This window comes from Canis lupus, chromosome 21, assembly GCF_011100685.1.
Source record: "Canis lupus familiaris isolate Mischka breed German Shepherd chromosome 21, alternate assembly UU_Cfam_GSD_1.0, whole genome shotgun sequence".
NCBI classification, from domain to species: Eukaryota; Metazoa; Chordata; class Mammalia; order Carnivora; family Canidae; genus Canis; species Canis lupus.
In genome coordinates, this window is record NC_049242.1 from 41,240,627 (window position 1) to 41,361,749 (window position 121,123).

A 121,123-nucleotide genomic window follows, 5' to 3' on the forward strand; every position below is an offset into this window, starting at 1 on the left:
TCAGGTGAACATGGTATCTAGAAGCCAAGAGGAGAAAGTGTTTTAAGTGTTTCAAGTTGAGGGCAGAAATATAACATGGATTCAGCAACAGGGAAGTCATTGGGACCCTGATAAGAGCAATTTAATCATCAGTGATGTGGGACAGAGGGAATCCAGTTTACATGAGCAGAGGTAAGATCCCACCAGAATAGGAAATACTAAAGAAAGAATGATCCAGTAAGGGAGAGGAAATGGATTGATTTAGAAAGTGGGAGAACAACTGTAGGAGCAAAGTCCATCCTACTGATCTCATTAGTTCTAACAGGTCAGTCAGGTGAGTCTCTTGACTTCACAGGTACACAATCATATCATTTGAAAAGGCAACTGAAAAAAAATAATAGTGCCTTTCAAATAAGTGATCATCATAAAAGCATGGTGGTTTGTTTTGGGGGAAAGCAGGAGTTACAACTGAGAGGGGGCATATGGATGGGCTTCTAGTTGATTAGCAAAGTTCTATTTCTTGAGTTAGGTGAAGGATATAGGAGTATTGCTTTTTAATAATTCAATAAGATGCACATTAATTTCATGCAGTTTCTGTTTCTGAGTTTTATTTGACAAGAAAATGATTAATGAAAAACAAGTTGCATAAAATAATAGCATTTTTTTATCCTTTCTTTTCTTTTTAATATTTATACTTTATATCTGTTTTTCATCCTACTGTGTCAGGTAGGGCTATGAAAACAATGTTTAGTGATAGTATCCTGTTTTGTTCCAGACTTTATTGGCAATGTTTCTAATGTCTTAATTAAGAATCATATTTGCTATAGGTATGTTAAGTTTTATTTCAGACTGTACAGAGGTTTTTCTCAGAAATACACATTAAATTTTATCAAATGAATTATTGGCATTTACTGAAATGATCACATAGCTCTTTTTTTAAATCTATTAATCTATTAAAAGATTTCCTAACATTAAATATTTGTAAGATGAGTGTTTATATTTGTAAGATAAACTCGCTTTGGTCATGCTGGTTTTTTTTTAATGTGTATAATTATTATATATCTTTTAATACAGTGCTAAATTTTATTTGCTGGCATTTTGTCTAGAGTTTTTACATCCACACTAATAGAAAAATTGGCCTGTAGCTTTCTTTTCTTTGACTGTTCTAATCCAGTTTGCTTAACAGGGTTTTGTTAACTCTGTAGAATAATTCAGAAATTTCCCACCATTTTCTGTTGTCTTGAGATAGAAACAAGAGTAGTTCTTTTGCTACTTTTCCAATGTGAATATTATTAGCCTTTAAGGCTTTCTGCTTCTTTCTGAGGTAATTTTAGTATTGAACATTTTCCTAGAAAATTATCCATTATTTAAAGGTTTCCACATGGTTCCATTCTTCTAGTTTCTACCTTAATTTTTTCCCCCTTTATTACACTAGAGCACCAGAGTCAGAGAATGTGCCTATCTGGTTTCTACTTAGGGAAATTAATGAGAATGTTCTTTGTAGCTCGTTGCAGTGCATATTCCATTAAATTTGAAGAGAATATGAATTCTTCATTTGGGGATATGTAATAATCAGGGTAGAGCATCATGCTGACACAATAAAGGGTTCTTTCTCTCTTACTCTAAGTCCAATACCCACTGGGAGCCGCTGCAGGGCAGCTCCCCTCCATGTGCTTCTCTAGGTGGACAGTTACTCAGGGATTCAGGTGACTTTCATCTTGTGCCTCCATCATCTCAACCTATGGCAGTCACCAGAGAGGAAATAGAGTGGTGAGGTGGCACGTTAGCTCTTAAATGCTTCTTTCATTGGCTAAGGCGAATCACAATGCCCCTCCTTACTGCAAGACAGCTGCCAAGTCTAGTCTTCCTATAAGCCTAGGAAGAAGATGAGAACCAAATATTAAGAGACCAAGTATTTTTTACTGTAAGGTGCAAAGAATCTATAAAGGTGAGCATTTAGAGCATAGGAGTTAAGCCATGGGCTGTGAGGCCAAATGCTTCTGCCATTTACTTAGCTGGGTGACCTGGGGCAAGTTACTTAACTCGTTCATGCCTTGGTTTCTCTTTCTGTAAAGTGAAAATATAATGGCACATCTGCTTCAAAGGACTGGAATCCTCATAACAAGCCTTTGAGAGAGACATGCTATTATATTCGTTGTGTCACTTAGAAGATAACCTAAGTGTCTCTTTAAATTCTTTTGCTTTGAATTCTACTCTTAGTTTTCTATTCCTGCCTTCTATTTTATCACTTACCTAGTTTTCCTTTGTCATTTTCTTTGTGTGTTGTCCCCTTTGCCTCCTTTAAACAACATAAAATTGATTTTGTCTCAACAGAAAAATCTTTACCTTTTAACAATGAGATTTAACAGATTTGAATAATGGGTACATTTAGTCTTAACATGAATTATTTCTTTTCCTTTTGCAACTGGATTTTTGCTATATTGACCAAATTTTCTTTGCACCTTTCCCTTTTGTAATCTAGTGGTTTAGAAATTCCACACTTTTTCCTTTTTCAGTAGTAATTTCCTTGAATGCTTAATAAACAATGCATATGATCCTGTCAATACCAAGATTAATCATTATCTATAACCTCTCTCCTTAACAAGACAAGGAATTTAGAATGTTCTTGTTTCTTTTCTCCCCTGCCCACTCTATCTCAAACTTCCTTACATAACACCTCGCTCATTCATTCAACAAATCTCTATTGAGCCTCAAATATATTGAAATCACCTGGAATTTTATTTGCAAATTGTTTTTAGCACATTAACGTTTAATGATTGCATCAAATGCCACATTACCATCGATTATTTGATCTCAACTAACAATTTTCCTGGTTTATTAGTTCATTGCTTGTAGAGAATAGTATTCTTTCTGATGTTGTGGATCCATTTCCTCTTCCTCTGTTAACAGAACCTATTTCCTCTTAGGACTCCCTCTGGACTCTCACTCTCAGTCCACTTGCTTTGCTTGTACTTGATTCTATCTCTGCTCGCCCATTCTTAGAATAGTCACATGACTCTACACTGGTCTGTCAGAGAATTGCTAGCGTTTAGCCAGATTAAGGGAGGCAGGCAGTCAATGGTGGTCACATGATTTAATTTTTTAAGATTTTATTTATTTATTCATGAGAAACAGAGAGAGAGAGAGAGAGAGGCAGAGACACAGGCAGAGACACAGGCAGAGGGAGAAGCAGGCTCCATGCAGGGAACCCGATGTGGAACTGGATCCTGGGACTCCGGATTTCACCCTGGGCGGAAGGCAGGCACCAAACCACTGAGCCACCCAGGGATCCCCCGCATGATTTAATTTGGACCAATGAGAACCAGGCCCAAGAACTTGTTCACAATTTAGAAGAGAGATTCTTTTATCTTTAACCTTGAAGGATGACAACTAGTGAAAGTCATCCAGTGGCAAAGACTTATTGAGAGTGATACCAACATGGAGAAGAGCGCTACTGAAAAATAAAGAAAAAGCAGGACCTAATGATATTGTTTGAATATCTGGAACCAGCCACACCTGAAGCAATGATTCCCTTTTTATGAAATGAAAGGGTTCTGACCCATAAGTTAGTTTCTTCTATCCTGTGAATTAATTTTTTATTTTCTTGAAGTAAATCCTTGAAAAATTTTTTTCCAAAAGATTGCATGGATATTTATTTATACCTTCAGAATACTCGTATGACCAAAAGTGTTCCAGTTCTGGAAACTTGCTCTTTGTCCCTTCGTGTGTCTCCTTGGGAAAATAACAAAGCTTATATAGCATTTTGTATGATGGCAGTTCAATGTTCATGTAATATAGGAAAAGCATTTTTAGGTAAGAAAATAGGTTGTATAGTCATATTTCAATTCAGATTTCAACTCATCCATTTACTGCATGATCAAATTTTGTAACCTCTCTGAACCTTTCTTCATCCAGAAAACAGAGACATTATTTCCCTCATGAGACTGTTGTAGTCAGATTATGTAAGTAGCAAGAATGGCAAGAGTGTACTGTGCTAGCCTTAAAAATCTTGGTCAACTGGATAAATTTCTCTCTGTAAACAGTAGGTTTTAAGGCAAAAAAAGGCTGTGATCAATCTAAGGTTTGGGCAAATTAGTTGGCAAATGAAGAATGAACTCTGGTAGAGAGGCAAAATGCTGTCAAGCTGGGCCATCTTAATAATCCTGGAGAAAAGTAATGACACCTAAAGGAAAGGTTCCCAGGAAAGCAGATGTCCAGGATGATGGTGGGTTACACAGAATAATGCATAAGACAGGGAGTAGAGAATATATAAAATGTGCCAACCAGATATTATTGGAGATTTGGGTAGGGAAATTTTAAAGGATGGTCCTAAATTTTAAATTAAGCATCTTAATGGACAGAAATCTATTAATTAAGGGGTGAAAATAAGAACAAAAGATTTTTAAGAGGAAGATTAACTCAGCATGAACATGCTGATTGTGATTCTGAGTTGTATGAGGATCATTCTGGGGAGGTGTTTGGCAAGCAGTTGAGATTAGCCTGTGGCATTGTTTTATTTTCATCCCATAAATATCTTCACCCCTACAACTATGCTATATGCATGGAAGTTCAGGAGAGGTTAAAGTTAAAATGTGTAATTTTAATATTGTGCTAATGTACAGTTTTGTTTTAAAGTGATGTTTCTGGACATAACAGTTAACCTACTTGTGGGCAACTCCTGTTTTCCTCCATCCTACTTTAAGTTAGTGCACACCACAATTGATGTAAAATGCTTAACCCTACATATATTTATAACCTACATATATTTATAACCCTACATATATTAATAACCCTACATATATTTAATTTTTATTCTTATGAAAAATAAAAAATTGTAACTTAGCCAGGTGCTTTTGTTTCATATATGATTATGTATGTAAATTCCCTAGATTTGGTCCTAGCATAGAAGCACTCACTAATTGCCAAGTTTCCTTACTTTTCCCTTTCCTGTGGCTCTCCAATACAGAAGAATATCACCACAGACAAGAAAATTTATTTTAATATGTTTTAACCCCAAATCGTTATATGAATGCCTCATCAAAGTTTGCAAAGTCACACTAGCATTCACGATCTGCACAATTATCTTTTAAAAGTTGCAATTCCAAGATGTTACACTTCTAAGATGGCAAAGGACATGTTGACTTTTTAGTGTTGAGTTGTTGAGGAATATATTAAATGTGGGTGTATACTGTATAAAATGTATGGAGAACTTTTCTTTTTTATGCAGTAAGACTAAAGTACAAACAGTATGCACCCCTCAGAGAAAATCATTCTCTGCAAAGTTGTTCTGAGGCTCATCTATAAGGATTTTAATACCATGCTTTAAAAAAATTGAAGATCTAAAATGCATAATTTCTTTTTCTTTTTTAAGATTTTATTTATTTAAGAGAGAGAGAGAGAGAAAGAGAAGCAGACTCACCACTGAGCAGGGAGCCTGAAGCAGTACTCGATCCCAGGACACTGGGATCATGTCCTGAGCTGAAGGCAGATGCTTAATTGACTAAGCCACCCTAGTGCCATAAAATGCATACTTTCTAATTGTCTTGTGACTGGAGACAGGTAAAAGGAAGAACTATTTTGGATATCACAATGTGGCTTATGTGTATGATTAAAAAATCCTTTCAGAGTAAAAACGAATGTTTTTTCGGGTAAAAAAAAAAAAAAAGTAGGCCTAAAGTAAAAGTTGTGCTTTTTATTCTTCAGTGTATGTGTGTGTGTGCATGTGACAAACTTTTTTTTCCCTAAAAAATTCTTAAATTTATATAATGCTTCCCATTTCACAAAGTACTTTTATTGATATTGTTTACTTTGGTCCTTAAAGTAATTGAGACTCAGAACAGTTCAGTGACAAATAAAATAAGATGAAATCAGAGAGGGAGACAACCATAAAAGACTCTTAACCATAGGAAACTGAGGGTTGCTGGAGGGGATGTGGGTGGGGAATGGGGTAACTGGGTGATAGGCATTAAGGAAGACACGTGATGTAATGAGCACTGGGAGTTATGTAAGAGTGAATCACTGGCCTCTATCTCTGGAACCAATAATACATTATATGTTAATTGCATTTAAATAAATTTTTTATAAGTGGGGAAAATTTTTTAAAAATAAAATAAAATCCACGCTCTTTAATCTGTCAATAAAATTTCCATAAATTTGTTCTAAAAAAAAAAAAGTTCAGTGACTTGTCCAAAGTTATACAGCTTGTAAATAGCATAAAAAGAACCTGAAACTAGCTGGTCTGTCTCCTCTGGGCTGTTTTACTCACCACGCTACCACTTCTAAGATGAGAAACTTGGTTGAACTCCCATATGTGTTTAGTTTAGATTTTGTCATTTAATTAAAGGGGATCTCTGAAACAAACTTCAACCATCCTCCAGAAACCAAAATCACAGGGCAGGGGAGGAGGGGATGCTTCCTGAGATTACTCTTGTCCATGGATTATAATTATTTGTTTCCTTGTTTCTCTCCTTTACCATAAACTCCTCAAGAGCAAGGACTGTGCTCGTCCCTAGAGCCGGGTATCCAACACAGGAGCCTGTTACAGAGAAGGTACTCAATAAGTAATTATTCAATATATGTTTGTGGAGAAATAATGAATGAATACAAATGTGAGAGAAATGAAAAATGTGATGATAAAACAAAATGCTCACTGTAATCCTTAATCAGAAAGGTCAAAGCCCCATGTATGTATCTGAGTCTGAATCGGAGACTGTTTCTACAAGACCTCAGATGTTACAGACCATATGGGACTCCACCCATGTTCAAATGCAAAGTAATCTAATGAGGCAAAGGGATGAAGGAGACAGATCAGGCCAGGCAATAATCTCTTTTGAGTCCTCAAGATCCAAATCTACTAAATCTTCCTCCAAAAAGCACAGTAATCTTCACAACATGACACCTTCAGAGAGCACTCATCTCTGATAACACCCGAATGGCTTTACGGGAAGAGCTGTGTCCAACTCAAAGCTGTTTACCACAACTTTATGCAAGTTTCATTCCAAATCTACTTCAATTTTCAATTACGCTTTTAAAAATTACAATTGGAAACACTACTTTTTGTTTGAATAAGTTTGTCTCATCATATTACTCCAAGAAATGTTGGCCTGTGGTCATTTCAAACACACTGAGCAAAACAGCCCAATCAGTACTGGTCATGACAAAGCCTTCTATTTGCTATGTATTATAGCTTACCTAAAGTCACATCGAGTGACGGAGGGGGACCAGAGTCCAAGGTCTCACTTAGCCCAGGTAATTTTCACTTCAATGTACCACAAAATTTCAAGCAATGGACTACAGAGCCCAAAGGATTTTTTTAGTTTCTTCACATTTTTAGCCTTCTTTGATTTTGGGTTCTAAGTCACAGGAAGCCTCCCTTGTCTGTTATTAAGAGATAATTATGAAGCACCAAATGCTATCTAGAAGAGTCAGGGCATTCTAAGTCCAGAAGGTAGGACTTTCATAAAAGACATGGTGAATGCAGCATTCCTGCTCACATTAATAAAGCAAACTGCGAGAAAACACCATTAACTATGGAAATACAGAGCATTCCAAATAATTAGGCAGTGCTCATTGTTCAGATGTTCAAGGAGGAAGGAGACTATCTTACAGCATTTGAAAACAACTGTGCATAGAGAAATGGGCCCTGCTGTCCAGGCACACTTGGTTCCCCCAATGTCTGCTATCTTGATGTTTGCTTTGTACTGTTCAAAGAGGAATTATCACCCCTCTCATTCAGTGCAACTAATCATTTCTCCTACAAGTCAAACAGCATTTGTTGGGGCCAAAGGAAGCAAAGCCGGTCACATTGGTCTAATTAATGGTCTCTGAAGCTTTTACAAAAGGGTATCCCTGAGTCTACAGGGAAAATGAGAAAACTTGATTAACCTCTTCCTCCTTTGTATTTCTAACTGAGCTCATGATAGTGTGGCCAAGTTTTTACAATAATCAGGAAGATTCTCAAATAATCTACATATGACCATCTGGAAGAATCAAGAAAAAAAAAAAACACCATATGGAGAAAAAAGGAATGCTACTCCTGGGGTTAGTTGGAGGCACCTTTTCTTAGGTGTCAGATAACAGAAGACTTTATAGGTTCCACATTGTGACAGAAATTAATTTTAAAAAGCCCCAGTCTTTCCTTACAAAGAGAAGCAGCCATGCCTTTAATCTGCCTCTAGTCATCACTGAGGACTCTGGCTTATGTATTATGTAACTTTTTCCTTGGAAGGTAACAAAACCACTGATACTCAGATGTGTAAACAACATGGATATGACCTGCTAAGTAGGCATTGATACACCTAAGGGGCCCAGAAAAGGAAGCCTCAAAGAACCCAGGAGTAGACTGTACGTGTAGATGATATGAGTAAATCAGCTCACACGGCCACTTAGCAAGTTCACAGACACTTCAAAACGCTCCTGAACAGCGAGCTGCTTCATTCTTTCCTCTTCAGGCTGTGTGCATGCTCATCCCATTGAGAGTCAGGGACACACACTCCTGGATGTTCACCTGGCCCAAGGCAAAGAAGCAGAAATTCCACATGTGACCATTTTGTTTGCCAACTGGCCCACATATACAGCAGAAATGGTTATTGTTTGTCTCTGTAATAAAATCACTGAGTACATTTTGTAGAGCTTTAAATCAGCCTCATAAGCGTCACCAGGCAACTCCCCGTAGGAAAGACAGGGAGATGGTGAGGTACAGAACTCCGGACACACAGAAAAGAACCAGTGTGTCTCTTGCAAAGCACTGGTGCTAGAAATGCTATAAACCTCATGCTAACCATGAAATCCAATCATAATACAAAACCCCAAAACCCAGGGAACCCTGACACTGGTAGCAACCAATTCTACTCCAAACTAGAGTTCCTTCAAAAGTACTGCAAATATCCACTGCCAAGGTCATGAACCAAAACACAAGAGGGACAAACCCACAAAAAGTAACATGTGTTGCTTATAATAGTTTAGCTTTTATGTGGTGATAGCCATAGGAGCACTGTTAATCTGCATCCTTCTGCCAAGTCATACCTCTGAAAAGCTCATGATGGCTAAGTAACCTGCTGACTAGACTAAGACTTCCTCAAGGATACAGAAGGTCGGATCCAGGTTTTGTGCCACCTGAAGCTTATTCCATTTGGGAGACCTGTTCAAGAAAAAGAATACCAAATTTCACAGCTGAAATTGTCAGGCACCTCCTAGGGGCTATGGAAGGGACTTGAGCAAGTTAGAGGGCCTTCACGTACTTCTCAAACTTTGTTGTACATTAGAACCACTTGGGGAGGTTTAAAAATCCTGATGCCCAGTTTGCACCCCGTACCAATTAAATTAGAACGTATCAGGAGGGCAGGTATCAACATTTTTTAAAGACCCTTAGGTGATTCCTATGGGCATTAAACTTTGGGAACCACTGTTTAAAGGTTAAGCTTTATTAGTTTCAGGTAATTCTGTCTCTGGATAGAAATAGTTTTCATTCACTTAGGCAACTAACATTTGTGGAACAACTGCCATGTTCCAAGCCCTGGATTCCCAGCCCTTGGCACTGTGTCTGACATATATCTGGGAATCAGTTGATGCTATTTGAATATAGGAATGAAATGAGTTAGGCAGTCTCTCCTGTTTTACATTGGAGACTGGTTGTAAACTAGATTTGGAATTCTCCAATTTCTTTTTTCCTTTAGATGTGCCAGCTTATAAAGGATATTCTGAGTTTACTCCAAGAAAAAGATGCTTCATGACATATATATTAGGTGGTCCCTGAGGATTCTAAATACAAAGTCAGTCAGCAAACCTCCAGCCTCCTAAAATGTAATGAAAAAATAGTTTTCATGGAAATAAATCTACATAGAGGAATATAGAATGTTGTCAGAAACAGATGTAGAAATACCAAAAGAAGTCTGTAAAGATTCTCATTTATCTGTTAAAACTTTGGTAACTACCATCCCCTTTGACTCTTTTCCCCACATAATAGGGTCTCAAGGTTCAACTCATACTGTTATCCAGATGTGAAAAAGTACAGCTTCATTTTGTTCATAACAAGTCTTATATTTCTCTGGAGCCTCCATCTGTTAGTAGTAGGGAAATTAATAAGCCAAAGAACCAATTCAGTTTAAATTTACTCTGGTTCAACAATTGAAATTGATAGGACCTTCAAGAATTGTCCAGTCTTTAAAAAAAAAATTAGTGTCTTAAAGAGCTTCTTCCTAAGATGGTATCCAGAGGAGTTTAACTATGAGACTTCATGGTAGATGTGAAAAGGATTGTGTTCTTTCCAATTCTGACCTCAGCTTCTAGAGTGCTGGCTACTTCACCATGGTTTGAGACTGTGTCCTACAGCTAATATAAACTCAAGATTTTCTCTTCTGGGTTGGGTCAGGCTCCACAATGGTCCCTAGGTGATGGGGCTTCATTTTAGCTCCCAACTGTACCAAACCCTGGAGTCTCTTATATACACATCATTGCTCTAGCCTCCTGGACCAGCCCCCAACCCCTTACCTCTCCTCTCCAGCCTCTGCTTGACATCATCACGCCTTGGTATGGCAGGCCTGTTCGTATGTCTGCTAGCTCTCAATTCAGCACTGACACTGCATTAGGGAATTCAGGCAGCATGGAAAAGCTAAAACTCAGAGCTTCTCTCTGCAGGTGGGATATGGCCAACTCTTAGGCTGGAATGGGAGCAGCCTAAGAGGGGATATACCTGTAAGGTCCCAAAGAGGAATGAGGGCAAACATTTATCTTCTGTCCTTAATTGTCATTGAAGGTGGCCAGTGCTGGAAGGGTGCTTGCTGTCGGGTCTGCATATAAACTGCCGGGAGACATCCACCCAGAAAAGGACCAATCTACCTTTTGTATTTATATAAGAATTAAAAGTCCTAAATCTCCACAGATAACTTGCAGGAATGAAAGTGTAACAGCACCCCAATCCATCTTAAGGGCTAACTTGCTTCAAGCTTATGCACTCCTTGCATGCTAACATGTCTCTTGATCTGTAGCAGAACTGACCTACTTTCCTTGAGATGTGCAGATCACTGGCCTTGAGGAGTAAAGGACCAAACTTTCCCAGAAGATAAAGCCTGACTACATTCAAAAACAGCTGCTGCTGCTGCTGCCAGTAAGTCTGCTCAGGGTCACACTGACATACAAGTAACCACCTGGGCACCTGCTTCTCCTGCACATAGCCCCTTTTCCCACTTCCCATGCCTTCCCCTTTAAAACCCTCTGCCGTCCTCTGGATGGGGAAGATGAGCTTTGAGACCTTCGTCCACCACCTTCCCAAGTTGCTGGCTTCCTGGATAAAGCAATCTTTCCTTTCCCACCATCACTTGTCTCTTGAGTAATGATTTTTGAGTGGCTGAACTTGAATTTGTAACTGGCTCTCTGTCTGGTAACAAGAGTTCATCACTTCAAGGGAAGTGACATGGTCCTTGACTTTCAGAGACTAATGGAATGAACACCTATTAATTAGCTCCTATTTTGAATTGTCACCTTCTTAGTCCCACAAACCAATCAGTGCTTAACACATGTCAAGTTCAACAAATCACAACATACTGTGGCGTGAATGAGTGAGACGTGTTCATGTACAATTCAGTCTCTATTTCACTGGTTCGATAAACTTCAAAAAACACTTAGTGATCACCTGTTGGAAGTTCATCTCTGATTGAAGATATGACAAGAGATCAATGGTTTATTAATATCCCAACTCTCCCATGGGCAACCAAATCCTCTGCCCACTGAAATCCTCTGAGGCTCAAGAGCAACATTACAGAAATCAGCACTAGCATACAAGTGAGAGAACTGGTCAGAGTGATGGTGGGGGCAAGAAAGAATTGAGCTTAGGAATTTCAGAGCCAGGAAAGAATAGATTTTAACCAAAGAAAATATTTCCCAAACTCCAGGATGTGACAAGTAAGTTCGTAGCACCTTCTCTGTAAATAGAAGCAGACCATTTTGTCTGATGACAATCACATGAGCTACAAAATCCCTTTTCTGCTTCTTCAGCACTTACTTCCAGCAGCAGGTGCTCACAGCTTCATAGGATGACTTTCCAAGTATATACTGGGTCCACTACCAAATATTTTTCTTCCGTTTGGAATTGTATACGCACAGCTGTGCCCTAATTTTCATGCCCGCTGTCCAGCTGCTTTCTCCTGGATTTTTACCTCCAGAACTGCAAAAGAGAATAAACATCTTGGCTTCCACAGGCAACAGACTTTTGAATCTCTTTCTCATCCTTTCTCCAGATGAGAGGCTTTGGAGGGGAGGCAAGAGGTACATTTTTTTCCTTTTCAATTAATTTCCATTTCTTTCAAGTCTGAGGAAACTGGGCACAGAGCAACCAGGATGATATGATTATGGAAACTATTAATCTCTCCATCAAAGGAGAGCCAAATCACGGTTACGGAGCAATTGGCACGTTCCTCCAAAGGGCTTCTGCAGCATGATCCTCCTGGTTTCCTTTGGGGCCACAAGAGTTCAGGATACAACTTCCTAAAACATAAAGTAATCCTTGAGGGCTTCACAAATTGTTGTGAAAAATTGTGTTTTCATGCAAGTGCTCTAAAGAGACAGCAGACCCACTTTATAACATGTCCAAACAGGGATCCCTGGGTGGCGCAGCAGTTTGGTGCCTGCCTTTGGCCCAGGGCGCGATCCTGGAGACCCGGGATCAAATCCCACGTCGGGCTCCCGGTGCATGGAGCCTGCTTCTCCCTCTGCCTGTGTCTCTGCCTCTCTCTCTCTCTCTCTCTCTCTCTCTCTGTGTGTGTGTGTGTGACTATCATAAATAATAAATAAAAAAACATGTCCAAACAGAATAAAAGAAAAATAAAATCTTCTATGATTTTCAGATTACTCAAGTTCATCTGAAAATGTGAAATCTGGATCTTTGAAAACCATTCAGATACCACTTGCTGTGGGAAACAAGCAAAGGGTGCATCTGGAGAAACAAGTCTCTAAATCACTTTAAATATGGACTACTAAAATCTTAAAAACTGAAGTCACTTCTAGAACTGATTAGGACAAACAGGGCATTACCTGGTTCGTCCAAACCTAAAACAAACATTAAAAAATTTTAGAGAATTCAAATTAGGGACTTTGTTCCAGGGTCTACAACATCAGATTTTTTTTCCCCCTGTGGTGACACAGTACAGACTTCTCTAGGGGCAGTTAAAGGATTTGTTTCTTCCAGAAGAACTTGCTGATTGGCCAAGAAAATGCTTGCTCCTGGGTACAAGAAGGAAAAGTCCAATACCAGTCACACTTTGAAGAAAGCACATTCATGGATTTACAAATGCCATCACCCTTCCAAATACAGTCTGAAAAGAAGGGTGAATTTACAGAGATGCCAAATTCCTCAAATGGTATGGGGTCAACAGAGACCACTCCAAATAAAACTGTATGATCCTGCTGTGTTGACTCAGTGACTTGTAACAAAACCACGTACATGCACTTTCTTGAATTGAGGGCTATAATAAATATGCATTTGCCCACCCACCTACCCACCATTTCAATGTACACTTCTTCCTTGAAGCAAGCCCATGCTTCAGGAAGTCAAACTCCTCCAGGAGAATAAAGAAAGTCTCTTTGTCTTCCCTTCCCACTGTCCCATTGTTATAATCTGCATGCACAATAGGCCTGACTGAGCAGGAAAGTCAGTCCTATGAAGAGACTGTTCCCTAAACATTTCAATTTCTCATGTAATCACATAAACCCTGAATAGTAAAGGGGAAAGCCCATAAAAGTCAAAAGTCATTATAAACAGATTCCATGATGTCAAAGGAAAACCAGCTGGAGAAAGAGTTTAATAAGCAGCCCCCCTTTTTTTTTTATTACAATAGGCTTGACATCATTATATATTATTTCCAGCACTAAAACACAAAGCCATGTGCTACATTGTAGACCAGGATGAAAAGGATGTGTGGACTTTCCGGAGTATTTTAATATCCTCTTATTGACAAAAGATAGAAGATCTGAACAAGGACCAGGAACAGGAAATGATTTTAGTGATTTCATTACAGTAACAGGGAAAAAAGCATTTCCAATGGGTAGGGTTTGGCAGATGGTCTGGGTAAGCCTTCAACTCCTAAACAGCCTGCACGTCAACAACCCCAATATTGATCCAAGCTCAATATGTAATTAACAAGGTGTCCTAGTGAGCAGAAAAGTTTTTACAAATATATGCTGTAGCCTTTGCAGTAGAACACAGGAAGCTGGTATTTCCAAGGTAAATTCAAAACCATTTCATTACAAAAGGTATTTAGAGGCAGCAAAACCTATACAGTAGGCTGTGTAGCTAAAGAGCTCTTGATGTTCTAGTACAAATCATATCTGCAATGAAGTATCAAGTATGGTATATCTTCACTTAATTTATCCCTAGTGAAAAATGAATGTAGTTGTAGAATTTTCAGATTCTTCTCATTCATGAGACCCTAAAAAGCTTTATATTTCAAAATCATAAAATGTGGTATTTCCAGCTTTACTCCTTTAGCTCAAATTGCTTTGGCTATTTGGAGTCTTTCACGGTTCCACCTGAATTTTAGGATTTCTTTTCTTTCTGTGGGGGAAAAAAATGCCACTAGGATTTTAATAGGGATTGCATTGAATCTATAGGTTACTTTGGGTAGTATGAACATTTTAACAATGTTAATTCTTCCAATACATGAGCATGGGATGTCTTTCCACTTATTTGTGTCTGCCCAATTTTTTGTGTGTTTCAGTTTTCAGTGTACAAGTCTTTCATCCCCTTAAGCTTATTCTTAAATGTTTTATTTTTTTGATGCTATCATAGATGGGATTGTTTTGAAACAGACACATAGACCAATGGAACTGAATAGAGAGCCCAGAAATGAACCCACACATACAGAGTCAACTGATCTTTAACAGTGGTGCCAAGAATAGGATAGTCTCTTCAATAAATGGTCTTGTGGGTTCCCTCCACAAAAAGGAGGGAAATTGGTCCTTTATCTTACACCATACATAAAAATTAGCTCAAAATGAAAAGAAAATTAGCTCAAAATGGATAAAAATGTAAATGTAAGACCTGAAATGGTAAAACCCCATGAAGAAAATGGGGGAAAAGGCTCTTGACATTGGTCTTAGCAATCACTTCTTGAAAAGATACCAAGAGCATAGGCAACAGGAGCAAAACTTTGTAAGTGGAACTACATGAAACTAAAAGCTTCTGAAAAACAAAGGAAACAACTAACAAAATGAAAAGGCAACCTATAGAATGTCAGAAAATACATCCAAAGAATTAATATCCAAATATGCAGGGGAATGTCTTCAACTCATTAGCAAAAAATCCAAATAACTTGAATAAAAATTTAGGCAAGGAATTGAACACTTTTCCAAAGTCATACAGACAGCCAGCAACAGGTATATGAAAAGATGCTCAACCTCACTCATCATCAGGGAAATGCAAACCAAAATGATAATGAGATATCAATTCATAGCAGTTATAGGATGGCTATTATTAATACAAACTAAGATAATCTGCAAGTTCTGGTGAAGATGTGTAGAAAGGGGAACACTTGCATACTGTTACTGTCAAAGTAAACTGCTGCAGCCACTAGGGAAATAATGAAGTTCCTCCAAAAAAAAAAAAAATAGGGGTGCCTAGGTAAATGTCTGAGTCTTGATTTTGGCTGAGGTTGTGATTTCAGGATTGTGAGATTCTGCCCTGCATCAGGGGCTCCATGCTCAGCGCGGAGTCTGAGAGATTCTCTCTCTCCCTCTGCCCCTCCCCCGTGCACTCTCTCTAAAATAAATCTTTAAAAAAATAATAATAAAACTACCATTGATCCAGCAATCTTATTTGAGTATATATCCAAAGGAATTGAAATCAAGATCTCAAAGAGAGACCTGCACTCCCACATCAAGGCAGCATTATTCACAAAGCCAAGACATGGGTCAAACCTAAATGTCCACTGACAAACAGATGAAGAAAATGAGATATACATACAAAGAATGGTACATTGAAGTACTCTGCTTACATCAGTTCCATTACTATACTATTGGCCAAAGCAAAGTGACTTGGCCAAGCTCAAAGTCAAGAACAGGGAGGTAAACTCTATCCACTGAGAAACCATGGATTGAAAATGGGTACACAGAGGGGAATAGAGAACAACGATGGAATCTGCTACAAGGTGCATGACTTCCTCTATCGGACCCTCCAGGACCTTCCCCTGTACCTCTTACAAAGGACCCTAGAATGCAAACTCTGGCAAAATTTTTATCTTTGTTCAGTGTAATATTTCTAATATGCAGATTCTTGTTTTGCTCACTGCTGTCTAATGTCTGGAACAATGCCTGATTCATAGTAGACAACAAATATTAACTGGCTGCCCTCAAAGAGCATGTTCAGCCTTTCAAGTTATATGATCTTTACAGTCCAATGCTCCTGAACCAGTGTGATTGGCCCAGCTTGGATCAGGAATCCATATGCTGTAATCAGAGAAAGAATGCAGGTCGTTCAGGGACAATTCTCAGAGAAGGGGACACAGATAGGCTGCTATCCCAGGTGTTTATTCCACCTATGTATGTAAGACTCTTCATTATCTGGTCCAGGTCTACCGAGAAGATTCAAGTATAATATAGCAGTTAAAAGGACATGCTCTAGGGTTAGGCAGGCCTGGATTCAAACCCTGGGTCAGCTACCTACTGTCTATGTAATTTTGGCAAAATTACCTAACCACTCTAAATCTTCATTTCTCCATCTGTAAAATGGTAACAACTACCTTATAAGATTATTGCAGAATTCAATAGCATATGCGAAGATCTTCACAGAGTGCCTGCACACGGTTAACTCTCAATTATAGTAATCATTTCTCCCAGATATGTGGTGTCTACTACACCATTCTGCATCTTTAGACAAATGTTGTATCACATTCATTTTATTTTTTAAGAGTTTATTTATTTATTCATGAGACACAGAGAGAGAGAGGCAGAGACATAGGCAGAGGGAGAAGCAGGCTCCATGTGGAGCCCAATGTGGGACTCAATCCCAGGACCCCAAGATCACATCCTGAGCCAAAGGCAGACACTCAACCACTGAGCCACCCAGGCATCCTCATGTTCATTTTACTTTATTTTTGTTTTGTGAATTTTATTTTTTTAATAATAAATTTATTTTTTTTATTGGTGTTCAATTTGCCAACATACAGAATAACACCCAGTGCTCATCCTGTCAAGTGCCCCCCTCAGTGCCCGCCACCCAGTCACCCCCACCCCCCGCCCTCCCTCCCTTCCACTACCCCTAGTTCGTTTCCCAGAGTTAGGAGTCTTCCATGTTCTGTCTCCCTTTCTGATATTTCCTACCCATTTCTTCTCCCTTCCCCTCTATTCCCTTTCACTATTATTTATATTCCCCAAATGAATGAGACCATATAATGTTTGTCCTTCTCCTATTGACTTATTTCACTCAGCATAATACCCTCCAGTTCCATCCACGTCGAAGCAAATGGTGGGTATTTATCATTTCTAATGGCTGAGGAATATTCCATTGTATACATAGACCACTTCTTTATCCATTCATCTTTCGATGGACACCGAGGCTCCTTCCACAGTTTGGCTATAGTGGACATTGCTGCTAGAAACATTGGGGTGCAGGTGTCCTGGCGTTTCATTGCATCTGTATCTTTGGGGTAAATCCCCAGCAGTGCAATTGCTGGGTCGTAGGGCAGGTCTATTTTTTTTTTTTTTTTTAATTTATGATAGTCACAGAGAGAGAGAGAGAGAGGCAGAGACATAGGCAGAGGGAGAAGCAGGCTCCATGCACCGGGAGCCCGACGTGGGATTCGATCCTGGGTCTCCAGGATCGCGCCCCGGGCCAAAGGCAGGCACCAAACCGCTGCGCCACCCAGGGATCCCGGGCAGGTCTATTTTTAACTCTTTGAGGAACCTCCACACAGTTTTCCAGAGTGGCTGCACCAGTTCACATTCCCACCAACAGTGAAAGAAAACCATAGCTGGGGGCATCACAACACCAGATTGTACTACAGGTTGTACTACAAAGCTGTGGTCATCAAGACAGTGTGGTACTGGCACAAAAACAGACACATAGATCAATGGAACAGAATAGAGAACCGAGAAGTGGACCCTGAACTTTACGGCCAACTAATATTCGATAAAGGAGAAAAGACTATCCACTGGAAGAAAGACAGTCTCTTCAATAAATGGTGCTGGGAAAATTGGACATTCACATGCAGAAGAATGAAACTAGACCACTCTCTTTCACCATACACAAAGATAAACTCAAAATGGATGAAAGATCTAAATGTGAGACAAGATTCCATCAAAATCCTAGAGGAGAACACAGGCAACAACCTTTTTGAACTCGGCCACAGTAACTTCTTGCAAGATACATCCACAATGGCAAAAGAAACAAAAGCAAAAATGAACTATTGGGACTTCATCAAGATAAGAAGCTTTTGCACAGCAAAGGATACAGTCAACAAAACTAAAAGACAACCTACAGAATGGGAGAAGATATTTGCAAATAATGTATCAGATAAAGGGCTAGTTTCCAAGATCTATAAAGAACTTATTATTAAACTCAACAGCAAAGAAACAAACAATCCAATCATGAAATGGGCAAAAGACATGAACAGAAATCTCACCGAGGAAGACATAGACATGGCCAACACACACATGAGAAAATGCTCTGCATCACTTACCATCACAGAAATACAAATCAAAACCACAATGAGATACCACCTCACACCAGTGAGAACGGGGAAAATTAACAAGGCAGGAAACCACAAATGTTGGAGAGGATGTGGAGAAAAGGGAACCCTCTTGCACTGTTGGTGGGAATGTGAAATGGTGCAGCCACTCATGTTCATTTTAATTTCAACTTTAGCTCATTGTATTAGGGGTACACACTTAGCCCAAAGTAGCCAATCCACAGGCTGGTCAGTGATCCACACTGCCTGAAGTACAGATCCTCTCTCTTCTAAGTCTGGTTTCAGTGTGGCATGGCCCTTTCCAGAAGTTTGTTCCTTGCCAAGGGCCCTGTGACATGGAAAATAAGAATGGTCTACTCCATGCTGCTGCTAAATTATTGTCTTGCAGGCATGGACCTCCAGGGAAAATACAGCTGTTAAAAAAAGGGGAGTCACATGAGCATGATAATCATGGTATAAAGAGTAGCCTAATACCTCAAACTCTGCCTTTGCAAACTAAGTAGAAACCCATGGAGGCTCTTGAGCTTTTATGTTACAGATGTTTCCTGGGTGCACAAAAATGGATTTAAGCAAATTTAACTTTATGCATATTAACCTAAGGTGTATCATAATATTTTAGTAATGGAAACTTTGCATTCTATACAGAGATACAAGGAAGTCAGGCTGATGAGGTGAGTGAAAAGCTGGAAGCATCCACCACAAGGTGTTTTCCTACTTCCAGTCTTACCTAGTTTCCTTTGGTTGCTGCTTTAGATCTGGCCTGGCCTTTAGGACTACATTGTCGTCCCAGGTTATTGTAGGCTTAACAAACTCAATGACTTGGCACTCGACATTGATCTCTAACAATCTGTTCATCTCTAAAATCCTATGATCGTGTTTCTCTTCCCTGGTCTCCTCTACCACAAAATATACTTTTAAAGACCACCAATACTTGTATTAGTAAACATACCCCACTGTGCTGTTAAAACACATGACATCAGTTCCTATCTGGTTAGTAGTCATGAACCTTATGACAAAAGTCTCCTTGTTGAGTCAGCTAAAACCATTAAGTAAACATAATAATTTTTACATAATTGGTTATATAATGATGGTAATCCTATTAAGTAATCGTGTTGGTTTCAACTGTGTTGAATTCAATAGTATTCAATGGTAATACAATAGTTTGAGTATTAGACAAAAAAGGACCAAGCATCATTCATAATTAAATTCATGCTTACAACTGCGTTTACTTGCTTTTGTGAAAATTAATAAAGGGAAACCTCACTAAAGTGGAATGGGAGGCCAGAAGGAGCCTCATCACAGCATCAATTACAGATCCCTACAGAAGAATCATGAGTTGGAAAGAATGATTATTACAGGTCCCAACAGGAAAAAAAGTGCATACTGAATCTTCTACAAGAAATCCATGATAAGTCAGCCAATGAAAAACCATCATTACCCCCAAATTCCTGCTTTTCTCCATGGATTCTCATTCAAAACAACCCCTCTGGGCAGCCGGGTGGCTCAGCGGTTTAGCGCCGCCTTCAGCCCCGGGTGTGATCCTGGACACCCGAGATCGAGTCCCACGTCGGGCTCCCTGCATGGAGCCTGCTTCTTCCTTTGCCTGTGTCTCTGCCTCTCTCTCTCTCTCTCTCTATGTCTCTAATGAATAAATAAATAAAATCTTTAAACAAAATAAAACAAAACAACCCCCCCCAACTTCCTCCTTCTTTTCCATTAAACACCCTTCTTTTCCTCTCCTTTGATTGCAGGACTTACCTATCACCTTGATGTAGCTTGTATGTCCCAAACTCCAAGTCTCTGCTATTCCCAAATAAACTCATTCTTAAAAACCCACACTTAAAAATAGTAAGCTTCAACTATAGAGAAAAATAGAATAGTATAGCAATTCCCCCATGTAATCATCATCCAGCTTCAGCAACTCCAATTCATGATCAATCTTATTTCATTCACTTCCTTAGCCCACTTTCTTCCCTTGCACCAGCCTATTTTGAAGCAGATCCAAGACATCATTTCTCCATAAATGACTTTTAATAACAGTTCTTAGATTAAATCTCATACCAGCAATAAAAAGAAAACTATTAGTCTGATCTAATTCAAGATGGGTAGTTCTCTATTTCTTTCTTAAAACCTCTGCTAGTAGCAGAAAGAATGGAATTGGAAGTGGTAAAAGAATATAAGCTCAAGTCGAATATACAGTTCACTCCTAAATTAATATGGATCTATTTCTTTTATTTTTCTTAAAGATTTACTTATTTTACAGAGAGAAAGTATGTGTGCAACTCCTCCCAGGGGGAGAGAGAGAAAATCTCAAGCAGACTCTCCGCTGAGCATGGAGTCTCATGTGAGGCTCAATCCCATGACTCAGAGATCATGACCTCATCAAGAGGTGAACACTTAACCAACTGAGCTACGCAGGTGCCCTTGGGCCTATTTCTTTAAAAAAAAAAAAAAAAGGGGAGAGGCTATTGATTTTTTTTAAATACTAGTTAAAACAGGCAAATTAATCTATAACCCCAATATTCCTTTTCTTCAATTTACTCAAATTCACAGTTACTTCAGACATAACACCTATAGCTCAGTCCTACAGAACAGAAAATGGTAATCAACACAAAATGTATTTAAGATTTTCTGAATCCCAAACAGAGGTTGTTTTTTAATGTCTTAATATGGTTGGTTTCTGCATGTGTTTCATCACCAAAAGAATATATGCTGAGAGCTGGCTTTTAAACTTACATTTCTACACTTACATTTCAATTATCCAGGATAACTAATCCAAAGCCAAAGCAATGGGAAATGTTAAGGACAGAGTGGAAAAAGTCTTTTATCTAGAAAGTTGGATCAGTCAAGAAAATTAGCTGCATCCCATGAACCGTAAGGGATAAAATATCTTTAAAGGAGGGGGAGGGATAGAAGGAGAACATGTCTTACATGTTCTATCTTAAGTGGTTTAGATACTTCAAAAATCAAACTCAAATTTGATTAGAAATAAAACAACACATTTAATAAATGTTAACCCAAGTTCATTTTGTACATTCTCCCCCTCCTCTGCAATAAAGTATAGGAAAAGTTTCAATTTCATTTATACATATAATTCCAAGTTTCATATTTAGGCTTCTGGAAAAAGCAGCATTTCAAAATATCACCATCATTAATGCAAGCCCTAAATTTGGGGGGTGAATTCATCACACTATATAGCATTAAAAAAGATCAAACATTGCTCATGTTTTGTTTCTTTAAAAAACTTGTAATTTATAAATTTAGGAAGTTTTCAAACATACCAAAATATACAGTACCTCATAATGTTACAATAGCAATCAGTAAAAGTAACAGAGCATGTTCCAGGCAGAAATGGGAAACAGGAAAAACCTGAACATCCCTAGCCTTCCCAAGTATATCCTTGTTCTACCTCAGCAAACTACTCACTTCGTGGCACTCTTTCCATCAGACACCCAGGGGCCTTGTGCTTCCCTTTTAAAATATGCTCTTTCTAAAACAAAATGTGAAGTGCATATGTACACTGAAGTAAACACGGCTAATAACCTGGGAGTATTACTCCAGGGTTATTTGTATCCTTCATCCTAAATTTCAAGAGATAAAATGGAATTCTTAGGACTGGCTAGCAGGTGTTACTGGCAGATCCACTGAGCTCACCCTACAGGAACTATTTATTAAGTTTATCTCTTAGAAACTAACAACAGGAGGAGAACTGAGCTCCAGACAACCTTGACCAGTTTGGGTTCAACCACCAAGCCAATGCTTGTGTGGATGGCCATTAAAGTGTCCAACAGTTACCTCTGCCTTATCATAATGTTAAGATCTTTGCTCAAGAAGGAGCACAAACTTTATAACATAACACACGATACATATATAGGCATATTTTCTAAGAATGCATGTGTGACCTTATACCCGCCTCTACTTGCAATGATAAAGGTCTCCTTCTGAATATTCATCTCAAATGCTAAAAAAACAACTTCCCTCACCCCTGCTTGGGGATCACAGCTTTGGAAACGATTCCCCATGGTTTCCTCATTTGCTGCAAAGAAAATTACTTTGTGTGACAGCTCCACCTGGTGTAGTCTCTCACCAAGGAGCAAACTCACATTAGTTCACTTACACAGGCAGGAGTGATTTCATCAGTGCCTTTGAGACCTCACATGAAATATGGTCTCATTCAGCCTAGAATAAGGTCAGCATGGAAGACATTAAGAACATACAGAGTAAATCTACCAGTTAGAGCTAAAAGTAAGATTTTAATTTTATAGTTCAGTTCTTTTCAGTAGGGACATTTTCAATAATAAAACTATCTCCAAACTAGAAATTGTACACCTCCTCTCAATAATGCTACATCCTGTGTTTTATCAGCAAAATTCACTTAAGGAAAAAATACAAAATGTGAGACAAGACCAATACTTTAAGGCCATAAAGATTCTACAATAAACTGCGAACAGGCTATACCAGAAGAGGGGTTTTAAAACCTGGCTTTGCTTTTTGTAAGCAAAGGAGGAGGCTGGGAAGATAGAGTGAGGATCCTAAGCTCAACTCATCCCACAAAATTATAGTAGTCACATCAGCATAAATAACCCAGAAAATGACCTGAAGACTGGTAAAAAGCTGGGTTTGTTATTCATAACTGATGTTTTCTTACACCTATTAAAAACTCTTTCAGTAACTGAATAATGCAAACTGAATGCTTCCCTAAAGAATACCTGGTTGAATCTCTGAATAGACTTCATTCAGAAGCACCATAAATAATAAAACTATGTGAGGGAAATCGTGTATAGCACAGTTGGTACAGAATCAGAAGCTCTTAAACTCCCTCAATCTTAATTTTAAAAAAATCTGAATTCCCTCAAGCAAATCATTTCCTGAAATTCAACCACTGGAATTATGCTGAAAATAGAGAATTCTGCTAATGTGCCTTCATGAAAATGTTATATTTCTATCTTCGTATTTACAACATTGAAAAAAATTGAACTGTAACAAAGCTAAACTAAAAACTATTTCTGAGTTATTACTAACAATCTGGCATCTGATCGACACAATAATCACAAAAGGCTAAGATAAGATGTGTTTGCATATATCACAGATTGCCTATCAAAAAGCCTTTTATAACTCCCTTCTCTTCGTGCCTTTCTCACCTATTGACCCTAGAAGAAAAAAAAAGGGGGGGGGGTTGATTTCAAATAGCTGCAATTAGGGATGGCCATCAACATGGTTCTGGGTGAGGAGGGCTGTCTTTTACAAATATGAAGGTAAAGACTTGCTAGGACAAGGCCCCTTTGCCTCTTTCTCCTTTTTCCTCCCTGAATGTGGATGGAAGGTCCAGAGATGTTACAGCCCCCTTAACCACAAGACAGTAAATATGAACACAAAAGTCTACATGCAGACCACATGGAGAAGTAAAAGGAATCAGGATCCCTGAGTCAACAAATCAGGGCTAGACTGCCCACCTCTGGATTTCTTATTGCATTAGATACATAAAAGCTATCAGATTAGGCTCTTAGAGTAGGGTTTTCTGTTAGCACAGCTGAATGTACTTGCAGTGGAGACAAATACAAAATTCTCATGTAAAAATCAAATTAAGAGGTATGAAGAAAATCCTTACCAACGCCTCAATCTAAAAAAGAACATCAATGATAACCTTGTATTTCTGTTTTCTTTACCTAAAGAGGACAAATAACACAAAACTATATGAAAAAAATTGTGTGTGGAGGGGGTTGAATTTGACAGCAGGCAAAACTCCAGGTTCCAAAGCCGAATGAAAGTGAGATAAGACAGGGAGAAGGGCATGGGTATAATATCATACAATCAGGGTCCAATAAGCTTTAGGTATTGGTCAATTTCAACTGCCAGTGAAGAAACAAAGTTCATTTATTGGGCAGAAGAAACTTCAATTCAGGTTTTAAGTCTGAACCTTCAAATTTGGGAAGCTTTCTTCCAGGTCATCAGCAAGAGTCTTATCAACTTCATGTAGAATTTTGAGAAAATCTTCTATCTGTGAGTCAAACAAAAGAGCCAAATAAATATAAGTAGAAGAAATGGTGGTTTAAGATACCAATTGTTGATAAAAATGTTCTATCTGTGGTTTCTAAATAGTCCAAAGGAAAAGAAATGTTGATAGATCCCCAGATGGCAGTAATAGTCATTCCCAGGTTCTTCAAAACATCAAAGAAGTAACTAGCCCTTCTCATTTAGTTTTACTCTTGAACTACTATTTATACTTACATTGTTTCTCCTTTAGGGTCCATTACTTTAGGGTCCTTTAGGCTCCTCTCACTACCATATTCCAAACTTCATTTTCCTAAAAAGGTTCCTACTTTCAAATTGCCTCTAATGGTAGCAAATGTGATACAATTTCAAGAGCCCTAAAACATACTATCATTCCTACCCAAGAATCTTATCTTTGCTTAATATACATGCTATTTACTTTATAACGGCAAGAGGTCCAATAAATTCAGTATTGATCCTTCCTCTTAAAATTAGAATCACTAGGCTAGTCCCATGAATTACCCAACAATCATCTATCTGACAATGGCATTAAATCATGTGAATTGTATACACAATCTTTTTTGACAATGGTAGGAGATAATAAGTACTTACATAAAAACATATAGTAATTCTCTACAACTCAGCCACCTATACATTTACTCATACTCACCACTGGACTATAAAAAGGAAGAAGATTTTGAAATGCACAGGAACATTTCTGTTTGCTTAACTGGCCTTCCTTTAGTCCCCGAGCCACAGTCTCCTAAAACAAAGATTTAATGTTCAAAAAGGAAAATTTCTAAAGTTTTATCTGATCAATAAATACAAATCAGTAGATTTATATCAGTAATTCCCTACTGATCCTATGGGCATTTCAAATGTCCCAAACTGAGCTCAGCATCATTCATCTTTATGTAACCCAAACTCTGTTCCACTGTAGTCCTTATTTTAGGGAAGGGACCACCAGCCACCCATCCAGCTGCACAAAGCAGTAACCTGAGATACAGCTAAGATTTTTTTCCTCCTCTTCTGTTGCTGCTGACCCCTCCCCCTAAGAGTTTAATTCTACTCTACTGAATCTCCCTTATCCCATCCCTTCTTTCCATCCACCCTTCCATGGTTTGGGGTCTCATTATTTTTCAGATTACTCCTGAAGATTACCACCCACAAGAGCCCGTTGGTTGGTCTGCAGGCCTCCAGTCTCAACTCTCTCTAATCCTCTCTCTTGCTTTTAGAGTAATCTTTCAAAAGAGATCATCTCACTTGATCCTTAAAACAAAAGCCTTTGGTAGCTCCTCAATCCTCAAGACTAAATCCATATTCCATTAGATATGGCACATAAGAATTTTCATGACATATCCCTGGTTTATTCTCAGTTAACCTTCCTTCAATATTCCTGTCACTTAAAAATAAACATCCCTTCAAAAACAAAAAGGACACACAAAGGTGACAGCAAACAACAGGAAAAACACTTGCAATGAATATGCAAAAGATAGTATTATTGCCCAAAGAGTTCAGGTAAATAATCAAAATAGATAAATGTATAAAGTAAGAAACTTAAATAATATACAAATATATGGAGGAGTGCCCATATATGAAAAATCTGCCTTCAACTCAGGTCATGATCCCAGGGTCCTGGGACTAAGCCCTGTGTAGGGAATCCCTGCTCAGCGGGGAGCCTGCTTCTCCCTCTCCCTTTGCCCTCCCTTCCCCTCCCCCCCCTCATGTTCGCCTGATCACGTGCATTCTAATAAATAAAATATTTAAAATATATATGTATATATTTTATCATGTATTTTATGTGTATATATTCTATACACACACACACACACACACACATATATATGGGAAGATATTCAACTTAATAAAAAATGCAAATCAAAATAAGGCACAATTTCTCACCTACTGAACTTTACTTGACATAAAAATTATAATACCTGATAATAAGGATCCTGTAAAGCCAACATTTTCACGTAAACAATTGGGGCAATATGTAGCCATTAGGCCTCAGCCATCTTTACTTGTATAGTGCCAAGTTCAGTCATCTAACTTCCGAAAATCTGTACTCAAGTAACTGACCCAAATCTAGAAAAGCAGAATACTTGACCAAAAACACCAAATTACCAGAATAACAGAAACATCTTTTAAGAAATATCCTTCATTAAAAAAAAATGCAATGAATATGAATATATTCTTCATAGTTATATTAATATTTTTCTAAAATATATGGGTAGAAAGTATGCTCAAAGGAAGAATATGCGAACAATCTTGAGCATATTCAGGAAGAATATTTCCCAAAACATGTTTGTAGTAAATTATGAAAACTGGTGGTTGTGTTTTTTTGTGTGTGTGTGTGTGTGACAAATTGGGTATTAAACAAACTGGTCACAGTGAAAGGTCTTTCAGTAAATTTAGAGTCTGAAAAAGGGCTCATAACATAATGTTTAGTGAAAAGAACAGTCTATAAAGTTCTATATACTGGATTATAAGTGTGTGAAAAACATATATATAAACATACCAAACCCTATCAAGTTGCTGAGTTACGATTATAAAGTTACAGTTATAACGTTTTTCTTTCTCTACTTTCCCAAATGTATGTAATATTTTTTAATTTATTATTTATTTTAAAGATTTTATTTAAGAGAGAGAGAGAGAGAAAGAGAGAGCACAAGCCAGAATGGCAAAGGGAGGAGCAGACTTCTCGATGAGCAGGGAGCCCAATGCAGGACTCGATCCCAGGACCCCAGGATCATGACCTAAACCGAAGGCAGATACTTAACTGACTGAGCCATCCAGGTGCCTCATTATACTACTTTTATATTAAAAAAATACAGTGATAATAACACTTGGAGCATTAAGTAATCCATACTTTCTTTTGCTGAAGAAACCATCAATATGTCTTTCCTACCTTTGTTAAAACCTGAAAAATATTAGAAAGAAATTCACACGAAATATCCTTTAAGATTTTCAAGTGGAAATCATCTTGGGTCAAGTCAGACTTTTTCGTTTCTTCCGTGTTAGAGTCGGCCGAGTTCTCTGGTTTCTTCTGACAATGTTCCATGTTTTGTAAGACACGAATCAGGCTGTCAATTAGAGGAAGATCTAATGTACAAACATATTGAAAAGCACAGGATTAGCCAGTTAAATATGACCATTTCTCCTTTTGTTGACTGATTGATTCATTCAAAAGTGCTAAACAGCTTATTAGTCGCTAGAGTTTACGTTAGGTATCAGAGATATGATGGCAAACAAGATCATTGAGAACTCAGCCTGCAAGATGCTTACATTTTCATATTCTCAAACTAATGACTAAAGCAGATCATCTCAGCCTTCAGTGAATTCTACCTATGAAGGAAATTAAAGGGGAATATCATAAAGCAGCTGGCAGGAAAGCTCTCTGAGGTGAGGACAGTACTAAAGGAGAAGCCTCAATGCAGAGTCCAGGAAAATGTTTTAGGCAGGAGAACAATAAGTGAAAAATCCCAGAAAGGAAATGGGCTGAGAAACAAAAAAGCCATTGTGGCTCAAGCCAAGTGAAGCAAGGGGGAAAGAAGGGGACACAAGACAAGTTTTTAGACAGCTGGGCAAAAGTCCTATGGACATTGGAGACCATACTGAGAAAGATTTTCAATTTTAAACTTTATCATCAACATCTTAAAGCTTTTACATATTCCTTTAAGTTAAATTTCAGAAACAGTATGATTTCTTAAAAAACTGAATTGTCATTTTAATGGGCCTATTTAAAAAACTGAACAGAAAAGGTAAAAATAAAGCTCAGACTCAAATGTATGCTATAGCATGATCATGTTAAAAGGTATCTCACTTTGATTCAACCACTGATTCTAACCCTACCATTTCTGCATCACAATTACAAATTCAGGAAGCAGGATTTTCCGTAGCATTGAATCCAGATTTAATCTAATCTATCATCCAGATAATCTAACTTCACTTCCAGATTAGGTATTTATTGTATGTGAAAAATGACATTTTTTAAAAAAAAATTAAGGAAACCAAAAAACTAGGGAAATCATATCTCTTATTTCTCAACTCAATGTCACCTCTTCAAAGCACTCAGCCTGTAGGGCTGTTTTACTATATTCCCCTTGGATTTATTCCCACTCTCTCCCTTGTGTTGTCACTAACTCTGGACTCTAACACTCAGTTCTTTACTCCATTTTGTTCCTGTAGATCACATCAATCTACACTATACCATCTTTCTCTTTCTCACCCCTAGCCCTAACTCTGCAAAGCCCTTATTCAAGGCTTAGGGCAGGATGAGTAGGTGAGGGTTATTTAGAGGCTTAGAGTTCAAAGAGCATCTTCACACTTTCTCCACCAATCATAAAAATTATACAGAAATTTTCAGGGAGTTGAGGGTTGGGAGTGGTGGTGGGACTAAAAAACACCCAGACTCATAACATCAAGAAAGATGTGTTCCAAGTATTGCAAATAAAAACTAATGATTTTCAACAGAAAGAGCATATATACGAAGAGGTTAAAAAGAGCATTTGGGCTCAAAGTCAGCATTTCCTCCCCTTCTCCTTTCAGAAATCACCACAAAAAAAAGAACATAAGCAACAAAAAACAAATGCCAGCATAGATCAAATTAGGAGATAGCAGAAACCTCAAACACAAGGTAAGTGGAAATAGTGTCAATCAAGCAGAAGGTGCAGGAGCAAGTGATGAAAGGATGCCCGAGGCTGTACGTCTCAGAAAGAGCCAGGAAAGTCTATTTCTTTAAGGTAAAGCACATACTCTGAGGTGCAAATCCAGGATCCCTTGTTTGCAAGAGCAGGAATGGAACGTGCAAGATAGCAGCTGGAGCTCCCCTGGGGATTATAAGAAACAGACTAAGAGGGGGTAAATGACTAATTCCATAGACAAGCCACATTTGCAGGAAGCAAATGGCAAGGGGAAAGGCAAGACTTCACCACAGCCATCTCTCACCTGGTAAAAAGAGCTGGAAGACTCACAGACCCAACTCCTAGGAGCCTAGAAGACAGCTTTAGCCACTCTCCTCTGTGAACTTCCTGCAAACGGCTAGTCCAGGAAAAACTCAAGTCATTCAAAGGTGAGTAAGCAAAAGGAAACCAGCATAGGAGCAACACAAAGACACTTAAAAGAACAAAGAAAAGAAAGAACAAGGGAAAAAAGAAAAGATGAAGAATACTCACCAAAAGAAGCTAACATGAAGTTTACAGATATTAATATTGAGCCATGATTTTTAAAACAACACGTAATCAAGTACAAAGCAGATACAGAAGAGGTCAGACTGAGAAATGAATGACAACAGGAGAGGAAACCTGAGCTGGCAAAACTCAAGGAAGAAACTAAAAGAAAACTTCAAGCCACCACCGAAATGAAGGCAAAACTAGCAGCAGCACAAAGGAGGGTGGACACTGTTCAACACACAGAAAGGGACATGGTGGTCAGAAAGAAAAGAGCAAAATGAAGGGACAATAAAGAGGGTTTGGTTTGTTTTTTTTTTAAATGAAGAAAAAAGAATTATGGAAGAGAGGAAAGGAGGTCCTACACAAAATTACTGCTCTCGAAGAAAAAACTTAAAATGATATTTTAAAATATAATTCAGGAATGCCATCCCTGAGACTTGAATTTGTAATTTGAAAGTATGAGGAAAAATTGATAAGGAATTATTAACATTAAGATATAGCTTTTGGGGATCCCTGGGTGGCGCAGCGGTTTGGCGCCCGCCTTTGGCCCAGGGCGCGATCCTGGAGGCCCGGGATCGAATCCCACATCAGGCTCCCGGTGCATGGAGCCTGCTTCTCCCTCTGCCTGTGTCTCTGCCCCTCTCTCTCTCTCTGTGATGACTATCATAAAATAAAAAATAAAATAAAATAAATAAGAAAAAGATATAGCTTTTAAGTTATTAGATTTTTATAATAAATTTATTTTTTATTGGTGTTCAATTTACCAACATACAGAATAACACCCAGTGCTCATCCCGTCAAGTGCCCCCCTCAGTGCCCATCACCCATTCACCGCCACCCCCTGCCCTCCTCCCCTTCCACCACCCCTAGTTCGTTTCCCAGAGTTAGGAGTCTTTATGTTCTGTCTCCCTTTCTGATATTTCCCACACATTTCTTCTCCCTTATATTCCCTTTCACTATTATTTATATTCCCCAAATGAATGAGAACATATAAAGTTATTAGATTTAAATTATTTTTATTTATTTTTTTAGATTTTAATGATTTTTAAATTATAATTTATGATTCTATTTTTGTAGCAGTCATAATTATAAAGGTAACCATTAGACCAAAAATATGCACCTTCCTAAATGTTAGAACTACATACATAAGCCATATACTGGTTTATTTAAATGTAAATATTTTTTTAAATAATAAATTTATTTTTTATTGGTGTTCAATTTGCCACCATACAGAATAATACCCAGTAACAGTGCTCCTCAACATGCACTTTTTATTAAAAACTCTAATAAAGTAGAAATAAATTAATTTTTCCTTATATGGTAAAATGTAAATAACAATATCATGACTAATGGTGAAATGCTAGAATCATTTCCAATAAAATTAGGAATAAGGTAAGGATGTTTTCTATTATCATTAGCATTTAACACCTGAGGTACAAGGCAACCCATTAAATAAGAGAAAGAAATCAGAGGCAGAAAAAAGATAAAACATATCTAACTTAAATCCAAAGCTGTATCAGATAAATCTCAAGGTTATGACTGAAACAACTATTAAATATAGCAAGAGAATTCATGGATGCAAAATTAATATACAGAAATCAGTTGTGTTCATAGATTCCAACAGCAACAATTAATGGAAAGAAAAGATGTCATAGACAATAGCAACCCCAAAGATAAAATAACTAGGAATAATCCTAATAAGAAATATGCAAGATTTATATGAAGAAAATCATAAAACATTCCTGAAGACACAAAATAAAACTTGAACAAATGGAAAAGTGTAACCTGTTCTTGGATACTATAAATTTAATGTGATCTCAATAAAAATATCAGGAAGATTCTAGTTTTCGTAACTTGTTAATTAAATTCAATATTAAACAATAATAGTCAAAAAGATTCTGAAATATTAGGATGAAAGCAGACTAGCCTTACTTGACACTAAAATATTTTAAAACCATGGCTACCCATACATGAATACAGCAATATAGAAGGGAATAAAATATATAGGGAAACTCAGAACATAGCAAATGATAAAATTTCAAATCAGTGTGGACAAGCTGGTTTATTCACTAAATGAGATGCTAAGACAACCGAGTAGCCATCTGGGAAAAAAGCTGAAACCATGCCTCACATGTAACACCTGAATAAATTCTAAATGGATCCTGGATTTAACTGTAGTCTTAAAAAAAAAAAAAAAACCAAAACTCACTCTGTGAAACGCCATTTGTTTACATAGCAAAATATTCCCATTATATTTCTAAATGAAAAAATTTGCCTAAAAAGCAGTATAAAGTAATTATTTCTGGTCTGGATGGTGGGATTACAAGTGTTACACTTCCTTTTATAAATTTTACAAATTTTTTTTATTGAGCATATAGTATTTTTGTAATCAGGGGAATAAAAGCACTAAGAAAGAAAGAAACCAAGCAACCAACCAACCAACCACATGAACAATAATCACAAGCCTGGGCTTTAAAATCTGACAGACGAGAATAGAATTTACTTCAGTGAACTAAAATGGTACTTGCCTTCTTCTATCTTTAGATACTCCTGTTGAGCCTGTGATGCATAGATGGAAGACAACACTGAATAAACAGAGGCTAGCACTGTTTTCTGTTCTTGAAGTATGATGGGTGGATCATCAGACTGGCAAAATTCATGGCAGACCAGGTCAAAAAGTAAATTCCAAGTGTCTTTTCCAGTATCAGGACACTGTACTTAATAAAAAATGATAAAGAAAATGGTAATATAAAAACAGAAAACAACTCAATGAGTAACTCCGGTGCTTTCCTATAAAACATCTTACCAATTGCTTGAATTCCATCATCCACTGTGGTAAGCAGCTGTAAGATATGCATGTAAACATCGAGCCCTTCTGGATTTTCAGAACTAAATACAAAAAGCAAAAGCACTGAATCAACAATTCTATGAGGCTGCAAATCATTCATTTATTCAACAAATACTTACCACTCTGTACTAGTCACTCCCCTCAGGTACTGAGGGTAAAACAGGGAACAGGATAAAGTCTTGGTGCTCACCAGAGCTTACATTTTAATGGGGAAAACAGTCAAAAAACAACAACAACAACAAAAAATTATGAAATATAATCCACACACAAGAAAGAAGTAAAAAAATTTTTTCACCCTGTCCCACAAAAGCAACAATACAGAAACCTTCTAGGTGATACTTCATCATTCTGGCATAGTTGAATAATCAGAATGAAAAGTGACTAAAACATTTATATAGTGAGTGAAAGCCCCACTGCCGCAAGCATCAACAGTAACAATGTTCTCACGACTTCAGGACTCCCCAACCTCCCTAGCTGAGAATACTAATTTTTGTGATCAACAGCTTGGATTCCTAGAAATTCACAATCTTAGTTCTTCAAATGATTAAGAAAAAGAAAGCAAACAATAAAAAAAGATGGTTCGGCAAATACTAAGTACCTACTATTTTCAGGCACTATGTTAGCGGCTGGGAAACAGGTGTAAAACACTGTTTCTATCTTCATGGAGTTTATTGTCTAAAGAAAAGAAGAGAACTAAAGAACAGTTATGGTAAAGTGATATGAATCTGTAATACTAAGAGAAGTCCAAGGTGCTAGAGGACCACATGGCAAGCAGACTTAATTAAGCTTGGAGAGTCAGGAAAGGTATCTTAAGAAAAATGATGTTTACGAATAGACCTGCAGAAGTATTTAAGGTAAAAGAAACATGATATGCAAAGGCTTGGAGATAAAAGAAAACAAATGATGTCTGACGTTAACTGAAAAATGGAAGATAAAAAACAAGTTCTTTTCTATTTGACTTAAATCACACAAAACTGCAGAAAATTTTAAGACTGTAACCATAATATGCTAGAAAATAGCCTATAGCTAAGTAATATTATAGTAAGTACTTTATAACTATTATGATTTTTTAAAGGAGCAAATACACTGTCACCACAAATATTAATAGTGAATCCAACCTGACAAAGATTGACGGAACATTAGGACCCGAAACTTGTATCTAAGGATATGTCTAGCAATTGGATTTTCCAAGAATAATCTCACAAAAGAGCTCACTTACCGTACTTGTTTGGCAGCTTCAAGTACACAGGGCACAATCCTAAACACCGGCTGCTCTTCTGAGTCTTCCTGGGGTGGGTCCTGAGGCTGAACAGCCCCATTTCTAATCCATTCTAACATTAGCTTCTCATCCAAATCAAAAAGCTTGTCCACAACTTCCCCTACCTTGACCAGTAAGTCAACTGCAGATAATAAAACAAATATTGAAATGAGACACAAAATTTTAAAAGCAGTAAGACTAATGAAAATTCCTAAAGCTATTCCAAAAAAGCCAAATCTTGCCAAAACTTTACTAATTCAGAGGGCAATTTATTCATCTCCTTTGTTTAAATTTGCTTGTCTTCCTTCATTTTTAAATGAGGATTTATCAGTATCCTCGCAGCTTAAGAAGAAATTTTATATCTTGAATAGAAATACTTTACCTTAGACTCAATGCTTTTTTTAAAGCTACCTCCAGAAATAGTTACATGGTTTCCTAAATATTAAATAGAACCAAAAATTTTTCCTAGATTACATTGTGACTTACCATTTGTTGAACTTGACATAATGAAACAAATGCTATCATAAATAGCTGGATATTCCCGGATTCTTTCAACCCAGACACTGGCCACTTCTGTTTGAGAAAGACAAGTAAGCAACAACCTAGAAGATAAACACGAGCTGAGTATCTAGGTTTGAAAAACAGAAGGAAATGCCATAAAGAATTAACTTTATTCTCCCAGATTCCTGTATAAGTGAGTATACAGAATCCATTGAAAGAAGAAAGCATACCGGCTTGTTTCCAGAAGAGTGGGAGGGTCTGAATCATACAAACAGTGCAATAATACCTGTCTTATAGACAAATAAAGAAGTTAATTCAATATACATCACTTCTCTCACTTCAAATGTCTAAGCAGTATTTTCATTTAATTTTTTTCAACATTTTCATTGTAAATATAGTATATATACAAGAAATTAATACTTAATGAATAATTATGAAATAAACATATATTTACAAAAAACAGAAGAGTGCTACATCTCCATAGCTTTTCTTTGTCCCTTCCAAATCACAATTCTCTTTACCACCTAGAAATGACTACTACCTGGACTTTTCCAGCAATTATATCCTTGTTTCACTCTATAATTATTCCATATATTTTGGCTTTGAATTTTATGTGAAAAAATTATACTGTATGTATTCTTCTGAGTCTTAGTTCTTTTGCTCAACACCATGTCTTTTAAGGTCTACCCACATTTTCCCATGGGGATTATTTTTTGATTCACTGCTGCAGAACATTCCACCATATGAATATAAAACAATTTATTTTTCCAGCCTACTACTTACTGATAGATATGTGAGTTGATTCTAACTGGGGCCATTTCAAGCAATGTCCTGTAACACTTTTTGGCTGATACATGTGTGCACTGTATATCTTACCATACAGATGAGTGGGATCACTTGATCACAGCATCTGCATTGCCTATCTTCCAACTTAACAAAATAATGCCCAACTGCTCTAAAATGGCTGAACAAATTTATATTCCATCACCAATGTGAATTGCTCCATGTTAATTTTAATATGACTCATTCTTAGATTTTTGATAGGAACCACTAGAGACAAAATATAATCCTAGGTCATTTATTGCATGAATGACTGCTGAATTACTGAAAACATCTTGAACTAGGATCTCAAAGTCACTTTACACCTAGAAGAGGTAATCATCTCTATTTTAGAGACCCAGGTACTTAAATCCTGTGATAAACCCTCACAACCCTAGCTGACAATAATCACCCAGAACACTTTTCTTAATCTACTGAGGGCATAAATTTCTCTGAAATTCTGACTAACAGTCATGAACTGGAAAATGAACAGGTTGGTGAAACTTAGCATATAACTCCAGGGTGTTCTCAGATCTCTTAAAGTAATCAGTAGGTCTTCCACCAAAAAACCCTCTGCCTAAAACTTTCCCACATGTAAAAAGAACTAGCGTCCAAGCGAAAATATGAAAGCCTTTGAATCACTGAGGCAATCTGTATCTTCTAATTTGTCAACAAGCTCTATCCTGAGATCTTAGTCAAGAGTTCTCAGGGAAACCCTGGTCACTAAGTCTAGTTTTTCCAGATTCTAGCTCTCTGAGTCTTGGGATTCGCTGAGCCTAAATTATTTGGGATTCTGGTCAGGTGCCCCATTGCCAAGCTTTTGACCCCCCTTTGATCTTACCTTACCAGGCTTACCACCTGCTGATGGTTCATCCTTTGCTACCAATAAAGAAACAGGCCTAAATCCTCAATGATGCCCATAAAAACTGTGAAAGCCCCCAGCTACCATCAATATATAATTAAGTTCCTGGAGACTATAAAACAGGAAAAAGGAAGTACTATATTTCATAAAATGTTTCTGTATCTCCTATGTATTCAGATTTCCTTAGAGATATGAAATATTTTTGTAAAAACATAATTCTTATATAGTAAAACTTACCCAAGATTATTATCATTGCTGATGGACACACATATCTCCTGGAAACAGGCCATATTACCTAAAATTCCCACGCAGATTTCCTGCCAAATCAAATGTCATAGGTCATAGGTCACAATGTCTCAAAGATAAAAGACACAAACAAAAATAACAACTTGAAAAAAAATTTCACTGAGTCAAGTATGGAGGCAGAAGAGAAGACGAGGTAGCATATAGAAGTATACTCCCTGCATCCTAATCTTGATAAGTTTATAGCATTTGACAAGGGATGAAAGACACAAGCAAAAGAAATATCAAAGGCAGGCATGGGTTATGGAAGGAGAAATCTTACAGATGAACTGTGTTAAATGGTTAGTAGGATTCAGACAAGTAAACAAGAAGAAAGACATCTGGGCAAGTGGAAAGCATCAGCAAAGATGGGAAGGGAATAATGCACATGGCTAATACACTGAACCTAAAGAAAGCAGCTTGGCTGTTGCACACACCTGAAGAATAGCATGAGATAAATACAGCAGGTAAAAAGGATCAGGATTAAGGGACATGAATGCCATGCTGAAGAGATTAAATTTAATCTAGGTGGTTATGTGGATCTACAAAGATCCTCAAGAAAGGAGGCAGCAGCATACTGCAATATTATTTTAGGAAGATTACATCAGCAGCAAAATGCATAGTGCATAGTGAAACATGTTACAGGAAGTTAATAACCTCAGTAATAAGAGCCAATTTTTACTTAGCATGTACTAGGCCCAGGCACTATTCCACGCACTTTCCATGTATTATTATTCACATAATAACTTATAAGGCAGTACTGTTGTCATCCCCATTTTTCGGATGAGAGGGGACTAAAGCACAGAGCAATTAAGCAACCTGCCAGGATCTCTGACTATGCAACAGAAGAGCCTGAGCATTTAACAGCTATGCCATACCACATCTCAGGAAATGAAGGTGTGCGAAGATGACAGTGGTGATGGCAAGCATGGAAAGGGATGAAGTTGAGAAGGACTCAGGGGAAAGCAAAATCATCTGATGGGAGAAGGCAGTTGAACCTGACTCCTCGGTTTCAAGTTTCTTCATTTCTCCAGTTGGAGCTATGGTCCCCCTGACAGGAAAATTGGAAAAGAAAGTGCAGGAAAGGACACAAGGAGCTCAGTTAGGCAGTTAATTTCCAAACTCGCTGGAACGTAAGAATCACTTGGGCAGAGAAGGGGTTAAAAATACATTTTTCTGGGTCCCATCTCAGAGCTACTGAATCAGAATCTCCAGTATAGGGCCTGGGAGGCTACTGCTTACCAAACACAGCATGTAATTCTTTTTTTCTTTTAAAGGTTTTATTTATTTATTTGACAGAGAAAGAGAGAGAGAGAGCACAAGCAGGGAGAGTGGCAGGCAGAGGGAGAGGGAGAAGCAAATTCCCCGCTGAGCAGGGAGCCTAATGCGGGGCTCCATCCCAGGACCCCAGGATCATGACCTGAGCCAAAGACAGATGCTTAACCAACTGAGCCACCCAGGTGCCCCCACAGCAAATAATTTTTATGACCAGATAGGAGTGTTCATCACTGTGTCCCGACATACAGCACTGTGGACTGGAAAATGCAGCATGCAGGTAGAGAATGCATGTGCCACCAGCTATCAGAAGGAAGGGCACAGCTCTGATCCCACAGACTCCCAACTTAAAAGGTGTAAAGAGCGGATGAGCTCACTAAAGAAATGAATTTAAAGAGGACAAGGGATTTGGGTCTGCACCTTAGAAAGAATCCACACTCAGTGTGTAAGAAGAAAGAAAAAAGCCAATAAAAGTGACAAGAGAAGTAAGTGACGAAGCCAGAGACCAGGAGAGCGAGGTGGCATCAAAGCTACAGGAAGGGAAAGTTTCAATAAAACAAGGGCTGTCAAATGCTGGGAAAAGATTCAAGGAGAACAGAAGCTGCAGAGACACACAGACATTTCCTTACAGATTAAAGGGAGAATGACTGGGGATCCCTGGGTGGCTCAGCAGTTAGCGCCTGCCTTTGGCCCAGGGCACGATCCTGGAGTCCCAGGATCGAGTCCCGTGTCGGGCTCCCAGCATGGAGCCTGCTTCTCCCTCCTCCTGTGTCTCTGCCTCTCTCTCTCTCTCTCTCTCTCTCTCTGTCTATGTCTATCATAAATAAATAAATAAATCTTAAAAAAAGGCGGGGGAGGAGAATGACTGAACTTCCAAACGAAGACCATGTTTCTCATCTTGGCTGCTAGCCGCATTCAGCTGAGGGAACTTTAAAAGTCGTGTGGAGTCTCACATTCGGAGATTGTTTCACCTGATCTGAGTAGGGCCTAACTCAAGATTTTTCAAAGGTCCCAAGGGCAAAACTTCTCAAAATGTGGGCTCTGGTTCAGAACACACGCATCACCAGGGAACTTGTTAGATAGCCTCGATCCTACCACAAACTTAATGGATCAGAAACTCGGGGGTGGACCCAGAAATCAGTGGTTCTGGGACCTGCTGAGGTTTGAGAGCCCGTGTTCCATTCTAACACGTGCCCAAGGCAGAGGATCACTGTTACAGACACGCTATGGCTCACAGACATATATAATGATATGACTAATTCCTGAAAGGTGCCATTACTGACATAAACTTATTTTCTTTAAGAACTAATCAAGAGTCAATGTATTCAAGTTAGAAAAATCCAGGAGAAAATCATATTAACGGTCAAATTTTTATACCAATGTAATAACCGAAGAAAAAAGTAGTCCATCAGTTCATCAAGCCCCATTTTAGATAGAACACTGGTCCTAAAAAAATTTGAATTCAGCATTCAATTTGTAAAAATATGCTAGATAATTCTCCACTTCATAATTTCAGAGAAAGAGAGGTGATACAGTTCAGTGGTTATACTGAAGTCAGGCCGGCTAGGCTCAAATCCCAGCTCCATTTTTTCCCAGTTTATGACCCTTGACAAATTAACTGGAGACTCAGCTCATTTATTTATAAAGTGAAGATAAATTCCTATCTCACGGAGTGGTAAAACCAAATAACCATACTTAGTAAACAGTTATTCAGTATAATTCAGTTATTCAGTATAATAACTTCAGTTATTAAGTATAATTACTTAATATTTACTGATCACCCATGATACTCATAGCACATGGCAACCTAAATGACACAAAAACACAATCCACTGCACACACAACATAAAGACTAAATGAGAAGCGCAGATAATTCTTTTGGAGAGTTTACTATCAGCAATGACCATTGAGAGCTTACTTGTTTGGGAAGGCTTAGAGGAAAAGTAGCACCTAGGCTAACAAATATGAATCCTGAGAGGGATGGAGCGTAGGAAGGGAGGCATGGAGATGGTGATAATCACAGTAAGCTACTGAGACAAGGAGGAGACAGGCCTTGCTAAATTAGAAGGACCATCTGCACGGCAGATTTTATGCTGAAAAGATGAATTAGATTCAGATTATGGAAAGTTCTGAATGTTGGGCTGAGTTTAGAATGAAGGTTTTTAAGCAGTGGAGGATTTTATGAATAAAAAAAAGCAATCAACAGAAATGGGAGGTGTGGGCAATATTTCCTGTTCTGCCACATATTAGGAACATAACTTCGGTTATGCCTGTTTCCCACTGCTGTTAAATGAAAGTATTGATCTCCCTGGTCCAACCCATATCTAAAATCCTACGACTCTAATAATTGTAAACAGCACCTCATCTAGTGCCCAGCAATATTCAATAAAAGTCTGAGGACTGATTTGTGGCCAGCAAGAAAATTAAAGTGAGAAAAATGAAAGACTATCTAGCACTATCTGCTGGTACTGCTCCAAAGAGGCAGCTGTAAAAATGCACATACTTACTCTTAATCGAGGACATTTGGATTTGGCCAATACTCCCATAAATATGTCAGGCGCATTAAATTCTTGGAGAAATAAAGCCACATCCTGAAAATAAAAAATGACAATTAATTTGGATGCTGAATAGTCCTCTTTAAACCCCATAGTTCAGACAACCATAAAAAAAAAAATTCTATATATACCTCCTATCAGGCTCAAGAAAAAAAAGCTATTAGGTCAGGAATTGTATCATTACATGAAAGTAATGTTAGAGTCTTTGTGCTATCTGATCCCAAGGCAATGGAACAAATTCATAAACAAATTTAAACTAACTGTGATATTCCAGGAGATTGTTTTTTTTCTGCCTTGAATGCATTTACCTTATGATCTTTCTAGCCACCAGGAATGTTAACTCATTCAAACACACTTGCTGGCTGCCAGGTATCCTGCCAAACACTGGCGTAAGGAAAAAGCGTAAAACTCATAATTCCTATCTTCTAAGAGTTTAAACACAATGGGGGAAATTAAAACACCTACTGGGTTATGCCCCAAATCAGAACTTGTGCTTTCAAAATTCTCAACAGAAACTAATTTTTTTTTTTTTTTCCAGAAACTAATTCTGATCACAGTGTAACACGACAGCTTCATATGTCCTTCCTAGAGTTTGCTCAGGCCACAGCACTGATAGGGATGCACCACATAGGTGAGTGAACCTGCAGTGGTCATGTGACCCAATCTCACATGCTCCAAGACGAAATCAGTTCACTGTGGAGATCTGTGCTATACAATATTTAAATAAAACTAAGTTTTTGACAGTCTATCGCCTCCAATTTTTAACAAACTTGAAGTGTATATTTGCAATAGCTTAACTTAAAACCAGAGGCTACATGGCTTAAGTGGAAATGCTCTTCAAAGGGCCCTGGAGGCACCTCAAGAGAGGCAGTAATCCTTCCTAGCAGCTGAAACCAAGGTAATCTGCATGACTGTTGACTAGAAGACACATCCTGTAATTACTAAGAGCACAGTCAGAGAATACAGTATTTTCAAAGATATACTCCAAACTGAAAGTCACAGCAACAGATGCTCTCCACTTTAAGTGTTCAGAGTGCCGTTTGTCACGTGGGCAACTCTTAGGGTATGGAGAGACTGATTTACTTAAATGATAGTTAATAATTCGTAGAGTAGTACAGGGTTAGGAAGTCTTAACACTATCAACACCAATAATAATAATAATAATAATAATAATAATGGTAATTAACATTTACTGAGTAAGTAGTAAATAACAAACAGTGAAGTGGTTTGCATACTATCTCATTTAATTCTCAAAACATCCCTATGAAGGTTATTACTACTGGCCCCACTCCACTAATAAACAGAGGTTTTAAAAGGCTAAGCAACCTGCCCAAGATTATACAATCAGTAGAACAAAGCCAGGAGAACAGAACTCAGATGAGCTTGACTCAAGGCCATGCTCTTAACCAACACACCATGCTACCTCTCAGCTACTCATTCATTCATTCATGCATTCATTCATTCACTTTTCATTAAAGTATTAACTGCAAAACCCAAGTAACAGGCACTGTTTGAGGCTCTGGCGGACACATTAGTGAACAAGCTAGATAAGGACCCAGTTTCATGGAATTTTTAATCTAGAAAAATGCACAATCAACACATACACAACTGAACTAAGTGCTACAGAGAAGATAGACAAGATAACATGCTAGAAGCCACGATGTGGCCAGCCTTAGGTTCTTTATGAAGATCAATAAATTAAACTCCTAGCCAGAATGATGAGGGTAAAAAGACAGAAGATACAAATTACTAACACCAGGAATGAGACAGGTGCTATCACTATAGATTCTACAGATAATTAAAGGACATTATTAACAAGTTTATACCAATAAACTTGACAACTTAGAATACAATGGATAAATTCCCTGAAGAACATAAACTACCAAAGGTAAGTCTTGTACCTATTAAAGGAATTGAATTTGTAATATTTTGCACAATATACTAATAACCACTAAATGGTGAATTTTATGGTAGGGAGTTATATCTCAATAAAACTGTTATTTCTTAAAGTAACAAATATACAAAACTAAAAGTAAACGAGCAAAAAGCAAATAATCTTCCCATAAAGAAAGCTCCAAGCTCTGATGGCTTCGCTGCTGAATTCCACCAAATACTTAAGAAAGTAATTCTGCACAAACTCTTCCTGAAAAGTCAAGAGGGAAAAGTTCCCAGTCCCTGAGGACAGCATATCCTGGTACCAAAACCAGACAATGACAAGAAAATGAGAATCTTTCATGAAATTAGATAAAACTTTTAATAAGATTTTAGCACCTTGAAAACCAATCAACTTAGTTCATCATATTAACAAAATAAAAAGAAAACCACATGATCATCTCAACTGACTTAGCAAAAGCATGACAAAATAAAAAATCCATTCCTGATACAGACTCCAGGAATACTAGAGAGAGACATGACTTTCTCAATCTGCAGCTTCATGATATTAATGGCAGAAGACGGAATGTTCTGGCCTTCAGTTAAGAACAAGAGGATGCCCCTCTTACCACTTTTCTAATCAACATCATACTGGAAGTTCTAGCCAGGACAAATGTGCAAGACAAAGAAAAACAATTCAAATTGAGAAAGTAGTAAAACTTTTTCTTCACAAATGGAATACAGCTACAGGATAGAAGTTAAACAAAATCGACTGTATTTCTATATACTAGCAATAAACATACAAAAGTTTTTTTAAAACGCCATTTACAATAGCCAACAAAAATATGAAATACTTCGGAATAAATCTAACAAAAGATGTGAAGTACCTATACACTAAAAACTACAAAACCTTGCTAAAAGAAATTAGAGAGGATCTAAATAAATGGAAAGATATACCTTGTTCAATTTATCAATTCTTCCCCTAAATGATCTATAAACACAACTCCAACCCAGTCAAGAAAGTAACAAATTGATTCTAAAATTAATATGGAAATACAAAAGATCTAGGACAACCAAAACAACTCAGAGAAACAATAAAGCTATTAGATTAATACTACCTGATTTCAAGATTTATTATAAATGTACAGTAATTAAAACAGTCGTAAAGATGGATGAACAGATCAATAGAACAGAGCCCAGAAACGGACTCACACATACAGATAGGTAACTGATTTTTGACAAAGGTACAAAGGCAATTCAATGGAGAAAGCCAGCCTTTTAAAAAATAAGCTTGAACATATGCAGAAAAAGTGAACTTCAACTCATACCTTGCATCACACACAAAAATTAACTCAAAGTGGATCACAGACCTACCAGTAAAACCTAAAATTATAAAACTTAGAAAAAAAAAAACTAAGAAAACAACACAATTAAAAAGTGGGCAAAAGATTCAAACAGGCACCAAAAGAAGATATGCAGTTTGCAAATAAGCACATTAAAAAAATATATGGTCAACATTGTTAGTAATTAGGGAAACCCAAATTACAATGAGAATCACTATGCACTTCTTAGAATGACTAAAATTAAAAGGCTGACCACACCAAGTGTTGGTGAGAATGAGGAGAAACTGGAACTCTACCTCATACACGGCTTATGGTAATGTAAAATGTAAAAACCACTTTGGAAAGTACACAATTTTTTACACAACCTGTAAGAAACACAATTTGGACTGTTTCTTAAAAAGTTAAGCATACACCTATCATATGACCCATACTATTCTAGGTATCACCTGAGAGAAAGGAAAACATGTCTTATATAGTTAGACCCAAAAATTCAGCATTAACTGTAATAAACCATGAACAACTCAAATACCCACCAACAGAAGAATAAATGAATAAATCACAAAATGAATTATCACTCAGCAATAAAAAAAATAAATCGCTGACAGACACAGCATACGTGAATCTTAAAACAATGATGCTGAAAGAGCTGGACCCCTCCAAAAAAAGAATAGGCAAACTATTTAGATAAAACTAGAAAATGCAAACTACTCTGAAGTGACAGGACAATGGTTCCTCAAGAGGCTGGAAGCAGGGAGGGGTAAGAGGAAGGGATCACAAAGAGGCATACGGAAACTTCTAAGGGTGAGAGAGATGTCTTGTCTTCTTTATTACAATGATGGCTTCATGTGTCGGTATGCACACACAAAATTTTTCAACTGTGCACATTAAATACATGCAGTTTCTGTACATCAATAATACCTCAAGAATACACAGGCTTTTGGTGCCAATTATACATCAATAAAGCTGTACCAGAAAATAACTGATGCCAGTGAACAGCTATGGACAATTTTTTTTAAAGATTTTATTTATTTACTCATGAGAGATAGAGATAGAGAAAGAGGGGTGGGGGGGCAGAGACACAGGCAGAGGGAGAAGCAGGCTCCATGCAGGAAGCCCGACGTGGGACTCGACCCCGGGACTCCAGGATCATGTCCTACGCCGGAGGCAGGTGCTCAACCGCTGAGCCACCCAGGCATCCCCAGCCATGGACAATTTTTAAGACAGAACACAATTAAATCTGTGTTTCAGGAAAATGAGAACTTTCATGGCAACGTGGAGGACAGAAGAGAAAGGAAAGACTAAAACAAAGATTTTTAACCAGGAAGTCACTGCAGAAGTTCAAGTAATTAGGTGAGAGATTATGTATGCCAATCTCTTTTTGTATCTGTAAAATAAGGGTATTACCAAAAAAAAAAAATAATAAGGGTATTATCTGTATCACAGAGTTATTATGAAAAGCAAATGGAACATAAACATGAAAATGCTGTTGAGCTACAGAGTACAATACAAACATTAAAATATTATTTTGCAGTTCTATACACATGGTTCCCTCCTGTCCCCTTCTAGTTTGATCATGGTACATCAGCAGTCTCTCAACCTGCTCTCAAACACAAGGTCAGCATTCTCTTTAGGCAGATAAGTATCAGAACCTTCCTGGGCTACAAGTATTCTTATGTTCATAAGAACTATGTATTTAGCCCAACTCTAATGACTGGTCAGATCCTCCAGCCTCAGAAATAAAAGTTTAGCATTTACAGCTCACTCCCTAGACCCATATGAGTGATTACAGACACTGAAGTCTTTCCCCCAGAGACTTAAGGACTGAAACTTAAAAAGAAAAATCCATTTACCACCTTCTTACCCAACAGTCTACTCAGTTTCATTTCCAACCCCATACCTCATCCATGGACATATCCCATACTCTGCAAATTTCATTCTCCATTTCTTCATCGAGCTCCATCTGCTGCTCCTCATCATCTGAGCTGGATTTTGTGTTTTCAGGGCTAACAATCTTCAACAGAAAGGAAGAAAAGTGATGATAAACGCGGCCCATAGCATTCATCACATAATATCATCCGATAATCATTCATAAGTCACAAAGACACTGTCCTCAAAGTATCTCTTGCAGAAACCTTGTTTTAAAAAATTATGAAATTATGAAAATTATGTTTTAAAATTTATCTACCCTGGGTAGATCTATTCATACAACATTCATGAAGTAGGGCATCCTGGGTGGTTCAGCGGTTTAGCGCCGCCTTCAGCCCAGGGCCTGACCCTGGAGACCCCGGATGAGTCCCACGTTGGGCTGTGTGGAGCCTGCTTCTCCCTCTGCCTGTGTCTCTGCCTCTCTGTGTGTGTGTGTGTCTCTCATGAATAAATAACATTAAAAAAAAAAAAACACTCATGGAATAAATACTGTTACTAGGCACTGGGCTTGAAATATAGAGATGAATAAATATAACCCCTTAATTTCAAGCAGTTTAGGATCTAGAGGGGAAAACACACGTAAACTAATTTTCACAACAGGAAAAAAAAAACTAAGTGATTCAAATGAATTGTGGACAGAGCTATGAAAGCAAAAACGATGGACCAGTGACCTATGCCTGGGGAAGGTGGGCAAACTTCTAGGGATGTGATCTTCAAGCTGAATTTCTGAGGGAGAATAGGAGTTTGCCATGGGAAGAAGGGCAGAAGAATGTACCTGAGAAAGTGCAAGAGTTCAGAAAGGGGCCTAGCGATGTTTGGGGGATGGTGGGTAGCTTAGTGTGTCATGGGCAGATGAGGCTGGGAAGGTTGCAAGGAGCCCTGGACCCCACTCTAAGAAATGTGCGCTTTTCTCCTGCAGGCAGAGAGAACCAAAATAAGTTCCCGTGGACGGCCTGGTTTTTTTTTTTTTTTTTTTGCTTGGTTTGCTTAGAGCCGATTATTCCTGCAGCCATGCAGTAGATGCACTGGAGAGAACAGACTGAAAGTAAGTTAAGTTCCCAATGGAATCCCCGGGTGGCTCTGTGGGTTTAGCACCTGCCTTCAGCCCAGGGAGTGATCCTGGAGTCCTGGGATCGAGTCCCACGTTGGGCTGCTTCTCTCATGAATAAATAAAATCTAAGAAATAAAAAAAAAAAAAGTCCCTGAAACGCGGGTGAAGAAGGTTCACATTTATTGAGAACTTCATCAGCCAAGCACCACGGTAAGCAGGCTCTCTACCTACGACGACCTACACAATACCCCCGTACCCTAGAACATAGGTGTTTTTGTCTCACTTTATAGAAACGGAGACAGAAATCGAGGCTCGGAGCGGTGAGGGGATGAAGCCACGCTTTCCGCATCAGAGCTGCAAGGACTCCAGAATCACCCCATTCATTCTTTTTTAAAATTTATTTATTCATGAGAACAGAGAGAGAGAGAGAGAGAGAGAGAGAGAGAGAGGCAGAGGGAGAAGCAGGCCCCATGCAGGAGCCCGACGCGGGACTGGATCCCAGGTCTAGGTCTCCGGGGTCACGCCCTGGGTCACGCCCAGGGTCCACGGCGGCGCCAACCTGCGGCGCCACCCGGGCGCCCCATTCATTCGGCTGCAACAAGAGTCCACGAGATGAGTTAGGCCCGAGCTTCAGCGGCGACACAGAGGGAATGGGGAGCAAAACGCCGAGCCACGCATTCACGCGCCCAGACGCTCCGGGGAACGTGCAGAGGTAAACGGTGTTAACCGTCAGCACTCCTGCGTCCTGGCCGCCGCACTGCCCCGGGCGTGGAGGGCTGCCCGGAGGTGGTGGGGTCCCCGGGCGCTGAGCGCGGGCCCGAGAGGGGGCGGGGCGGGGGGCGGGGATGGAGGAGTGGAGGGGGGAGGGGGGACGGGGCGGGGATGGAGGGGAGGGGGGAGGGGGGACGGGGCGGGGGAGGAGGGGAGGGGGGAGGGGGAGGGGCGGGGCGGCCCCCGCGAGGCGCCACCGCCCGCACCTGGATGAGCCCGCTGAGGACGCCGAAGAGCCAGTGCCTGCTGTAGACGGTGCTCCCTATGCAGTCCCCCCCGGCCACGTCCTCGTCCGCGTCCTCGTCGCGACGCGGCGGCGGCGGCGAAGGGTTGCGGTCCATGCCTCGGCCTCCGCCCGCCCGGAGGAGCCGCGCCGGAAGCGGCGGGAGGAGGCGATCGGCCTCCAGGCGCCAGAGGGCCCCGCGCGCCCGGCGCGGCTCCCGCCACAGCGCCCCCTGCCGCCCGGACCCCGCGGTGCTCGGGGCTCGCAGCTCGGCTGCGCAGAGCCCTTGACCCCCCTGCCCCCCCCCCCGCCCTTCCTGGGTCCGGAGCACGCCCAGCCGGCTCCAGAATTGCCATTTGTCACTCTCTCTCTCCTTTTTTTCTTTTTTTAAACAATTCCTTTTTTATTAAAATCCATTTTCAGAACATTATTTTCTATTACAAGCCATCTTTTGTGCACTTTATATTAACTTTTATCTTTATAAAAAAATAATAAAAAATAAAAAGAACTTTTATCTTTATGTATTGAAAAATCTCACAGCATTCAAAAGCCTTAATTTACTTCAATGAACCCCAATTATCACTTTTCCTCTCATCCTTTCTTCTCAGGTTCAACTGTCTTCAGGTGAACAATAGGAGCTCCTTTAAGTTGACTCCTTTGTCCTTTTTTATATTTTTTTTATTTTTTTTATTCTTTAACTGAGCAAAAGACATTTATAACTTTCTTCTTTTTTTCTTTTTTTTTTTTTACATTTTTTTATTGGAGTTCAATTTGCCAACATAGAGCATAACACCCAGTGCTCATCCCATCAAGTGCCCCCCTCAGTGCCCATCACCCAGTCACCCCCACCCCCCACCCCCACCCCACCCCCCACCCCCATCTCCCCTTCCACCACCCCTAGTTCGTTTCCCAGAGTTAGGAGTCTCATGTTCTGTCTCCCTTTCTGATATTTCCCACTCATTTTTTCTCCTTTCCCCTTTATTCCCTTTCACCACATTTTTTTTGGGGGGTGCTTTCACTACTTTTTATATTCCCCACTGGACCAGATAGTCCATCTCCTCCTGATGAGCAGGGACAGCGAGTCGGGTGCAGAGGTGGCTGTCGAGGCTGTTGGAGCCCGGACCTCCAGGCACCTTTGGCCTCCTTGACCTCAGTGTGCCTCCCTCTGAGACCCCAGGTGTGGATGGAACCCTCGGACAGGCATAGGTCACCAGGAAGAACATCAGTATGACAACTCCCCGTATTTTCAGCTCCGGCTTCTATGAGTTGCGTGGTACTCAGCCCCGTGCGCCCCCCACCCCGCAGCAGATACTTGACCACACCTACTTTTACTTGGATGAAAGAGATTTATAGATGCTACCATCGACCTCAACCTGAATTCCAAAAATATCGATGTGGTTCCCTAACAGAAAGAAGAAATAAAACTAATATAAAATAAAATGATATGTATTTTAATATTTTCAACACTAGAAGACATAATAGAGGTCTCTGTTAGCACATATACATCAAGTCAGTGTGACCCCAACAGTTACACAGAAGAGTAATAGCCGTGTGATTCCATCAGGGGGCTGTGCTTCTCAAAAACATAAATGAAGCATGTGAAAATTTCTACCAAAACAAAGTTCCAATTTACCAAGCAATTGCATTTCGAGGAAATGTTAGCTTTTATTAAAACTGGGCAAAAAAAATATTCTGTTACTATGTAAAATATATATTTTACTATGTGAAATACAGTAGAGTTCCAGGCTCAAATAATTATGAAGATTTTTTTCACTGTATGTGTAGGGTCAGACTCAGGTTTTCTGAGGCCTGAATTACGCAATTTGGGCAGCTCCCTTTAGGAAAGACCACACAAAATTACAAATATTAAATTAGCAACAATAGGAGATATTTACTTAGAATGGGAAAAAATTATCAATTTTGAAATAGCCAACAAATATGTAAGACATCACAAAATATATAAAAAATATTATTAATAAACAGCATGACACACTTCAACAACCCTTTATCTTACTTTTAATAGAATTTATTTTTAGATCAGTTTTAGGTTCACAGCAATATTGAGCAGAAGGTACAGAAATTTCCCATTTAACTTATACCTGCCCCTATACATAGCCATTATTAGCATTCCCCATCAAAGTGGAATATTTGATACAATTGAGTCTACATTGGTGCATCATTATTCACCCAGAGTTTGCATTAGGTTTCACTCCTGGTGTTGTACATTCTATGGCTTTGGGCAAATTTATAACAACATATATCTACCATTATTGCTTCATGCAGAGTACTTTCACTGCCCTAAAAATCCTGTTTTAATATAATTTTAATTTTTAATATATTTTTTCTGAGTTCACGTTAATCTTCTCTTCATATGACAATGACCTTGTAAGGTCACTTTCTATAATGAAAAATTAAAAAATAATTCTGTCTTTGCTCTGAGCATGGTTGCTTGATTTTTTTAAAAAAAATTATTTGAAAGTTTCTTTTAGCTTCACAATTTGTTATTGGTAATATTTTATATAATTTGAGCACTGTGAAATTTGGAAAACCTCTCTCAGGAGGAGAACTTCCATTTTGACTGGGATTCCGTCAAAATAAAAATCTTCCATTTACGATCTTACAATTCTCCATAGACTCATGCTTGACTATACATTTCAAAGTTGTCTCTTCCCAACCACCCACGTATTCTGTGCAGGGCTGTGCAGGACATGTTATTTTGCCATTTGACCTCTGCTCCTGCACCAGGAGTAACCACAATAGATGATGGGAGCATACCTAGAGGTCATTCCTACTCCAGGGTAGTGATAAATAATCTAATTATACTCAGAAATGACTGGAAACTATGCAAGTACGTCCCACTAAGTGCAAACCAATTATGTTGCCAATTCAACTTCTCCTTAGTCAGATGCCCCAAAATGCCTGTGCCCACTACAATACCATTCAACACAAGCAGAAAAATGATGGTGGGATGTTGGCATGAACAGAGGCACTAACTGCTTTAGTTACAATAGTTTACTTCTACAGATTTTACAAAAGGAATTGCCCATGTGAATCCCATCCCAGAGCCACTCCGAGGATCTTGGAATGATCCCATATAAGTGGGGAACCCTTGACGCTCAAGCTTCATCAGATTCACAGTAAATCTGATTCTACCTAAATGCATGTGTGAAGGGACAATGCAAAAGTGAAGCAAGATTTAGGATGGCTCTTTGGTTGCAGCACTGTCTCATAAAAGTAAGCTGTATGTAACTCTGCTCCACCCACCAGATGCCCTGCAATTACCAGGTCATCCAAAAGTACCCCAAGATAGATCCAAAACCTGGAGTTGGAGATGCATATGGCTGCAGTGCTATCCTGTTGAGAACTAGGGTAAAATCCATCTTGGTCTCAGAGACTGACATGTATGGTCCAAATATATAGTCTATATAGTATGGTCCCTTTTATGAACATATACTTTCATCCCAAATTAGTATTATTCTTTATTAGAATTTATCTCCTCTGAAAAAAAAATAAGGTAAATTGACCACATCCATGGTAGCAATGGTACTTAGGAGGATTGTTATTTGGTGTTTCCAGATGACAACGACAGATTGAATTTTGCAAGCATTTATTAAACATTTTTATGTGCTCCTTCTAAACTATTGAGTAGAAAGAATACAGAATTCAGCAACTCTAACTCAACAAGTGTTCTTCCCGTTAGGGGGCTCATAGACCGGCTCTTGAGGACAGAACTGAAATGAAGCTCAGTACTTGTCAGGCAGGCCAGCAGGTCGGAAGTGGTTGGGGTCTTTGCCACTCCGGCCCCATTCATTGGCAGCCTGGTCAGCCTTCGAGTCCTCTACTCCGTGGCCGCTGTCTCCAAACTTAAAAAGATCTGTGATTCTCTGAGATTTCTCTCTGGCGTCACTGGAATAGAGAAAGGCAAATGGGTTTAATCAGGGACTGATGAGCAACACCACCATCTTTCCTATCTCTCCTCTTTCTAACAAATTAATGACTAAAATAAGCCACGTTTAGAGGGACTAAAACACTGCTCATTTCTGGGCACAGGCCAACTCAGCCTGGCAAATCTCCTTGTGCTTGGTAGCCCATGCCCATAGGGGGAAGGTGGGTATCACTCCTTGGTCTTCTGGCTGTCCACAGCACACATGCTCAGCTCACCCATCCCTGCATCCCAAAGGGTCCTGTTACCTGATCACTTTAGCAGCCCAGGCGCCCCCAGGGCCCCTCTGTGCAGCGTCATAGTTCCCCCGGGCATGGAAGTATTTGTCTGAATTTTTGTAGTTGGCTTCTCTCATGTCAGAGTAGGCTCTCCACATGTCTCTAGTCCCTGGAAAGGAAGGAAACTGAAGGTGATTATCTCTTGGAAAATAGAGAAAAGGTTTTCCTCCCGCTGAATCTAAGATTTCAGTCTTTGACAAAATGCTTGGAGATGATCTTGGCTGGGAGAAATATTCCCTAACTATTCACTCCCCTGAGTTAATGTTACAAGAATCGCACTGGATACATGTTTTATTCTCTTTGATTCCATCCTAAGTACTGTAGATACTTGGCTTTTGGCTCTGTGTGATGTGTGTGAACAAGGGTGGGATGGTCTCTAAGGGATGCTTCCTTGTATAATGAACCTCTACCTGGAAAGACAAGGGAAGCCCCTGCGCTGGGCATGAGGACAAAGCCAGAGGGTGGGGGCGGCTGCTGCCCCAGGGGGCTCCCAGCCTAGTCAAGGAGAGAAATTCATCCCCATGGGCAGCATAAAGACAACTCAGTCCTACCTACTTCTGAAGGTCCAGGGTGTATTTTGCTTCCAGGCAACTGTCAGAATTCAATCATTCATAGAATTGAAAAAGTGAGCTCCCCAAAACAGCTTCACAGAAATCGAGTCACCAGATGCATAAAAAGGGCAACTGACCCGCCAGCTCTAAAGCTCAGTGTCCTCCCCATAAATGGAAGAGTATCGCCTTCCCCACAGTGGTTATGCTACAAAATGAGAAAATACACATATAACTTCTAGAAGATTGTAGGTGCTCAATACGCTATCACCTCACTAGGCCTTAGGAAGGCTGGGACAAATCCAGCAGCGGGATTAGGCTAAGAGGAAGGCCAGAGAGTTATGGACTGAAGGAGTCTCAGTAGACCACTCAGTAACCACATGAAGACTTCTAGAAAGTAGCTGACTAGGCAAAAGAGAAAAACCTCAGTCGAGTGGTCATCATAGTTTGCGTAATATCGGCCACGCCCCTATCTTCTTTCGTGTATTTCTCATTCCCAGTGCTCAGAAAGATCGCTTGGTTGAGCAGCACAACCTTCTGACTATACTGATTCCCTCCCAGTTACAGATTCAATAGATGCCTGGGGGCCGCTTGCTTTAGAAGTACTTCCAAATGCCCGAATATCTGTCACTCGCGGAGCAAGACTGCAGGTAGTAGTACCCAATCTTGAGTGGGGAAAAAACCCACTGGGTGCTTGCTAAAGGCCAGATTTCAGGCTCAGCCTCAGAAATTGTGATTCAGCAGAGGGGGAGTGTGTGGACCAGGCATCTGCATTTCACAAAGCACCCCAAACCCCAGGTGATTCTCATGCAAGTGGCCCTAGAACATGACCCTTTGAGAAACCTTGACCTAAAGATGAAAAAAATATTGTAGCTGTGCCTGTGAGAATTTAGAAAGGACTGACAGCAAAGTCTTAAAGCAATAGCCACTGGCCATCACAGAGAACTCAAAATAAACGATTTTGTGAAATAAGCAAATTTGGCCTCTTGCCAAATAAGGGGTATATCTCTTCTCTCTGGCCCAGCCAGGACTCAGGCCAGAAGAGGATCATCATGTAATTCCTTGTGCCTTCGACTGGGGGAGAGAGCTCTCAGAGTTGCCTTCCGCCTGCAATACAGCCTGACTATCTGGCATTTGGACAGATGAGCAAGAGGATTGTTCACAGGCCCCTCACTCTCCCATGTGCTCTCTGGTCTGGGAGACAGGGTAGTCCTGTCACAGGAAGCTCTGGGAGCGCCAGCACCGGGGTAAATCCTGCTCTGTGTGGGGACTTTGTTAGGACTCTTCATCTCTTTCTGCCTCAGGTCCTCTAAAAAGAGATGATGATGCCTACATCCCAGGATTAAAGATTAAAACCTGAGGATGAAAACGAGTTCATCCATACATGTAAAGCTCTCAGAGCAGCACCTAGGACGGCCAAGCTCAGTTACTCTTGGGTGTAATTACTAGGTGCACAAGTTGGATGCACCCACTTCAGGCTGCCTGAGACCCAGCCATGAGCTGTCCCTGCCTTCCCACCAGGCGGCACTAGAGTCCACTCGGAATAGGGAGCAGGCACCAGGGACCCCAGATCTCTTCCAAACCCTATATGACCTCAGGCAAGGGGATCCCCATGGAAGAGGGCGATGCTGGCCAGAAAAGCCAGGGGTGGTGGGATAGGACAGATGAGGTGTCAGGGGAAAAGGCACAAGGAGGAAGTAAGGCCTGGAGATCTGATACACAGTATAATGGGCACCAAACAATGTATTATTATAACTATGAAGCTTGCTATCCTCTAGAACTTAATTATTTCTTTTGTAAAAAAAATAAAAAAGATTTCATTTATTTATTTGACAGAGAGAGAGAGAGAGAGAGAGAGCACAAGCAGAGGGAGCAGTAGGCAGAGGGAGAGAGAGAAGCAGGGCCCCAATGAGCAGAGAGCTCAACATGGGGCTAGATTCCAGGACCCTGAAGTCACGACCTGAGCCCAAGACAGGCGCTTAATCAACTGAGACTTGCAGGTGCCCCAAACTTAATTATTTCAAATACTATTTAAAAAAAAAAAAGGATAATTATATAATATAGTAGAGGTGCTAATTATAGCTACAAATGCAATCAAATATATAGTGCATCAAATTAACGTGACATATACCTTAATTATATATAATGTTACATGTCAGTTATATTGCAATAATAATAAATAAAAAAGGCCAGGGAAACTGCTGACTTGCAAACCACGCTTTGTGCTTCCCACTCTTGGCCCCTGCCCTGTGTGGATGTGGCCCCCGCTCAGGTGAACTCCGAAGGAGGCCAAGTGCGGTCTCCCCATGACCCCCATGCTTTGGTCCTTACCTTGACCTGCTTCCTTGAGGAATGTCAACCATCTCTGGCTGCTGACACCCAGGACCAGGGAGCACAATAGGATGCCCACGAGAAGCTTCATCCTGCTGCAGAGTCCTGGGGACACATGAAAAGGAGACAAGTTTGGTTTTTGTTTGGTTTGGTTTTCTACATGGGGGGAATGTGACCTATCCTTCGTGTGTACACACACACATACATACGTGTACCTATGCACCCATGTACATGCATCGGTGTGGGGGGTATATGGAGAAGGAAGTGGACAGCGTGTATTAGCATAGTTAGCAGGTGATACATAGCTACGTAGACAGAATTCCAGGGGGTCCACGTCTCCATTTCCACTTGCCTCCCGGGAATGCCAGGATGAGAGCCTGCACGGCACTTCCAATACACACCACTTTCAATCCTGCCCTATGAGCCCTCACACCCACTGACAGGAAGCTTCCGAGGAGGCCTCTGGGCATTTGTGACCGTGCACCTGTCTGTCGAATGAGATGAGTGTAACGATGCCCACACACTTGCAGGTGCCTCTTGTACCCACCCCCGAAGGCCCACAGAGGACAATCACAACTAAAGCCCAGTCCCAGAAAGTATTCACATCTGCTGAATCCTCATTGTCAGGATCATGGATCCAGGAAAGGAGCAGATGGCTGGGACCCAGCACAGGAACGCTGTGGGGAAAGAGAACCTGCCAGGAAGAACCGCTTGGAAGGTTCTGGACCTCACCTTTGGCTGTCCCTCCCCGCGGAGGCTCCTGGTGAGGCTGAGCTGCCCTGGCCTCCGGCCTGCGACGTGTGCCAGCACATATATACTGACGCTCTGCTGGAGGGACGAATGGAAGACAGGGCGAGGGAAAACACTGGGCTGGGGAAATTCCCCGAGGCCAGAGGCAGCTGCAGATAATCAGGCTTTTTCCTCGAAGCCTCTCATTTCCCAGGTTGTGCAATCTGGCAGATTCTGGGAGTGTGGCAAACGTGGGGTTTCCAGCCTCTTTCCACTCTCACTGCTGCTCAGGAAAGGTTTTCTTCCCCACACAACTGCTGTGAAGGGGGATCAATAAGAGAAAAGAGACCCGAGTGCCTAAGGCCTGAGAGCGCACAGGGCCACTGGAGGAGCAGAAGGGGGTCCACTGAGGGGCGCGAAGCCTGGGGCTGGGCCCGGGGAGCGGGAGGGAGACAGGAAAGCCTCAGGACCAGGGCAATAAGCTTCCAGCAGCCAGCGGGGGGCCTGGACACTGGGAAGGTCCTCCAGACGCCCCAGCATCACGACCGGCCACTGTGGGGCGCCTCTGCAGGCGCAGTGAGGACTGGGCCGCCCAGGGACACCGACCTGGGGCTAGATACTGGCTCCCATGTCACGCAGAAATGACATCCTAAAAACCATCAGGAAACAGCGCACTGGCTGGGAAGCCGAGCAGAATAGAAGATTCAGGAAGGGAGCCGAGAAAGCGGGATGCAGCGCAAGAACAGAGGGAGCGGCCGCTTCGGCCCGAAGAGCAGGACCGCGCTGTCCTGCGGGAGGTTAGTCAGGGTGTGTGCGGAAGGCCCTGCGCAGGGCTCCGCGGGGCCGGGAGGCCCGGTGGGCGCCCCGACCCCTTCCTGCCCATTCAAGTGAAAGGAACGTGCTGAGCTCATCGGATTTCCTCGGGGAGAGAGGACGGTGCATGTCTGACGTGGCTGCGATCAGGGGGCGTCCAGAGGACAGACCCGTCCTTGTCACACTGAGGCCCTGGGCCACAGGCCGGAGACAGTAGGGCAGGGAAGGCCCGGCCCAGGGGTGCTGGCTCAGGGGTGCTGCCTGGAGCGCCCCTGGCAGACGAGGAACACCAGCGGCTCGGCAGACACAAGACAAGTGCCTGCAGGGCTGATGCCAGCAACCTGGAGACGGGGCAGCCCAGAGGCTGCAAGATGCTCCGTAGTGGCCAGGTCGGGGGTGGCATTCATGCTCCACCAGTAACCCAGAGAAGAAGCAGGAGGCCCACTTCTGACTTGTTACAAGACTAGAAGGGATCCGAGCAGGACGTTGCAAAGGGGAGGCTGACCCAGGACGAAGCAAATCAGGCGAGGATTACACTGAGCGTGAGGGAATCATTGGCTGAGATGGGCGCCTGCCAGTGCGGGAGTGATGCCTCTTCTGGGGCTGGGTCTCATCTTAATTCCTGTAGGTGTGATGAGCTGAAGCTGCAGGCAGACAACTGTCAAAGGATCTCTCTGCCCTGTGGGCCTTAGCCAAGGCGATTCTAAGCTACATTTGGATATTCCCCACACAAATCATTCCTTGGGAAAGCTGGGGTCCCTAGGTCCACTGAGTCCGCGACCCTGAGCTGCTTTGGCTCCCGGGGTCGTAGGAGTTGACATGTGGGGAGACGGGCAGTTGTCAACCCTCCACAGCCATTGGTGACAGGGAGCTTGGGGGCTGCTTCCCGGAGGAGGCCATGGGATGCCCACAGTCTGCCCCCTTGGCTCCCCAGGGCAGAAATTCTGGGTCAGTGATCCCATCCTGTGACAATTCTTTTGCTCCTTTGTGGCCCTTCTGTGCTGGAATGCTCCCTCCCCCACTTTCACACAGCATTCAAGTCATTCCCTTCTTTGATAGAGACATTGCAGAGAGACTGAGTGCAATTTCTAGACACCAAGAGACGCTCCTCACAGGGACGTGAACAAGCACCGCGTGGTCTCATCCTTTGTCACATCGTGTATTCAAACTTCTTGGAAGGGACACTCAGATCTCTGGAGGGCCCTGCTTAGAACAATAGATTTTTTTTAATTTTTTTAAATTTTTATTTATTTATGATAGTCACAGAGAGAGAGAGAGGCAGAGACACAGGCAGAAGAAGAAGCAGGCTCCATGCACCGGGAGCCCGATGTGGGATTCGATCCCGGGTCTCTAGGACTGACTCCTTAACGGGAGGCTTCTGTGCTCTCTCTGGGTAGAGAGTGTCAGAAATGAGTGGAATTCTAGCACACCCAGTTGGTGTCTGAGAACTGCTTGGTGATGCATGTGGGGGATCCCCACAGACCCTGACCCTGGATCTGAGACCTAAAGGACTGCCTCATTGGGTGTGGTCGGGGTGGGTCCATTAAGGCTGAAAGGGGGCTTGGGTCGGTCTGAGCACCTCAGAGCTCTTCATACACTGAACCTTTCTGCGCTGCAAGACAGTTCATAATACTTTATACGTTGCAGAAGACAGAAGATTAATTAATAGATTATTACGCTGCCACATATTATTAACGCTTTAAGAAGGGAGACGACCAAGCAGAGTTAGATTTTTAAAGATCCTGCTTTGACTACTCAGGACATAGCAACATTCTTTCAAGTCTGGGTGTCTCTGAAGATCTCTTTGGTAGAAACATTGTGCCCAGGACAGTGTTTGTGATGCACAAGACAAGGCGGAGTCCCTGCAGCTGTGCAAGGGAAGAGGGAACATTCTCTGGGCCCTGGAACTCCACAGGTAGCACCGGGAGAAACTGAGGCTGGAGGAGCTCAAAACTTGCCACAAGGAAAAGAGAGGGCAAAGCGGGTTCAGGAACACATGCAATATTGACTGCGTCATCTTTTCCGTCTAAAGACCCCCAGGTAGTTAGAGTAAAAGAAAACTTTATCAGCATTTCCATCTGTATGATTTCCTTTTATTCTTCACTTTCTTCTTTCCAATATGAACTACTTGTTTAGCATCCACTTGTGAACAACTGTGGGCATCCGTTGAGGCTACAATTCATGTACTCTCTAAAGCATTGCTGGTTTTAAAACTAAATACTATATCCTGCATCATAAAAATACCTTTTTAAAAACTTAAATCGAGAATAGCTTAACAGAAAGAGTTTATGCTCCCCACAAAAGATGTTCAGGTCTTGCCCTTTCTTTTTTCAAGTTTCATCTTATGCATTGATCGGCACTAATTCTTTTAAAAATGTTATTAACTTATTTTAAGTCATCTCTACACCCAACGAGGGGCTCATGCCTCCATCCCAAGAACAAGAGTCCCATGCCCTACGATCTGAGCCAGCCAGGAGCCTCTAGGGACACGAATTCTTAACTTTGTTGTACTTTCTTTCTCAATAGCAAACAGTCTTTTTGAGTGATCATCATCTCATTCATTCCCCTCATGATCATTTCCGTAATCTATGTAATTTGCTCCGAGGACAGAGGATATGCTTTATGGCTTAGCTATCTTTACAAACATTGAGGGACACATACTTTTACTTTTCTCTCAAACTGGAGCAGTTTCTTTAACAGCCACCACTTTTGTGAAGAGAAGTTTTGTTTTGCTTCCTGTTTTTCCTTTTCTCCTGAGGAATCGTTGAAAGTCTCAGCTTAGACACATGGTGTATCTGGTCGTCTCTATCCTGGGAAGGTGGACTGTCCTGGGGGGGCCAGGCCAGCTCATAGGAGCTCAGGACAACCAACTGTTAAGTCATTGGTCATACGAGTTTAGCCAAGGTGGGATGCTTTACACCATAGAAACTGATGACACTGTGAGGCACGGATTTTTTTTCACTTCTGGCTTCTGGGGAGGCAGTTGTCAAACATCTCCCAGCACGGGGTGGGGCGCCACCTTCTAATTCCAAGCACCACAGATCCTTTTCTTTGGGAGTCTAGGCACAGACAGACCAGCGCTCCAGGAGAGGGAAGCTGCTGCAGACCCACAGCTTCAGCCCCAGAACAGGTGCATTCCTCACACCCACCCTTCAATTCACTCAGGGAGATTCAAAGAAAATAGCGCATTGGAACAACTGAAGAAAGCGTTAAATTCTCGGGCCCGCGGTAGATGATATGGCTGCATATATTCCCAAGGAACAAACAAACGTGGCAGGGCTGGGGCGGGTGCACAAAGCATCCAGCATGAGAGAACACGTGTACTCAGCCCCTTTGTGCTTCCTGAGACCAGGAGCTCCACCTCCATGATATCCTGTAGGGAGCAGCAGCTCCCCAGTTCCAGGGCAAGGCAACCTGCTCAGGCAGGGGGTGCTTTCTGCTCTGGTGGCTCCTCACTCTGCCCCTAGTCCCACACTAGTACTAGCAAACCTACAAAAGAATCCTTTCAAAGATCAGATCTCCCATGTTTCTCCTTTCAGCTCACTGCTGGTGGCTCCCAGGTAAGGGGACACCTGCATTCCCCATATGTACCCCCAATGGCCTCTGGAAGAAGCCAGGAGAGGCAGCAATCAACAACACTAACTACAGCACAACACAGCACAACACAAAGCAAAACTGCATAATTATCGGACCTTTCAATGACTGTAGCATTTCTCAGCATAAAAGCTCTTCAGAAGGATTGTTCTGAGCTGGTTAGAGCCAGTTCACAGAGGCAGACTAACTCTCCGTGTGGACCCAAAAGGTTAACCTAAGTTCCCCTTTTCTGGCTCACGTTTGGGCTTAATACAGAGCTCCTGTTCCTAGATTCGACTTAATCAACTCACGGTGACACACCATGTGTTAATTTAGATTAAACAATGCCACAGAGGTATTTATGTAAGTAGGATTTTTTGTTGTTGTTGCAAGGAGACATAGTCATCTTTAGGAAGCCAAATAAATATTAGATACGGTGAAATGGTTGATAAAATCTCTCCTCCCCAGATTCTCCTCTGAGGCCAGATGTTCTTCAGGAGCCTGATAGAATCTTAGGGACGGTTAAATGTGTGTTATACAAGCTGTGGTAGAACACAGAAAATGAAGTTGTACAGCCATTTGAAGAAGCTAGAATAATCTTGATTCCAAAACCAGACTTGGGTTGTACAAGGACATAAAACAATAGTCCATTTTGTTTTCAAAGGCACATTCAAAATGGAATATAGTGTAAACAATCTAATCGGAGCTTAAGAATGCCTCACCATTGCCTGTGGTTTAATCCTGGAATGCACAAGGAGGTCAACACTATAATATTGATCAGTATGAAAAAGACCATAACATTCTGTCAATTGATAGCCTAAAAAAGATAAATAGTATCTCAGTTGATGAAAAAAAATCATTTGAGAAAGCTCAAGATATATTTATGGTTTAAAAAATCCTTTATGAAACTGAACATCAAAGGTAACTCTCTTAAATGTATCAGACTAGGTGACAGTAAACAAATACTTTAATGGAAAACTTCTAATCCATTTTCTGAGGATCTAGAATGAGCGTAGACAGACTACCAACTATCACCACTGTTTTCTATCGTAGGTCTGGCAGCCATGGAGAATACCTTGGAAAATAAAAGAAAGAAGAAATATTAAAATTGGAAAGGTGGAGATTAAACTGTCATTATTAGCAGATATTAAAACCATTAACTCCTAGAAGCCACAAATCAAAAAACTACTAGACTTGATAAGAGAATTTAATAAGATAACCCAACAGTTGATCCAGAAACCAACCACATTTCTCCATATCAGAAATAACCAAATAGAAAATATGATTAAAAATAGGAAACCATTCCTGGTAACAACGTATCTACAAAATACCTAGGGATGAAATGAATGCGGAATCACACTGGAGAAGATTTCAAACCTCTAATAAACACGTCATACGATGATGTGATTTAATTGGAGAGGAGCTGCAGGCTCTCAGATGGGATGATTTCATTTTGTAAAGATGTTAATTAGGGATCCCTGGGTGGCGCAGCGGTTTGGCGCCTGCCTTTGGCCCAGGGCGCTATCCTGGAGACCCGGGATCGAATCCCACGTCAGGCTCCCAGTGCATGGAGCCTGCTTCTCCCTCTGCCTGTGTCTCTGCCTCTCTCTCTCTCTGTGTGACTATCATAAATAAATAAAAATTGAAGAAAAAAAAAAGATGTTAATTAGGGATCCCTGGGTGGCTCAGCGGTTTAGCACCTGCCTTTGGCCCAGGGCATGATCCTGGAGTCCCGGGATCCAGTCCCACATGGAGCCTGCTTCTCCCTCTGCCTGTGTCTCTGTCTCTGCCTCTTTCTCTCTATGTCTCTCATGAATAAATAAATAAGATCTTAAAAAGAATAAAGATGTTAATTCTATCCCAAATTAATGGACAAATGTAATGCCTTTCAAAGCAAAATTCCAGGTGAACTTTGAGGAATCGAAGAAAATTACTCTGAAATTTATTATTTATTTATTTATTTATTTATTTATTTATTTATTTATTTATTTCTCTGAAATTTATATTGAGAAGTAAAGATCATACATAGAAAAATAAATCTTCATAAATAAGAGTGTGAAGAGTTTGCACCTGGGTTGCTCAGTGGCTGAGGGTCTGCCTTTGGTTCAGGTCGTGATCCCAGAGTCCTGGGATCTAGTCCTGCATTGGGCTCCCCACAGGGAGCCTGCTTCTCCCTCTGCCTATGTCTCTGGCTCTCTCTGTGTCTCTCATGAATAAATAAATGTAATTAATTAGTTAGTTAGCTAGTTAATTAAAAAAAGAAGAATGCAAAGAGTTGACACTTGCCCTACTCAGGCACTAACACACAGAGCCAATGCAGTAGTAGAAACAAAGTAGTAGTATTGGCAAACAAAGGACACATTGACCAACGGGAGAGAAGAGAGTGCAGAGCTAGGGCCACACGTAAAGGACAGTAATATGTGATGCAGGAGACACCTCAAATCATGGAGGAAGAGAGGGCTTACTTAAAGAGAGTTCGAAGGAACTGGTTACCCTACAGAGAAAAATGAAACAGGATCCTTGCTCCATACATATACAAATATCAACACTAGGATATTAAATACAAAGGTAAAATGATAAAGTTAATAGAAAATATTTTCACAAACTAAACTTGTGGGGCGCCTGGGTGGCTCAGTGAGTTAAGCATCTGACTCTTGGTTTCAGCTCAGGTAGTGACCTCAGGGTCATGAGATTGAGTCCTGGGTTGGGCTCAGGGCTCAGGGCTCAGTGTGGATCCACTTGTCCCTCTCCCTCCCCTGCTGCCCGTTCCTCAGCTCATGCTTGCATTCTCTCTCTCTCTCTCTCTAATCAATAAATAAAATCTTTTTTAAAAAGTTTTTTTCACCATATAATTTATTTATTTGAGATAAGCATGAGGGGTAGAGGGCAATATATAAACTCTTCAACAAATAAATAAATGAATGTGTGGGGGCACCTGGGTGGCTCAGTTGGTTAAGTAAGCATTGGACTCTTGATTTCCCCTCCAGTCCTGAGCTCGGGGTCTTGAGATCCAGCCCTGCTTCAGGCTCTGCACTCAGCTGGGAGTCTATCTGAGATTCTCTCCTTCTTCCTCTGTCTCCTCTCCCCCGACTCTCTCTCTCTCTCTCAATGTCTCTGTATAATAAATAAGTAAATCTTTTAAAATATAAACTTGTGATGTGGACGAGGGAAGAAATTCTAATAATTTCAAAGCACAAACCAAAACGCGAAATAGTGAACTTGAATACGTCAAAAATAAGAATTCATCTTTATTTTTATTTTTTTTAAGAATTCATTTTTAGAGAGAAACTGGCAAATGACAGCATCTAAAACATGTCGAGCGATTAATTCTTCCAATGAATCTATGAGAAATGGACAGCACTGCAAATAGAAAAATAGGTGAGGAGCTCAAAAACCTAGTGTGCAGGCAACTGCCAAGGACCAAGAAGCTCACAAAGAGATGCGCTCAGCGTTCCTCATGGGGAAAAGGCAAATAAAACACCGAGCAGTCGGGTCGCGTGTATTAGAACAGAAAAAAAAATGACATTGGCATAAACCTAGTATATCAGGAGAGCGCGTGCTGGGGGTGCTGTGGGTCTGTCACTCTGCAGTGTGGCCCGACCTCCGGGGTCCAGCTCCTTGGCCACCAGCAGGCACTTTCCCAGCTCCGCCTCCCACCTGTGGAACCACGTCCACCTGCAGCATCCGTGTCCCACCTGCAGCATCCACGTCCACCTGCGGCATCCGCGTCCCACATGCACCAACCGTGTCCCACCGGCAGCATCCCCGTCCCACCTGCACCAACCGTGTCCCACCTGCGGCATCCATGTTCCACCTGTGGCATCCTCGTCCCACCTGCAGCATCCCGCTACCCACCACGCAAATCATTGTGGTGTCTCCGACACAGAGTCACATCTAAATATTAAATACAATGGGGCGGCGGCACTCTCAGGGGACGAACCGAAGACCTCTGTAGTCTCCTTTGTTGTTCTGGTTTCAAAGAACTCCTTGGTCAGAGCAGCTGCTGAGAACGCGGTGCCCGGTGCGCTTCGTATTCCTGCAGCTGCGGGGAAGAGGAACACCCTTCCTCTGGTCCTGAGCAAACTTCTTTCACGGGGGGTCAGTGGGGCCTGTCTTTTTCAAGGCCAAGTTCTGGAATAATGTCGGTTCGGCCTGAAGATAAGCAGGTCTAGGAGAAAATTGAGTCCTACGGGAAAGGAAAGGTCAGAATAGGATTGGGACAGACGGACTACGGCGCGTGATCAGCACCATCCTTTATCTCGTAGCTTCCATCCTGTATGTTCACTGGGACCCTGACTCCTTTACCAGTTAGTATCGCATGATCTTTATTAATGTGGGTGCACTATTGATGTGTGTGGATGTGTTTGCACATTTAGTGCAGTTGGGGGGGGTGTGATGAGAGAGAAAGGCACACACGTGTGAACTATATGCTGAACAGACATCTGCTGCTTTTCCTCATCTCAACCCTAGCCTCCCAAGCAGGCGTGAGGTTGGCTTTCTCACCTTTGACAAGCAGCACCCAGGACAAGGCCTAGCAGACAGTGGAGCTTAATGAGCCTAGGTTGAAAGAACAAGTTAGAGAAGAAAAGTTGAAAAACATTTAATAAGTATATGGGCAGCCCGGGTGGCTGAGCGGTTTAGCGCCGCCTTCGGCCCAGGGCGTGATCCTGGAGACCCGGATCCAGTCCCACGTCAGGCTCCCTGCGTGGAGTCTGCTTCTCCCTCTGCCTGTGTCTCTGCCTCTCTGTGTGTGTCTCTCATGAATAAATCATCTTTTTATAAAAACCATTTAGTAAGTACAAAGAGAGAAAGAAAACAGCAGGGCTAACTTCCTCATCCTGGGTTGGGGGAGAGGCAGGAAGCACCTCCTGGAACCTTCATGTTTGCCTTCCGGTCTATTTCCTAAGTGTATGTACTTACCTGAGTACATAATCAAAGACAGGGATATAATACTCAGCATTTTCCAGGCTGCTTTTTCCCTGAACAACTTAGCAGAGCATTTGTCCTCGAGCCTCCTCTCACCTGCCAGAGTCAGGGGCCAAGCTGAAGTTCACATCTGGCCGCCTGGGATTGAGCACTTGGACTCTTCGCCACATGCTGTGCGGCTGCCGCCTGAACCGTGGCCCAGGATAGTCCATCACCCACTAATGTACAGTGTAATTTAGTTCCATTGTGGTAAACATGCATAGCTAATAACGGCTCCCCCGGAGAGTGCGACCTGCCCGGGACCACTGATCTCCTCTGCGCCTTCGGCCGCTCTGTTCCCAGGGCCTCGCTCAGTTCCTGCCACATACTGGGGCTCATTCAGGAGGGGGTGAATCCGGGACGGATGAAGGAGTTTTGTAAGCATCTGTACCCACCAGGGGACAGTTGGGCTTTGAAAAGCTCTGTGTTAGACTTTTGGACATTCCAAAGGGGAGGCCTACGGGGGATTAAGGGAAGATTCCAGTGAAGGGTGGCTCCCTTCCTGCTCAGGTCCCTGGGCTGCAAGGCCCTGTGGGCAGCCTGGAGTTCTTGTCACTTTGCCCAGCTCTTTCAGCAAAGGGACGTGTGAGTCATGATGGGAGCTTTGCAAAACGTTTTACACAGCATGGTTTCACAGCACTCCGTAAATCACGGATTGTGTGTAGAGCACACACGTTCTTCCCAGAAAAGACCCGAGACTGCTTTCCCATAGTTAGAGACTTCAGAAACCGACTTGGGAATCAGGGGATTGTGAAAGGGTGCCCTTTGCCCCCGAGTTTGACAAGCAGGCAGTCAAGTGAGTCTCTTCCCTGTCCCACACCTGAGGACCAGGAGGCTCCACGCACCCCACATCCTGGGGAGAGCATCCAAGAAGCAGGCCAGTCTCGCGAGCCCCCAGGGCTGATGAAGAGGCACCTGTGCAGATGGGTGCAATCACCTCCTCCCGGTCCCATTCCCCTCTGCACCGTACAGAAGAGGCCCGGACAGGACGAGAAGGGGCCCTCGGTCACTCTGGGGTGTCCTGGAGAGACCACTGAGGTTGGATGAAGGCTGTGGCTGGGCCACGAGGGGCGACATCCTATCTAGAGAGGGAGGTTGGCACATGGACCCTGTCAGGACCAGTCATGGATACACCACCTCTCTCTGGGTGGGGGTCCCGCACATGTGGGGGTGCTGGTGTAGAGCTGACCTACACCCCAGGAGCGGGTAAATAAAATGAGAGGGAACCTGTATAAATAGTAACTGTAATAGCATATTCTAGTATTTCTAAGATAGACATTTTTTAGCATGATTTTTCTGAAATTAGGACATCTCTTACATCCACCAATGACCAGGCCGCAGTCATAAAGTCATTATCATTGCTCTAGGAACATTTAAATCAATTTATTTTGCGTATGCTTCATCTTTTTTTTCTTTATACACAAAAGTGATCTAAGATAAAAATGTATGCCCAAGTAGGTCCAAGAGTCTCTTCCAACAAGAGTCAAGTAAAACTGCTGAGGGATAGGAAAATATTACAACTTCCCTGAATTCACAGAACGTTTTTCATGGAGCTTTACCAACAGTAATGCATATCTCAGTCCACGGGGTCTTGGGCTCAGGGAAATGCAGTGTATCTTTCCCCTCCTCTGTTTTCACAGAGCACCCTCTGCTAACTTGACCCTCTGAGAGTCCACAGGGTAGTCTGGAAGTTCAAATATTAGTTGCTCTCTCCCAAGGCTTCCCCTCAGAAACCAAGAGGACTGATAGCTTCTGTCCTCCTGAGGTTTCTATTTGCATTTGAATGGGAGACAGTGCAAGGCCCTCCTAGGAACAGTGAGTGTTTTTGATGCTCAAGTAAAATCTTGTCACTTCCCGCAGTACCTAGTGGAGATTCTGGTGTGGATCACGGCCACCCAAGGTGCCTCCTGACCACGTTGTGCAGATCAAGCCCTGGACCTGACAGCTGTATGTCCTCAGCCCCAGGCTTGCCTCCCGGTCTATGAGCTCCTGAGCAACACTCCTTCTATAGCATTGAGTCATTTCAACAAATATTTATTAAGCAGCTACTATTTGCTCTGTGCTGTGACTGGTACTGGGGATGTGAGGCTGACATGCAGTGGGGGAGCCCTCTGCCCTTGGGTTTCCCACCCTCTCGCCCGACAGCAGGGCGCTAAGGGGCAAACTCGGGGTGTGGGAGGAGTCCCAGTCCTGGGGCACCTCCACAGGACAACTGGGCCCCTGCAGGTCCCGTCCTCCTGTCTGGCGCCCTGTGCCCACTCTCATCAGCTCTCTTACTTTCAGAGCACACGTCTCTGCTCCCCTTGGGGTCCCCCACCCCCAGAGCATGAACCCCTCTTGCTTCCCCTTCGGGCTGGGGCAGCTGTTGTTCCTCTCCTCTACAGTCGCCTGCAAGCCAGAAGAGGTGGGTGGGAATATTTAAAGGTTTTGTAGAAAAAGGCCCATCAGCAGACATTGTGTACCCCGTGCACTTGTCCTGCAAAATGAAGGAGAAGCAAAGGCTTTCTGAGAAGCAAGTGAGGGCCGTGCTTGGCACGCAGCTGCCTGGCACAGCAGGTTCCAAGTTGCTCAGGAGATGGCAGAGGATGGGCTGGAAAGTCAGATCCACGGAGAGGCGGGCGACCTTCGGGGAGGAGGCGTCAAGGTGAAGCAGGATAACCCCGCCCTGAGGGGCGCCAAGGGGAGTGAGGCCCCAGGTCACCAACTGGACCCCACTCCCCGGGCCTGCCCCCTGCCGGGCCGCCACCTGCTTCTGCTGCCCCCGCCTTGGCTCGACAGAGACCCGACCCTGACCCCCAAGCCCCGAGCCCGGACTGTCCACCTGCACCCGGCCCTGCTCTGGGCAGGAGCCACGATCTCCCGTCACTGACTCCCGCATCCTCACTTCTGTTTCCTCCTTGACCACGCGTGCAATTGTCTTTCCTCTGTGAAATGTCGTCATGACTCTCTCCCTCCGGAGGGCTCCTCCATGTCTTTGTCACAGAGGATCCACATGCTGGTAGCGATTGACATCCCTGAGCTCCCAGGAGGGACAAGCAGGGAGGAAAGGCCTCTCCCCCAGCCTGGGGCTTGGCCTCCTCCCTGCCCCTGTGACGCTCCTGTCCTGTGCAGGCCCCCAGGCCCCTCACCAGCTGGAGCTTCCTGGCTGTCCCCCCGAACTTCCTTGGCATCTTCTGTGATGCTTCCCTGCAGCGCTGGGCCTGTGTTAGGTGGGTGCTGACCACAGCCACACACTGGGTGACTTAATCCACTAAATGTATTTCCCATATTTCAGAGAGCAGGGAAGTCCAAGACCAAGATGCACTAATTTGGTGCCTGGTCGAGCTCTCCTCCCGGCTTGCAGATGGGCACCTTCCAGCTGTGTCCCCTCGGGGCAGAGAGGAACGAACAAGATCTCTGGTATTTGATTTTTAAAGACACTGATCCCACCAGACCAGCTTGCACACTTGTGAATTCGTTTAACCGGAATCACTTCCTTATCCGGTGGATGCCCACACTGGGGTGGGGGGGTGGGGTAGGGCTTCACATATGACCTTTCAGTCCATAGCTCGGTCGCCTCCACAGCGAGCCTCAGGCAGGTGGACAGCATCGCCCCCGCCACCCGCCGGGCCCCATGACCCATGTGGGCTGCCTCCAGGTGAATTCCCAGCAGCCCCAGCTCCATTCCCAGTTCACTGCACACCGTTGGAGTTTCCTGCCTGGTATCCTCCTTGACACCTCAGTGGGGGAATCCTTGTTTGTGGGCTTTGTCTTGGGACACCCCCACAATCTTTATGGGCCATCCAATTGGCTACAGGAGTGCCAACAAGATGGACATCTCAGCTTTGTGTGATCTGGACCCCATAGTGTGTAATCTTGCACCAGTCAACCTCTCCTTCTACTATAATGTTCCATCTCAAATTATTACCTGGTTTCCGTGTGCTGACTCCACCCCAGGTGCCACCCCAAATGGCTTCTCTCCACTGCTCCTTCTTCACTACCACTTCCCCAGTGTGACAGGCTAAGGTGCAGAGGCCTGAGGAAATAGTCACGAGTGAGGTGGCATTTCGTCTACACTTAGCTTGAAGTAAGGCAGTAAAATCAGGAGGAGCAAAACTCTCTTGGACACATTCTTAGATGGCAGGGACAGAAACTGGTTGTAACTGGACTTGAAGGCCCTGCTGAGAAGCCCACAGAACATCAAGGTGGCCCTTGATCCCACAGTCCTGGCCTCCCTCTGCTGTGTCCCTTGTCCTGAGGACAGCGACCACTGAGGAGCAAAGCTAAGGGAACCAGACGCTGAGGACAGAGAAGGTGACAGGACACAACTGACACAGTGAGAGTTCTGGACACCAAGGAGCCAGAAATAGCACCAGTGTAAGCAGAGGGGCCTGGGCAGGGGGGGCAGGTCTGATCCGGGAAGGGTGGGTACAGGGCATCTGTCCGGGTGCACTGAGACGGTCCCCCCTACACCAGGGCCCAGGCTCAGCCTCACGCGGGTGTCCATCCATCCCCCTGGGGAACTAACCAGCAGGACGTACAACCAAGAAGAACACGCTTTTCAACAGTCCATCTCTTAAGCATTTATTAGACACCTCTTAGGTGCCCTCCCCAGCCTGCGTGGCCAGAGATCTCAACGAGTGGGTGTCCCTGCCCTCAGGGGGCTCAGAGCCCGGCTCCCCAGGGCAGAGCCAAGAGGAAGCTCAGTACTTGTCAGGCAGGCCAGCAGGTCGGAAGTGGTTGGGGTCTTTGCCACTCCGGCCCCATTCGTTGGCAGCCTGGTCAGCCTTCGAGTCCTCCGCTCCGTGGCCGCTGTCTCCAAACCTTAAAAGGTCTGTGATTCTCTGAGAATTCTCTCTGGCATCGCTGGGATGGAGGGGGACAGGCAAGAGATGAATTAGGGCCTGATGAGTGAAGCCCACCGCCCCCACCAATCTCTCCTCTCTCCAAGGGCTGGCTGACAGGAGCCAGGGCAGGAGGGGCTGAATCACCCTGCACCTGACCCTGCACCCGGCACAGCCCACCCCAGCCAGGCTGGTCCCCGGGCCCCCAGCAGGAAGGCAGGGAATCCCCGGGTCCCCCGGCCTTGCTGTGGCCCTGGGAGCCACTCCAACCCCACACTGGGCCCAGAGGAGGGGTGGGCAGGACCAGGAGGAGCCAGTCTCTCCCGCAAACATCTCTGGGGCTAGGCTGTCCTCTGAGAGCCTCGCCCAGCTCACCATCCCTGCATCCCCAGGGGCCCAGGTCACCTGATCACTTTAGCAGCCCAGGCCCCCCCAGGGCCCCTCTGTGCAGCGTCATAGTTCCCCCGGGCATGGAAGTATTTGTCTGAATTTTTGTAGTTGGCTTCTCTCATGTCAGAGTAGGCTCTCCACATGTCCCAAGCCCCTGGAGACAAAAGCACATGGCAAAAAGGATATCACGTGGATAGAAAGCAGAGGCTTGCCATGGGGAAGACTCAAGGAACAACAATCTACCACTGACTCTAGATTTCTGCCCGTGGTCCCAGCACCCTTGGGGACCCTAGGCCCAGGAGGACAAGTCTCCCCCCTTGTTGGTTTCTCCACGTAATCTCTACTGAGGTCATGCATCGGGGCACAGCTGTGTTGCTCCTGTGCGTCTGGCTCTGTGCTACCTATGGGCTCATCCACTAGGGCCCCATGGGAGCTGCTCAGTGGGAGAAGGGAGGTGTTCTAGAACAGGATTTCTCTCTTCAGCATCATTGACATTTGGGGCCAGATCTTTCTTTGCTGCTCAGTCCTGTCTTGACTCTATAGGTTGTGTAGCAGCATCCCCAACCCTACCCACTACATGTGGGCAACCTAATCCCTGAGAGTCACCCACCAGAAATGCTTCCAGACATTCCCAAAAATCTCAGGACACAAAATTGCCCTTGGTCGGGAAGCACTGCTGTAGAATGAAGCCAAGATGGGAAAATCCAAGGGCACTTGGGTAAGTGAGGAGGTGACAGGGAAGGCAGATTCTGAGAAAGGCCCAGGCTTACTGCACTTGTGCCCCAAGTCCCAGGAAACCTATTCTTGCAGAGTGAATGCCCGCGACTGTGACACGAGTCCCCTGAGGGTTAGGGGCAGAAATGGCATCCTGGCAACTTTCTGTATAGACTGTACCCATGATGTGGCAGCTGGAGGTAGCAAGCCCTAGGGCCGCGGCCCATCTGCCATCCTTGTCTGCACTTCTAATCACCTGGGAGCTCCTGAGAGGCCTGTGCCCGGGTCTGAGCCCAGGCCAATACCCTGAGCTTCTCTGGGCGTGGATGTCAGGCATCAGTCCAACATGTAGCTGAGACTGAGAGCCACTCAGCTTTAGGAAGAGGTACTCAGACACATCTACCTGGCAAGAGCTCTGACCTCAAGCATAGCTGGGTTCAAACCTCCTCTCTGCCACCTGCTGATTGCCAGGTAGTCCCTGGGCAAAGGACTTGTCTGCTCTAAGCCTCAGCTTCCTACCCTCCAAGTAGGGGAAGAGGCCTGCCTCACTGAGGTGTTCTGAAGTCATAGTAGGAGAACACCTGTCCCAGGTTGACCAGTAGTGTCCCTGTTTGCCTAGAACCCTCCCCATTAGTGCTGACAGTGTCACACGAAAGGCCTCAGACCCGGGCCGCCCAGCAGAGTTGGTCACCCTGAATTGCATGAAGGTACTGAATTCCTAGTGTAGGCTTGATATATATTATTAGCTCCCTCACTTTTGGGGTCATGTTTAGGGCTAGGAAAGGGTGGGAAACAGACCTCCCAGGGACACTGTCACTGACAAAAGGAAGCATCAGAGAGAGCTAAGCTGAAGGTGTCTCTTAATGATCCAATCAGGAGGTGGAAAGGAGGGAGGGAGGGAGGAAGGGAGGGAGGGAGGAAGGGAGGGCTGAATGGAGGGAGAGAGGGAAAGGAGAAGAAAGGATGGACAGCTTTCACCATTCTTTGTGCATTTTGTCTGCAGAAGATGTTATGCCATTTCCAGACTGACACTGTGTCTTCTCTTCAAACTTACACTTCAGCTGGGAATGATCATTGCTCTTTCTCTAGTAACAGATGGACTCCCATTTTGTGCTTTCCAATCTGTTTGATGAGGGGCTCCCAGCACCGGGCCCGTCCTACCACATAGGGCAACACACCCAAGACAGCGGCTCCTACCCTTGAAAGTGCTCAGGGCAAGTCCTAGTGGCCCTTGGATGCCCCCCAGTCCAGCAGCCTTACCTTGAGCAGCCTCACTGACAAATGAATACCATTGGCCGCTGACACCCAGGACCAAGGAACAGAAAAGGAGGCCCGGGAAAAGCTTCATGGTGCTGAAATGAAGAAGAGGGTTAGGGGGGCAAGGACAGGACCCGCACCCTCCTTTGGGATTCGCATGTCACAGATGGCCTGGTGCTCATTCCCTCTGTTCTCAGTAGATCTCGGGGGCCAGGTAGGAATCGTGGCTGTAGGTCCTCACTCGGAGCCACAGCCCTCAGTGCTGAGCCCATCAGCCAAGAGGTCCCCAAGGTGGCATTGGTGGAGGCAGAGGGCAGCTGGGACCAAAGTGTCCCAGCCTAGGGCAGCCTTCAATCAACCCAGAACCTTACAATCAACCAAAGACCTCCGTGTGCCACTGCGTCAGCAGAGCCCTTGTACAGGACAAACACACAACAGAGTAATTACTTTTAAAGGAATCCCCAATCCTGCAGGGAAAGAGAAAAGAGCCTGTTTTCTCAGCCAATCACTGCTGGCAGAGCCCCTCACCTGAGTTCCCAATGGAGCGAGCTGCTGGTCCCTGCCTGCTAGGCACAGGTGACCCGTATTTATACCGAGCCGTCCAGCTGGGCCCTGGGGAGAGAGGAAAGGCCAGGCCTGGTGCCTGGAAATGTGTCCCCAGGTCGTGGCCCCTGGAGCCTCCAAGGGATGACTTCCTGGACACCCGGGGTGTTCTGCATCCCAGGGCCAATTCCCGGTTGTGCAACCCCGGGGAAACAAGGTTCGCTGCTTCTTCCTGGCAGCCCGGGCTGGGGGCGGGGAAGGTTCTGCCATCAGGGCTGGGGGGGCGTGGGGAGGAGGGTGCACAGCCCCTGCTGGTGGCCCCCCGCTGCTGGAAGGTGCATGGCTGAGAGGATGGCTCCTCATCCAGGACCTCGCTCCCCTGGCCACCTCCTCAGGATGGTCCCAGCCAGGCCAGGCGGCAGATGGGCCAGGACTGACCCGGAGTTCGTGCCTAATGCTCTTGAGCTTCCAAAAGGACAGGCTCGCCCCAGCCCGTGTCTCGGGGGCCCCGGGAGGTCCGTGCACCTGTGTGGGTGTGTGTGCTCGGCTTCCAGCTGGGAGGCACAGAAAGCCCTGCTCAGCTGGCAGAGCCCAGGAGGATGTGTATTATCTCAGTAGGGGTGGGGGTTGTGGGGTTCCCAGGCTGGGAGCGCCTGCCTGGAGGGATTCCTCCTCCCTTACAACCCTGGAGCTGTCTCCATGGCAATGAGAGTGTTTGGTGCAGGGAACAAAAATGTAAACTCTAAGAAACCTCTAATAGGATATTTTGTCTGGAAGAAAGCAGCCGAATTGGAGAAGTGGCAGGCTCCCATCAGGAGACTGTTTTGGGAAAGTTCTTTGCTGCATTTCCTGAGTGTATAGAAGGTCACTGCCTGTGCTCTTCTCACTATGAATCAGAAGTATCACCAGGGTCTGCCCAGTAAGGTGAGGCCTGTGAAGATATGAACAGAGACTCCACTCTCCATAGAAAATATCCTTTGTACCTCGTTCTAACTGGAAACATTCTAGAAGGACACCTCTGGGGGTGTTGGGTGGTTCAGTCGGTTAAGCATCTGACTTCAGCTCAAGTCATGATCTCAGAGGCCTGGGATCAAGCCCATGTCGGGCTCCCTATTCCGCAGGTTGCCTGCTTGTCCTTCCCCTGTGTCCCTTCCCCTGCTCATGCTCTCTCTCTCTTCTCTAAATACATACATACATACATTAAAAGAGAATTCTGGAGACTAGTTCAGCATAGACTGTTGACATTGTTTCAAGCTGTCTAGACACTGATTAAAGAGAAAGGCTGATTCTCGGCCTGAAGCAGACTATAGCTCATTATTACTCCTTCCCTATGCCTGATTTTTTGGGCAAGACAGCAAGTACTATTTATTCTTTTTGACTCCCTGTACCCTGCCTTGTTAGCTAACTGTTGTCTTGTTGGTGTTGCTAATATAAATGAAATACAGAATCTCAAATTCTCAAACTCTTAGTCTGAATATGAAATCTAGCATATGGGAGAAGAGCGACATGCTAAGTTTTCTTTCAACTTTACGAAGATATCTTATATGTTCGGGAATCATTTGGGAACAGAGGATGTCCATTACACCTGTTACAATGTCATTACCAGGGTGACAAATCATGAGTCCAGACCACCAAGTTGGCTTCTTTTTTTAAAGGTTCAGAGCACAGGACATACCAACCCTGAACCATTTGCTTTAGAAGACTATTTAAAAAAATTTTTTTTTCCCAAAGGCCAATTTAAATTCAAGTTACCAACAGAAACTACGTCTGTTTTGTCACCTTTGTATATACAGTGTTTATCACATGTTTTATTTCCTCTGTGAGGACTCACAGCATGCCAGCACTGGTCTGTGTGCGGAAGTGTCCTAATCTCACGTGTGTACCTTGTAGCGATCCATCTGTAAGTATATAACATAGGGACATCCTGCATTATCTAATTCTAACCCATTCCTGACAACCTGTTGGGTAGCTATTTTTTTTAAATTACTTTTTATCTATAGTTGTGCTCAGTGCATCTAAACCTCAAGCATCATCTTGGTTAATTTACTCTTTTTCAGGAAAATCTGCCTCACCTGCCTGCCTCCACAGCCACTGTGCTTCAGGTCAAAACATCATTCTCTGTGGCATACAGAGGATCCTTGCCTTTCTCGTACTGTGTCACCTTGTGGGGCTGGTGCATGCCACGGTTTTGATAGACAGTTGGGCTAGTTTGGGAAGGACACATTGTCTCAGGGGCACATGATCAGCACTGTGTCCACAGCACTTGTCTTACTGGTAATGGTAGGGTCAGGACCAGGTCAGGATGGATTAAGGCAAAACAGCCCTGTCAGGAGCTCCAGAAGCAGCCTTGATGGTTTAAGATACTTGAAGCCAAGCTTTGGTTTCCTAGACTCTAAATATACTGTAGCAATTGTTTTGTGTGGGGGTTAGAGGTAGCAAATTTTTGAATGCCAATTATTTTAAATTATTTTCCAAGAGAAAATAATAATAATCCCTTTTTAGCCGATGTTCACAAATATGAGAACTATTCAAATACCTATTTTACAATCTATGAAGGATATCTATACAATATAAAACAATTGAGATGCCAACTACTCAACTACTAATAATCAATGAGTCCATTTGTGCATGTTTTGTCTGCAATATATAATAATACTCTAGGAGTTGGAGACAAATTCTGTTTTCTTTATGCGATGAGTATGTGCTATAAATCTTTAGAAATAAAGAAGTATTAAAGATAATGAGTGCACGGGGGTGCTGGGTGGCTCAGTCAGTTAAACTTCCAGCTGTTGGTTTAGGCTCATGGGTCGTGTGTCTGAGCCCCGCATTGGACCTGCATGCTCAGCAGGGACTCTGCTTCAAGATTCTCTCCTTCAGCCCCTTCCCCAACTTGCACTCTCTTGTGCTCTCTCTCTCTAAAATAAATAAATAAATATTTTTTAAAAAGAAAAAGTTTAATGAATGCAAGGGCAAGTAGGTGGCTCAGTTAAGCATCTGTCCAACTCCTGATCTCAGCTCAGGTCTTGCTCTCAGGGCTCTGAGTTCAAGCCCTGAATTGGGCTCCAAGTTGGGCATGAAGCCTACTTAAAAAAATGAATGCGAATAATTTTTACATAATAAAATATACAGGAACTTTGGTGTCAGAATAAATGAAAAATTATGCATCTAAGATTTGTCTGTGTTCAAATTCAGGGAGCTGGATGACAATCTTTTCTACTTGGCACTGGAAATTCTGTATACAGACAGCTGTGAACAATGTTCTAAAGCCATAGATGATGCTATTACTGAAACATGCCCAGGTAAAATGGCTGTCTGTGTTGTCTTTTCTTTCTATCACCCAAGTCCTGATAATATGAGACTGTTTGCAGTTACATTTTTGAGTGGATATTAATGTTTGTATCTTGGTCACTCACTAGCAGCATGTGTCACTATTGTCTGCATGATTTAAACCATGTCACCCCCTGGTAACAGGAGCGGTCCCCCCCTAGTAACAGGAGACACAGCAGAGTTTCTGGGAATAAATGCAGGTACATCAGTGCATTTGGTGGTCAGAGCCCATGGAATTTCATTTCAGATTGCTTGTATTTTTCAGGGAAATAGAAGAGTCATCATCTGAGAGGAGGGTGGAAGAGGAGGCATGGTGGAAGTTCTAGGAGAGAAGTAAAATATGGTCATCTAGGAGAAGGGCAAAGTGAATAAACTTAGGAAGTGTAGTAGTAGGATTGCAAGGAAGCTCGAGGATAACGATCATGAATTTAAAGGGAGACTAATCACCATGGCTTTCCCTGACTACATTCAGGTGCCAACGCACAGGCTTGAAGAAAGTGGGGAATTGGATCTCACCACTCTGTAAATACTTGTTGAATTATCAAATAGGTTAACACATGTGAAGGTCAAAGGAGGATTCATTTAAAGATGAGGGCGGGTAATAGGGTATAGGGAGGGAATTAACAAGGAGAGAATGAATGAGGGCATAAATATACTCCAAGGTCCAAGGGCCCACAGGCTCCCTGAGGGTGGAGTTACCCAGAGTGTAGTAGGAGTGGGTCTTTCTCTGATAAAGAAGGAAAGGAAAGAGAATGGAGATGTATTTTGTGGTGAAGGATAGCTGAAGGAAACCAGAAACACTTGTCCTTTACCTGCTCCAGGATTCATCAGTTTCCACCTGTTTGCATTTCTGAGTTTGGCCCCGCAGTGCACAAACCTCAGGGACAGGAATCTTGTCTGGTTTATTGACAATCTGCTAGATCAATTACACCTAGTAGAGCATCCCACCTATAACAGGTTCTCAGTAATTTTTATTGACTGACTATATCAATGAATGAATGAAGGAGGAGAAGTAATCTGCATGGATGGGTAGAGGTAGTGTGATGAGGGAGCTTGAAAGTTAAGAAGAATGGAAAAGCTTTTAAAGAATGGTGTGTCATTTAGAGAGATGAACATGGACATTGTTTATACGCAGTAATATCCCAGCCTACTTGGAATGGTTGAACTTATTGTCAAAGAATATATTCAGAAAGCGAACAACACCCCCTCTACCACTTCCAACCTGTTATTACGCACCATCATTTGGATTATTGTAAGGAATCTCTGATTGGCTTCCTTCCATGTTTTCCACACTTGCCCCCATCTAGTCTCTTCTCAACATACCCACCAGATTGTTAAACACAAGACAAGCGATGTCACTTTCTGCTCAAAATCCTCCAGAGGATCTAAGTTTTACCCATGCTGAAGGCAAAGCTCTTTCAACAGCTTATGAAAATCTGTCTTTACACTTCATTTCCTACTTCTCTCCTCTCATTCATTTTGCTGCAGCCACACTAGCCTCCTCCTTATTTAAACTCCCAAGCACATCTCATCTGAGGGGGCTTAGATAATTATGCCTTTCATCTGGAATATTCTTTGCCCAGATATTTGTATATCAGGGCTCTAAGAAGAGCAAGACCTGGGATTTCAGGATGCTGGAAGGTTCAGCAATATTATTCATGTCACCAAGTGTTGGCAACAAATAAGTCAGAAGGAAGGCTGGGAGTGACAAGTAGAAATCTTCCATGAAGGTGGGAGAGGGGTGGGGAGCTGTACCAACAAATATAATTGAGAGATGCTTTGTCCCCAAACAGGACTAATTAGATTGTCTCTATCAGGAGTATCTGGTGGCCACTTTATGAATGCCAATTCCTGAGCCAGAATCTTGAAGGTTCTGATTCAGCAAGTATGGAGTGGACTTCAGGAATGCCTATGTTTGACAATCTCCATGTTTTGGAAATCACTTGTGCAGATAACATTGCAAAGCTGGAGGATAGATAATGAAGACTTTGATGGGGACTTAGGAGAAGGTACTCCAAAGAGCATTGGAAGGTGTTGCTGGGTGGACTTGAGAGACCCCAAGGCCTCTGCTCAGTCTGTCCTGGGATGTTGCCAGAGGCTCTTGGTCCTGTCACAAGAAAGAATTCAAAAACAGACTAGACACAACAGTTGAGTGGTGCAAGAAGGAGAATTTATTAAAGTCTGAGTATACTCTCAAGACGTGAGAGCCCGTGAGCTCAGGGAAAGCTACACACCCTGGGGTTTGGGTCTCTCTTTTCTTAGCAATTGTTAACAAGGGGGTGGAATATTTATTATCCATGGGGACAGGATTTTGGGGTACCAGAGTTTCTCACCTTTTCTCCCTTACTTGGTGAGAGTCTTCAGCCTTTTTGGTCTTGAGCCTGTCTGGTTTGATCCAGCTTCTTGTCATTTTGGTTTTGGAGTGCTACCAGGAATGGGTCTCTAACTTTCCCCCTTGTAGCAGGCCATGAATCCCCCTTTGCTGGCCTCTGGGCTTCCTGTTAAACTTAACGAACTGCTTATTGTAACAGAGGGAAAGAATGTGGAGATGGTGGTGGGAAGCAAAGAGGATAGAGACCCCTCTCACCCATTCTATTGTTCAGGAATTGCAGGAGGCCTACCCCATGGGAAAAGATGACAATAAAGTGGAACCAACGTGGGAAAGGCAGGTTTTTATAACAGGGGAAGGAAATAAGCAAAGATAAAGGGCAATACTCAACATGGAGCCTTCTCACCTGGGGCTCAATGGATGGTAGTAGTGAATGGGCAGACAGAGTATAGAGAGGGTTGAGACTGACTCATAAAGAAATTACTTTAGGTCAAGCAAAAGCAGGGACGTGAGAACAAGGGTAAAGGAAGCAGTGCTGGGGTTACTGCCTTGGGGCTGAGTGTGAGATGCTGTACTGTAGAAGGCTGATGCTTTTGAGCCAATAGAACTACCCCTCCAAAGTCCAAATGGACAATAGAGAGAAACAATGGGTATGCTTTTCAGATCTCCTCCCAAAGAAGCTGAGGTGTACTATCGACATGAATTCTAGAGAGAATGAAGGGACAAAGGAGAAGGGTAGGGGAAAGAATCATTAATGAGAATAGATAAGATATACTCCTAATACATATTTAATATGAAAAATTTGTAAATAAGAAATTAGTTCCTCGGGGCGCCTGGCTGGCTCAGTCGGTGGAGCACATGAATCTTGATCTCAGAGTTGTAAGTTTGAGCTCATGTTGGGTGTAGAGATTACTTTAAAAATAAAAAATCTTGGGGCATCTGAGTGGCTTAGTTAGTTTAGTGTCCAACTCTTGCTTTCAGCTCGGGTCATGATCTCAGCTTCATGAGTGAGATCAAGCCCCGTGTCTGGTTCTATGCTCAGTGTGGAGTTTACTTGAGAATCTTTCCCTTCACCCTCTCACTCCCTCTCTACTCCTCCCCTGACTTGTGCTCTCTTTCTCTCTCAAATAAATACATGAAATCTTAAAAAAAAATCTTAAATAGAAATTAGTTATTCAGACCTTCCACACAGCATTCAGACTTGGAGGCAAGGGTCTTGCAAGGCCAGGTCTTTCTACTTTTTGAGATCTCTGGTTACTGAAGACGGGATCCAAGTTTTCTCCCCAGGCCAGGAGTGCTTTGTTTACCTATGAATTCATCCTTTATAGAGTCATAGCCAGTCGATTCTTTTAAATACATACACCACATCTCCTATGAATGACTCTCTTTACTCACATAGAAACAATCTACCTCCAAACCCCTTTCTGATGGAGAAGCTATAGAGAATATAAACGGATCACTCAAGGACCAGAACCACACAATGCCTTCGTCAGTGTTCTTTCTACTCTAGTTTCTTGCCTCCATAACTTAGCAAGTATTATTTTCTGTGGAATTGTACACCCCTTAAAACATATGAAAAGAGGTTTCTGGTAATTCCAGGTTGGATGATTTGGTTTGGGAGAATGCCATCAGGCACAGCAATCTCAGCTTCTCGTAGTAGAAATCTGGACTTTGCCACATTCCATTATTCTATGCTTATTTTTAACAGAATGTCCCATTACGAAATACCAGAATACCTTTCCAGGATAGATTGTGACACTAAATTCCCATCACAGATCCTAAAATCCAGCAACCTGGACTTGGAAAAAGTATGGCATAGAAGTCAAGAGCTAAGCAAGCCATAGATTCAGACAGACCTAGCATGGTTTCAGAACTAATATGGTTTCTAGCATATACTCATATTGTGATATAGCATTTGATGACCTGGAGAAGCAAAGATAATGTCTTAAGGGAAAAAGAGTGCAATCGAATATGATCCCATTTTTCAAATGTTCAAAGGCATTTTCCTACAGTGAAACACAGCATGAGAGGTTGCACATCAAACAGTGATCCATGTTTCTGGGTGGTGGGTTCTGTTTGTGTTATTCTGTGTTTTCAAAATTCCCTATAATGTCGTGCTCATTCATTCATTTATTTATCAACTATTCATTAAATGCCTTCTATGCAACCATCACTAAAGTAGCTATTGGGCACGCATTGGGGATTATGAGTGGGAACAAGAAATAACCAGATCCAGGGTATGCCTTGGTGAAAATGAGTCATGTGACTGGGAAAAAAGATGATCATATAGAGAGAGAAGGTTTATAGTTATCTGATTGTAAAATCAATAAGATTCCAAGAAATAAAGGGGAACGATTAAGTGCAGAAAGTATACTGAAAGAAAAGAGAAAGTGTCACTAATCCTCCGAAGATTTTTGTTTCCCCCAAAGAACAACAGTCCCTAAGTACTAACATCATTACTCATTCCCATCATGTCCTCCTTAAAATTAATAAATTCATAAATGGCTCAGCTGTCAAAAGATCGCCTTTCCCTTTACTACTTATTCACCAGGCTACCCATTACTGCAACTGGGAAGACAAGAGAAATGACTTTCCTTTCGTTGCTTCTATTTAACAAGCTAATCATCAGGAATGTAAAAGGACTAACCATTTAATTAAGGTTAAGGAACTCCTCATTCTGTTTGGTGTGCATCCCTTCTTACAAAGCCCACACCTCCTCCTAAAAAGGGAACACTTTCCTCACAGCTTGGAGTTTTCAATTTGCATTCTTTAGGCACCAGGAAACCCTGAATCAAGTCTGTCTATAATTAGGTAAGTGTCTCTTCCCCGGAGGCTGTCGGGGGGCTAATTGATCCTCTGAAGCTTTTTGGCCTCTGCCTGGTGGAATGGCTAAAGGTAAAGGACACACAGTATGACATGGTGGGATTCAGTCAGCAGCCTATGGTCAGCAGCAGTGAGTCAGGGTCTGGAACTGGTGTTGTCAACATCCAAAAAGGCGCTGCATTGTGCTTGAAAATATTTTATTTCCTTTCCTTTTGAACATTTGCAAAAGGGAGTAGTGAATCAGAGACAACTCAAAACCCAAAATCTCTTATGGAATCATATAGTGTTGGTGAACCTAAGAAATTACTTGGAGAAGAGTTTTTTAAGTTTTAGTAAGTTTTCATAAGTTTTGTTTTAATTTCAAGTGACTACCTTCACTTGTTTCTTAAGTTCCACATATGAGTGAAATCATATAGTATTTGTCTTTCTCTGACTGATGAGGATTAAGGAGGGCACTTGTGATGAGTGCCGGGCGATGTATGGAAGTGTTGAATCACTCTATTGAACACCTGAAACTGATACTAAATTGTATGTCAACTCTAATGGAATTTAAATTAAAACTTAAAAAAAGGGATCCCTGGGTGGCGCAGCGGTTTGGCGCCTGCCTTTGGCCCAGGGCGCGATCCTGGAGACCCGGGATCGAATCCCACGTCGGGCTCCCGGTGCATGGAGCCTGCTTCTCCCTCTGCCTGTGTCTCTGCCTCTCTCTCTCTCTGTGACTATCATAAATAAATAAAAATTTAAAAAAATGATTTAAAAAAAATAAAACTTAAAAAAATAAATTTCAAGTGTTAATAATAAGCACTCCTACGAATCATCATTAAACCTCTGTACCAGGGAGGGTATTCAATATCTAGGTCATTAAGCATGTTTTTCAATCTTATAGGAGAGAAAGGGACAATAAAATGTTATGTCAAAAAGAGACTCCTTTTTCTTTTACATCCATTGACAGGAACATCCAACTTGGAAAACTTACTGCTTGTGATTGAGCAAAGTCAATTTTTCAGGTTTACCGGAGAGCCTGTCTCAATCTTGCTTAGTTAGCAAAATGAGGAATGCTTGTTTAGGTCTGTGTTTCCTAAACATTCTGGAACTCCCTGGCTTCTCTTATCTTCAGACAGACATGATTAACACCAAAGTGGTTCAACAAACCAAAACAATTCTCACAGGGCAGCCTGGGTGGCTCGATGGTTTAGCGCTACCTTCAGCCCAGGTTGTGGTCCTGGAGGCCTGGGATCAAGTTCTATGTCCGGCTCCCTGCATGGAGCCTGCTTCTCCCTCTGCCTGTGTCTCTGCCTCTCTCTCTCTTGCTGTGTCTCTCATGAATAAATAAATAAAATCTTAAAAAAATTTTTCAGGCCCAAGTGATTTGCCTTCCAATTTTCCTTTAATTAAAGCTGATTCTGCCTAAGTGGAGACTCACATTCCTCTTGACACATTATATCTTTCTGTAATTCCAATAGTATATCTTCTGGTCAGACCTTGTTGGATGGGCATACTGTCCATCCAGGTCAGTGTCCCCCACTTTTCTGAAGCCCTCAACCTGATTCAAGAGCTCCAGGCTCACGCAAGGAAATACCTCATGTTTCCTCAGACCTTCACCCCCACCCCCTCCCATCTCCAAATCCTGGCTTTCCTTAATTTAATGCATTAGGGTCAACACCTTGCGCTACCTCTCAACTAGTATTCTCTGCCTGGCTGACTCAAGATGCTTTATTTCCCATGGATGATGTGTGTGGGCTTTTGTTTTTGTTGTTTTGTTTTGTTTCCATTTTCAGCAGTCTGGGATCTCTTTTCTGCATGAAATACTTGTAGCAAGAAGATCTCTGTTTTAAAAATATAAGTTTTATTATTATTCAGGTATGGCAAGACCAACAGATCAGGAGATGACTGTCATCAAAAAGATGTTTTTTTACTCAGAGATCCCAAAAGAAGGCGGCACCCCATGCCACAGGCACCCAATGAAGCACCCAGGGACAGCCAGACGACAGAGGGAGTGAGATGCTAAAATGTGGAGAGAGCCTTTTTTCTGGTTTCTGAGGGAAAGAATGGTGAAGCGGGGAGAGCAGACTTAGGGTCAGCAGGTGTCTACACTTGGTAAAATGCATCTGTAAAACTGAACTCCATTTTGGGAATTTGAAGGGACCAGTCTTCACATTTCCATTATTAACATATATTGTTTTATGTAATTTCTCTATTTCTTCTCATTTTGGAATTTATATTTTCTCAGGAATATGTTTATTTTATCTAGGTTACCAAATTTATTATCATATATTCTTTTCTTTCTGGGTCATGAAGTTTTCTACGACTTCTACCTTTCTGTTCATTTTTCTCTTCCTGGGGGCTTATACTGACAATTCTATTGCTATTCTACATCTTTTTAAAAATCCTAATAATCTCCATCTCTTTTTCTGTTGCTTCTTAGAAAAGTTCCTGGAGCTGCTCTGCCAGCCAACTACTTTACTATTTGGTTGCATTGATCCATTATTTATCCTCTTACTAAGGTTTAATTTAATATTATATTTACAGTCTTTCCATTTGATTCTTCTTCAAAACTGATAGTTCCTACTTCACATTTTGATGATATTTATTAAGTATATCATGAGTTTTCTTTGCATCTCTCTAATCCATGACTTCTGGGAGATCTAGTGTTATATTTTCATTTGGTTGTCTTTCTTTTATAAAAACAGCTATGCTGCTTGAGTATCTGGTAACTTTTCCCTCTGAGCTCATTCTCCCTGGGGCAAGTCATTCATCCTGTCTAGAAAGTATGTGAGTATATGTGTAGCCCAAATTCTAACATGTATGACGCTCAGTGGGTTTGATATTGGGGAATGTGGTATCTGGAGAGAGTGGAGGGTGGGGGTGGCCTCCAGGGCAGCGGGCTGGCAACACCACCCAGCATGATGGAGCCACTCATTCAATGCTTGCAAACCATTAGGCTTTTCTTTTCTTTCTTTTTTTTTAAGGTTAAACCCACCCGGATCATACTCCTATTTTATTTTATTACATTTATTTTATTATATTTTATTTTGAATATTTTATTTCTTTTTTTTAATCTTATTCATTTATTCATAGAGACAGAGAGAGAGAGAGAGAGAGAGAGAGAGAGAGAGAGAAGCAGGCTCCATGCAGAGAGCCCGACATGGGACTCAATCCAGGGTCTCCAGGATCACACCCTGGGCTGCAGGCGGCGCTCAACCGCTGTGCCACTGGGGCTGCCCAATATTTTATTTCTTTATTCATGAGAGAAGCAGAGGGAGAAGCAGACTCCCTGGGGGGAACCCAATGCAGGACTAGATCTCGGGACCCCGGGATCACACCCTGAGCTGAAGGCAGATGCTCAACAACTGAGCCACCCAGGCCGTCCCAGGCCCTTCTTTGCCTCCACCTTCTGGGCCCTGTTCTTTCTGAGCTTTCTCTGGTTGTTGTAAAATGCCGAGCCCTAAAGGTGGTAAGATGGACTGGGGAGGAAAAAATGAACAGGAGCTGACATGTGCAACAGCCTCTGTTTCTATCCTGGCCTCACACCTAAGGACACTGAAGCCTCCCTCAGCCCCCTCAAACCCTCACCGGCCCCCGCAGAGCTGGGTGACAGTCATGGAACTTCTGGGTCAAAATGACAGCGAGCAGACAGTGACCCTCCAGGGTAGGAAGATACAAGGAGATCCCCCCCATCTTCCCCAGGATGGAAGCACAGCACTTCCCCAGCTGGGCTACAAAATCATTCAACAACACTCTCATTGCCACAGAAAGAGCTCCAAGGTTGTAAGGGAGGAGGAATCCCTCCAGGCAGGCGCTCCCAGCCTGGGAACCCCACAACCCCCACCCCTACTGAGATAATACACATCCTCCTGGGCTCTGCCAGCTGAGCAGGGCTTTCTGTGCCTCCCAGCTGGAAGCCGAGCACACACACCCACACAGGTGCACAGACCTCCCGGGGCCCCCGAGACACGGGTTGGGGCGAGCCTGTCCTTTTGGAAGCTCAAGAGCATTAGGCACGAACTCCGGGTCAGTCCTGGCCCATCTGCCGCCTGGCCCGGCAGGGACCATCCGGAGGAGGTGGCCAGGGGAGCGAGGTCCTGGATGAGGAGCCATCCTCTCAGCCATGCACCTTCCAGCAGCGGAGGGCCACCAGCAGGGGCTGCGCACCCTCCTCCCCACGCCCCCCCAACCCTGATGTCAGTACCTTCCCCGCCCCCAGCCCGGGCTGCCAGGAAGAAGCAGCGAACCTTGTTTCCCCGGGGTTGCACAACCGGGAATTGTCCTGGGATGCAGAACACCCCGGGTGTCCAGGAAGTCATCCCTTGGAGGCTCCAGGGGCCACGACCTGGGGACACATTTCCAGGCACCAGGCCTGGCCTTTCCTCTCTCCCCAGGGCCCAGCTGGACGGCTCGGTATAAATACGGGTCACCTGTGCCCAGCAGGCAGGGACCAGCAGCTCGCTTCACTGGGAACTCAGGTGAGGGGCTCTGCCAGCAGTGATTGGCTGAGAAAACAGGCTCTTTTCTCTTTCCCTGCAGGATTGGGGATTCCTTTAAAAGTAATTACTCTGTTGTGTGTTTGTCCTGTACAAGGACTCTGCTGACGCAGTGGCACACGGAGGTCTTTGGTTGATTGTAAGGTTCTGGGTTGATTGAAGGCTGCCCTAGGCTGGGACACTTTGGTCCCAGCTGCCCTCTGCCTCCATCAATGCCACCTTGGGGACCTCTTGGCTGATGGGCTCAGCACTGAGGGCTGTGGCTCCGAGTGAGGACCTACAGCCACGATTCCTACCTGGCCCCCGAGATCTACTGAGAACAGAGGGAATGAGCACCAGGCCATCTGTGACATACGAATCCCAAAGGAGGGTGCGGGTCCTGTCCTTGCCCCCCTAACCCTCTTCTTCATTTCAGCACCATGAAGCTTTTCCCGGGCCTCCTTTTCTGTTCCTTGGTCCTGGGTGTCAGCGGCCAATGGTATTCATTTGTCGGCGAGGCTGCTCAAGGTAAGGCTGCTGGACTGGGGGGCATCCAAGGGCCACTAGGACTTGCCCTGAGCACTTTCAAGGGTAGGAGCCGCTGTCTTGGGTGTGTTGCCCTGTGTGGTAGGACGGGCCTGGTGTTAGGGAGCCCCTCATCAAACAGATTGCAACGCACAAAATGGGAGTCCATCTGTTACTAGAGAAAGAGCAATGATCATTCCCAGCTGAAGTGTAAGTTTGAAGAGAAGACACAGTGTCAGTCTGGAAATGGCATAACATCTTCTGCAGACAAAATGCACAAAGTATGGTGAAAGCTGTCCATCCTTTCTTCTCCTTTCCCTCTCTCCCTCCCTTCCTCCCTCCCTCCCTCCTTTCCACCTCCTGATTGGATCATTAAGAGACACCTTCAGCTTAGCTCTCTCTGATACTTCCTTTTGTCAGTGACATTGTCCCTGGGAGGTCTGTTTCCCACCCTTTCCTAGCCCTAAACATGACCCCAAAAGTGAGGGAGCTAATAATATATATCAAGCCTACACTAGGAATTCAGTACCTTCATGCAATTCAGGGTGACCAACTCTGCTGGGCGGCCCGGGTCTGAGGCCTTTCGTGTGACACTGTCAGCACTAACGGGGAGGGTTTTAGGCAAACAGGGACACTACTGGTCAACCTGGGACAGGTGTTCTCCTACTATGACTTCAGAACACCTCAGTGAGGCAGGCCTCTTCCCCTACTTGGAGGGTAGGAAGCTGAGGCTTAGAGCAGACAAGTCCTTTGCCCAGGGACTACCTGGCAATCAGCAGGTGGCAGAGAGGAGGTTTGAACCCAGCTGTGCGTGAGGTCAGAGCTCTTGCCAGGTAGATGTGTCTGAGTACCTCTTCCTAAAGCTGTGTGGCTCTCAGTCTCAGCTACATGTTGGACTGATGCCTGACATCCACGCCCAGAGAAGCTCAGGGTATTGGCCGGGGCTCAGACCTGGGCACAGGCCTCTCAGGAGCTCCCAGGTGATTAGAAGTGCAGACAAGGATGGCAGATTGGCCGCGGCCCTAGGGCTTGCTACCTCCAGCTGCCACATCATGGGTACAGTCTATACAGAAAGTTGCCAGGATGCCATTTCTGCCCCTAACCCTCAGGGGACTCGTGTCACAGTCGCGGGCATTCACTCTGCAAGAATAGGTTTCCTGGGACTTGGGGCACAAGTGCAGTAAGCCTGGGCCTTTCTCAGAATCTGCCTTCCCTGTCACCTCCTCACTTACCCGAGTGCCCTTGGATTTTCCCATCTTGGCTTCATTCTACAGCAGTGCTTCCCGACCAAGGACAATTTTGTGTCCTGAGACTTTTGGCAATGTCTGGAAGCATTTCTGGTGGGTGACTCTCAGGGATTGGGTTGTGCACATGTAGTGGGTAGGGTCGGGGATGCTGCTACACAACCTATAGAGTCAAGACAGGACTGAGCAGCAAAGAAAGATCTGGCCCCAAATGTCAATGATGCTGAAGAGAGAAATCCTGTTCTAGAACACCTCCCTTCTCCCACTGAGCAGCTCCCATGGGGCCCTAGTGGATGAGCCCTAGTGGATGGGCCCCAAATGTCAATGATGCTGAAGAGAGAAATCCTGTTCTAGAACACCTCCCTTCTCCCACTGAGCAGCTCCCATGGGGCCCTAGTGGATGGCCCATGAGTCAGAGCCAGACGCACAGGAGCAACACAGCTGTGCCCCGATGCATGACCTCAGTAGAGATACGTGGAGAAACCAACAAGGGGGGAGACTTGTCCTCCTGGGCCTAGGGTCCCCAAGGGTGCTGGGACCACGGGCAGAAATCTAGAGTCAGTGGTAGATTGTTGTTCCTTGAGTCTTTCCCATGGCAAGCCTCTGCTTTCTATCCACGTGATATCCTTTTTGCCATGTGCTTTTGTCTCCAGGGGCTTGGGACATGTGGAGAGCCTACTCTGACATGAGAGAAGCCAACTACAAAAATTCAGACAAATACTTCCATGCCCGGGGGAACTATGACGCTGCACAGAGGGGCCCTGGGGGCGCCTGGGCTGCTAAAGTGATCAGGTGACCTGGGCCCCTGGGGATGCAGGGATGGTGAGCTGGGCGAGGCTCTCAGAGGACAGCTAGCCCCAGAGATGTTTGCAGGAGAGACTGGCTCCTCCTGGTCCTGCCCACCCCTCCTCTGGGCCCAGTGTGGGGTTGGAGTGGCTCCCAGGGCCACAGCAAGGCCGGGGGACCCGGGGATTCCCTGCCTTCCTGCTGGGGGCCCGGGGACCAGCCTGGCTGGGGTGGGTTGTGCCCGGTGCAGGGTCAGGTGCAGGGTGATTCAGCCCCTCCTGCCCTGGCTCCTGTCAGCCAGCCCTTGGAGAGAGGAGAGATTGGTGGGGGCGGTGGGCTTCGCTCATCAGGCCCTAATTCATCTCTTGCCTGTCCCCCTCCATCCCAGCGACGCCAGAGAGAATTCTCAGAGAATCACAGACCTTTTAAGGTTTGGAGACAGCGGCCACGGAGCGGAGGACTCGAAGGCTGACCAGGCTGCCAACGAATGGGGCCGGAGTGGCAAAGACCCCAACCACTTCCGACCTGCTGGCCTGCCTGACAAGTACTGAGCTTCCTCTTGGCTCTGCCCTGGGGAGCCGGGCTCTGAGCCCCCTGAGGGCAGGGACACCCACTCGTTGAGATCTCTGGCCACGCAGGCTGAGGAGGGCACCTAAGAGGTGTCTAATAAATGCTTAAGAGATGGACTGTTGAAAAGCGTGTTCTTCTTGGGTGTACGTCCTGCTGGTTAGTTCCCCAGGGGGATGGATGGACACCCGTGTGAGGCTGAGCCTGGGCCCTGGTGTAGGGGGGACCGTCTCAGTGCACCCGGACAGATGCCCTGTACCCACCCTTCCCGGATCAAACCTGTCCCCCCTGCCCAGGCCCCTCTGCTTACACCGGTGCTATTTCTCGCTCCTTGGTGTCCAGAACTCTCACTGTGTCAGTTGTGTCCTGTCACCTTCTCTGTCCTCAGCATCTGGTTCCCTTAGCTTTGCTCCTCAGTGGTCGCTGTCCTGAGGTCAAGGGACATAGCAGAGGGAGGCCAGGACTGTGGGATCAAGGTCCACCTTGATATTCTGTGGGCTTCTCAGCAGGGCCTTCAAGTCCAGTTATAACAAGTTTCTGTCCCTGCCACATGGGGTCTTGGAGCCCGGCAGGCGGCGGGGGTGATGCTGTCCACCTGCCTGAGGCTCGCTGTGGAGGCGGCCAAGCTATGGACTGAAAGGTCATATGTGAAGCCCTACCCCACCCCCCCACCCCAGTGTGGGCATCCACCGGATAAGGAAGTGATTCCGGTTAAACGAATTCACAAGTGTGCAAGCTGGTCTGGTGGGATCAGTGTCTTTAAAAATCAAATACCAGAGATCTTGTTCGTTCCTCTCTGCCCCGAGGGGACACAGCTGGAAGGTGCCCATCTGCAAGCCGGGATGAGAGCTCGACCAGGCACCAAATTAGTGCATCTTGGTCTTGGACTTCCCTGCTCTCTGAAATATGGGAAATACATTTAGTGGATTAAGTCACCCAGTGTGTGGCTGTGGTCAGCACCCACCTAACACAGGCCCAGCGCTGCAGGGAAGCATCACAGAAGATGCCAAGGAAGTTCGGGGGGACAGCCAGGAAGCTCCAGCTGGTGAGGGGCCTGGGGGCCTGCACAGGACAGGAGCGCCACAGGGGCAGGGAGGAGGCCAAGCCCCAGGCTGGGGAGAGGCCTTTCCTCCCTGCTTGTCCCTCCTGGGAGCTCAGGGATGTCAATCGCTACCAGCATGTCGATCCTCTGTGACAAAGACATCGAGGAGCCCTCCGGAGGGAGAGAGTCATGACGACATTTCACAGAGGAAAGACAATTGCACGCGTGGTCAAGGAGGAAACAGAAGTGAGGATGCAGGTGTCAGTGACGGGAGATCGTGGCTCCTGCCCACAGCAGGGCCCGGTGCAGGTGGACAGTCCGGGCTCGGGGCTTGGGGGTCAGGGTCGGGTCTCTGTCGAGCCAAGGCGGGGGCAGCAGAAGCAGGTGGCGGCCCGGCAGGGGGCAGGCCCGGGGAGTGGGGTCCAGTTGGTGACTTGGGGCCTCACTCCCCTTGGCGCCCCTCGGGGCAGGGTTGTCCTGCTTCACCTTGACGCCTCCTCCCCGAAGGTCGCCCGCCTCTCCGTGGATCTGACTTTCCAGCCCATCCTCTGCCATCTCCTGAGCAACTTGGAACCTGCTGTGCCAGGCAGCTGCGTGCCAAGCACGGCCCTCACTTGCTTCTCAGAAAGCCTTTGCTTCTCCTTCATTTTGCAGGACAAGTGCACGGAGTACACAATGTGTGCTGACGGGCCTTTTTCTACAAAACCTTTAAATATTCCCACCCACCTCTTCTGGCTTGCAGGCGACTCAAGGTAGAGGAGAGGAACAACAGCTGCCCCAGCCCGAAGGGGAAGCAAGAGGGGTTCATGCTCTGGGGGTGGGATACCCCAACGGGAGCAGAGACGTGTGCTCTGAAAGTAAGAGAGCTGATGAGAGTGGGCACAGGGCGCCAGACAGGAGGACGGGACCTGCAGGGGCCCAGTTGTCCTGTGGAGGTGTCCCAGGACTGGGACTCCTCCCACACCCCGAGTTTGCCCCTTAGCGCCCTGCTGTCGGGCGAGAGGGTGGGAAACCCAAGGGCAGAGGGATCCCCCAACTGCATGTCAGCCTCACATCCCCAGTACCAGTCACAGCACAGAGCAAATAGTAGCTGCTTAATAAATATTTGTTGAAATGACTCAATGCTATAGAAGGAGTGTTGCTCAGGAGCTCATAGACCGGGAGGCAAGCCTGGGGCTGAGGACATACAGCTGTCAGGTCCAGGGCTTGATCTGCACAACGGGGTCAGGAGGCACCTTGGGTGGCCGTGATCCACACCAGAATCTCCACTAGGTACTGCGGGAAGTGACAAGATTTTACTTGAGCATCAAATACACTCACTGTTCCTAGGAGGGCCTTGCACTGTCTCCCATTCAAATGCAAATAGAAACCTCAGGAGGACAGAAGCTATCAGTCCTCTTGGTTTCTGAGGGGAAGCCTTGGGAGAGAGCAACTAATATTTGAACTTCCAGACTACCCTGTGGACTCTCAGAGGGTCAAGTTAGCAGAGGGTGCTCTGTGAGAACAGAGGAGGGGAAAGATACACTGCATTTCCCTGAGCCCAAGACCCCGTGGACTGAGATATGCATTACTGTTGGTAAAGCTCCATGAAAAACGTTCTGTGAATTCTTCCCTTCTGGGAAGTTGTAATATTTTCCTATCCCTCAGCAGTTTTACTTGACTCTTGTTGGAAGAGACTCTTGGACCTACTTGGGCATACATTTTTATCTTAGATCACTTTTGTGTATAAAGAAAAAAAAGATGAAGCATACGCAAAATAAATTGATTAAATGTTCCTAGAGCAATGATAATGACTTTATGACTGCGGCCTGGTCATTGGTGGATGTAAGAGATGTCCTAATTTCAGAAAAATCATGCTAAAAAATGTCTATCTTAGAAATACTAGAATATGCTATTACAGTTACTATTTATACAGGTTCCCTCTCATTTTACTTACCCGCTCCTGGGGTGTAGGTCAGCTCTACACCAGCACCCCCACATGTGCGGGACCCCCCCAGAGAGAGGTGGTGTATCCATGACTGGTCCTGACAGGGCCCATGTGCCAACCTCCCTCTCTAGATAGGATGTCGCCCCTCGTGGCCCAGCCACAGCCTTCATCCAACCTCAGTGGTCTCTCCAGGACACCCCAGAGTGACCGAGGGCCCCTTCTCGTCCTGTCCGGGCCTCTTCTGTACGGTGCAGAGGGGAATGGGACCGGGAGGAGGTGATCGCACCCATCTGCACAGGTGCCTCTTCATCAGCCCTGGGGGCTCGCGAGACTGGCCTGCTTCTTGGATGCTCTCCCCAGGATGTGGGGTGCGTGGAGCCTCCCGGTCCTCAGGTGTGGGACAGGGAAGAGACTCACTTGAAGGCCTGCTTGTCAAACTCGGGGGCAAAGGGCACCCTTCACAATCCCCTGATTCCCAAGTCGGTTTCTGAAGTCTCTAACTATGGGAAAGCAGTCTCGGGTCTTTTCTGGGAAGAACGTGTGTGCTCTACACACAATCCGTGATTTACGGAGTGCTGTGAAACCATGCTGTGTAAAACGTTTTGCAAAGCTCCCATCATGACTCACACGTCCCTTTGCTGAAAGAGCTGGGCAAAGTGACAAGAACTCCAGGCTGCCCACAGGGCCTTGCAGCCCAGGGACCTGAGCAGGAAGGGAGCCACCCTTCACTGGAATCTTCCCTTAATCCCCTGTAGGCCTCCCCTTTGGAATGTCCAAAAGTCTAACACAGAGCTTTTCAAAGCCCAACTGTCCCCTGGTGGGTACAGAAGCTTACAAAACTCCTTCATCCGTCCGTTCCCGGATTCACCCCCTCCTGAATGAGCCCCAGTATGTGGCAGGAACTGAGCGAGGCCCTGGGAACAGAGCGGCCGATGGCGCAGAGGAGATCAGTGGTCCCGGGCAGGTCGCACTCTCCGGGGGAGCCGTTATTAGCTATGCATGTTTACCACAATGGAACTAAATTACACTGTACATTAGTGGGTGATGGACTATCCTGGGCCACGGTTCAGGCGGCAGCCGCACAGCATGTGGCGAAGAGTCCAAGTGCTCAATCCCAGGCGGCCAGATGTGAACTTCAGCTTGGCCCCTGACTCTGGCAGGTGAGAGGAGGCTCGAGGACAAATGCTCTGCTAAGTTGTTCAGGGAAAAAGCAGCCCGGAAAATGCTGAGTATTATATCCCTATCTTTGATTATGTACTCAGGTAAGTACACACGCTTAGGAAATAGACCGGAAACATGAAGGTTCCAGGAGGTGCTTCCTGCCTCTCCCCCAACCCAGGATGAGGAAGTTAGCCCTGCTGTTTTCTTTTTCTCTTTGTACTTACTAAATGGTTTTTATAAAAAGATTATTTATTCATGAGAGACACACACAGAGAGGCAGAGACACAGGCAGAGGGAGAAGCAGGCTCCACGCAGGGAGCCTGTCGTGGGACTGGATCCGGGTCTCCAGGATCACGCCCTGGGCCGAAGGCGGCGCTAAACCGCTCAGCCACCCGGGCTGCCCATATACTTATTAAATGTTTTTCAACTTTTCTTCTCTTACTTGTTCTTTCAACCTAGGCTCATTAAGCTCCACTGTCTGCTAGGCCTTGTCCTGGGTGCTGCTTGTCAAAGGTGAGAAAGCCAACCTCACGCCTGCTTGGGAGGCTAGGGTTGAGATGAGGAAAAGCAGCAGATGTCTCTTCAGCATATAGTTCACACGTGTGTGCCTTTCTCTCTCATCACACCCCCCCCCAACTGCACTAAATGTGCAAATACATCCACACACATCAATAGTGCACCCATATTAATAAAGATCATGTGATACTAACTGGTAAAGGAGTCAGGGTCCCAGTGAACATACAGGATGGAAGCTACGAAAAAAAGGATGGTGCTGATCACGCGCCGTAGTCCGTCTGTCCCAATCCTATTCTGACCTTTCCTTTCCCGTAGGGATTCAATTTTCTCCTAGGCCTGCTTATCTTTCAGGCCGAACCGACATTATTCCAGAACTTGGCCCTGAAAAAGACAGGCCCCACTGACCCCCCGTGAAAGAAGTTTGCTCAGGACCAGAGGAAGGGTGTTCCTCTTCCCCGCAGCTGCAGGAATACGAAGCGCACCGGGCACCGCGTTCTCAGCAGCTGCTCTGACCAAGGAGTTCTTTGAAACCAGAACAACAAAGGAGACTTCAGAGGTCTTCGGTTCGTCCCCTGAGAGTGCCGCCGCCCATTTTATTTAATATTTAGACGTGACTCTGTGTCGGAGACACCACAATGATTTGCCTGGTGGGTAGCGGGATGCCGCAGATGGGACGCGGATGCCACAGGTGGGATATGGATGCCGCAGGTGCGACACGGATGCCGCAGGTGGACGTGGATGCTGCAGGTGGGACATGGATGCCACAGGTGGGACACGGGTGGTGCATGTGGGACGCGGATGCCGCAGGTGGACGTGGATGCTGCAGGTGGGACACGGATGCTGCAGGTGGACGTGGTTCCACAGGTGGGAGGCGGAGCTGGGAAAGTGCCTGCTGGTGGCCAAGGAGCTGGACCCCGGAGGTCGGGCCACACTGCAGAGTGACAGACCCACAACACCCCAGCACGCGCTCTCCTGATATACTAGGTTTATGCCAATGTCATTTTTTTTCTGTTCTAATACACGTGACCCGACTGCTCAGTGTTTTATTTGCCTTTTCCCCAAGAGGAACGCTGAGCGCATCTCTTTGTGAGCTTCTTGGTCCTTGGCAGTTGCCTGCACACTAGGTTTTTGAGCTCCTCACCCATTTTTCTATTTGCAGTGCTGTCCATTTCTCACAGATTCATTGGAAGAATTAATCGCTCGACATGTTTTAGATGCTGTCATTTGCCAGTTTCTCTCTAAAAATGTATTCTTAAAAAAATAAATAAAAATAAAGATGAATTCTTATTTTTGACGTATTCAAGTTCACTATTTCGCATTTTGGTTTGTGCTTTGAAATTATAAGAATTTCTTCCCTCGTCCACATCACAAGTTTATATTTTAAAAGATTTACTTATTTATTATACAGAGACATTGAGAGAGAGAGAGAGAGTCGGGGGAGAGGAGACAGAGGAAGAAGGAGAGAATCTCAGATAGACTCCCAGCTGAGTGCAGAGCCTGAAGCAGGGCTGGATCTCAAGACCCCGAGCTCAGGACTGGAGGGGAAATCAAGAGTCCAATGCTTACTTAACCAACTGAGCCACCCAGGTGCCCCCACTAATTCATTTATTTATTTGTTGAACAGTTTATATATTGCCCTCTACCCCTCACCCTGCTCATGCTTATCTCAAATAAATAAATTATATGGTGAAAGAAACTTTTTAAAAAAGATTTTATTTATTGATTAGAGAGAGAGAGAGAGAGAATGCAAGCATGAGCTGAGGAAGGGGCAGCAAGGGAGGGAGAGGGACAAGTGGCTCCACACTGAGCCCTGAGCCCTGAGCCCAACCCAGGACTCAATCTCATGACCCTGAGGTCACTACCTGAGCTGAAACCAAGAGTCAGATGCTTACCTCACTGAGCCACCCAGGCGCCCCACAAGTTTAGTTTGTGAAAATATTTTCTATTAACTTTATCATTCTACCTTTGTATTTAATATCCTAGTGTTGATATTTGTATATGTATGGGGCAAGGATCCTGTTTCATTTTTCTCTGTAGGGTGACCAGTTCCTTCGAAACTCTCTTTAAGTAAGCCCTCTCTTCCTCCATGATTTGAGGTGTCTCCTGCATCACATATTACTGTCCTTAAGTGTGGCCCTAGCTCTGCACTCTCTTCTCTCCCGTTGGTCAATGTGTCCTTTGTTTGCCAATACTACTACTTTGTTTCTACTACCGCATTGGCTCTGTGTGTTAGTGCCTGAGTAAGGCAAGTGTCAACTCTTTGCATTCTTCTTTTTTTATTTAACTAGCTAACTAACTAAGTAATTATATGTATTTATTCATGAGAGACACAGAGAGTGCCAGAGACATAGGCAGAGGGAGAGGCAGGCTCCCTGTGGGGAGCCCAATGCAGGACTAGATCCCAGGACTCTGGGATCACGACCTGAACCAAAGGCAGACCCTCAGCCACTGAGCAACCCAGGTGCAACCTCTTCACACTCTTATTTATGAAGATTTATTTTTCTATGTATGATCTTTACTTCTCAATATAAATTTCAGAGTTAAAAATAAATAAATAAATAAATAAATAAATAAATAAATAAATAAATAAATAAATTTCAGTAATTTTCTTCGATTCCTCAAAGTTCACCTGGAATTTTGCTTTGAAGGCATTACATTTGTCCATTAATTTGGGATAGAATTAACATCTTTATTTTTTTTAAGATCTTATTTATTTATTCATGAGAGACATAGAGAGAAAGAGGCAGAGACAGAGACACAGGCAGAGGGAGAAGCAGGCTCCATGTGGGACTGGATCCCGGGACTCCAGGATCACGCCCTGGGCCAAAGGCAGGCGCTAAACCGCTGAGCCACCCAGGGATCCCTAATTAACATCTTTTTTTTTTCTTCAATTTTTATTTATTTATGATAGTCACACAGAGAGAGAGAGAGGCAGAGACACAGGCAGAGGGAGAAGCAGGCTCCATGCACTGGGAGCCTGACGTGGGATTCGATCCCGGGTCTCCAGGATAGCGCCCTGGGCCAAAGGCAGGCGCCAAACCGCTGCGCCACCCAGGGATCCCTAATTAACATCTTTACAAAATGAAATCATCCCATCTGAGAGCCTGCAGCTCCTCTCCAATTAAATCACATCATCGTATGACGTGTTTATTAGAGGTTTGAAATCTTCTCCAGTGTGATTCCGCATTCATTTCATCCCTAGGTATTTTGTAGATACGTTGTTACCAGGAATGGTTTCCTATTTTTAATCGTATTTTCTATTTGGTTATTTCTGATATGGAGAAATGTGGTTGGTTTCTGGATCAACTGTTGGGTTATCTTATTAAATTCTCTTATCAAGTCTAGTAGTTTTTTGATTTGTGGCTTCTAGGAGTTAATGGTTTTAATATCTGCTAATAATGACAGTTTAATCTCCACCTTTCCAATTTTAATATTTCTTCTTTCTTTTTATTTTCCAAGGTATTCTCCATGGCTGCCAGACGTACGATAGAAAACAGTGGTGATAGTTGGTAGTCTGTCTACGCTCATTCTAGATCCTCAGAAAATGGATTAGAAGTTTTCCATTAAAGTATTTGTTTACTGTCAACTAGTCTGATACATTTAAGAGAGTTACCTTTGATGTTCAGTTTCATAAAGGATTTTTTTACACCATAAATATATCTTGAGCTTTCTCAAATGATTTTTTTTCATCAACTGAGATACTATTTATCTTTTTTAGGCTATCAATTGACAGAATGTTATGGTCTTTTTCATACTGATCAATATTATAGTGTTGACCTCCTTGCGCATTCCAAGAGTAAACCAAGGCAATGGTGAGGCATTCTTAAGCTCCGATTAGATTGTTTACACTATATTCCATTTTGAATGTGCCTTTGAAAACAAAATGGGCTATTGTTTTATGTCCTTGTACAACCCAAGTCTGGTTTTGGAATCAAGATTACTCTAGCTTCTTCAAATGGCTGTACAACTTCATTTTCTGTGTTCTACCACAGCTTGTATAACACATATTTAACCGTCCCTAAGATTCTATCAGGCTCCTGAAGAACATCTGGCCTCAGAGGAGAATCTGGGGAGGAGAGATTTTATCAACCATTTCACCGTATCTAATATTTATTTGGCTTCCTAAAGATGACTATGTCTCCTTGCAACAACAACAAAAAATCCTACTTACATAAATACCTCTGTGGCATTGTTTAATCTAAATTAACACATGGTGTGTCACCGTGAGTTGATTAAGTCGAATCTAGGAACAGGAGCTCTGTATTAAGCCCAAACGTGAGCCAGAAAAGGGGAACTTAGGTTAACCTTTTGGGTCCACACGGAGAGTTAGTCTGCCTCTGTGAACTGGCTCTAACTAGCTCAGAACAATCCCTCTGAAGAGCTTTTATGCTGAGAAATGCTACAGTCATTGAAAGGTCCGATAATTATGCAGTTTTGCTTTGTGTTGTGCTGTAGTTAGTGTTGTTGATTGCTGCCTCTCCTGGCTTCTTCCAGAGGCCATTGGGGGTACATGTGGGGAATGCAGGTGTCCCCTTACCTGGGAGCCACCAGCAGTGAGCTGAAAGGAGAAACATGGGAGATCTGATCTTTGAAAGGATTCTTTTGTAGGTTTGCTAGTACTAGTGTGGGACTAGGGGCAGAGTGAGGAGCCACCAGAGCAGAAAGCACCCCCTGCCTGAGCAGGTTGCCTTGCCCTGGAACTGGGGAGCTGCTGCTCCCTACAGGATATCATGGAGGTGGAGCTCCTGGTCTCAGGAAGCACAAAGGGGCTGAGTACACGTGTTCTCTCATGCTGGATGCTTTGTGCACCCGCCCCAGCCCTGCCACGTTTGTTTGTTCCTTGGGAATATATGCAGCCATATCATCTACCGCGGGCCCGAGAATTTAACGCTTTCTTCAGTTGTTCCAATGCGCTATTTTCTTTGAATCTCCCTGAGTGAATTGAAGGGTGGGTGTGAGGAATGCACCTGTTCTGGGGCTGAAGCTGTGGGTCTGCAGCAGCTTCCCTCTCCTGGAGCGCTGGTCTGTCTGTGCCTAGACTCCCAAAGAAAAGGATCTGTGGTGCTTGGAATTAGAAGGTGGCGCCCCACCCCGTGCTGGGAGATGTTTGACAACTGCCTCCCCAGAAGCCAGAAGTGAAAAAAAAATCCGTGCCTCACAGTGTGCCTCATCAGTTTCTATGGTATAAAGCATCCCACCTTGGCTAAACTCGTATGACCAATGACTTAACAGTTGGTTGTCCTGGCCCCCCCCAGGACAGTCCACCTTCCCAGGATAGAGACGACCAGATACACCATGTGTCTAAGCTGAGACTTTCAACGATTCCTCAGGAGAAAAGGAAAAAAAGGAAGCAAAACAAAACTTCTCTTCACAAAAGTGGTGGCTGTTAAAGAAACTGCTCCAGTTTGAGAGAAAAGTAAAAGTATGTGTCCCTCAATGTTTGTAAAGATAGCTAAGCCATAAAGCATATCCTCTGTCCTCGGAGCAAATTACATAGATTACGGAAATGATCATGAGGGGAATGAATGAGATGATGATCACTCAAAAAGACTATTTGCTATTGAGAAAGAAAGTACAACAAAGTTAAGAATTCGTGTCCCTAGAGGCTCCTGGCTGGCTCAGATCGTAGGGCATGGGACTCTTGTTCTTGGGATGGAGGCATGAGCCCCTCGTTGGGTGTAGAGATGACTTAAAATAAGTTAATAACATTTTTAAAAGAATTAGTGCCGATCAATGCATAAGATGAAACTTGAAAAAAGAAAGGGCAAGACCTGAACATCTTTTGTGGGGAGCATAAACTCTTTCTGTTAAGCTATTCTCGATTTAAGTTTTTTAAAAGGTATTTTTATGATGCAGGATATAGTATTTAGTTTTAAAACCAGCAATGCTTTAGAGAGTACATGAATTGTAGCCTCAACGGATGCCCACAGTTGTTCACAAGTGGATGCTAAACAAGTAGTTCATATTGGAAAGAAGAAAGTGAAGAATAAAAGGAAATCATACAGATGGAAATGCTGATAAAGTTTTCTTTTACTCTAACTACCTGGGGGTCTTTAGACGGAAAAGATGACGCAGTCAATATTGCATGTGTTCCTGAACCCGCTTTGCCCTCTCTTTTCCTTGTGGCAAGTTTTGAGCTCCTCCAGCCTCAGTTTCTCCCGGTGCTACCTGTGGAGTTCCAGGGCCCAGAGAATGTTCCCTCTTCCCTTGCACAGCTGCAGGGACTCCGCCTTGTCTTGTGCATCACAAACACTGTCCTGGGCACAATGTTTCTACCAAAGAGATCTTCAGAGACACCCAGACTTGAAAGAATGTTGCTGTGTCCTGAGTAGTCAAAGCAGGATCTTTAAAAATCTAACTCTGCTTGGTCCTCTCCCTTCTTAAAGCGTTAATAATGTGTGGCAGCGTAATAATCTATTAATTAATCTTCTGTATTCTGCAACGTATAAAGTATTATGAACTGTCTTGCAGCGCAGAAAGGTTCAGTGTATGAAGAGCTCTGAGGTGCTCAGACCGACCCAAGCCCCCTTTCAGCCTTAATGGACCCACCCCGACCACACCCAATGAGGCAGTCTTTTAGGTCTCAGATCCAGGGTCAGGGTCTGTGGGGATCCCCCACATGCATCACCAAGCAGTTCTCAGACACCAACTGGGTGTGCTAGAATTCCACTCATTTCTGACACTCTCTACCCAGGGAGAGCACAGAAGCCTCCCGTTAAGGAGTCAGTCCTAGGACAGGATCTTTCCCCTTCACCTCAGCCAGGCAGATGTCAATCCTATACCCCCGCTGCTCTGTGTGCTTCTGACAGACCCCAGACAGGCTGAGGGATCCAGGTGGCTGGATCCCCACCTCCCCCTTGGGTTGGAATAATGTGCTAGAAGCTCTCACAGAACTCGAGGAAACACTTACTTCTATTTACCAGTGTCATGAAGGCTATAGAAGAGGATACAGAGGAAGAGCCAGATGAGGAGATCCGGAGGGCAAAGGATGGGAAAGGCCACAGGCCCCATGTCCTCCCAGGTCACCACTCTCCCGAGTCTCCATATGCTTACACCCTGGAAGCTCTCTGAACCGAGGCCCTCTGGGGTTTTATGGAGGCTTCGTTGCATAAGGGATTACTTAAATCCTGGGGCATGGGGGATTGATTCAATGCTCCTGTCCCTGAACCTTCCCTCTAGTAAGAGGACGGAACGAAAGTGCCTCCAATCATATGCTTGGGCCTCCTGGCAATCAGCCCCTGTCCTTCGTGAGGTCCCAAGTCACCTCACGAACGTCACTAAAGACCCCTCTGTGTCTGTCAACACCTAGGCAGTTCCAAAGGTTTGGGAGTCTGCCACTGTGAAAGACCAAGAAATATGGGACATATTTCAACATCAGAATGATGAAATTTTTATTTCTTATCCATGTGAACCTTGCAGGTAAGTATGGTTATTCTTCTCATTTTAAATTCATGAAAATGCTCATCATTCTCTCTGCTGTCCCTCTGACCGTGGGATCCAGGCCTCCCGTGCCTCCCTGGGTCACGGTGTCCTGTGGAACTTCTTTTTTAACTTTGGCTTTCTGATTCTTCAAGCCTTGGTCCCCTTCTCATCCACTTACATTAATTGCAACAGAGCAAAGGGGGGTCTCTGAGGCCCCTTAATAGCCTGGTCACGGGGTGGGGGGGGCATCTACCTTATGTAAACCAGGTCACTCTGAGAGTGAAGGGGTTGCCACTACTGATAAAGCTGACACAAGAAGCCCTAATGGGCACTGTCTCTGCAAACCTGGACACAGCGATTCCGGGGAGACCTGGGACATCTCTCTAAGGCCTGGACATTTGATGCCACCATGCCAGCATCTTCCTTCTGTATTAGACACCAGGGAATTAGCTGCCGGTCCCTAATATCTATTGTTCTAGCAGGGCCCTGCAGAGATCTGAGTGTCCCTTCCAAGAAGTTTGAATACACGATGTGACAAAGGATGAGACCACGCGGTGCTTGTTCACGTCCCTGTGAGGAGCGTCTCTTGGTGTCTAGAAATTGCACTCAGTCTCTCTGTAATGTCTCTATCAAAGAAGGGAATGACTTGAATGCTGTGTGAAAGTGGGGGAGGGAGCATTCCAGCACAGAAGGGCCACGAAGGAGCAAAAGAATTGTCACAGGATGGGGTCACTGACCCAGAATTTCTGCCCTGGGGAGCCAAGGGGGCAGACTGTGGGCATCCCATGGCCTCCTCTGGGAAGCAGCCCCCAAGCTCCCTGTCACCAATGGCTGTGGAGGGTTGACAACTGCCCGTCTCCCCACATGTCTACTCCTACGACCCCGGGAGCCAAAGCAGCTCAGGGTCGTGGACTCAGTGGACCTAGGGACCCCAGCTTTCCCAAGGAATGATTTGTGTGGGGAATATCCAAATGTAGCTTAGCATCGCCTTGGCTAAGGCCCACAGGGCAGAGAGATCCTTTGACAGTTGTCTGCCTGCAGCTTCAGCTCATCACACCTACAGGAATTAAGATGAGACCCAGCCCCAGAAGAGGCATCACTCCCGCACTGGCAGGCGCCCATCTCAGCCAATGATTCCCTCACGCTCGTGTAATCCTCGCCTGATTTGCTTCGTCCTGGGTCAGCCTCCCCTTTGCAACGTCCTGCTCGGATCCCTTCTAGTCTTGTAACAAGTCAGAAGTGGGCCTCCTGCTTCTTCTCTGGGTTACTGGTGGAGCATGAATGCCACCCCCGACCTGGCCACTACGGAGCATCTTGCAGCCTCTGGGCTGCCCCGTCTCCAGGTTTCTGGCATCAGCCCTGCAGGCACTTGTCTTGTGTCTGCCGAGCCGCTGGTGTTCCTCGTCTGCCAGGGGCGCTCCAGGCAGCACCCCTGAGCCAGCACCCCTGGGCCGGGCCTTCCCTGCCCTACTGCCTCCGGCCTGTGGCCCAGGGCCTCAGTGTGACAAGGACGGGTCTGTCCTCTGGACGCCCCCTGAAGCCGCCACATCACACATGCACCGTCCTCTCTCCCCGAGGAAATCCGATGAGCTCGGCGCGTTCCTTTCACTTGAATGGGCAGGAAGGGGTCGGGGCGCCCACCGGGCCTCCCGGCCCCGCGGAGCCCTGCGCAGGGCCTTCCGCACACACCCTGACTAACCTCCCGCAGGACCGCGCGGTCCAGCTCTTCGGGCCGGAGCGGCCGCTCCCTCTGTTCTTGCGCTGCATCCCGCTTTCTCGGCTCCCTTCCTGAATCTTCTATTCTGCTCGGCTCCCAGCCAGTGCGCTGTTTCCTGATGGTTTTTAGGATGTCATTTCTGCGTGACATGGGAGCCAGTATCTAGCCCCAGGTCGGTGTCCCTGGGCGGCCCAGTCCTCACTGCGCCTGCAGAGGCGCCCCACAGTGGCCGGTCGTGATGCTGGGGCGTCTGGAGGACCTTCCCAGTGTCCAGGCCCCCCGCTGGCTGCTGGAAGCTTATTGCCCTGGTCCTGAGGCTTTCCTGTCTCCCTCCCGCTCCCCGGGCCCAGCCCCAGGCTTTGCATCCCTCAGTGGACCCCCTTCTGCTCCTCCAGTGGCCCTGTGCGCTCTCAGGCCTTAGGCACTCGGGTCTCTTTTCTCTTATTGATCCCCCTTCACAGCAGTTGTGTGGGGAAGAAAACCTTTCCTGAGCAGCAGTGAGAGTGGAAAGAGGCTGGAAACCCCACGTTTGCCACACTCCCGGAATCTGCCAGATTGCACAACCTGGGAAATGAGAGGCTTCGAGGAAAAAGCCTGATTATCTGCAGCTGCCTCTGGCCTCGGGGAATTTCCCCAGCCCAGTGTTTTCCCTCGCCCTGTCTTCCATTCGTCCCTCCAGCAGAGCGTCAGTATATATGTGCTGGCACACGTCGCAGGCCGGAGGCCAGGGCAGCTCAGCCTCACCAGGAGCCTCCGCGGGGAGGGACAGCCAAAGGTGAGGTCCAGAACCTTCCAAGCGGTTCTTCCTGGCAGGTTCTCTTTCCCCACAGCGTTCCTGTGCTGGGTCCCAGCAATCTGCTCCTTTCCTGGATCCATGATCCTGACAATGAGGATTCAGCAGATGTGAATACTTTCTGGGACTGGGCTTTAGTTTTGATTGTCCTCTGTGGGCCTTCGGGGGTTGGTACAAGAGGTACCTGCAAGTGTGTGGGCATCGTTACACTCATCTCATTCGACAGACAGGTGCACGGTCACAAATGCCCAGAGGCCTCCTCGGAAGCTTCCTGTCAGTGGGTGTGAGGGCTCATAGGGCAGGATTGAAAGTGGTGTGTATTGGAAGTGCCGTGCAGGCTCTCATCCTGGCATTCCCGGGAGGCAAGTGGAATTGGAGACGTGGACCCCCTGGAATTCTGTCTACGTAGCTAAGTATCTCCTGCTAACTATGCTAATACACGCTGTCCACTTCCTTCTCCATATACCCCCCACACCGATGCATGTACATGGGTGCATAGGTACACGTATGTGTGTGTGTGTGTACACACGAAGGATAGGTCACATTCCCTCCATGTAGAAAACCAAACCAAACAAAAACCAAACTCGTCTCCTTTTCATGTGTCCCCAGGACTCTGCAGCAGGATGAAGCTTCTCGTAGGCGTCCTATTGTGCTCCCTGGTCCTGGGCGTCAGCAGCCAGAGATGGTGGACATTCCTCAAGGAAGCGGGTCAAGGTAAGGACCAAAGCATGGGGGTCATGGGGAGACCGCACTTGGCCTCCTTTGGAGTTCACCTGAGCGGGGGCCACATCCACACAGGGCAGGGGCCAAGAGTGGGAAGCACAAAGCGTGGTTTGCAAGTCAGCAGTTTCCCCGGCCTTTTTTATTTATTATTATTCCAATATAACTGACATGTAACATTATATATAATTAAGGTATATGTCACGTTAATTTGATGCACTTATATATTTGATTGCGTTTGTAGCTATAATTAGCACCTCTACTATATTATATAATTATCCTTTTTTTAATAGTATTTGAAATAATTAAGTTTGGGGTGCCTGCAAGTCTCAGTTGATTAAGCGCCTGTCTTAGGCTCAGGTCATGACTTCAGGGTCCTGGAATCGAGCCCCATGTTGAGCTCTCTGCTCACTGGGGCCCTGCTTCTCTCTCTCCCTCTGCCTACTGCTCTCTCTGCTTGTGCTCTCTCTCTCTCTCTCTCTCTGTGAAATAAATAAATAAAATCTTTTTTATTTTTTTTACAAAAGAAATAATTAAGTTCTAGAGTATAGCAAGCTTCATAGTTATAATAATACATTGTTTGGTGCCCACTATACTGTGTATCAGATCTCCAGGCCTTACTTCCTCCTTGTGCCTTTTCCCCTGACACCTCATCTGTCCTATCCCACCACCCCTGGCTTTTCTGGCCAGCATCACCCTCTTCCATGGGGATCCCCTTGCCTGAGGTCATATAGGGTTTGGAAGAGATCTGGGGTCCCTGGTGCCTGCTCCCTATTCCGAGTGGACTCTAGTGCCTCCTGGTGGGAAGGCAGGGACAGCTCATGGCTGGGTCTCAGGCAGCCTGAAGTGGGTGCATCCAACTTGTGCACCTAGTAATTACACCCAAGAGTAACTGAGCTTGGCCGTCCTAGGTGCTGCTCTGAGAGCTTTACATGTATGGATGAACTCGTTTTCATCTTCAGGTTTTAATCTTTAATCCTGGGATGTAGGCACCATCATGTCTTATTAGAGGACCTGAGGCAGAAAGAGATGAAGAGTCCTAACAAAGTCCCCACACAGAGCAGGATTTACCCCAGTGCTGGCGCTCCCAGAGCTTCCTGTGACAGGACTACCCTGTCTCCCAGACCAGAGAGCACATGGGAGAGTGAGGGGCCTGTGAACACATAATCCTCTTGCTCATCTGTCCAAATGCCAGATAGCTGTGTTGCAGGCTGAAGGCAACTCTGAGAGCTCTCTCCCCCAGTCGAAGGCACAAGGAATTACATGATGATCCTCTTCTGGCCTGAGTCCTGGCTGGGCCAGAGAGAAGAGATATACCCCTTATTAGGCAAGGTCAAGAGGCCAAATTTTCTTATTTCACAAAATCATTTATTTTGAGTTTTCTGTGATGGCCAGTGGCTATTGCCTTAAGACTTTGCTGTCAGTCCTTTCTAAATTCTCACAGGCACAGCTACAATTTTTTTTTTCATATTTAGGTCAAGGTTTCTCAAAGGGTCATGCTAGGGTCACTTGCATGAGAATCACCTGGGTTTTGGGGTGCTTTGTGAAATGCAGATGCCCGGTCCACACACTCCCCCTCTGCTGAATCACAATTTCTGAGGCTGAGCCTGAAATCTGGCCTTTAGCAAGCACCCAGTGGGTTTTTTCCCCACTCAAGATTGGGTACTACTACCTGCAGTCTTGCTCCCTGAGTGACAGATATGTCGGGCATTTGGAAGTACTTCTAAAGCAAGCGGCCCCCAGGCATCTATTGAATCTGTTAAGTGGGAGGGAATCAGTATAGTCAGAAGGTTGTGCTGCTCAACCAAGCGATCTTTCTGAGCACTGGGAATGAGAAATACACGAAATGAAGATAGGGGCGTGGCCGATATTACGCAAACTATGATGACCACTCGACTGAGGTTTTTCTCTTTTGCCTAGTCAGCTACTTTCTAGAAGTCTTCATGTGGTTACTGAGTGGTCTACTGAGACTCCTTCAGTCCATAACTCTCTGGCCTTCCTCTTAGCCTAATCCCGCTGCTGGATTTGTCCCAGCCTTCCTAAGGCCTAGTGAGGTGATAGCGTATTGAGCACCTACAATCTTCTAGAAGTTATATGTGTATTTTCTCATTTCGTTGCATAACCACCGTGGGGAAGGCGATACTCTTCCATTTATGGGGAGGACTCTGAGCTTTAGAGCTGGCGGGTCAGTTGCCCTTTTTATGCATCTCGTGACCTGATTTCTGTGAAGCTGTTTTGGGGAGCTCACTTTTTCAATTCTATGAATGAATTCTGACAGTTGCCTGGAGGCCAAATACACCCCGGACCTTCAGAAGTAGGTTGGACTGAGTTGTCTTCAGGCTGCCCACAGGGATGAATTTCTCCCCTTGACTAGGCTGAGCCTCCTGGGGCAGCAGCCACCCTTACCCTGGGCTTTGTCCTCACGTCCCAGCAGGGGGTTCCCTAGTCTTTCCAGGTAGAGTTTCATTGTACAAGGAAGCATCCCTTAGAGACCATCCCACCCCTGTTCACACACATCACACAGAGCCAAAAGCCAGGTATCTACAGGATGGAATCAAAGATAATAAAATGTGTATCCAGTGCGATTCTGGAGGAATCAGGGGAGTGAAGAGTTAGGGAATATTTCTCCCAGCCAAGATCATCTCCAAGCGTTTTGTCAAAGACTGAAATCTAGTATCAGTGGGAGGAAAACTTTTTCTCTATTTTCCAAGAGATAATCACCTTCAGTTTCCTTCCTTTCCAGGGACTAGAGACATGTGGAGAGCCTACTCTGACATGAGAGAAGCCAACTACAAAAATTCAGACAAATACTTCCATGCCCGGGGGAACTATGACGCTGCAAGAAGGGGCCCTGGGGGCGCCTGGGCTGCTAAAGTGATCAGGTGACCTGGGCCCCTGGGGATGCAGGGATGGTGAGCTGGGCGAGGCTCTCAGAGGACAGCCAAGCCCCTGAGATGTTTGCGGGAGGGACTGGCTCCTCCTGGTCCTGCCCACCCCTCCTCTGGGCCCAGTGTGGGGTTGGAGTGGCTCCCAGGGCCACAGCAAGGCCGGGGGACCCGGGGATTCCCTGCCTTCCTGCTGGGGGCCCGGGGACCAGCCTGGCTGGGGTGGGCTGTGCCCGGTGCAGGGTCAGGTGCAGGGTGATTCAGCCCCTCCTGCCCTGGCTCCTGTCAGCCAGCCCTTGGAGAGAGGAGAGATTGGTGGGGCCGGTGGGCTTCGCTCATCAGGCCCTAATTCATCTCTTGCCTGTCCCCCTCCATCCCAGCGACGCCAGAGAGAATTCTCAGAGAATCACAGACCGTCTTAAGTTTGGAGACAGCGGCCACGGAGCGGAGGACTCGAAGGCTGACCAGGCTGCCAACGAATGGGGCCGGAGTGGCAAAGACCCCAACCACTTCCGACCTGCAGGCCTGCCCAGCAAATACTGAGCTTCCTCTTGGCTCTGCCCTGGGCAGCCGGGCTCTGAGCCCCCTGAGGGCAGGGACACCCACTCGTTGAGATCTCTGGCCACGCAGGCTGGGAGGGCACCTAAGAGGTGTCTAATAAATGCTTAAGAGATGGACTGTTGAAAAGCGTGTTCTTCTTGGGTGTATGTCCTGCTGGTTAGTTCCCCAGAGGGATGGATGGACACCCGCGTGAGGCTGAGCCTGGGCCTTGGTGTAGGGGCGACCGTCTCAGTGCACCCGGACAGACGCCTGTACCCACCCTTCCCAATCAGACCTTCCCGGATTGACCTGCCCCCCCTGCCCAGGCCCCTCTGCTTACACTGGTGCTATTTCTGGCTCCTTGGTGTCCAGAACTCTATCTGTGTCAGTTGTGTCCTGTCACCTTCTCTGTCCTCAGCGTCTGGTTCCCTTAGCTTTGCTCCTCAGTGGTCGCTGTCCTCAGGACAAGGGACACAGCAGAGGGAGGCCAGGAGTGTGGGATCAAGGGCCACCTTGATGTTCTGTGGGCTTCTCAGCAGGGCCTTCAAGTCCAGTTACAACCAGTTTCTGTCCCTGCCATCTAAGAATGTGTCCAAGAGAGTTTTGCTCCTCCTGATTTCACTGCCTTACTTCAAGCTAAGTGTAGACGAAATGCCACCTCACTCGTGACTATTTCCTCAGGCCTCTGCACCTTAGCCTGTCACACTGGGGAGGTGGTAGTGAAGAAGGAGCAGTGGAGAGAAGCAATTTGGGGTGGCACCTGGGGTGGAGTCAGCATACGGAAACCAGGTAATAATTTGAGATGGAACATTATAGTAGAAGGAGAGATTGACTGGTGCAAGATTACACACTATGGGGTCCAGATCACACAAAGCTGAGATGTCCATCTTGTTGGCACTCCTGTAGCCCATTGGATGGCCCATAAAGATTGTGGGGGTGTCCCAAGACAAAGCCCACAAACAAGGATTCCCCCACTGAGGTGCCAAGGAGGATACCAGGCAGGAAACTCCAACGGTGTGCAGTGAACTGGGAATGGAGCTGGGGCTGCTGGGAACTCACCTGGAGGCAGCCCACATGGGTCATGGGGCCCGGCGGGTGGTGGGGGCGATGCTGTCCACTTGCCTGAGGCTCGCTGTGGAGGAGGCCGAGCTATGGACTGAAAGGTCATATGTGAAGCCCTACCCCACCCCCCCACCCCAGTGTGGGCATCCACCGGTTAAGGAAGTGATTCCGGTTAAACGAATTCACAAGTGTGCAAGCTGGTCTTGTGGGATCAGTGTCTTTAAAAATTCAAATACCAGAGATCTTGTTCGTTCCTCTCTGCCCCGAGGGGACACAGCTGGAAGGTGCCCATGTGCAAGCCGGGAGGAGAGCTCCCACCAGGCACCAAATTAGTGCATCTTGGTCTTGGACTTCCCTGCTCTCTGAAATATGGGAAATACATTTAGTGGATTAAGTCACCCAGTGTGTGGCTGTGGTCAGCACCCACCTAACACAGGCCCAGCGCTGCAGGGAAGCGTCACAGAAGATGCCAAGGAAGTTCGGGGGGACAGCCAGGAAGCTCCAGCTGGTGAGGGGCCTGGGGGCCTGCACAGGACAGGAGCGTCACAGGGGCAGGGAGGAGGCCAAGCCCCAGGCTGGGGGAGAGGCCTTTCCTCCCTGCTTGTCCCTCCTGGGAGCTCAGGGATGTCAATCGCTACCAGCATGTGGATCCTCTCCGACAAAGACATCGAGGAGCCCTCCGGAGGGAGAGAGTCATGACGACATTTCACAGAGGAAAGACAATTGCACGCGTGGTCAAGGAGGAAACAGAAGTGAGGATGCGGGTGTCAGTGACGGGAGATCGTGGCTCCTGCCCACAGCAGGGCCCGGTGCAGGTGGACGGTCCGGGCTCGGGGCTTGGGGGTCAGGGTCGGGTCTCTGTCGAGCCAAGGCGGGGGCAGCAGAAGCAGGTGGCGGCCCGGCAGGGGGCAGGCCCGGGGAGTGGGGTCCAGTTGGTGACCTGGGGCCTCACTCCCCTTGGCGCCCCTCGGGGCGGGGTTGTCCTGCTTCACCTTGACGCCTCCTCCCCGAAGGTCGCCCGCCTCTCCGTGGATCTGACTTTCCAGCCCATCCTCTGCCATCTCCTGAGCAACTTGGAACCTGCTGTGCCAGGCAGCTGCGTGCCAAGCACGGCCCTCACTTGCTTCTCAGAAAGCCTTTGCTTCTCCTTCATTTTGCAGGACAAGTGCACGGGGTACACAATGTGTGCTGACGGGCCTTTTTCTACAAAACCTTTAAATATTCCCACCCACCTCTTCTGGCTTGCAGGCGACTCAAGGTAGAGGAGAGGAACAACAGCTGCCCCAGCCCGAAGGGGAAGCAAGAGGGGTTCATGCTCTGGGGGTGGGGGACCCCAAGGGGAGCAGAGACGTGTGCTCTGAAAGTAAGAGAGCTGATGAGAGTGGGCACAGGGCGCCAGACAGGAGGACGGGACCTGCAGGGGCCCAGTTGTCCTGTGGAGGTGTCCCAGGACTGGGACTCCTCCCACACCCCGAGTTTGCCCCTTAGCGCTCTGCTGTCGGGCGAGAGGGTGGGAAACCCAAGGGCAGAGGGATCCCCCAACTGCATGTCAGCCTCACATCCCCAGTACCAGTCACAGCACAGAGCAAATAGTAGCTGCTTAATAAATATTTGTTGAAATGACTCAATGCTATAGAAGGAGTGTTGCTCAGGAGCTCATAGACCGGGAGGCAAGCCTGGGGCTGAGGACATACAGCTGTCAGGTCCAGGGCTTGATCTGCACAACGGGGTCAGGAGACACCTTGGGTGGCCGTGATCCACACCAGAATCTCCACTAGGTACTGCGGGAAGTGACAAGATTTTACTTGAGCATCAAAAACACTCACTGTTCCTAGGAGGGCCTTGCACTGTCTCCCATTCAAATGCAAATAGAAACCTCAGGAGGACAGAAGCTATCAGTCCTCTTGGTTTCTGAGGGGAAGCCTTGGGAGAGAGCAACTAATATTTGAACTTCCAGACTACCCTGTGGACTCTCAGAGGGTCAAGTTAGCAGAGGGTGCTCTGTGAGAACAGAGGAGGGGAAAGATACACGGCATTTCCCTGAGCCCAAGACCCCGTGGACTGAGATATGCATTACTGTTGGTAAAGCTCCATGAAAAACGTCCTGTGAATTCTTCCCTTCTGGGAAGTTGTAATATTTTCCTATCCCTCAGCAGTTTTACTTGACTCTTGTTGGAAGAGACTCTTGGACCTACTTGGGCATACATTTTTATCTTAGATCACTTTTGTGTATAAAGAAAAAAAAGATGAAGCATACGCAAAATAAATTGATTAAATGTTCCTAGAGCAATGATAATGACTTTATGACTGCGGCCTGGTTATTGGTGGATGTAAGAGATGTCCTAATTTCAGAAAAATCATGCTAAAAAATGTCTATCTTAGAAAACTAGAATATGCTATTACAGTTACTATTTATACAGGTTCCCTCTCATTTTATTTACCCGCTCCTGGGGTGTAGGTCAGCTCTACACCAGCACCCCCACATGTGCGGGACCCCCCCAGAGAGAGGTGGTTATCCATGACTGGTCCTGACAGGGCCCATGTGCCAACCTCCCTCTCTAGATAGGATGTTGCCCCTCGTGGCCCAGCCACAGCCTTCATCCAACCTCAGTGGTCTCTCCAGGACACCCCGAGTGACCGAGGGCCCCTTCTCGTCCTGTCCGGGCCTCTTCTGTACGGTGCAGAGGGGAATGGGACCGGGAGGAGGTGATCGCACCCATCTGCACAGGTGCCTCTTCATCAGCCCTGGGGGCTCGCGAGAGTGGCCTGCTTCTTGGATGCTCTCCCCAGGATGTGGGGTGCGTGGAGCCTCCCGGTCCTCAGGTGTGGGACAGGGAAGAGACTCACTTGACTGCCTGCTTGTCAAACTCGGGGGCAAAGGGCACCCTTTCACCATCCCCTGATTCCCAAGTCGGTTTCTGAAGTCTCTAACTATGGGAAAGCAGTCTCGGGTCTTTTCTGGGAAGAACGTGTGTGCTCTACACACAATCCGTGATTTACGGAGTGCTGTGAAACCATGCTGTGTAAAACGTTTTGCAAAGCTCCCATCATGACTCACACGTCCCTTTGCTGAAAGAGCTGGGCAAAGTGACAAGAACTCCAGGCTGCCCACAGGGCCTTGCAGCCCAGGGACCTGAGCAGGAAGGGAGCCACCCTTCACTGGAATCTTCCCTTAATCCCCTGTAGGCCTCCCCTTTGGAATGTCCAAAAGTCTAACACAAGCCTTTTCAAAGCCCAACTGTCCCCTGGTGGGTACAGATGCTTACAAAACTCCTTCATCCGTCCGTTCCCGGATTCACCCCCTCCTGAATGAGCCCCAGTATGTGGCAGGAACTGAGCGAGGCCCTGGGAACAGAGCGGCCGATGGCGCAGAGGAGATCAGTGGTCCCGGGCAGGTCGCACTCTCCGGGGGAGCCGTTATTAGCTATGCATGTTTACCACAATGGAACTAAATTACACTGTACATTAGTGGGTGATGGACTATCCTGGGCCACGGTTCAGGCGGCAGCCGCACAGCATGTGGCGAAGAGTCCAAGTGCTCAATCCCAGGCGGCCAGATGTGAACTTCAGCTTGGCCCCTGACTCTGGCAGGTGAGAGGAGGCTCGAGGACAAATGCTCTGCTAAGTTGTTCAGGGAAAAAGCAGCCTGGAAAATGCTGAGTATTATATCCCTGTCTTTGATTATGTACTCAGGTAAGTACACACGCTTAGGAAATAGACCGGAAGGCAAACATGAAGGTTCCAGGAGGTGCTTCCTGCCTCTCCCCCAACCCAGGATGAGGAAGTTAGCCCTGCTGTTTTCTTTTTCTCTTTGTACTTACTAAATGGTTTTTATAAAAAGATTATTTATTCATGAGAGACACACACAGAGAGGCAGAGACACAGGCAGAGGGAGAAGCAGGCTCCACGCAGGGAGCCTGTCGTGGGACTGGATCTGGGTCTCCAGGATCACGCCCTGGGCCGAAGGCGGCGCTAAACCGATCAGCCACCCGGGCTGCCCATATACTTATTAAATGTTTTTCAACTTTTCTTCTCTAACTTGTTCTTTCAACCTAGGCTCATTCAGCTCCACTGTCTGCTAGGCCTTGTCCTGGGTGCTGCTTGTCAAAGGTGAGAAAGCCAACCTCACGCCTGCTTGGGAGGCTAGGGTTGAGATGAGGAAAAGCAGCAGATGTCTCTTCAGCATATAGTTCACACGTGTGTGCCTTTCTCTCTCATCACACCCCCCCCCAACTGCACTAAATGTGCAAATACATCCACACACATCAATAGTGCACCCATATTAATAAAGATCATGTGATACTAACTGGTAAAGGAGTCAGGGTCCCAGTGAACATACAGGATGGAAGCTACGAAAAAAAGGATGGTGCTGATCACGCGCCGTAGTCCGTCTGTCCCAATCCTATTCTGACCTTTCCTTTCCCGTAGGGATTCAATTTTCTCCTAGGCCTGCTTATCTTTCAGGCCGAACCGACATTATTCCAGAACTTGGCCCTGAAAAAGACAGGCCCCACTGACCCCCCGTGAAAGAAGTTTGCTCAGGACCAGAGGAAGGGTGTTCCTCTTCCCCGCAGCTGCAGGAATACGAAGCGCACCGGGCACCGCGTTCTCAGCAGCTGCTCTGACCAAGGAGTTCTTTGAAACCAGAACAACAAAGGAGACTTCAGAGGTCTTCGGTTCGTCCCCTGAGAGTGCCACCGCCCATTTTATTTAATATTTAGACGTGACTCTGTGTCGGTGACACCACAATGATTTGCCTGGTGGGCAGCGGGATGCCGCAGATGGGACGCGGATGCCACAGGTGGGATATGGATGCCGCAGGTGCGACACGGATGCCGCAGGTGGACGTGGATGCTGCAGGTGGGACATGGATGCCACAGGTGGGACACGGGTGGTGCATGTGGGACGCGGATGCCGCAGGTGGACGTGGATGCTGCAGGTGGGACACGGATGCTGCAGGTGGACGTGGTTCCACAGGTGGGAGGCGGAGCTGGGAAAGTGCCTGCTGGTGGCCAAGGAGCTGGACCCCGGAGGTCGGGCCACACTGCAGAGTGACAGACCCACAACACCCCAGCACGCGCTCTCCTGATATACTAGGTTTATGCCAATGTCATTTTTTTTCTGTTCTAATACACGTGACCCGACTGCTCAGTGTTTTATTTGCCTTTTCCCCAAGAGGAACGCTGAGCGCATCTCTTTGTGAGCTTCTTGGTCCTTGGCAGTTGCCTGCACACTAGGTTTTTGAGCTCCTCACCCATTTTTCTATTTGCAGTGCTGTCCATTTCTCACAGATTCATTGGAAGAATTAATCGCTCGACATGTTTTAGATGCTGTCATTTGCCAGTTTCTCTCTAAAAATGTATTCTTAAAAAAAATAAATAAAAATAAAGATGAATTCTTATTTTTGACGTATTCAAGTTCACTATTTCACATTTTGGTTTGTGCTTTGAAATTATAAGAATTTCTTCCCTCGTCCACATCACAAGTTTATATTTTAAAAGATTTACTTATTTATTATACAGAGACATTGAGAGAGAGAGAGAGAGTCGGGGGAGAGGAGACAGAGGAAGAAGGAGAGAATCTCAGATAGACTCCCAGCTGAGTGCAGAGCCTGAAGCAGGGCTGGATCTCAAGACCCCGAGCTCAGGACTGGAGGGGAAATCAAGAGTCCAATGCTTACTTAACCAACTGAGCCACCCAGGTGCCCCCACTAATTCATTTATTTATTTGTTGAACAGTTTATATATTGCCCTCTACCCCTCACCCTGCTCATGCTTATCTCAAATAAATAAATTATATGGTGAAAAAAACTTTTTAAAAAAGATTTTATTTATTGATTAGAGAGAGAGAGAGAGAATGCAAGCATGAGCTGAGGAAGGGGCAGCAAGGGAGGGAGAGGGACAAGTGGCTCCACACTGAGCCCTGAGCCCTGAGCCCAACCCAGGACTCAATCTCATGACCCTGAGGTCACTACCTGAGCTGAAACCAAGAGTCAGATGCTTACCTCACTGAGCCACCCAGGCGCCCCACAAGTTTAGTTTGTGAAAATATTTTCTATTAACTTTATCATTCTACCTTTGTATTTAATATCCTAGTGTTGATATTTGTATATGTATGGGGCAAGGATCCTGTTTCATTTTTCTCTGTAGGGTGACCAGTTCCTTCGAAACTCTCTTTAAGTAAGCCCTCTCTTCCTCCATGATTTGAGGTGTCTCCTGCATCACATATTACTGTCCTTAAGTGTGGCCCTAGCTCTGCACTCTCTTCTCTCCGGTTGGTCAATGTGTCCTTTGTTTGTCAATACTACTACTTTGTTTCTACTACCGCATTGGCTCTGTGTGTTAGTTCCTGAGTAAGGCAAGTGTCAACTCTTTGCATTCTTCTTTTTTTATTTAACTAGCTAACTAACTAAGTAATGATATGTATTTATTCATGAGAGACACAGAGAGTGCCAGAGACATAGGCAGAGGGAGAGGCAGGCTCCCTGTGGGGAGCCCAATGCAGAACTAGATCCCAGGACTCTGGGATCACGACCTGAACCAAAGGCAGACCCTCAGCCACTGAGCAACCCAGGTGCAACCTCTTCACACTCTTATTTATGAAGATTTATTTTTCTATGTATGATCTTTACTTCTCAATATAAATTTCAGAGTTAAAAATAAATAAATAAATAAATAAATAAATAAATAAATAAATAAATAAATAAATTTCAGTAATTTTCTTCGATTCCTCAAAGTTCACCTGGAATTTTGCTTTGAAGGCATTACATTTGTCCATTAATTTGGGATAGAATTAACATCTTTATTTTTTTTAAGATCTTATTTATTTATTCATGAGAGACATAGAGAGAAAGAGGCAGAGACAGAGACACAGGCAGAGGGAGAAGCAGGCTCCATGTGGGACTGGATCCCGGGACTCCAGGATCACGCCCTGGGCCAAAGGCAGGCGCTAAACCGCTGAGCCACCCAGGGATCCCTAATTAACATCTTTTTTTTTTTCTTCAATTTTTATTTATTTATGATAGTCACACAGAGAGAGAGAGAGGCAGAGACACAGGCAGAGGGAGAAGCAGGCTCCATGCACTGGGAGCCTGACGTGGGATTCGATCCCGGGTCTCCAGGATAGCGCCCTGGGCCAAAGGCAGGCGCCAAACCGCTGCGCCACCCAGGGATCCCTAATTAACATCTTTACAAAATGAAATCATCCCATCTGAGAGCCTGCAGCTCCTCTCCAATTAAATCACATCATCGTATGACGTGTTTATTAGAGGTTTGAAATCTTCTCCAGTGTGATTCCGCATTCATTTCATCCCTAGGTATTTTGTAGATACGTTGTTACCAGGAATGGTTTCCTATTTTTAATCATATTTTCTATTTGGTTATTTCTGATATGGAGAAATGTGGTTGGTTTCTGGATCAACTGTTGGGTTATCTTATTAAATTCTCTTATCAAGTCTAGTAGTTTTTTGATTGTGGCTTCTAGGAGTTAATGGTTTTAATATCTGCTAATAATGACAGTTTAATCTCCACCTTTCCAATTTTAATATTTCTTCTTTCTTTTTATTTTCCAAGGTATTCTCCATGGCTGCCAGACCTACGATAGAAAACAGTGGTGATAGTTGGTAGTCTGTCTATGCTCATTCTAGATCCTCAGAAAATGGATTAGAAGTTTTCCATTAAAGTATTTGTTTACTGTCACCTAGTCTGATACATTTAAGAGAGTTACCTTTGATGTTCAGTTTCATAAAGGATTTTTTTACACCATAAATATATCTTGAGCTTTCTCAAATGATTTTTTTTCATCAACTGAGATACTATTTATCTTTTTTAGGCTATCAATTGACAGAATGTTATGGTCTTTTTCATACTGATCAATATTATAGTGTTGACCTCCTTGCGCATTCCAAGAGTAAACCAAGGCAATGGTGAGGCATTCTTAAGCTCCGATTAGATTGTTTACACTATATTCCATTTTGAATGTGCCTTTGAAAACAAAATGGGCTATTGTTTTATGTCCTTGTACAACCCAAGTCTGGTTTTGGAATCAAGATTATTCTAGCTTCTTCAAATGGCTGTACAACTTCATTTTCTGTGTTCTACCACAGCTTGTATAACACATATTTAACCGTCCCTAAGATTCTATCAGGCTCCTGAAGAACATCTGGCCTCAGAGGAGAATCTGGGGAGGAGAGATTTTATCAACCATTTCACCGTATCTAATATTTATTTGGCTTCCTAAAGATGACTATGTCTCCTTGCAACAACAACAAAAAATCCTACTTACATAAATACCTCTGTGGCATTGTTTAATCTAAATTAACACATGGTGTGTCACCGTGAGTTGATTAAGTCGAATCTAGGAACAGGAGCTCTGTATTAAGCCCAAACGTGAGCCAGAAAAGGGGGACTTAGGTTAACCTTTTGGGTCCATGCGGAGAGTTAGTCTGCCTCTGTGAACTGGCTCTAACCAGCTCAGAACAATCCTTCTGAAGAGCTTTTATGCTGAGAAATGCTACAGTCATTGAAAGGTCCGATAATTATGCAGTTTTGCTTTGTGTTGTGCTGTAGTTAGTGTTGTTGATTGCTGCCTCTCCTGGCTTCTTCCAGAGGCCATTGGGGGTACATGTGGGGGAATGCAGGTGTCCCCTTACCTGGGAGCCACCAGCAGTGAGCTGAAAGGAGAAACATGAGAGATCTGATCTTTGAAAGGATTCTTTTGTAGGTTTGCTAGTACTAGTGTGGGACTAGGGGCAGAGTGAGGAGCCACCAGAGCAGAAAGCACCCCCTGCCTGAGCAGGTTGCCTTGCCCTGGAACTGGGGAGCTGCTGCTCCCTACAGGATATCATGGAGGTGGAGCTCCTGGTCTCAGGAAGCACAAAGGGGCTGAGTACACGTGTTCTCTCATGCTGGATGCTTTGTGCACCCGCCCCAGCCCTGCCACGTTTGTTTGTTCCTTGGGAATATATGCAGCCATATCATCTACCGCGGGCCCGAGAATTTAACGCTTTCTTCAGTTGTTCCAATGCGCTATTTTCTTTGAATCTCCCTGAGTGAATTGAAGGGTGGGTGTGAGGAATGCACCTGTTCTGGGGCTGAAGCTGTGGGTCTGCAGCAGCTTCCCTCTCCTGGAGCGCTGGTCTGTCTGTGCCTAGACTCCCAAAGAAAAGGATCTGTGGTGCTTGGAATTAGAAGGTGGCGCCCCACCCCGTGCTGGGAGATGTTTGACAACTGCCTCCCCAGAAGCCAGAAGTGAAAAAAAAATCCGTGCCTCACAGTGTGCCTCATCAGTTTCTATGGTATAAAGCATCCCACCTTGGCTAAACTCGTATGACCAATGACTTAACAGTTGGTTGTCCTGGCCCCCCCCAGGACAGTCCACCTTCCCAGGATAGAGACGACCAGATACACCATGTGTCTAAGCTGAGACTTTCAACGATTCCTCAGGAGAAAAGGAAAAAAAGGAAGCAAAACAAAACTTCTCTTCACAAAAGTGGTGGCTGTTAAAGAAACTGCTCCAGTTTGAGAGAAAAGTAAAAGTATGTGTCCCTCAATGTTTGTAAAGATAGCTAAGCCATAAAGCATATCCTCTGTCCTCGGAGCAAATTACATAGATTACGGAAATGATCATGAGGGGAATGAATGAGATGATGATCACTCAAAAAGACTATTTGCTATTGAGAAAGAAAGTACAACAAAGTTAAGAATTCGTGTCCCTAGAGGCTCCTGGCTGGCTCAGATCGTAGGGCATGGGACTCTTGTTCTTGGGATGGAGGCATGAGCCCCTCGTTGGGTGTAGAGATGACTTAAAATAAGTTAATAACATTTTTAAAAGAATTAGTGCCGATCAATGCATAAGATGAAACTTGAAAAAAGAAAGGGCAAGACCTGAACATCTTTTGTGGGGAGCATAAACTCTTTCTGTTAAGCTATTCTCGATTTAAGTTTTTTAAAAGGTATTTTTATGATGCAGGATATAGTATTTAGTTTTAAAACCAGCAATGCTTTAGAGAGTACATGAATTGTAGCCTCAACGGATGCCCACAGTTGTTCACAAGTGGATGCTAAACAAGTAGTTCATATTGGAAAGAAGAAAGTGAAGAATAAAAGGAAATCATACAGATGGAAATGCTGATAAAGTTTTCTTTTACTCTAACTACCTGGGGGTCTTTAGACGGAAAAGATGACGCAGTCAATATTGCATGTGTTCCTGAACCCGCTTTGCCCTCTCTTTTCCTTGTGGCAAGTTTTGAGCTCCTCCAGCCTCAGTTTCTCCCGGTGCTACCTGTGGAGTTCCAGGGCCCAGAGAATGTTCCCTCTTCCCTTGCACAGCTGCAGGGACTCCGCCTTGTCTTGTGCATCACAAACACTGTCCTGGGCACAATGTTTCTACCAAAGAGATCTTCAGAGACACCCAGACTTGAAAGAATGTTGCTGTGTCCTGAGTAGTCAAAGCAGGATCTTTAAAAATCTAACTCTGCTTGGTCCTCTCCCTTCTTAAAGCGTTAATAATGTGTGGCAGCGTAATAATCTATTAATTAATCTTCTGTATTCTGCAACGTATAAAGTATTATGAACTGTCTTGCAGCGCAGAAAGGTTCAGTGTATGAAGAGCTCTGAGGTGCTCAGACCGACCCAAGCCCCCTTTCAGCCTTAATGGACCCACCCCGACCACACCCAATGAGGCAGTCTTTTAGGTCTCAGATCCAGGGTCAGGGTCTGTGGGGATCCCCCACATGCATCACCAAGCAGTTCTCAGACACCAACTGGGTGTGCTAGAATTCCACTCATTTCTGACACTCTCTACCCAGGGAGAGCACAGAAGCCTCCCGTTAAGGAGTCAGTCCTAGGACAGGATCTTTCCCCTTCACCTCAGCCAGGCAGATGTCAATCCTATACCCCCGCTGCTCTGTGTGCTTCTGACAGACCCCAGACAGGCTGAGGGATCCAGGTGGCTGGATCCCCACCTCCCCCTTGGGTTGGAATAATGTGCTAGAAGCTCTCACAGAACTCGAGGAAACACTTACTTCTATTTACCAGTGTCATGAAGGCTATAGAAGAGGATACAGAGGAAGAGCCAGATGAGGAGATCCGGAGGGCAAAGGATGGGAAAGGCCACAGGCCCCATGTCCTCCCAGGTCACCACTCTCCCGAGTCTCCATATGCTTACACCCTGGAAGCTCTCTGAACCGAGGCCCTCTGGGGTTTTATGGAGGCTTCGTTGCATAAGGGATTACTTAAATCCTGGGGCATGGGGGATTGATTCAATGCTCCTGTCCCTGAACCTTCCCTCTAGTAAGAGGACGGAACGAAAGTGCCTCCAATCATATGCTTGGGCCTCCTGGCAATCAGCCCCTGTCCTTCGTGAGGTCCCAAGTCACCTCACGAACGTCACTAAAGACCCCTCTGTGTCTGTCAACACCTAGGCAGTTCCAAAGGTTTGGGAGTCTGCCACTGTGAAAGACCAAGAAATATGGGACATATTTCAACATCAGAATGATGAAATTTTTATTTCTTATCCATGTGAACCTTGCAGGTAAGTATGGTTATTCTTCTCATTTTAAATTCATGAAAATGCTCATCATTCTCTCTGCTGTCCCTCTGACCGTGGGATCCAGGCCTCCCGTGCCTCCCTGGGTCACGGTGTCCTGTGGAACTTCTTTTTTAACTTTGGCTTTCTGATTCTTCAAGCCTTGGTCCCCTTCTCATCCACTTACATTAATTGCAACAGAGCAAAGGGGGGTCTCTGAGGCCCCTTAATAGCCTGGTCACGGGGTGGGGGGGGCATCTACCTTATGTAAACCAGGTCACTCTGAGAGTGAAGGGGTTGCCACTACTGATAAAGCTGACACAAGAAGCCCTAATGGGCACTGTCTCTGCAAACCTGGACACAGCGATTCCGGGGAGACCTGGGACATCTCTCTAAGGCCTGGACATTTGATGCCACCATGCCAGCATCTTCCTTCTGTATTAGACACCAGGGAATTAGCTGCCGGTCCCTAATATCTATTGTTCTAGCAGGGCCCTGCAGAGATCTGAGTGTCCCTTCCAAGAAGTTTGAATACACGATGTGACAAAGGATGAGACCACGCGGTGCTTGTTCACGTCCCTGTGAGGAGCGTCTCTTGGTGTCTAGAAATTGCACTCAGTCTCTCTGTAATGTCTCTATCAAAGAAGGGAATGACTTGAATGCTGTGTGAAAGTGGGGGAGGGAGCATTCCAGCACAGAAGGGCCACGAAGGAGCAAAAGAATTGTCACAGGATGGGGTCACTGACCCAGAATTTCTGCCCTGGGGAGCCAAGGGGGCAGACTGTGGGCATCCCATGGCCTCCTCTGGGAAGCAGCCCCCAAGCTCCCTGTCACCAATGGCTGTGGAGGGTTGACAACTGCCCGTCTCCCCACATGTCTACTCCTACGACCCCGGGAGCCAAAGCAGCTCAGGGTCGTGGACTCAGTGGACCTAGGGACCCCAGCTTTCCCAAGGAATGATTTGTGTGGGGAATATCCAAATGTAGCTTAGCATCGCCTTGGCTAAGGCCCACAGGGCAGAGAGATCCTTTGACAGTTGTCTGCCTGCAGCTTCAGCTCATCACACCTACAGGAATTAAGATGAGACCCAGCCCCAGAAGAGGCATCACTCCCGCACTGGCAGGCGCCCATCTCAGCCAATGATTCCCTCACGCTCGTGTAATCCTCGCCTGATTTGCTTCGTCCTGGGTCAGCCTCCCCTTTGCAACGTCCTGCTCGGATCCCTTCTAGTCTTGTAACAAGTCAGAAGTGGGCCTCCTGCTTCTTCTCTGGGTTACTGGTGGAGCATGAATGCCACCCCCGACCTGGCCACTACGGAGCATCTTGCAGCCTCTGGGCTGCCCCGTCTCCAGGTTTCTGGCATCAGCCCTGCAGGCACTTGTCTTGTGTCTGCCGAGCCGCTGGTGTTCCTCGTCTGCCAGGGGCGCTCCAGGCAGCACCCCT

At 44.8% G+C, this 121,123-nt stretch overlaps 5 protein-coding genes and 2 long non-coding RNA genes across 8 annotated transcripts; 4 read left to right on the plus strand and 3 right to left on the minus strand.

Annotated features, from left to right (window-relative positions):
* The first annotated feature begins 1,611 nt into the window (after window positions 1-1,611).
* On the plus strand, window positions 1,612-13,373 carry LOC102155748. 2 transcript variants are annotated; one of them, XR_005375802.1, is made up of 4 exons: window positions 1,612-1,927; window positions 6,468-6,528; window positions 10,965-12,240; window positions 12,819-13,373. It is a non-coding gene; the product is annotated as an uncharacterized LOC102155748 (long non-coding RNA). The 2 variants fall into 2 exon arrangements; XR_005375803.1 differs by having other exon boundaries at window positions 10,965-11,083.
* An 8,257-nt stretch (window positions 13,374-21,630) lies between these two features.
* SAAL1 (serum amyloid A like 1) lies at window positions 21,631-47,567 on the minus strand. The gene is made up of 12 exons (XM_038569192.1): window positions 47,385-47,567; window positions 45,328-45,441; window positions 40,168-40,251; window positions 36,341-36,420; window positions 34,653-34,712; window positions 34,408-34,523; window positions 33,883-34,063; window positions 32,622-32,704; window positions 32,344-32,532; window positions 27,553-27,746; window positions 25,315-25,407; window positions 21,631-24,651 (listed from the first exon to the last, which is right to left on the minus strand). The coding sequence occupies exons 1-12, from the start codon at window positions 47,517-47,519 to the stop codon at window positions 24,559-24,561; spliced, it is 1,422 nt and encodes a 473-aa protein (XP_038425120.1). The 5' UTR covers window positions 47,520-47,567; the 3' UTR covers window positions 21,631-24,558.
* Window positions 29,195-47,234, plus strand: LOC119865026. Its single transcript, XR_005375804.1, has 4 exons — window positions 29,195-29,280; window positions 40,754-40,846; window positions 46,276-46,401; window positions 46,698-47,234. It is a non-coding gene; the product is annotated as an uncharacterized LOC119865026 (long non-coding RNA).
* A 3,424-nt stretch (window positions 47,568-50,991) lies between the features above and the next one.
* On the minus strand, window positions 50,992-55,389 carry LOC102155886 (serum amyloid A protein-like). Its single transcript, XM_038569193.1, has 4 exons — window positions 55,234-55,389; window positions 54,502-54,606; window positions 51,593-51,731; window positions 50,992-51,307 (listed from the first exon to the last, which is right to left on the minus strand). Exons 2-4 carry the CDS (start codon window positions 54,590-54,592, stop codon window positions 51,145-51,147), a joined length of 393 nt encoding a protein of 130 aa, XP_038425121.1. The 5' UTR covers window positions 54,593-54,606; window positions 55,234-55,389; the 3' UTR covers window positions 50,992-51,144.
* A 13,734-nt stretch (window positions 55,390-69,123) lies between these two features.
* Window positions 69,124-72,375, minus strand: LOC751814 (serum amyloid A1). Its single transcript, NM_001313872.1, is given in 4 exon segments — window positions 69,124-69,426; window positions 69,810-69,948; window positions 71,769-71,860; window positions 72,294-72,375. Coding segments are annotated over 3 exon segments (390 nt in total). The 5' UTR covers window positions 71,857-71,860; window positions 72,294-72,375; the 3' UTR covers window positions 69,124-69,263.
* Window positions 72,376-85,221: 12,846 nt separating this feature from the next.
* LOC403585 (serum amyloid A1) lies at window positions 85,222-88,487 on the plus strand. Its single transcript, NM_001003050.1, is given in 4 exon segments — window positions 85,222-85,250; window positions 85,684-85,775; window positions 87,670-87,808; window positions 88,191-88,487. Coding segments are annotated over 3 exon segments (330 nt in total). The 5' UTR covers window positions 85,222-85,250; window positions 85,684-85,687; the 3' UTR covers window positions 88,294-88,487.
* Window positions 88,488-102,890: 14,403 nt separating this feature from the next.
* Window positions 102,891-107,239, plus strand: SAA1 (serum amyloid A1). Its single transcript, XM_038569194.1, has 4 exons — window positions 102,891-102,929; window positions 103,557-103,661; window positions 106,411-106,549; window positions 106,933-107,239. The coding sequence occupies exons 2-4, from the start codon at window positions 103,571-103,573 to the stop codon at window positions 107,093-107,095; spliced, it is 393 nt and encodes a 130-aa protein (XP_038425122.1). The 5' UTR covers window positions 102,891-102,929; window positions 103,557-103,570; the 3' UTR covers window positions 107,096-107,239.
* Window positions 107,240-121,123: the final 13,884 nt, after the last annotated feature.

Excerpts from the sequence above, each read along its gene's own strand:
- LOC102155886 (XM_038569193.1), bottom strand. The coding sequence starts at position 54,592 with ATGAAGCTTCTCGTGGGCATCCTATTGTGCTCCCTGGTCCTGGGTGTC. Across the intron at positions 51,732-54,501 it reads CCTCAAGGAAGCAGGTCAAG|GGACTAGAGACATGTGGAGA; the intron begins GTAAGGACCAAA and ends CTTCCTTTCCAG. Across the intron at positions 51,308-51,592 it reads TGGGCTGCTAAAGTGATCAG|TGACGCCAGAGAGAAATCTC; the intron begins GTAACAGGACCC and ends TCTCTATTCCAG.
- SAA1 (XM_038569194.1), top strand. The coding sequence starts at position 103,571 with ATGAAGCTTCTCGTAGGCGTCCTATTGTGCTCCCTGGTCCTGGGCGTC. Across the intron at positions 103,662-106,410 it reads CCTCAAGGAAGCGGGTCAAG|GGACTAGAGACATGTGGAGA; the intron begins GTAAGGACCAAA and ends CTTCCTTTCCAG. Across the intron at positions 106,550-106,932 it reads TGGGCTGCTAAAGTGATCAG|CGACGCCAGAGAGAATTCTC; the intron begins GTGACCTGGGCC and ends CCTCCATCCCAG.
- SAAL1 (XM_038569192.1), bottom strand. The coding sequence starts at position 47,519 with ATGGACCGCAACCCTTCGCCGCCGCCGCCGCGTCGCGACGAGGACGCG. Across the intron at positions 34,713-36,340 it reads AGCAATGATAATAATCTTGG|ACAGGTATTATTGCACTGTT; the intron begins GTAAGTTTTACT and ends TTTGTCTATAAG. Across the intron at positions 32,705-33,882 it reads GAAGCTGCCAAACAAGTACG|TTCTGAAAATCCAGAAGGGC; the intron begins GTAAGTGAGCTC and ends TTTTGTATTTAG.